We start from the raw sequence: 144,179 nt of genomic DNA on the forward strand, positions 1-144,179 counted from the left end.
TTTGTATTCAGACCCTGCATCAGGACTCAGGACAGGATAGATGCTGGCTGGTGTTACTTCTGGCAGAATCCCAGGATAAAGACTGCCATTTAGATTTGATATGAGAAGAAATCGCTTCACCCAGGGTTATGAATCTTTGGAAATCTTTTCCTTAAGCAACTGTGGATGTTCATTTGATGAGTGCATTGGAAACTGACAGCGACAGATTCTTTTGTGTACTTAAAAACCAAAGAATGTAGTGATGGCTGGGGGGAAGTGGAGTTAAATATTTCAGCCATATTATTATTCATTACTGGAGTAGTTTTGATACGATATATTGTTCACTTCAATTCACATTTCTCATATTTACATGGCTCCAACTTTGCTTTGTCTGTGGCTTTTTAATTGTACACACTGTTCAAAGGTTCCCCATCCAAGCGGGGGTGACACAAGTTAAAATGTAAATGTAAATATAGAAGTTGGATATTGAAGCAAAATTATGAGATCACCTGGAACACATTTTATACTTTGACAGGCTGAAGAAAAAACAAATCATCTGCCTCTTAACTTTAGTACTAGTCTTCACTGTTGATCTGTAGTTCTGTTAACCAAGCTGTCTGTCTCTGAACGCGAGTTTTGCAACATCACATTTGAGTGAACAATTGATTCTGTCGTTTTACATATGAAAATATTATTGACAGATGAATAATATTAAATGCAATGCACGTGTTAATTAAACTCGTTTTAAAGCTATCAAAGAACAGCAATATATTTATTATTTTCAGTGAGCAAATTATTTTCAATAGAATGGTGAATGGATTCATTATACTGTTGAATAAAGAAAATTACCTTTTCTTTTGTTCTCATGATTTGTTAATAGGTTGGTAATTGAAGACATGACGCTTGATGATGCAACCGTAGCAAAAGAGCAAGTCCAAGTGAAGGACAGTCGAGATGGATTTAGTTCAACGTTTGAAAGAATTGTGGAATCTGATCTGATGAAAGGCACGTCATACAGTAGCCTGGATTCTTTGGATGTACTGTCACTGACTGATGAAACAGACAGTTGTGTTAGCTTTGAAGCCCCTCTCACACCACTGATTCAGCAACGAATTAAAGAAACCCCCGAACTGCTACACCAAAAGCTGATTGAGGTTGCTGAGCAACGAGAAATCCAGGAAGCTGGAGTTAGTGATGACCAGGAAGAAGAATCTAAATCGAATGAGGGAAATATTGAAAGCCCACTGAGACACTCACTCACCAGTAGCAGATCTGAGAATGTGCTGAGCAGATCTTCTTTAAAGTCAGTACCAAATGGTTTACAGAATGAGAGAGATGACACTGAAGATGACATGGGCAGGATTGTTAACTCAGTCAGGTAAATGAGGAAGTGGAAACAAATTCCATGTAAACTTTTTAATGCATATTTTTAGGTTAAACATTTATTAAAGATAAGTTTGCTAAAAATTACATTAAGATTTTATGATTTTACAGCCAATAATTTTAATAGCTGGAAAATCTTGAGTCTTTCTTGATTTGCATACATGGGGCATTACAACAGAAATCTGCCATATTGAAGCTATGAGAGCATGGCAAAATACTTTACTTGGATCAAGAAGGCATGAACCTAGGAGAGATTTTGAGATGCCTATTGAAGCAGTAAAGTGTTCCATTTGAGCAAATGAATTCTTTTCTGGATCTTACAGTTACAAGTAGTATTGATCTAATGCAGATAATAGTGCCAGTAAATATATTTATATTCTTCCATAGACTTCCATTCCAGTCTTGTAACCCCGTGCCATAAATTCCCTTTATGTCGCCATAAGTAAATATTTTCTTCCTCCTTTCACTCCATGTTTTATGCAATAGGTATGGTTTAGATTGACAAATTGAAACCACTATGAGACTTTACAGTGTTACCATAGCATTTCAAGTTGCTCTTGATTGTTGTAATCCTAATAATCAATTTTATTGCTCCACTTCCTTATGGCTGGCTGCTGACCTCTTGCTAATTAAACCCTGATTTATAAACACCCACACTGACCATATTCCTCACTTTCTAGTCGTATCAATTATTGAGTTCATGCAGTGATTGTTTCTATGTCTGTTAAATATTTACCCAATTGTTTTCTTATTGCTGTTACTTGTTGGTAGGTGTGATGCACCACACACATGCAAACTTATTATGTATTTTTACAAAAAGCAAGGGATATAAGAGCAATTGTGATGGTATCTAATCAATCTCAAAAGAATCTTAAATAATTATTTAATATTAAGAGGCAGATATTTCACAAGGGATCCATCACCAAAAATATTTTTACCTCCCCCACCACACCCACTTTCAGCAGGGATCACTCCCTCAGTGATTCCCTTGTCCATTCGTCCCTCCCCACTAATCTCCCTCTCAGCACTTATCCCTGCAAGCAGCCAAAGTGCTACATCTGATCATTCACTTCCTTCCTCACGTCCACTGAGGGCCACAAGCAGTCCTTGCAGGTGAGGCAACACTTCACCTGTGAGTCTGCTAGGGTTGCCCATTGTATCTGGTGCTCCTGATGCAGCTTCCGCTACATTCCAAAAGCAGAACTTCCTGGTGGCTAAACATTTTAATTCTGATTCCCATTCTGGCATGTTCATCCGAGGCCTCCCTCAGGGTGGAGGAGCATCACCTTATATTCTTTTGGGTAGCCTCCAACCTGATGGCATGAATATCAATTTTTCCTTCTGCTAAAAACAAATTCTTCTCCCTCCCCTATTCTATTCCCCACTGTCACCCCTTACCTCTTCTCACATGCCTATCACTTCCCCCTGTTCCCCTCCTCCTTCCCTTTCTCCCATACTCCACATTCCGCTCCTAACAGATTCCTTCCTCTCCAGCCCTTTATCTTTCCTATCCACCTGGCTTCACCTATGACCTTCTAGCTATCCTCCATCCTCTCCTCCCACCTTTTTATTCTGGCATCTTGACCCTTCCTTTCCAGCCCTGAAGAAGGGTCTTGGCCCAAAACATCGACTGTTCATTCTTTTCCATAGGTCCTGCCTGACCTGCTGATTTCCTCCAGCACTTTGTGTTGCTTCAGATATTCAATGACTCATCTATGATCAATGACTACAATGGTTGAGGAACTGGTGCAGGGAACAGGGATCAGGTTTATAGATCTTTGGGATCTCTTCTGGGGAAGGTATGACCTGTACAAAGGGGATGGGTTACACCTGAACCCGAGGGACCCCAATATCCTTGTAGGCAGGCTTGCCAGACCTGTTTGGGAGGGTTTAAACTAATTTAGCGGGGGGATGTGAACCGGTGTGACAGTGCTGAGGATGAAGTAATTGGTTTCCAATCAGAGGCAGTGTGGCAGCACCACTGAATCGTGGCTGAAAGAAGAATATAGCTGAGAGCTTGATGTCCAAGGATATCAAAGGGACAGGCAGGTAAGCAGAAAGGATGGTGTGGCTCTGTTGATTTAAAAAAAAAGTGAAATCAAATCAATAGAAATAGGTGACATAGGATCAGAAGGTGTTGAATCATTGTGGGCAGAGCTAAGGAGCTACAAGGGTTAAAAAAAAACTCTGATGGGATCTACTAATAAGAAGTATTCACCCTCTTGGAAGTTTTCATGTTTTATTGTTTTACAACATTGAATCACAGTGGATTTAATTTGGCTTTTTTGACACTGATCAACAGAAAAAAAGACTCTTTTGTGTCAAAGTGAAAACAGATGTCTACAAAGTGATTTAAATTAATTATACGTATAACATTACAAAATAATTGATTGCGTAAGTATTCACACCCTTCAGGTCAGTATTTAGTAGATGCACCGCTGGCAGCAATTACAGCTTTGAGTCTGTCTGGATAGGTATCTGTCAGCTTTCTAGATCTGGACACTGCAATTTTTTCCCATTCTTCTTAACAAAACTGCTCTAGCTCTGTCAGATTGCATGGGGATCATGAATGTAGAGCCCTTTTCAAGTTTGGCCACAAATTCTCAATTAGATTGAGGTCTCAGCTTTGACTTGGCCACCCTAGGACATTAACTTTGTTAGTTTTAAGCCATTTCTGTGTAGTTTTGGCTTTACACTTGGGGTCATTGTCTTTCTGGAAATAAATCTTCTCCCAAGTCGCAATTCACTCGCAGACTGCATCAGGTTTTCCTCCAGGATTTCCATATATTTTGCTGCATTCATTTTACTCTCTACCTTCACAAGCCTTCCAGGGCCTGCTGTAGTGAAGCATCCCCACAGAATAATGCAGCCACCACCATGCTTCACAGTACAGATGGTGTGTTTTTAATGATGTGCAGTGTCTGGGTTACGCTAAACATAGTGTTTAATCTGATGGCCAAGAAACTCAATTTTAGTTTCATCAGATCTTAGGACCTTCTTTCAGCTGACCTCAGAGTCTCCCACGTGCTTTCTGGCAAAGTTTAGCCAAGATTTCAGTGAGGCGTTTTCAACAGTAGTGTTCTCTTTGCCGCTCTCCCATAAAGCTATGACTGGTGAAGCACCCAGGCAACAGTTGTTGTATGCACAGTCTCTCCCATCTCAGCCAATGAAGCTTGTAACTCCTCCAGAGTTGTCACAGGTCTCTTGTTGGCCTCCCTTACTGGTCCCGTTTTCGCATGGTCACTCAGTTTTAGCGGACAGCCTGCTCTCGGCAGATTTACAGTCGTGCCATATTCTTTCCATTTCTTGATAATTAACTTAACTATACTCAAAGGGATAGTCAATGACTTCAAGATTTTTTTTTATCTATCTCCTGACTTGTGCTTTTCAATAACTTTTTCACTGAGTTACTTGCAGTGTTCTTTTATTTTCATGGTGTAGTTTTTGCCAGGATACTGACTCAACAGGAGATGAACCTTCTAGACACTAGTGTATTTTAACTCCACTCAATTGAAACTCCTTGACTACTCACAGGTTCTTCTCCGTCTTGTTTTACGGTGGTTGGTACCCAGCTTAGTGGTGCATTGCACACAGATGATCTCCATTTAAATAATTATGTGACTTCTAAAACCAGTTGGCCACACCAGTGATGATTTAGTGTGTCATGTTAAAGTGGGTGAGTACTTATGCAATCAATTATTTGTGTTTTATATTTGTAATTAATTTAGATCACTTTGTAGAGATCCGTTTTCATTTTGACATGAGTCTTTTTCTGTTGCTCAGTGTTAAAAAAAAAGCCAAATTAAATCCACTGTGATTTAATGTTGTAAAACAATAAAACATGAAAACTTCCAAGGGAGGTGAATACTTTTTATATGCACTGTATATACAGACCCCAAACAGTAGTAAAGATGTGGTCTACAAATTACAAAGGGGATAGAAAATGCATATCAAAAGGGCAAAGTTATGATAGCCATGGGGGATTTCAATATGCAGGTAGATTGGGAAAATCAGTTTGGTGCTGGTTTCCAAGAGGGGGCATTTCTAGAATGCCTACCAGATGGCTTTTCATAGTTGAGCCCACTGAGGGATCAGCTGTGCTGGATTGAGCCGTGTGCAATTAACCAAAATTGATTAGAGAGTGTAAGGTAGAGGAACTGTTAAGGGTCAGTAACCATAATATGATAGAATTCACCCTGCAATTTGAAAAGGAGAAGCTCAAGTCAGTATTACATTGGAGTAAATAGAATTACAGAGGCATCATAGAGAACTAACAAAAATAGGTTGGAAAAGAACACTGGCAGGGATGAAGGCAAACCAGTAATGGCTGGAATTCCTGAGAGAAATCTGAAAGGCGCAAGATATATACATCTCAAAGAGGAAGAAGTACTCTAAAGGCAGGGTGACACAAACATGGCTGACAAGAGAAGTCTAAACCAATATAAAAGCCAAAGAAAAGCCAATATAATACAGCAAAAATTAGTGGGAAGTTAGAGCATTGACAAGGTTTTAAAAACCAACAGAAGGCAACTAGAAAAGTCACAATGAAGGAAAAGATGGAATATGAAGGTTAACTAACCAATAATATTAAAGAGGATAGTAAAAGTTTCTTCAGATACATAAAGTCTAAAAGAGAGGCGAGAGTGGATATCAGATTACTGGAAATCAATGCTGGAGAGGTAGTAAGGAAATGCTGGAGAGGACAAGGAAATGGTGCATGAATGGATTAAGTATTTTACATCAGTCTTCACAGTGGAAGACACCAGCAGTATGGTGGAAGTTCCACGTGTCAGGGCTCATGAAGTGTGTGAAGTTACCATTACTAGGGAAAGGTTCTTGGGAAACTGAAAGGTCTGAAGGTAGATAAGTCACCTGGGCCTGATGGACTACAATCTAGGTTTCTGAAAGAGGTGGCTGAAGAGATTATGGAGCCATTGGTAAAGAATTGCTAGATTCTGGAATGATTTTAGAAGACTGGAAAATTTCAAATGTCACTCTTCTCTTCAAGAAGGCAGTGAGGCAGAAGAAGGGAAACTAAGGCCAGTTAGTCTGATCTCAGTGTTTGGGAAGATGTTGGAGTCGATTGTTAAGGATGTGGTTTCAGGGATACTTGGAGGCACATGATTAAATAGACCCTAGTCAGCATGGTTTCCTCAAGGGAAAATCTTGCCTGACAAATCTGTTGGAATTCTTTGATGAAATAACAAGCAGGATGGAGAAAGGAGAATTGGTTGATGTGTATTTAGATTTTCAGAAAGCCTTTGACAAGGTGCCACACATTGGATTGCTTATGAAGCTACAAGCTCATGGTATTACAGGAAAGATTCTAACATGTATAAAGCAGTGGCTGATTGGTTGGAGGCAAAGATTGGGAATAAAGGGAGCCTTTTCTGGTTGGCTGCCAGAGACTAGTGGTGTTTCACAGGGACCGATCCTTTTTGTGTTTTGTGTCAATGATTTAGATGATGGAATTGTTGGCATTGTTGCAAAGTTTGCAGATGATATAAAGATAGGGGTTGGGGCAGATAGTTTTGAGGTAACAGAGAGGCTACAGAAAGACTTAGACAGAATTGGTGAAAGGGAAAACAGGTAACAGATGGAATACAGTGTTTGAAAGTATATGTCGTGCACTTTGGTAGAAGAAATGAAAGGGGTTGGCTGTTTTCTAAATGGGGAGAAAATACAAACATCTGAGACGCCAAGGGATTTGGGGGTCCTTGTGAAGGATTCCTTAAAGGTTAATCTATAGTTTGAGTCAGTGGCGAGGAAGGCAAATGTGTTGTTATTATTCATTTCAAGAAGACTCGAATATAAAAGCAAGGATGTAATGTTGATACTTTATAAAGTACTGGTGAGGCCTCACTTGGAGTATTGTGAGCACTTTTGGGCTCCTTAACTTAGAAAGGATTTGCTGAAACTGGAAGGAATTCAAAGGAAGTTCACGAAAATGATTCCAGGATTAAACAGCTTGTCATCTGAAGAGCATTTTGATGGCTCTGGGCCAGTATTCACTGGAATTCAGAAGAATGGGGGGGTGATCTAATTGAAGCTTATCAAGCCCTTGATAGTGTGGATGTGGAGAAGATGTTTTCTGTGGTGGTTCTGTCTAAGACTAGAGTACACAGCGTCAGAATAGAGGTGCATCCTTTTTGAATGGAGATGAGGGGGAATTTCTTTAGCCAGAGAATGGTGAATCTGTGAAATTTGTTGTCACAGGTGGCTGTGGAGGCCAAGCCATTGGGCATATTTAATGCCCCGTATAGATTCTTGATTTATCAGAACATGAAGGGATACGGGGAGAAGGCAGATAATTGGGGCTAATAGGGAAAATGTATAAACCATGAGTTTAGAAGAATGAGGGGAGACCTCATAGAAACATTTCGAATGTTGAAAGGCATGGACAGAGTGGATGTGGCAAAGTTGTTTCCCATGATGGGGGAGTCCAGTACGAGAGGGCATGACTTAAGGATTGAAGGGCGCCCATTCAGAACAGAAATGCGAAGAATTTTTTTCAATCAGAGGGTGGTGAATCTATGGAATTTGTTGCCACGGGCAGCAGTGGAGGCCAAGTCACTGAGTGTATTTAAGGCAGAGATTGATAGGTATCTGAGTAGCCGGGGCTTCAAAGGTTATGGTGAGAAGGCGGGGGAGTGGGACTAAATGGGAGAATGGATCAGCTCATGATAAAATGGCGGAGCAGACTCGATGGGCCGAATGGCCGACTTCTGCTCCTTTGTCTTATGGTCTTATGGTCTAAATGGCAGAGCAGACTCGATGAGGTGAACAACCAAATACTGCTCCTATATCTTATGGCCTTGTTGCAGAGTTCATATTTTAACATATTCAAGGAATTACATAACAAATGGAATGGCTGTTCAATATAGCTTTTGTTGTAGAACTTAATTGTGAAAGCTTTCAGAAAAAAACTGTTGTTGGAAATATTTAATCATTAAAACTTTTTTTTCTATAAAATAAGTATTGCTTTATTTGAACTGAACCTGTTTGCCTGGGATCCTCATATTAGTTACGATATAAATATTGTTTGGTAACAATGTGCTCTATAGCCTTTCATATGTAACTATGGAAAGGGGAAAAATGTGAAAATACTAAGTACAGGTTCCACTTTACCTGGATCTAGATTCATGTGGTTGATTCTATATGTATCGAGGTTCATACCGAATCAGATGATATCAGCCAGACCCTATAATCAAATTGTAATACTTTTGAATAGAAAATTACTAGAACAGTTTAGGTTAAGTGCTGCCATCTGCTGTTTTTATCAAATTTACATGAATGTAAACTTTGTTCAGGTATTCTTCCTTGTTTTATTTGCAATTTTGAAAGCAGATATTGAAGTGTTTGTCTGACTAGGAGATTTATCTTTACGTTTATCTTTGCTAGGAGATTTAACTTTAATTTACAATCTTATATTGTTGCACATCGGCATTCTGGTTGGGAAATAGTGGAAGCTTCATTGGATATAAGAGAGTCAATTAGTGATACTAAACTTTGTTCCTTCAGGATGTTCAGTAATTCTCAATGTTCTGCCGAGTTTGACTATTACATTGAGTCTCCTTAATTGTTCAATATGTAAATGAGAGTCTTGTTTCTCAGCTGAAGAACAATGAAGTGCTAATTGCAATGTAGGGCAAAATACAGCAGTGAATTTTACCTTGGCCATTATGAATGGTGAAAACAGCTGTGCCTATTAACAGGATGCACCCAGCAGTGGGAATGGTGGAGTCATTACTCTTGTATGGAATCAAGCTTTCAGCTGGCAGTTGTCTGTGCTTTTATGTACACTCTCCTCCAGCAAGAGAAAAAAAGTGCAGATTGAAAAAGAGGCGAGATCCATCATCGGGGGTTACTATGTTGCAATCTACTTATGGAACATAAACTGCTAACATCAATTTGTGAACAGAAGTCGGTTATTCCATTGTTGTTGGCTGCATAACTGTAAAAATGGGCTTTCCTTTGTTCTATCTAGATTATTTTGTTGAATATTGCCTATCAAAAAATAATGTAACAGTATAAGGAGGCAAAGGCTATTATGGAACAGGGCATTTTTTAAAATTGCAAGTTGTTAGTTATGATCTTTCAATGGAAGAGGTCACCAGAGACACCTGTTAAGATGGAGAGGCAAGAGCCTGTAGACTCTGGAATCCGGAGCGAATAACCAAACTGCTGGAGAAACTCAAGAGATCAGGCAACATCTGGAGAGAGATAGGGACAGTTGATATTTTGGATCGTGACTTCATCAGATCCAGAGTAAAAGAGAAGACAAAAAAGTGATAAGACAAGTTAATAGTATGTGAATACAAATGCAAGCAACATACTAAATCTGTTGCTGTGTTGTATTCACAATTTATCATATTGCTTTATGGTGCTGTGGCAGTATTAGAAACATGGTTTAAAAATAATGGAATTGAAATATTCATGTACAAGTTGCTTGGAAAGGTTGTGTGGCAGTATTGATTAGGGATTCATTACAGCGTTGGAAAGAAAGAATGTCCTATAACATTCATAGACTGAAGCTATCTGTTTAAAGTTAAGAAGCAACAAACTTGTGATTCTGCTTTTGGGTCCTTTCTGTAGGGGACCAACTGGCAAAAATGTAATGATGAATAAATTTGATGGGTAATTGTAGAGATGTACAAAAACTAAACTTTAATGATCAGATCATCAGGACTTCATCTATCCAAATCTAGTTTTGAATAGCAAAAATAAGAAGTGGGGGCTTTCTAAGTTATATTCAGAGAACCTCTTTGATCATTATATTTCCAACACAGTAAGGAAGGCAGCAATGCTGGATTTGGCTCAGAGACAACTAAATGGAGCAATATTGAATGGGAAGATATCTAGGAAACAACATTCATTGTGTGATAATTTTCAAAATAGAGTAACAATGGAAAAGGATATAAATCATTCCAAAGTAAGGATAGGCACATGGATAGTAGGGATATGGAGGACATTGGTTCTGGTGCAGGTTGATGGGAATAGGCAGTTTAAATGGTTTCATCATGAACTAGATGGGCTGAAGGGACTGTTTCTGTGCTGTACTTTTCTATGACTCTATGTCCACTTTACTGAGGTTATGGTATGCAAAAAGAGCAGTAAACTGTTGAGATGCAGCCTAGAAGATAGCTTTCAGCTTATTTGCTCCAAGTTTGTGTTTATGCTCCATATGAATCTTCCAGAGACCCTACATCAGCTAACCATATTAGCATTTCCTTTCTTCCTTGTGCATTTATTTAACTTAAAGCTGTTATTTACAGGTTTCAGATGAGTAGAGATACCTTACTGGCATAGATATATTCTGACTTGGTCAGCAGAGATAAATCTGGTGTATGTGACACAAGTCAACCATGGGTCATTTGATATTCTGTTACCTCTGAGACAGAAATCAAGTTTTCTTCCAAAGCCTTATACTAGCCTTTCTCAACCTTTTTTCCCTGGAGGAACCGTTCAAATAATTTTCAGATCTTGGGGAACCCCTGCATAAAAATTATTATATTACAGCTCATGGCAGATTAGTGTGATCCAGATCTAGTTGTAGTTATAACAATACAAAAATAATTGTCAATGCTCTTTTAAGCAGAGGAAGAATTTTTAGCCAACCTTTCTTGGTACTTCAGGTGTAAATTTCAGGTAGTTAAGCTTAGTTTACCTTTCCTGAAATTAATCTCTTTCTTTCCTTTTGTTATTTTTTTAAAAACTCATAAGACAAACGTAATACATTTCTGATAAATATCTGGCTTAAGCCAAAATTGGACTTAATTTTTCTGAAGGTAAGCTTGGTAGATTCAATTTAATAAGGTTGTAAATTGATTTTAATTAATGTTATTTACAACATGAAAATTTATTGACAATGTTGAATATTAAAGTTACTAAAAACCATAAGCTGAAGCAATATGAATGAAAATATAGCCCAGGACACAATTTTATACAAGACTTTGAAAAAGCTTTTTCTTACTAACGGACATGATCAGGCTCAAATATAGGCCTAGCATGTGAATGTGTGCTTGCTTTTTGCTTTATGAATACTCAATTCTGGGTTGAGCTTGAGATAAGCACGAACGGATGTCATCTTCAACCGAAATGAGACGGTCTCTATCCTTGCTCTTGATGCTTGTTAAACAAGAAAAAGATTGCTCACACGTAAGAATTTGAAAACTGCAGCAAAATGTTCATTCAACACACATCAAAGTTGCTGGTGAACGCAGCAGGCCAGGCAGCATCTCTAGGAAGAGGTACAGTTGACGCTTCGGGCTGAGACCCTTCGTCAGGACTAACTGAAGGAAGAGCTAGTAAGAGATTTGGGAGGGGGAGGGGGAGATCCAAAATGATAGAAAACAGGAGGGGGAGGGATGGAGCCAAGAGCTGGACAGGTGATTGGCAAAAGGGATATGAGAGGATCATGCAAAGATCGCAAGATCGTACATCTGCATCCATGCCTGCAAAATGTTCATTGCTTTGTTATGAATGGCGGAATACTCTTCTTTCACAGAAATGCAGAACTTCTCTGGGGGCAGGTCAGTAAATCTCATCTTGAGTGCACGATCAGAATGTATCTCACAAAGTTCTTCCTCTTCTCTCAAAGTCAAGTTCACAGGCTGAGCAGAACACTCAGAGAAAGGGTCGCTCACCCAGTCAAACACTTGTGTTAAAAGGGAGGAAAAATACTATGAAATTTTATTCTGCAATTCTTCCAGGTGGTTTTCAGTAAGACTCAGGACTTTCTGATCCTTCCTCACTCTCAAGCCCAAACAGTAGTGGAAACATTTCAATTATTTCCTTTTGCAACAGATTTTTGCAAAGATTCAGTTTCCTTTTAAATCCAAGAATCTTGTCACTTGAAGTCAAAACATTTTCTCCAGGGCCTTGCAGAGACTTGTTCAACTGGTTCACATGATGAAAAATGTCTGCTAAGTAGGCTAGTTTCTGCAGTCATTCTTCATCTTCAAAGCACTCAGCAAAATCTGGCCTACTATTTTCTTGAAAGTACTCCTGCAATTCACCTTTCAGCTCGAACACCCTGTTGAGAACTCTTCCACCACTGGATTACTGTATGTAGCAGAAGATTGGCATGCTCTTTGTCCTGGTTTTCTCACAGTTTTTTAAACATTCTCGAGTGAACTGGCCGTTGTTTAATACAGTTAACCATTTTTCTAGCATCGTCAGAACTTTTTTCATTTCATCTCCAAAATTTTTTGACATCAGCACCTCTCTGCAAAGAAAGCAGTGGGTTATGATACCATCAGGATTTTCTTTTTTTAGCAAGAGAAATGAAACCTCTCATGGGTATCAGCTGGTAGGATCGTGTCTCCGACAACGAGGTCCTGGAGAAAGCTCAACTTCCAAGCATTGAAGCCACTTTGCTGCTCAGGCAGTTTCACTGGCCAGGCCATGTGTCTCACATGGACAACTGCGGGTTACTGAAAGCAGTACTCTACGGAGAACTCTCTCAGGGCAAGAGAGATCGTGGTGCCCCACGCAGGAGGTAAGTGAAAGAGGCAGCCAAGAGTTTTGCAGAATTCAGAAGAGCGATTGCTGAAGAGAAGAGGAGGGACAGGAAGAATCCTACTACCCAAGCGCTCACGTCCCAGCTGTTCCCGTATCCCTACTGTTCCAGAGCCTGCTGATCCAGAGTTGTCCTCTACAGTTGTGACGAAAGAGGGTTACAAAAAGTACGCATAGATTAAGATGTTAACTGTCCTGTGCTGGCACCAGTGGGATCAACAGTTGATCTGCCACCTGTCTTCAGGAGAAAGAGAGATAAATAAGACAATGGAGCAGCATTTGGAAATGTTAATGAAGAGACGAGAGAGTTTAACGGAAGGAGACACCGGTCTGAGTATTTGTCAAGATCGGCTCCTTTTTGAACCCTGAACTGTTTGAAGTGTGATGGACAGGCGATACCCCAGCAAGGGGATAAACAGGGACAGGTTCGCTAAGGCAGGACACACACGACACCACGAGGTAACGAGACCCTGGAAGCAGTGTGCCTCCCACAAATCGGTGGGAATTTTTGGAGGGCTGGTCGCAGGACCAAGCCATAGACGCACTGTGGAAAGGTACGATCGGCGGGAACGTGGTGTGTGTCCGCCCTTGCCTGGGTGCCAGGTTCACTGCAGAGGAACGATCGTATCTGAAACGGAGGCGTCACAGTCGGTGACCTCAGAAGACATTACAAAGGGCTCGCCCGAAAGCTGACTGTGAGGAATATCGAAGGTCTGTTTGGAATCCGATTTTGAATATTCATTCTCATTCATTCTCTCATTCTCATTTTTTCTCTCTCTCTCTCTCTCTCTCTCTCTCTCTTCTCCCCCCCCCCCCCCCCCACGGCACGGTAGTGATTACTGTGAACTGAACTGAACTTCGCGTCACTTTGAAACTGGTCATTTACCCCTAGACGACGATAGAGCTTGATTGATCCTATTATCCTAGTTCTGTGGACATGTGTGTTTATCATTGCTGAACTGTTGCATTTATTATTCTTTCGATCAGAGTACTGTGTTGCTTATTTCTTTAATAAAACTTTCTTAGTTCCAGTAATCCAGACTCCAACTGAGTGATCCATTTCTGCTGGTTTGGCAACCCAGTTATGGGGTATGTAACATAAGTGGGGCTCTCGTCCACGATTTTGAACGCTAAATTTGGGATGGAGTAAATTGATTGGGTTAAAATTCCCGAAAGAAAGAAAAGGCAAACAGCAGAAATGGAGATTGAGGAATTTCTGAAGGCGCCGACCTTGGAGGCATTAGAGGATGCCAGGAAAGTAGAATTGGCAGCTGTGGCCAAACGGTTGAATCTTGTTAAGGAGAAGTCGACAATGAGGAGAGAGGAGATGCACAGAGCTATCGTAGAGCACTATGTATCTAAAGGTGTGTTTCCCCAAGAGGAGCTGGAGGTGATATCTATTGGAAAACCTAGTGGAGACGCAGTACAGGTGCAGCTTGAAAAACTGAGACTCGAGCACGAGTTCCGGGTACGGCAGCTAGAACACGAAGAGAAAGAGAAACAGTTAGAACGGCAGGAGAGAGAGAGAGACAGTTGGAGCGAGAAGAGAGGCAGAGGGAAAGGGAATTTGAGCTGGAGAAGTTAAAGATGATGGCAGAGCAGGGGCCCATGCCGAACCAAGGTGGAGGGTTCCGGGCGACCCAGGAGGTTAGGCTGGTTCCCCCATTTGACGATACCGATGTGGATCGGTACCTTCTCCATTTCGAAAAAGTTGCTACAAGTCAGGACTGGCCAAGGGATAAGTGGGCTGTTTTGCTTCAGAGTGTACTTAAAGGAAAAGCCCAACAAGCTTACTCAGCTTTGTCTGCAGAAGATGCCCAGAGGTATGAGGTGGTGAAAGAGGCCATCCTCAGGATTTATGAGTTGGTCCCGGAGGCATACCGGCAGAGGTTCCGGAATGCGAGGAAGCAGTGGGACCGCACGTATTTAGAGTTTGCCCGTGAGATGCAGACATATTGTGAGCGTTGGTGCGCCTCGAAGGGGGTGGATGGGGATTATGACAGACTGCTACAGCTGATCCTGATTGAGCAGTTTAAAGGTTGTGTCCCTGAAGGTATGAGACCCTACCTAGATGAGAAAGAGGCAGCCACGTTAGCCGCAATTGCTAAGTTAGCGGATGAGTATGCGTTGACGCATAAAATGAAGTTTGCCCCGAGTAAAGGCTACCAGAAGGGTAGTCAGGATGGTGGGGAGAGTCCGCCAGAAAAGTCAGAAAATAAGCCGGGGTCTGGTGAGAAGGATAAGGTAGACTGGGAGCAGTCTGGTAGGAAGTCTCCTGGGGTTGTCTGTTATAATTGTGGGAAAATCGGACACTTTGCGTCCAGGTGCTTTGCCCCAAAAAAGGATACAGGGAAAGGAAAAACGGCGATTTCAACTGGCTGTATCGAGCTGGTAAACGAACCGCTAGGAGAGGAAAGGTCTGCCAAAGTTCGGGAAGGGCGCGAGAGGTTTATCTCGGCCGGATTGGTGTCGGTGAAGGAGGGGTTAAACCCAGTTCCAGTGCGGATCTGGAGGGACACGGGAGCATGTCAGTCATTGATACTGAAGAGTGTATTAGAGTTTAGTTCAGAGACCCAGACTGGGGAGGTCAAGGTCAAAGGTATTGGGGAAGGGACAGAGGCAGTCCCTTTGCACCAGATACACCTACAAAGCAACTTGGTCTCTGGACTAGTCACGATCGGGGTGAGGTCCGAATTGCCGATGAAAGGCGTGGAAGTCTTACTCGGTAATGACCTCGCGGGGGGAATTGTGTTCCCAGCCGTGAGATTGACAAATCAGCCTGCCAGCATTGAGGCCCCACCCATGGACTCGCAGGTTTATCCCGTTTGCGCAGTAACTCGGCGGATGTCGAGGAAGGCTGCAGAGGCTGATATAAAGTTAGCTGAGACGTTTCTGCCAGCCTTGTACGAGGAGGGGGTAGAAAGTGAAAAGAAGGAACGTATTGAAACAGGAGGAAGTGGGGAAATTAAGGGAGATTTATCATTAGAAAAGAAGGACTTTATACAGGCACAGGAGCGAGACGAGGAAACAGCTCGCTGTGAAACAGAGTTAGGAAGAGAGCCAGTAGGCTATGGTGTGAAGGGGGAGGTGCTAAGGTAGGAAGGGAGACCAAGTTCCGCAGATGAGGAATGGGGGATGGTGCCAAAAATCTCTGGGGATGAGATTTTTAACCTGGCCCACAAGGTACCCCTTGGTGGACATTTTGAGGTGCTGAAGGAAACAGTCGGTGGAATCATGAAAGAGGTTTACTGGCTGCACAGGAGGAAGGATGTTATTGATTATGGCAGACGCGAACTGAGACGGTCACAGGCTTTTGATATGCTAACAAACCTAGTCGGTGTTAGCGCGGAAGTCAATAAAGCTAGGGTCCCCCCGATAAGAAAAAAAAACATTTTGAAAAGATGAGTATGGTATCAACCAGATGGGAGAAGGCTATTGTTTTGGCCAGCTCTGCTGATAAGGTCTCTCCCTTAATCCCCGAACAAAGTGACTCTTTAGGAGACTTAATTAAACGGCTCGCACACGTGTGTTTGATTGTCCCGAGGCGATGCAAAGAACTGGGACGTTGGGTGGTGTTTGTCACGCTAGGTCAGCCTAGTGAGCAACACTCCTATAGAATGAGTAATTCTGTGACGAAAGGGCTAACGAACACAGAAGTGTATATTGGCGATGTAATATGGTTGTCTGAAGCCAGCTTGATAGTGAACCTTGAAAAAAATGAGATCGGCCACATGAAGGTCACTTATCTGGGAATTGTGATGACTTGGGCAGCTGGCAGCGATGCAAGCTAAGGTGCGGGCTATCTCTGACATCCCAACCCCGACAGACAAGAGGGCCCTCAGAAGGCTCTTGGAGATGGTGGGGTACTGTAGGAAGTTTTGCAATAACTTTGCGGGTACTACCCCTCCCCCCCCCACTAAGCCCTTGTGAAAGAAAACTAAGTCGGGATGGGACGACCCTTGTTATCGTGGTCCGGGATGAAACCCAGTGAGAGGTTACTCTGATCACAATTCATCGGTGTTTTCGGCCACTATGAAGTTGCTAAGTTGGAGCCTGCTTTAGGGGATTATTAAAAATTACACATATAAAAGGAACGGAAAATGTGATTGCTGACTGCCTGTCAGGTGTTGACAACTTAAAATTCTCTGTATTAGCCAAATAGCTGATGAAGATGTATATTTGTGTGTATCTAATAATGTATTCATGTTTGTAATTTTTACCCCAGTAAAAATCCTTAAAGGTGAGGGGTGTGATGAAGGAGGGTTACAAAAAGTACACATAGATTAAGATGTTAACTGTCCTGTGCTGGCACCAGTGGAATCAACAGTTGATCTGCCACCTATCTTCTGGAGAAAGAGAGATAAATAAGACAATGGAGCAGCATTTGGAAATGTTAATGAAGAGACGAGAGAGTTTAACGGAAGGAGACACCGGTCTGAGTATTTGTCAAGATCGGCTCCTTTTTGAACCCTGAACTGTTTGAAGTGTGGTGGACAGGCGATACCCCAGCAGGGGGATAAAAAGGGACAGGTTCGCTAAGGCAGGACACACACAACACCACGAGGTAACGAGACCCTGGAAGCAGTGTGCCTCCCACAAATCGGTGGGAGTTTTTGGAGGGCTGGCCTCAGGACCAAGCCATAGACGCACTGTGGAAAGGTACGATCGGCGGGAACCTGGTGTGTGTCCGCCCTTGCCTGGGTGCCAGGTTCACTGCAGAGGAACGATCGTATCTGAAACGGAGGGGTCACAGTCAGTGACCTCAGAAGACATTACAAAGGGCTCGCCCGAAAGCTGACTGTGAGGAATATCGAAGGTCTGTTTGGAATCCGATTTTGAATATTCATTCGCTCTCTCTCTCTCCCACGGCACAGCAGTGATTACTGTGAACTGAACTGAACCCAATTGAACTGAACTTTGCGTCACTTTGAAACTGGTCATTTACCCCTAGACAACGATAGAGCTTGATTGATCCTATTATCCTAGTTCTGTGGACATGTGTGTTTATCATTGCTGAACTGTTGCATTTATTATTCTTTCGATCAGAGTACTGTGTTGCTTATTTCTTTAATAAAACTTTCTTAGTTCCAGTAATCCAGACCCCAACTGAGTGATCCATTTCTGCTGGTTTGGCAACCCAGTTACGGGGTACGTAACACAGTCACCAATGATCGCGCCATCACTCCTGAGGACTCTTCTTCCTTCCAGATCTTCACAAGCGAAGAACCAGCTATCATCATCATTCAGCGTGAAACCTTTTCAATTTCTCGTACTGCATCTTATCCTAGCATTTTACCCGTTATAATTTTACATGCTGGCATTACTAGGTTCTCAACAACTGTGTGACTTTTCCTTTTCTGGGTAATAAGTTCTGCTATTAAATCCTGGGTCTTTTTACTGACTGTGACGTTATTACCAGAAGCTTTACTCTGTTTTGATGTTCTAATAACTGTTTAAAATAATCAGCACTTTTATGTATCATGTGTTTGTGATTTGTAGGTCAGTGTCTTTTCAATTTTGCTGGAGCCATTGCTGCATTTGTAAATTGTTTGCCACAGACTAGGCACAATGGAATAGGACAACTTGGATCACCAGTCCATGTAATTGACAAGCAGCTTTCATGGAAAAGACAGGCTTTATTTGTGTCCGTTGTTGCAATAGTGCAGTGAAATGACTCAGAAGATTGCAATTCGAAAATCACCACATTGGACCATTAGACATGTCTGTAAAACACCGGGTTAATAAAGTATAAAAATGAGCGAGTCCATTCAATGCTTAGAAAACGCACTTCATGCTCCTCATCAGCCTCCCTTTCATGCAAAATAGCACTCACCAATTATTAACGGCCTCCCCTATTTTGTGTCAAAAATTGAGAATCAACTCGACCAAATAAACCCGGTCCAACTGCGCACTGCCATACTGGGCTGAGAGACCTCTAATGAAATTGCTAATGGCATGCTGGGTCATTGCCCACCACTGTGAGCGCCCGTGTTGTGTGAAGTTTAGACAACGATATTTTTTTTTATATCATGATCTCTCGTGGGACCTTGAGCTATTTAGTAGCTGAACCCCCGGGTTCCACAGAACCCCGGTTGGGAAACCCTGCCTTGTGCATAAGCTTATACTCTTGTGTACCATTGATAGTGTGCAGCACAGATTGATGTGCTTTGGATTACACGGAGGTTCCATCTGCTCTCAAGGCCACTTAAATCCCTCAGGGCATTAAGAAAATAATGAAATGGGAAGAGTCAACATTAAATTATGAAAGGAAAATCATTGACAAATCTTTTAAATTTGATTGAGGTTGATAGTAACAGAGCATTCAGGCCTGAACCAACTTGTTTTATATTAGGCCTTCAGAATGATACTACATGAGACAATATCGAACAAAATTAATTGCACATCATTGTGGGTAATATACAAACATAAACTGAGGATTGGTTAACATATAGAAAATGGACAAAAGGAATAGTTGCTGGGTTGGGAGGCTACGATCAGTGGGGTCAGAAATATTCATGCCAGATTTCTAGTTGATCCCTAATCTAATGATTTAGATGATGGATCAAGTTTAAAATATCCAAGTTTGATAATGAATCAATACTAAATAGCACAACAGGAGGACGCACAGAAGCTTCAGATTAAGTAAATGAGCATGGCCGTGGCCAATGAAATAAATGTGGGGAATTGTGAGGTCAGACTCTTCAGTAGGAAAAAATGGAGGCACTGAGTATTTTTGAAATGATGAGAAATTGAATGATGTTGGTGTTCAAAGAGAAATAGGTGTTCTTGTAAATTAAATACTAAAAAAAAAACAATGGGCAGGTACAGTAAGCAGCCAGAATGAATAAGTGATATGTTGGCTTTTATTTGCATTGAACTTGAGCATAGAGTACATCTTACTGCAGTTATGTTAGATCGCATCTGGAATATTGTGCACAGGTGTGGTTTCCCAAGCTTGAGAAGGGTATACTTTTGGTAGAGAGCTTTAGGCAAGATTTTACTGATCTCTGGGATGGGGGTTTGTGGAGAGCAAGACTCTGCCTGACTCAGGAGTTTGGAAGAGCAAGAGATGATCCCGTTAAAATCTATCAGATCCATAATAATTTTTTATGTGTAAAATTGATTTTATTTCTTCATGGAATGTCTAGAAGGAAAGGAAACAGTTTCATAATGAGGAATGAACCATTCAATAGTGAGGTGAGAAGAAATTACCCAGTGGGTAGTGAATCTTTAGAATTCTCTATCCAAGAGGGTGTGGGGACTCAGCGAAGTAAAATACTATTGCAAATCAGCAGATTTTTACTGTAGTGGAGTCAAGGGAGATGGGCTTAGTGCAAGAATGCAGCACTGAGATAAAAGATCAGCCATGATAATATTAAACAGAGCAGTCGCAAAGACCTACCCTCACATCTATTCCCTAAGTTGTTATGATGGCGTGATGCTGAAAAGCCACACAAATTATCCCTAGTTCTCCAGCCATTGTTTTGTTTTCCAAGTTCAATATTAACAAAAGTCAAATGAATTAGTAATTTTTACATTTTTGTTTATGAGAACTTGCAGTACACAGATTGGTTGTCTCTTTTTCTGCACCACAGCTTTAACTCTACCTGAAAAGAACTACTTAACTGCGAAGTATTTTGAGAATCCATGCAAAGTATATGAAAGGTTATTTAAATGGACTGTAAATAATTTCTTTTGGTGAAACCGAACTGTGTTTTATTCAATATCCTAATATGCAGTCCTAAAATGGACCTTTTTGTATCTACAAGATAAAGTTTCCTACAAAACAATAAGAGCAAAAATGAATCAGCAAAGAGATTGTTAATTCAACAAAGATGGGAAAATAGACAGCTTGTTCTGTCTCGGAATGACTATAGATAACATGCTTCTGCAAACTACCATTTACCAGTCTTGACTGTTTACCAGTACCAACAAGGCATCTAAATTGTTTCTATTTGCTGAAATAGTACATCAACTGAGCAAATAGTTTTTTTTTTTTACCTTTTTTAAAAGTTTAATATCTGTAAACCATTGCAATCACAGACTCTAATAATTGTTCTGTCATTTGATTCCAGTGATGCCAACTTTAAAGAAGCCTTATCTGATTCTGATTCAGAAATGGGTAGCACAGAGCAACTAGAACATGGGAGCACTGACACTTTGGCCAATGGCTGCAAAACTAATGCAGATCCTGCTAAAAGACTTGCCAAACGATTGTATAATCTTGAAGGGTTTAAGAGATGCGATGTAGCACGCCACCTTGGAAAGAAGTAAGTTTACATATACCATTGGTAATTTTTTAGAGCATTAAATTGTTTACTGATTGCTGGTATTGACAGAATGAAAATAAACAAAAAAAATACAAAACATAGAATATAAGGTTTACAAATTCATAATTTTTTTGCCCAATTTGTTGTAAATGTGAAGCAAGCCAGGGTAACTTTAAAAGGAGGAGGATGGACATTGTTTAGGCAACTAAAAGAAGGGAGATGTCAATGGAGTGGCCATTGTTGGAGTGGGCCAGTGTTAGAGTGGGAGACTTTGTCTCAGCAGGCTTTGGCAAGAACAGGTCGAGGCTATGGGTGCTCAGTGGAAAGACGCTGAGTAAGTGACCTAGGTGAGTGCAAACTCAAAGGTTTCACAAGTAAGAGCAAGGTAAGCTTTTTTTGTTTTCTGAGCTGGAGTTGGATATACTCAGGGCCATCTGGGAGACTGAAAGCATCAGATAAATTTTTATTCAGGTGGTCACACCCAGAATGCAGGCTTCAGGCTTCAGATAATAAATGAAGACCACCAGGAGGAGAAAGGGGAGCTCCCCTGTGGCTATCCCATCCGCAACCAGTATACCCCCTTGGATACTGCTGGGGCAATGGTCTGTCAGGGCACAGTAGTAGCAACCAGAGGCAATGTGGCTCGCTGAGGCTCAGTAGAGACTGGTGAAGTCAGGCAGAAAGATAGTGAAAGGGAACATGATAGTTAGGGAATGGACAGGAGATTCTATGGTGTGTTGCCTTTCAGGTGCTAGGGTCCAGGATATCTCGAAGTGGCATCAATGACATAGATAGAAAGAGGGAAGTGATTCTGCGCGGTGGGTATAGGGAAGCAGGAAAGAGATTGAAGAGCAGGACCTCCAAAGTAGTAATCTCTGGATTATTCCTGGTGCCACATGCTAGTCAGAACAAGAATACGATGAGAGTACAGATGAATGAGTGGCTGAGGAACTGGTGTAGGGGGCAAGTTCGGGTTCTTAGATCATTGGGACCTCTTCTGGGGCAAGGATGACCTGTACAAGAGGGATGGGTTGTACCTAAACTGGAGATGAACTAATATTCTGGGTTAGGAGTTTCACTAGTGTTACTCAGGAGGGTTGAAACTAGTTTGGCAGGAGGGATGGGAAGGTCAGGGAAGTGGAGAATGGAGAGGAAGGCGGATGTCAGACCCAGTATAAACAGGCAGGAGCAAGGTAATAGATACAATACGACAGATAGATTGGAGTGTTTGTATTTTAATGCTAGGAGTATTTTGAACCTAAAGAATGGATCAGTACATGGAACTATGCTGTTGTGGTCATTACAGAGATTTGATTGACAGAGGGATAGGAATGGGTGCTTACTGTCCCGTGGTTTTGATGTTTTAGAAAAGATAGGGAAGTAAAAGTGGGGCTGGGTTGGGGGGTGGAGTTGCACTATTAAGCAGGGTCAATATCACAGCTGCAGTCCAAGGGGACATAATGGAGTGCTTGTCCACTGAGTCTATGTGGATAGAACTCAAAAATAGGGAGGATACAATCAGTCTGATAGGATTTGAACTACAGACATCCCAGTAGCCACCAGAACATTGAGGAACAGATATGCAGGCAGATTAAGGAAAGGTGTAAAAGCAATAGAGTTGTTTTCATGCTGGATGTCAACTTCAATAATATAAATTTCTGAGTACAAGAGGTTTACATGGGACAGAATTTGTCAGGTACATACAGGAGTGTTTCTTTTACAATATGTGTATAATCAAACAAGAGGAGGGGCTATTGGATTTGGTGTTGAGTAATGAGCCTGGCCAGGAGACTGACATTTCAGTGGGTGAGCAGTTTGGGAACAGTGAGCACAATTCCTTAAGTTTTAAGATAGCTATGGATAGGGATAAATGTGGACCTTGCAGGATAGTATTAAATTGGAGCAGGACAAGATACGAGAGCATTCGGTAGGAATTAGGGAGAGTTAATTGGGAACAGCTGTTTTTGGGCAGCTGCTTGAGAACCTTGGCTGTCAAGAGAGGTGATGAATTTAGTCAAGAACAAAAAGGAAAGTATGTAAAGCTTAGGAAGCTAAAATCAAACAGACCCCTCGAGGGTTATAAAGAAGCCAGAAAAGAACTCAAGTAGGAAAGCCAGGAGGGGCTATGAAAAGTCCTTAGCAAGTAGGATTAAAGAGAATCCTAAGGCATTGTATACATGTATCACGAGCAAGAGGAACTAGGGATAACTAGGGCCACTCAGGATGGGGGGGGCGCATTTGCTTGTATGCGGCAGCCCTTAGAGTATTGTTGAGAATCCTTACCACCCATCCCATAATTGCTTTGGGCTACTTGTCATCGGGAAGGAGGTGCAGAAATATCAGGACTAGGACTGCCGGACTGGGTAACAACTTCTTCCTTCAGGCTGTGAGACTAATGAATACCCCATGTAACATCCTGGGAAAGCTTTCACTGCTAACAGAATGGTCTTTCTGTAGAAGCAGTGTTTGGATTATGGTGAGAGATAACGGGTGTTTTGGAATATGAACTGGGTGTTTTGGAATATGAGCTGGGTCTTTTGTTAGGCAGGAGATGAAAAGAGAAGACGCTGGAGAGAACCGGTTGTAGGATAAGACCAGGTGGGGAGATTGTAATTCGATGGAGCTGGGCGATGAGATGGATTGAGAATCAGTGAATTGAGCTCTAACTGGTGCACATTTGACTGTTTAATTATAATGGGCCCTTTTTGTTATTACTTTGGTCTTTACTAACCCTTTAGTTAAGATTCATTAGTATAATTCCTTTAATCATATGCAGTGTGCTGTCTCTTATTCCTTGGCATTGAGTTGTAACAGGGTAGCAAATGACACAGCATCCACACAAACCGGGGTTAGGATGGGAGAACTGTCTCAATCTCATGGGTTTGGTGGGACCAGAGTGTATCTTCCATAGACTTATGCAGCCAAGGAAACCAGTGGGGTTTCACCTGTCACTACTGTGGTCTCATCACTAGGGACAGCAAGCTGTTTACTGTATACTATTTATTATTTACTGCTTACCTATGCTGCACTTTACTACATGAGGAGAAGATTTAAGGAAGAGATTGATAGGTATCTAATTAGTCAGGGTATCAAAATATATGGGGAAAAAGCCGGAAATTGGAACTAGATGGGAGAATAGTTTAGCTCATGGTGGAGTGGCAGAGCAGACTCGATGGGCTGAATGGCCTACTTCTGCTCCTTTGTCATGTGATCTTGTGATGAACTTTGAATTATATTTCATTAACTTAACTGACTTTTAGTGTAATGTTTTGGTTTATGTTCTGTGTGTGATATATGTTGTGTGGGTGCACTGTGGTCTAGAGTAGTGGTCACCAACCTTTTTAAGCCCAAGATCCCCTACCTCAACCTTAGTGAAAGGCAAAATCTACCTACTAAATCGTTTAGAGAAAAAACAGCTCAGATTGTACTTCCAATTTGAGGCCTTTTATTTGGGCTAATTGTATTTGAATTTCACAAAATACTTTTGTCAAACCTTCAAACAAGAAAACACTGTAACTAGCATATCAAACAGGCCATAGTTGTCTTTCTTTAAGAATATTACAATACTTCACACCTTTAATTCTAAGTTTCATTATTTAATTTTATTTCAACACAAAAAAATAAATGAATAAAAATTGACTGTTGCACTCAGTGTGATGACTGGGGCTGAATACTTTCTGCTAGTTCCCTGAAATTTGGCTCATAACTACAGACAGCCAATCTGAGACAGTCTGTGAGGCATCTGTCAGTAAGACAGCTCCTGTACTTAGATTTAATAATTTTTCATCTGTGAAATAGATTCACATTTCACATAGATAAGTTAACCTGAAGCTGGCACTGACTTTTAGTGGTATAAAACCAACGCGCACACTGCGCATTGCTGGGGCCCCATCAGTAGTAATTGCCACCAGTTTATGAATGGGGATGTCATTTTCACGGACACATTTTTTAAACTCTTTGTAAATATCCCCACCTCTCGTTCTCTCCTTTAATTGCAAAAGAGTGAGGAAGTCCTCCTTTGTTGTAAAATCCTGGAAAGCCATTCTGACAAATACAACAAGCTGAGCTGTTTGCATTACATCCAGGGGTTCATCAAACTGTAGTGAAAAATATTCACAGAGTGACAAGTCCTTTAACACTTGTCGATCCCCGTCCTCTGACAGTGACTCTACCCTCCTTGTCACTGTTGCAGGGCCAAGCGGTATATTATGTACTGTGGTTGTGATGTTGTTTTTGTTTTTAAAGTCATTAAAAACAGTCTCTGCGGTAATGGCCAATGCTTCCTTGAATAAATCGCCATCTGTAAAAGGCTTCTTGTGTTTAGCCAAAAAGTGACTTACACGAAATGATGCTTCAATAGCAGCCTTATTTTGAGCAGCATGTTTTGTGAAAAACTATTTCTGGGCCTTCAACCCCGATTTCAGCTCCTCAACTTTCCTGGCACAAATTGCGCTCTTTGGGGAGTAAGTGTCTTTAAATTTCTGGTGGTTGATGTTGTGGTGCCGCTCCAGATTCCCTCTTTCAGTCAGTGCTTGTGTTTGGTGGCACAACATACGTACACACTTGTCTTTCACCAAGGTAAATAGAAATTCCTGGTCCCATTCTGGATGGTATTTGTACGTTTTCGCCTCCTTTCGTGGAGCCTCCGCCATGCTATCAGGATATTACGAGCGAGTGCCGTATATTGATATTTGCGATAGTCTGTACTCTTATCTAATCTAATTGGTCACTTTGATGCAGCACAAGCTACGCTGAAAATGCGGTGCATGGCGGGGGAGCTACACACATGTGCACTAGGCAGAAAGAACAGAACTAAAACCCCACAACCTGGAAACAATCTCTCTTTACAAACAGCTTTCAGTAATGAAAGTATTGCTATATTACCATTATCCTAATCAGTATTACTTATTTTTATAATGCTCACATTACAACAGTATTTGCGTATTTATTTTTGATCTTTTTCGGGATCTAATGGGAAAGTCTCAAAGGTCGACCGGTCGATCACAATCGATGGGTTGGCTACCACTAGTCTAGAGAAATGTTTCATTTGGTACAGTCGAAAAAAAATAAAGTTGAACTTAATGAGTACTCTAAATCAATGTTTACTACGGAGAAGGATGTAAAGGATAGGGAGATCAGTGCCAAGTATATTACCATGCTAGGGCATTTTGAAGTAAAGGAGGAGGTTGCTTTGGGTTTCTTAAAGAGCATTATGGTGGATAAGTTCCCAGGGCCTGATTGGATTTACACCAGGTTATTAAGAGGGGCAAGAGAAGAGGTTGCTGGGGCCTTGATCAATATCTTTATGTCCTCTCTAGTCACAATCAAGGTCCCAGAAGACTGCCATATAACCAATGTTGTTGCATTATTCAAGAAGGGAACTAGATTTATTCCTGGGAACTATAGACTGGTGAGTGGTACATTAGTGATAGGGAAATTACTGGAGAGGAGATATTAGGGATAGGATTTATGAGTGTTTGGAGAACTATGGCCTAATTAGGGAGAGCCAGCGTGGCTTTGTGCGGGGCAAGTAGTGTCTTCCTAACTTGATCAAGTTTTTTTGATGGTATAAGGGTGATTAATGAAAGTAGAGCTCTGGATGTTGTTTACTTGTATTTCAATGAGGTGATTGACAAGGTCCTTCATGGGAAGCTCATCCCGAAGATGAAGACACATGATCTGTGAAGAATTGACCATTTGGATTCAGAACTAGCTTGCACATAGAATACAGAAGGTAGTGGTTGAAGGAGCTTATTCTGGCTGAAGATTTGTGATTAGTGGTGTTCTGTAGTGACCTGTACTGGGACCTCTGCTGTTTTGTGATGTATATAAGTGACCTGGGCGAAAATATAGTTGGGTGGATTAGTAAGTTTGCGTATGATACAGAGATTGGTGGTGGTGTGAATTGCATAGAAAACTGGCAAATATACAGTGGGATATAAATTAGTTGCAGATACGGGCAGAGAAATTATGGATGTAGTTTAACCCAGACAGATGTGAAGTGCTGCAGCTTGGTAGGTCAAGTGCAGAGACACGGTACACTGTTAAGGGTAAGTTCAGTGTTGATGAGCAGAAGGATCTTTGAGTCCAAGTTCATAGCTCCCTGAAATTGGCTACATAGGTTGATAAGATGGTTAAGAAGGCATAGGGCATGCTTACATTTAAGATTTGAGGCATTGTATTCAATTGTTAAGAAGTTACGTGGCAGCTTCATAAAAATTTAGTTAGGCTGCATCTGGAGTATTGCATGCAGTTCAGGTCAACCCATTATAGGAAAAACGTTGTGGTTTTGGAGAGTGTGCAGAAAAGGTTTACCAGGATGTTGCCTGGAGTAGAGTGCATGTGCTACAATAAGAGGCTGGACAAACTTGTTTTTTTTTCTGTCTGGAGTGGCAGAGGCTGAGGGGAGGTTTATAAAGTTATGAGAGGCATAGATTTAGTAGACAGATAGTATCCTTTTCCCAGGGTTGAAACACCAGAGAACAGGGAGTAATTTCAAAGGAGATGTGAGGGACACGTCTTTTTGCAGAGAGTGGTGTAATGCGCTGCTTGGACTGGCCTCACAGGCAGAAACATTAGAGGCTTTTAATAGATGTTTAGATAGGCACATGAATGTGAGGAAAATGAAAGTATATGGGTATTGTGTAGGCAGAGAGGATTCTGATAAGCTCAAGTCTTTCATTCCATTCTTGTACAATTCTGCTGATCATAGAGTATATCCTTTCCAAAGCCAATAAATCCTTGGGTGCTTTACCCAAAATTGAATGCAATTCTTCAGATGGGTTTTGACCAAATACCTAAAAAAATTAAAGTTTCATTAACTGCTCTTGGATATTTTAATCTAGTAATGGTATTTACCTTCCTTTATAGCAATGATTTCAGCAGGCTGGTAGCTGAAGAATATCTTAGTTTCTTTGACTTCACGGACTTGACTTTGGATAAAGCACTTAGGTGAGTAACAGTCATCATTTGCAAGATGGCCATCCGATTTTAAAAGTGAAAATCTGGAAAAAAGTGACCATGATTTATTTACAGCTTCCAGTGGTTAGCTATCTGTTAAAATAAAATTCTAAAGCAATGATTTTTATTACTTTACTGTTTCTGTGTAGAGTTGTATAATGCCATTTTGTTTAGAATCTGTTTCCAGTTCTTGCTTGGAGCAAGACATTCGTCTTTGTTAAAATTCTTTTTCTCTAGTTTTATTCCAATTGCTTCCTTTACCAGGTGGTCCCAAAAGCCATTGACGTGGCACAGTAATTTTGTGCCGTCAAAGTCAATCCTATGATAATTGCGAGTGCAATATTCTGCTACCACCAATTCGGGTAACTCAGACGGATATACCACCTATCACAATGGTTACAGGGTTGACTTCGACAGCACAAAGCTACTGGTCACACCAGTAGGTTTTAGTACTGCCTGTTGAAAGGAAGCCATTGAAATAAATTCAAATTGAAATAAGACAAGAGAATAAGAATTTTAGCAAAGATGAAGGTCTTGCTCTAAGTAAGAACTGGGATTTGATTGATCAGGAGGGATGGACAACAGGGGTATATATACCACCGGACTAGACATGCCTAGGCATCACCCTTGATGAAGATAGCGGAGTGAGTCATCACAATGTTGGTTGAAATTCACACCTGTATGGGGCTGGAAGCCTGAGAAGAGGTTATTCATAAAACGAGGCCATTTATCAGTCTCTCCAGTTTATACCAGTTCTCAGGATATTCCCAACAGTCCCATTCATGTACTCATTATCAGTGTAACCTATTCTCACATATGCCAAACAGCCTGAATTTCCAGCTACCCACCTACACTATGAACACAAGAAATAGAAGCGGCCCGTTGAGCTGACTCCACCGTTCAATAAGATGAGGGCCGAACTGGACACGGACTCAGCTCCACCTGCTTTTGCCCCATAACTCTTAATTCCCCCACTATGCATTAATCTGTATAATTGTGTCTTAAATATATTTCATGAAGTAGGCGGAGAATTCCACAGATTCACTATTCTCTGGGAAAAACAGTTTTTCCTCATCTCTGCCCCAAATCTATGCCCCCGAATCTTGAGGGTATAGATAGATGGATACTTTATTAATCCTAAAGGAAATTCCAGTGCCACAGCAGAATTACAAGTGCACAGACATACAAATATTAGAAGAGAAGTGAGAAAGATTAAAAAATAAGTTATTTCAAACAGGAGGGGTCATCACTTCCCAGGCTATAGGTTGACTCATTATAGAGCCTAGTTACTGAGGCCAAGTTATTATAGGGCCTAAGAATGACCTCATATAGCGCTCTTTGGAGCAGTGCAGTTGTCTTAGTCTATCACTAGAAGTGCTCCTCTGTTTGGCCTGGTCAGCACGCAGAGGGTGAGAAACATTGCCCAGAATTACCAGGATTTTCTGCAGGGTCCTTTGTTCTACCACATCCTCCAGTGTGACTAGTTCTAGTCTCACTTACCAATGGAAACAGCTTTCTTGCCTCTATCTTATTTGTGCCTTTCATATGTTTCTATGAGGTCCCTTTACATTTTTCTGAATTCTAGTGTGTATAGTCCCAGGCGACTCAATCTCTCCTTATAGACCAACTCTTTCTCCAGAATCAGCCCAATGAACTTCATCTGCATCACCTCCAAAGGAGATCAGAACTGAATGCAGTATTCCAGGTTTGGGCTCACCAGTACCCTGTATAGTTGCAGCCTAACTTCCCTGCTCTTAACTCCAGTTCCCATAGCAATGAAAGCCGTCATTCTATTTATCTTCTTGATAGTTTGTGTACCTGCAAAGTAACTATTTGTGATTCATGCTCAAGCACTCCCAAGTCTTCTTGCAAAACAACTTGTTATAGCCTTTCACCATTTTAATAATAATCTGATCTTTTATTTTTCTTTTCAATATGGATGACCTTGCACTTGACAGTATTGTACTCAATCTGCCAGACCCTTGCCCACTCACTTAACTAATACATATCTTTGTAGACTTTCCACATCATCTGCACAATTTTTACTTGTCACGTACCCCGTGACGGGTTAAAGAACCAGCAGAAATGGAAAACACCTTGGAGTCTGGTATTGCTATTAACTAATACTCATTTATTAGTAACTATGCAATACAGTAATAAAATTCTGATATATCAAACGGATTAGCAACGATTTTATATAGTGTGGAAATTTAAAAATCAAGCTTCTTCAAGCCTAGGGGTTAAATGGATACAGTCTTATGGTGATGGGTAAAGTTTAGTTCAGTTCGTGGTATTTAGTTGAGTAGAGAGAGAGGTGTTGTGGTTGTCCGAGTAAGCTGATGCTGTCGATTCTTCCCGTTGTCCTCCGAAATCCTTTAGAAGTCACCGAATGTGACCACAAGAAGGGGACTGTTTTCTGTGGTGGAGTTATCAACCCAGGCAAGGGTTGGACACACTAATAACTTCCCACCAGTCGCCTTTTCCACACTGCGAGAGCAACTGATCGATTCTCCTGATCGATCCTCTAAAAAACGTACCTTTCTGTGGGCACAACTAAGCTCATCCAGTGTCGAAATCCATATGTGTCTGACAACCAGCTGACCTGGTATTTATCTCACCGTGCTGAACACCAGCTGTCCATCACGTAGCTCCCCCCTTCTCTCTCTGGAGGAACTCAGAAGCTGGCAGTGTCCTTGCAGAAATTCCAAACAAACTGTGAGCAGTCTTCACCCCTCTCTCTTAATAACAAGGTGTTTGTGCTGTACAGCTCTCTTTCTTTTTAAAAGTACAGTTCATAAGCGATAATTCAGGATCACATCACACCTCCCTCCTTTTAGGAAAAATTTTGATGTAGGAGCAAAATTTTTAGCTTAACTGAAGATTACAAAGTTTGAAACAATACATGTATAGTTATCAGATAACAGAACAAAACGTGTACAACTTCTAAATTAACATCTGGATAGACAATCAGCTATAATGTTGTCAGTACCTTTCACATGCTTTATTTTTAGGTCATATTCTTGCAAGGTCAGACTCTAGTTTAATAACCTTCTATTCTTACCCTTCATTTTAGTTAGAAACACCAATGGATTATGGTCTGTGTAAACCACAAGTGGTTTCTAGGCAGGACAAACATAGACTTCAAAATGTTGTAAAGCCAGAATAAGTGATAGCAACTCCTTTTCAACAGATAATTTTTCTGATGCACATTAAATTTCTTTGAGAAATAAGCTACTGGATGTTCAATTTCATCATCATCCTTTTGCGACAATACTGTCCCAGCAGCTTCATCACTAGCATCTACTGCGATAGAGAATGGTGCTTTAAGCACAGGATGATAACACAGGATGGTTTTCAGGTGTTCAAATACCTCCTGGCAAAGGTCACTCCATATAAATCTTTCATTCTTCCCTAGGAGTTTCATTAGGGGGAGAGTGACATCTGCAAAATTCTTACAAAACTTATGGTAATACCCAACCATTCCTAAAAACTTTCTTAAAGCTTTCTTGCTCATTGGAATGGGAACCTCAGCAATAGCTTGAACCTTGGCCTGTACAGGAGCCAGTTGGCCCTGGCCTACTACATAGCCAAGATACGTGACAGTAGCATGCCCCAAACTCACTTTTAGCGGGGTTCACAGTAGGTGGTCTCCACTTCCTCATTAACACCCCATCCTTAAGGTAATATCCTGTTGACTCTCTCTGCACCTTCTCTTCTGTGAGATCTGGCTTTCTCACTCCAAAATATCCATCTAGAGGCATACTATGAGCTATGTTTTAAATTTCAGCCCTGTAAACTTTTGGCACCACAACTTGATGTTCAATGGCCCAATCCTCACTTGCAGGCACAGTAAAAGAGTGAGAGAGCAGTCTCCCTTAAAGTCACTATTTCAGGATCTCAATTCTGTTCCTCTTTAAATTCCTTTCTAGATAAGGACAAACCTTTCTCATCAACCTTACTCTCTTCTAAATTCTGCTCGAATAGGGAAGGTAGAAAAGTCTCTGATAAATCATCATGGGCATCAGCAGACTTTTTAGACATGCTTCGTGTTACTGCGCATGTGGGATAAATATCAGTATCTCTGTGTGGGTCATTAGCAGCAGCTTTGCTCATTAGCTGAACTGCTGGATAAACATCACCTTGGATAGGTGTCAACCTCCCCCCAATGTTTGCTAAACTCAGCACTATCACCAAACTTATGAAAACCATGTGTATATTGTGAAAAATCCCTAACGATCCATTTATTCCATTCCTACAATCTTTATCTTGATCTGTCTCCATAGCAACCTCTTCAAGTGGCTTCTCAAAACCAAAACAAATCTTTTTTCTCCACATCACAATTGTGAAAAGCAACTCCATAACCTTGAAGGTGTTTACATCCAAATGTTCAAACAAAGTTCAACAGAGTGGCACGTATTTCTTTAGCAGGCCATTGTCCTGAAAGCTGGGTCAAAGGTTGTGAAACCAATCCAAACTTCACAAGTACTTTATCCAAAAGTCCAGAAACAACACTTTTCTCAATATCAACAGTAACATTTACCTCACCAATTTTCATCTCATCACTAACTTTTAGAACACTGCCTAGTACAAGTGACTGAGAATCCTCAATTTCTACTGGTACCAAGGTTAACCCCTTATTCACTGACCTAAGATCATCTGACACAAAAGGACTGCATTCCTTTTCAACTGAGTCAAACACCTCAGAACTTAACTGAGCTTCAACACAAGGTTCAGTACCCTGTGAATCCGCAGGTACATCAACAACCTGAATGCTGGCAATTGGGACAGCTGCCTCTTCTAGGCTGTCATCACTTGTCCCAGTTTCAAATTCCAGGTTGCCCTGATCTTCCCAGCTACTCTCTGGGAAACTCTCATTTGGAGTAAACTCAACCTTGTGGGTTAAAACAAACTCGTCTGCTAACCTAGAAGACCCCCGCAGGGTGTCGGCATCCTCTTCATCTAGGTATGCTCTTACATCATCAGGGACACAACTTTTAAATTCTTCAGTCAACACAAGCCCTTTCGAGCTGTAAAAATCAACAGGGTCTAACACTAGACCTCCCAGCTGCCACATCTCCCTCCTGAACTGTCTCTGTTTTGCTGCCTCTTCTCTCCATTTTGCTGCCTCTCTAGCTTCTCTCTCAAGCTGTTCTGATTACAATTCATGCTGCCTTTGCTCTTCCTTTAATTATTCTGACTGAAGCTGAATCTCCACCTCAGTAGATTTACCTTCAGCAAACATTTCCCACACATTCTCTTCAAACGTTCCCTTGGATATATAATGCTGAGCTATTAGCGCCTGTATTAACAACTTCCTCATTCTAGTGGTCGCCATAAGGCGATTCCCAACAGCACATTACTCGTAGCGTCCTTCAACGCTTCAGGGGTTGGTTCCAACAGAAACCTTTCAACACTAACCTCCATTTCTGCTGTTTTTCCACACAAATAAATCAAAAAGGATTTTCCCCAATCAATTCAAATAAGCTCCCTCACAATTTGTTCAAATCCTGGATGCAGGCCCCAATTTTGCCACGTACCCCATGACGGGTCAAAGAATCAGCTTTGCAAGATAAGAGCCTATCATATTACAGGAAAGATACAAGCATGGATAGAAGACTGGCAGATTGGCAGGAAGCAAACTGCTGGAATAAAGGAGGCCTTTTCTTGTTGGGTGCCAGTGACTAGTAATGTGCTTCAGGGTTCAGTGTTTTCATTTTATATGTCAATGATTTGCATGAATGAATTGATGGCTTTGTGGCCAGGTTTTGGGACGATATGAAGATAGGTGCAGGGGCAGGTGAAAGCAAGGTGGGTACTGATTGACTTAGACAGATTGGGAGAATAGGCAAAGAAGTGGCAAATAGAATATAGTGCTGGGAAGTGCATAGTCATGCACTTTGGTAAAAGGAGAGAAGTATGGACTATTTTCTAAATGGGGAGAAAATTCAAAAATCGGAGGTTCAAAGGGAGATGGGAGTCCTCATGCAGGATTTCCTACAAGTTAACTTGCAGGTTGAGTCAGTTTCCTATAGTGTGGAGTCTAGGACCAGAGGGCAGAGTCTCAGAATAGAGGGACATCCATTTAGATCAAAAATGAGGAAAAATCCTTTTAGCCACAGTGTGGTGAATATGGGATATTCATTGCCACCGATGGCTGTGGAGACCAAGTTATTGGGTGTATTTAAAGCAGAGGTTGATAGGTTTTTAATTAGTCAGGGCATCAAAGGTTAAGTGGCGAAGATGGGAGATAATAATTTAGCCATGATGGGATGGTGGAGCAGACTTGATGAGCTGAATGGTCTAATTCTGTTTCTGCATTTTATGGTCTCTTTTTCCTGCCCTCCTGTGCAGCAGAGCCAGTCAGGGTGCCATGATACTGGCCACTGCTGCCTTCCCTGATGAGCCATCTCCCCGAACAGTACCCAATGCAGTATAACTATATTGGAAGGAGATGACCTCCAGTATATCTTTGGGATGTTGGTGGAAACCTAGGCACTTCGGGAAACACATGTTATTACAGAAAGAAAAGTTCCACTGGGTTTCCAACACTTGACATTTGTAGAATTGCATCTCTTTTCAAACTGAAGACTTGGGAACGGAACAAATAAATAATCATCTATTTCAAGTAGCTTTCATTTAAATAGGAACATTTCTTATTGTGACGTGATCAGTTAGACAAAGATCGAAGTTATTTACTTGTAGTTAGTGGCAACTAAGATTTATTATTTCCTTTTGGATGTCTTCTACTTTGATGCTAATTTATAAATCATACCGTCAATGTTTTAATATATCTGAAATTTAAAGATTTGGGATCATTTTATTAACTGCTCCGGGGACCTGTGTTGTTTTACTGACCTTGTGTGCTGTGTGTCTAGGTTTACATATTCTCATTATGGCAGTATGGTTTCCCTCCTAGTATTCAGGTCTCTTTCTAATTGCCAAAGATAGGCTGGTAGATTAAGCGAAAATTAAAAAAGTGTGGATCCTAAAAATCTAGAATAAAAACTTAAAATGCTGTAAACACTTAGCAAATCTGGCAGTATTAGTGGAAAGAGAATAGAGTGACCTGGAATTTTTGATCTGAAATATTAACCCTTCTCTTTCCACAGATGTTGCCCGACTTTCTCAAAAGTTGCAGTACTCTTGGTTTTTGTTTTGTGAGTAGGTTAATTGGCCACAGTACATAACCCTTTAGTGTAGGTAGGTGAGTAGGTGGCACTAGAGTTAAAGGAGAGTTTATGGCATGCAAGAAAGAATACTTTGCAGAGAAATAAGAAGGGGAAAATTGCAATGCTGGTATTGATTTTTTGGACCAGATGGGCTGAATGAGCTCTCTCTAAGCCAAGAAAAGTGAACATGTAAAAAAATGGGAATGTTTAGAATTGGGGTGAAGATATTAAACACCATTGATATCTGGTGGTTTGCAAGATAATTTATTCCATTTCAGCTTTCTCAACCTGTCTGCTCCCTTTGACATGGTTGACTACACCATCCTCTCCCATTTCCTCACCCTTTTTGTCCAGCTGTGTGAGATCATATTTGCTTTGGTTCTACTCCTAAATGCTCATTCACAGAGTAGCTTCTCTTCCTATGCTTGCATCCTTACCTTGAGTGAACACTGGAGTGTATTTTAGGCTTTGTTCACATTCTCAGTTATATGCTACTCCTTAGGAAAGGGTGGCAGGGTAGAGATAGATCTTTACCAAAGGAGGTGTAAGGCGCTCCTTCCCTCCACTAGCCTGCAGGTCACCCTTGGGCAAGGTATAGCATCTGCTTAGCCTCCGATCAAGGCCACGTGCAGCCATGGGAGCAGGTGCTGGATAGTCGTATGAGCAGCTGGTGCCTATCACAAGTCCTGGTCACAGACAGTCTATGAAGAGTATTGATAATGGCTGGGGTCATCAGTCTTGTAGGGACATTGCCCAGAAGAAGGCAATAGCAAACCACTTCTGTAAAAAAATTTGCCAAGAACAATCTTAGTCATGGAAAGACCATGATTGCCAATGTCATACCATGTGGCACATAACGAATGAACTGCTTAGGAACATCTACAGTACCAATTTCCATGTGTGTAGTAATGACACCCAACCCCATGCCTTCTCTTGAAGTCAACATTCTCCTTAAGTTGCCAGTTTGCTTTATATCTGATATCTTTTTGTGAAGAACAGAACAATTGCATGTGGTTCAGGCAAAATAAAACCTTCTCTGACCACTGCCTCCCTCTTTCCTGATATTGCTCTGAAATTGAGACAGACTGTCCAAAATTTGTATTATAGGATGAACTTATTTCTAATATCACAGTATTTCCAACAGTTTTTATTTTTATTTCAATTTTCAAGTGCCGGCAATATCATAGTCTTGTCACCTTTACTCTAATTTTGTAAGTATATGCTCCTTATGCATGTTGGCATGTGGCCAAGTGGTTAAGGCGTTCATCTAGTGTTTGAAGGTTGCTAGTTCGAGCCTTGGCTGAGGCACTTAACCACACACTGCTCTGTGACGACACCGGTGCCAAGCTGTATGGGCCCTAATGCCCTTCCCTCGGACAACATTGGTGGCGTGGAGAGGGGAGACTTGCAGCATGGGCAACTGCCGGTCTTCCATACAACCTTACCCAGGCCTGCGCCCTGGAAACCTTCCAAGGTGCAAATCCATGGTCTCATAAGACTAACGGATGCCTATAAAAAATGCTCCTTAAAATGTGGAATATGAAATAACATTCAATCATACATTTGTATTTTCAAATCCAGTGAAATAACAGTCTGATATAATTGTTTATTTTGGTTCAGCATATTCTTTTAGACTGCTGTATAACTTAATCTCTCTAGTGCAATGTAGAGAAATTTCATTAAATGCTGCAATCTGCAAATAGATGCATGCAAAAATATAATTTTGTTTTGATTAGTCACTTAACCATTTCTCAATTTTTTTCCATTAGGTGTTTTTTGAAAGCTTTTCCATTGATGGGTGAAACTCAGGAGCGGGAAAGAGTTCTTATCCCCTTTTCTAAGAGATACTGCCAATGTAATCCTGATTATATCAACTCGGAAGGTATTGTCATGTAAATCCTTATATTAATGAATTTGAAAGATTCCAAAATGCATGTAAGTTCTAAGTTCTAAATAAAAAAGGAAAAAATGTATCTAAATAATTATATTACTTACAGATATTTAAGTGCATTAGACATCAGAAATAGGTCATTCTGCCCATTGAGTTTGCTCAATCATTGCTGATTTATTTTCCTTCTCATGCCTACACCCATAACTTTTGATGCCCTTACTAATCAAGAATCTATCAACCTCTACTTTAAATATATCTAATGACTTGACCTCCACAGCCATTTGTGGCAATGAATTCCACAGATTCACCACCCTGGAGCTAAAAAAAATCCTCCTCATCTTTGTTCTAAAGGGATATTCTTATAATGAGTCTGTGCTCTCTGGTCCTAGACTCTCCCAGTACTGGAAACAACCTGTTCACGTCCACTCTATCTAGGTCTTTTAATATTTAGTATGTTTCAATGAGATCCCCCTTAATTCTTCTAAACTCCAGTAAATACAGGCCTAAAGCCATCTATTGCTGCTCACACAATGACCCTTTCATTCCCAGGATATTTCTCATAAACTTCCAACGTCTGCACATCCTTTCTCAAGTCTGCAGCCCAAAACTGCCTTATAAGGCCTCAGTGTTATATTCTTGCTTTTAAATTCTATTCCTCCCAAATATTACATTTGTTTTCCTTACCACGAACTCAACCTTCAAGTTAACTTTAGGGAATCCTTCACTAGGACTCCCAAGTCCCTTTGCACATCTGATTTCTAAATTTCCTCCCTGCTTAGAAAATAGTCTACAATTTTATTTCTTCTATCAAAGTGCTTGACCATACACTTCTCTACACTGTATTCAATCTGCCACTTTTTTGCCATTTCTCCTAATCTGACCACGTCCTTCTGCAGACTTCTTGTTTCCCCAATATTGCCTGGCCCTCCTTTGTAACATCTTCAAACATGGCCACAAAGCTATCGATTCCATTATCCAGTTCATTAACATATAACCTGTAAAAATAGCAGGTACAACACCAAGCATTGAGGAGCACCAGTAGTCACTGGTGGTCAACCAGTAAAGGCCCCCTTTATTCCCATTCTTTTTTTTTTAATTTTTATTTTTATTGAAGAAATGACACAATACAGACTATATAATGGATTACATTTTCCTCCATTTTGCTTTAATATCATACCCCCAAAACAAACCTCCCCCCACCCACCCTCCCCGAACATATCATGGCAGCTAATATATTTACAACACAACAATTCACAAATACAAGTACGGACATTTCACAACCATACCCCCACACTACTTCAAGACGACGGCTCACACACATCTGCAACATGTCAGATGATCCAAAATACACTCATATTTACAATTCATCAACCACCCTGTGAGGTAAATTATGAGCGTGTTAAATGGGAGGCAACTTCCCAAGTACAATCAAATGCCCTCAACTAGTAGGTAATTCCTTAAGACTCCCAAAATATGATAAGAAAGGTCCCCATTTCCAAAAGAAATTAGATATTCCCATTCTTTGCTTTATACCTAGCAGTCAATCTTCTGTCCATGCTAGTATCTTTCCTGTTGTACCATGAACTCTTGTTTAGCAGCCTCATGTGCAGCACCTTGTCAAGGGCCTTCTGAAAATCCAAGTAAACAACATCCACCTCCTCTCCTTTGTCTATCCTGCCTGTTATTTCCTCCAAGGGTTCCAAAATATTTGTCAGGCAAGATTTCTACTTAAGGAAACCATGCTGACTTTAGCCTAATTTACTTTGCGCCAAGTACCTTGAAACCTCATGCTTAATAATAGACTCCAAAATCTTTCCAACCACTGAAGTTGGCTGACTGGCCTATAACTTCCTGTCGTTTGCCTTCCTCCCTTCTTTAAGACTAGAGAGATATTTGCCATTTTCCAGTTGTCTGGAAGCACTCCATAACCTATTGATTCTTAAATGATCACTACTGATGGCTCCACAATCTTTTCAGCTACGCCTGTGGTGTAATCCATCTGGTTCAGGCCCTTATCTACCTTCAGACCATTTAGCTACCCAAGCACCTTTCTCTTAGTAGCAGTGACTACACTCACTTCCTCCTCCTGACATTCTTGAATTTCTGTCATACTGCTTGGTCTTCCACAGTGAAGAATCACACAAAATGCCTATTTAGATTGTCCACCATTTCTTTGTTCTCCTACCTCACCCAGTGTTATCTTCCTGTTGTCCAATGTCTGCTTGTGTCTCTCTTTTACTCTTTATCTATCTGTAGAAATGTTTGGTATGCTTTTTTATATTATTAGCTACCCTACTTTCATTTGTTATCTTTCCTCTCTTTATTGCTTCTTTAGTTGCCTATTGTTGGTTTTAAATGCTTCCCAAGCCACTTTCTTCCCACTAATTTCTGCTTTATTGAATAACTTCTCTTTTGCTTTTATGCTGTCTTTGACTTACCTCGTCAGTCATGGTTGCCCAACTTTCTTTTTAGAATGCTTCTTCTTCGTTAGGATGAACCATTTGTGTATCTTTCAAATTACTCCCAGAAACTCCAGCCATTGCTGCTCTACTGTCATCCCTCCAAGTGTCCCCTTCTAATCAACTTTAGTAAGCTCTTCTCTCATGCCGCTGTTGTTACCTTTACTCAACTTTAATACTGATACATCGATTTTATTTTCTCCCTCTCAAACTGTAGGCTGCATTCTGTCATATAAGAACTTAGGACCACAAGACATGGGAGCAGAACTAGGCCATTTGGCCCATCATGGCTGATTTAATATCCCTCTCAACCCCATTTCCCTGCCTTCTTCCCATAACCTGGGATGTCCTTACTTATTAAGAAAATATCATTATCATAACTGGCTCCTCTGGGTTTCTTTACTTTAAGCTCCCTGATCAAATCTGGTTCATTACACAATATCCAATCTAGAATTGCCTTTTCCCTAGTGGCTCAACCACAAGCTGTTCTAGAAAGGCATCTTGTAGGCATTCTACAGATTCCTTCTCTTGGGATCCACCACCAATCTGATTTTCCCAGTGTACTTATTTATTGAAATCTCCCGTGACCACCATAACATTGCACTTTTTACAAACCTTGGAACTTGTACTGCACATTATGGCTACTAGTTGGAAGCCTGCATATAAAAACTACCAGGGTCTTTTTACCTTTGCATCTTCTTAACTCTAGCCACAGGGTTCTACATCTTGTGATCTTATAGCATTTCTTTCTGCAGATTTGATTTCAGATTTTCCAACAGGGTATGCCCTTTAGTCACTGTTACCATTAGGTAGGAGGTACAGAAGCCTGAAGCCATACACACAGCGATTCAGGAACAGTTTCTTCCCCTCTGTCATCTGATTCCTAAGTGGGCATTGATTCCATGAACACTACCTGACATTTTTAATATATATTATTTCTGTTTTTGCACAATTTTTAATCTATCAATATACATTACTGTAAATGATTTACTTATGTATTTGTTAATATTTTTATTTTATTATTATTGTTTCTTTTTCTCTTCTTCTTCTATGTTATGTATAGCATTGATCTGCTACTGCTAAGTTAACAAATTTCACGACATATGCTTGTGATAATAAACCTGATTCTGATTCTGATAAAACCACTCACCTTCTCTGCCCACCTGCCTGTCCTTTCGATATAATGTGTATTTTTGATGTTTAATTCCTGTCTGAGATCTTTCAACCACAACTCCATGATGCCCACATCATACTTGCCAATTTCAAACTGTGCTACCAGATCATTTATATTATTTTATACGCTGTGTGCATTCAAGTAGAACACCTTTAGTCCTGTATCCACCACCCTTCTTTTCAATTTTATCACCATGTTGTCTGAAGTTAAATGCTTATCCCTTGTAAACTTTTTGTCTTATTCATTATTCTGGAGACTTCAATAATTTGTCCTGCACACTCCTTATCCTTTTACTTTATCCATATTTTTCCAAGCTATTGAACCAACTCCCTACTCTTTGGTTTAAAGCCTTATCCACCAAATATTGGCAAATAAGTTTAATATTTTTTGCGTAGAGTAAGCTGAGACTGCAACCAAAACTAATTACTGTAACCTAACAATAAAGAAATATCGAGAACAAATAAAAAGCAAACTAAATGAAGGAATTCAGATCACAGAAAAGGCAGAGAATGGGTTAAGTCTGAGAACGTGAAAATCATCTCCATAGCCTCCACATGATGTCAGTATTTCCCAAGTAATTTTCCTTTGAGCCTGGCTCACTGGGGTCACAATCTTCAAAGCAGAAATCTCTCGAAGTGCTGAGGAACAATGTCGCTCTCCATTCTTTCATCTTTCAGGTGTTTGATTCATCAGTATTACTTATTGCTTCACCAAGTCCTTGTAAATGGATTTTATTTTAGCTTGGTACTGGAGTACTGTTGGGTAATACTGTATGTGATATGTATGTATAGGCTGTATGGCTGGTAAATTTTGCCGTTGCAAATTCCTTCTTTTTGCAGTTTTCACTTCTTCTATAGCTTGTAACAGCATTTTCTGTACTAGTTTCCATATCTGGGTGATAGACACACATGTTCCTGATTACCATCTCTTGTTTTTATGCCAAATTGAGCAGATTTCTTCATGGGTCCCACTCCCAGCTTAGCTCACTAATTACAAACAATCTGCTGAAGGAACTCAGAAGGTCAAGCAACATCTGTGGGTGGAAAGGAATCGTCGATGTTTTGGGTCGAATATAAAGTTTGGACGGAAAACATCAACAATTCCTTTTCTCCTACAAATGTTGCTTGACCTGCTGAGTTCCACCAGTAGATTGTTTGTTGCTTCAGATTCCAGCACCTGCCTTCTCTTCTGTCTCCAGTAACTCACTTGTTCTGTCCTCGTCCTCATTAGCACATCCAGAAACTCTGGACATTTATCAGCCACATTTTATCCATCGATTCTATTTTGAATAATAGGTCTAATTTTATAAGGGTTGAAATGGCTTTGCAATTTCCTTTCTTTAATGTGACTGCATCTTTTAAACCTGACATTTAGTCCATTAACTTTATGCTTGTTTCACTGAAATCTTTTGTGCCAATGAAACATGATTGTATAACTTATTTCACCTGTAAAGCTGCAGAAGTTTGTTTCCAACCAAAGCTTTTGAGTACTTCTGACATTCCTATCTGATCTCAATTCTTTTTTTCAGAGAAAGCTTAGGTTAGAAACCCACGATGAAAATGTTTTTTTTCCTTTTTCAGATGGAGTCCACACACTAACCTGTGCACTAATGCTTTTGAACACTGACCTGCATGGTCATGTAAGTATTTTATGGATATGATATTTACCCTTTAAGAAGAATAACTTGATAGTAAAAGTTCTGAAGGTGGTAAATCAAATGCATTAACCATTTATGCGCTGTTTGGATTCTAATTATTTTCATTCACAATTACTCCTTGATTATTAAATGCAACCTCAGAACAACAATCAGCATATTTTTACAGCTAAATGTTGATGTGTCTTTTTAAGTTAGATTTTCTAGATGAGAAAAAAAAAGACTACCATACAGGTGCTTCCTCTCTCGTATGCAAAGCCGCAGATATATGAGAGCCCACAACTATTCAAGCAGAGCAAGTTCGTAACTGAACTGAATCCCAAAAATACAGGAAGATGAGGAAAATTGGGAAGTATAGTACCTACTTTATAGATTCCATAGAATCTTGTTACATTTATTCATGAGGTCTGAGACACAGCAGGAAGTGGCTTGGACACAGCCTTGGCAACAAGATTGTGCATGCATATCTAATCACTGTATGCAGAGATGGCAGATTAAATCACATTGAAACACTGATGGAATTGCAGCACCATTATTTCTGAAACCCACATTCCGGCCTGTACCCTGTTTAACCTTGTATAACTGAACAAGCATTAAAATAAAATTAGGAATTTCCCACAACTCTCACCAGTATTAGCTATGAAAAGGGCATATTCAAATTATTGGCTTACAGGTCCTCTCTTAGTTGTGTTTTTTTTTCAGGTTGCTGCTGTACTATGTATGTATGTAGTCGTATATAGTTGTATGTGTATTAGAGATTTCCTGGCACTTGGCTTAAGTATGAATGGGCTACCAGGAACGTTTGACCCATTTAAGCTTACATTAATGGTGATTGTTAAAGTTATTCAGAAGTAAGTTGTTTTTAGATGTGGCAGGTCTCATAGGTATTTCTTTGGAAGCTGTACGCCTTTAATAATCAAGAGACTAGTCAAATTTAGCTGTGATGCCAAAGGAAGCAGACTGGCTCTTGATAGGAAGATGTATGCATTGGTTTTTTTTTTGGAAGATACTCATTTCACCTCACCTTCAGCAAATACCTCAAACATCTTTACTCCACTAAAATCTAATAATGGTGCTTGCCAGAATTACAACCTCAGTGAGAGACTATGAATCTTCACTTTGAAGCATTTGGCATTTAAACAGCAACTCATAAATGAGGCTAGCTATTAAGGTTTTCTATGTAAAGAGAGACATCTTCACCTTATTTGGACTTCCTGAGAAGAGGCGGCCAGGGAATAATTACAGATTTCCTCATGAAACTATGTACCGTTGACTGCATAAACAACATGAAGTTTACCATTTTCCTTGAAGTGATCAAGTTGTTCTTGCCGTAGTCATGATTACTTCATTCTGAGGTGTCCTCTTTGCTGACTGCATCTGACCATCACAGCACATCAGATGCTGAGAGAAGAGATCTAGCCATATGTGGCATAGCTCATAACTATGATCAGTACCCAGATGTATTTACAACAGGAATGCACTGAATAAAACAACACTTTCCTCACCTGGAATGGTCAGAAGGAGCTTCAAAGTCCCAAACTGAATGAGTATCAGGGTTGGTGCTAGTTTGCAAACCATAGAACTACAAATTCTGGAAAATACTGGAAACTCTCAGCAGATCAGTCAACATCTACAGAGGGAAGAACCTTCATAAAAACTGGACATTGAGAATGCAAGTTAATTCTGTTTTGCGGAGCGGTGGCTTGGGAAGGGCTGCTGGAAACAGACAAGACAAAGATAATAACTGATAGGATGAGGCCAGGAGTTTTGATGGTTATGGTGCCATCTGGATAATGGACTAATGAGGGCAGTTAAAGAGAAAATGAACAAAAGAACATGCCAACGCTTGGAAATGCAGAGTAGATCTTTAGATTATGAGAACACTCAGTCCTCTTTTATTGTCATTTAGAAGTGCATACATGCATTAAGAAATGATACAATGTTCCTCCAGAGTGATATCACAGAAAACAGGACAAACCAAAGACTGACACTGACAGAACCACATAATTATAACATATAGTTACAGCAGTGCAAAACAATACCATAATTTGATAAAGAACAGACCATGGGCACAGTAAAAAAACAAGTCTCAAGTCCCGATCGACTCCCAAGTCCCCGATAGCAGGTGGCAAAAGGGAGAAACTCCCTGCCATAAACCTCCAATGGTTCTATTCAAAAGGTTCAAAGGAACATCTAAACAAGCCTGATGCATTTTGGAAACAAGTCCTGTGGACTGATGAAGTTAAAATAGAACTTTTTGGCCACAATGAGCAAAGGTATGTTTGGAGAAAAAAGGGTGCAGAATTTCATGAAAAGAACATCTCTCCAACTGCTAAGCACAGGGGTGGTTCGATCATGCTTTGGGCTTGTGTTGCAGCCAGTGGCACGGGGAAAATTTACTGGTAGAGGGAAGAATGAATTCAATTAAATACCAGCAAATTCTGGAAGCAAACATCACACAGTCTGTAAAAAAGCCGAAGATGAAAAGAGGATGGTTCCTACAACAGGATAATGAACCTAAACACACCTCAAACTCCACAATGGACTACCTCAAGAGGTACAAGCTGAAGGTTTTGCCATGGCCCTCACAGTCCCCTGACCTTAAACATCATTGAGAATCTGTGGATAGACCTCAAAAGAGCAGTGCATGCAAGACGGCCCAAGAATCTCACAGAACTAGAAGCCTTTTGCAAGGAAGAATGGGCAAAAATCCCCCAAACAAGAATTGAAAGACTCTTAGCTGGCTATAGAAAGCGTTTTCAAGCTGTGATACTTGCCAAAGGGGGTGTTACTAAGTACTGCCATGCAGGGCGCCCAAACTTTTGCTTCAGGCCCTTTTCCTTTTTTGTTATTTTGAAACTGTAAAAGATGGAAATCAGAAAGTTTTCTTGCTTAAAATATTAAAGAAATGTGTCATCTTTAACTTTATGCCTTTTGGAAATCAGTTCATCTTTTACTCGCTTAGCTATTCACAGTAACAGAAATTTTGACTGGGATGCCCAAACTTTTGCATGCCACTGTATATACAATGATGAGGGAACTGCCCAGAGTGCATGCGAGTGGCTGTGCCCCTCGGTAAAAGGCTCAAAGAATTGAGATCAGGGGTGCAAAGTAAAGGGAAGAGTAATATGAGTGATGTGATATATTAAAAAATACACAGCATGTGGTTGAAATCTGCAGTGTACAGCCTGGAGATGCAGTGGAGGCAGATTCTATAATGTCCTTATATATAACATACATGATAATGAAGAAAATGTTTTAAGATGACATAGAAAGGGCCAAATGGGGAACTGATGAGTTTCACTGCTACTGAGGCACATAGGCAAGGTAGGTTGAATGGCTTCCTTTGTACAGTGTAACCATCTGATGATTCTGTAAGAAATTTGTACTTCAGACTGCACCATATTGCCTGGGCTTGCAGCAATCTTGATAGGTAGCAGCAAGGATCTGAGGAACAATTACACAGCAAATCTCTTGCAAGCTTCCCAATGCTCCAAGAATTTGATGATATTCATCCACCATTCTTCTGTAGTCTAACAGAAGTCATCTAACCACATCTGAACTGCTGTATAACTTCACACTCCAACAAGCTGATTCTTATATTATACATTCTTCCAGTGTCATTGTCTGACCACATACAAAAACTTAAGCAGATAACAAAATAGGGTCAATGTTTACATCTGAGTTCAAAATTTGAAAAGTACCTCCGACACTCCAGAGCAAACTATCCAAATTTGTCAAAACTGCCCTTATAGCTAATGCTTTCTAATCCAGGCTATATCTAGTGATCCTGTACAAAGCCTTCACATTTTTCCTGTAATGTGGGGACCAGAACTGTACACAGTACTCCAAAAAATATCACGGAAGATACCAAAAGTTTTTTTCACACCTACAGTACTGTGCAAATGCCTTAGGCACACATATGTAGAGAGAAAGAGCAAGTTTGTAGATCTGGTAGGTGCAAAGGTTGTTGGGGATGGTGAGGGTGGAGTGGTGCAGGAGGGGTATGGAACAGGTGGCAGAGAAGGAGTGCCAGGGGAAGGGTGTGGTTCCAGTGCAGACACACCCAGCCCTGAGACACCAGGCCAGGTAATTTGATTTCAAACAATTGGTTTATTGATCATTACAGAATGTCTCTTTCGTGCTTCCGGCTCTGTCCCCTCTCCCTGCCCCTTCCCACTCTCAGTCTACAACAGAGACCCATATTGGAATCAGATCTATCATCCCTCACATATGACATGAAATTAGCTATTTTTTTCTGGCAGTAGTACAGTGCAATACAAAACATTACTACAGTACTGTGTAGCTACGATATATATATGTGCCTAAGACTTTTGCACAGTACTGTATAAAGGGTAAAAGAGGGGTGAGAGTGGATATTGGACCTCTGGAAAATGACACTGCAGAGGTGGTAATGGGAAACAAAGAAATGGTGAACCAACTTTATAAGTATTTTGCATCAGTCTTCACTGTGGAAGAGACTAGCAGTATGCTAGAAAATTCAAGAGTATCAGGGCAGAAGTGAGTGTAGTTATTATTACTAAGGAAAAGGTGCTTTGGAAGCTGAAAGATCTGAAGGTACGGTACATAAGTCACCTGGACCAGATGGACAACACCCCACTGTTCTGAAAGAGGCAGCTGAAGAGATTGTGGTGGCATTAGTAATGATCTTTCAAGAATCATTAGATTCTGGCCTGATTCCTGGAGGACTCTAAAATTACAAATGTCACTCCACTCTTCAAGAAGGGAGGGAGGCAGAAGAAGGAAAATTATAGGCCAATTAACCTAACTTCAGAGGTTGGGAAGATGTTGGAGTCCATTACAAAGGATGAGGTTTCAGGGTACTTGGAGGCACATGATAAATTAGGCCAAAATCAGCGTGGTTTCCGTATGTGGAAATCTTGCCTAACAAATCTTACAGAATTCTTTGAGGAAATAACAGGGAGGATAGGCAAAGGATGATGTTTACTTGGATTTTCAGAAGGTTTTTACAAAGTGTCACACATGAGGTTGCTAATAATGATAAGAGCCCATGGTATCATAGGAAAGGTAATAGCATGAATAGAACATTGGTTGACTGGCGGGAGGCAAAGAGTTGGAATAAAGGGGTCTTGCCGGTGACAAGTGGTGTTGTGCAGGGCTCAGTAGTGGGACCGCTTCTTTTCATGTCATCTGTCAATAATTTGGATAATGGAATTGACGGCTTTGTGGCCAAGTTTGCAGATGAAACAAAGATAGATGGAGGGGCAGATAGAGTTGAGGAATCGGGGGATCTGCAGAAGGACTTGGACGGATTGGGAGAGTGGGCAAAGGAGTGGCAGACGAAATACAATGCAGGGAAGTGTATGGTCATGCACTTTGTTAGAAGGAATAAAGGCATGGGGAGAAAACGGAGAAAATTGAAAAATCCGAGGTGCAGAGGGACGTGGGAGTCCTTGTGCAGGATCCCCTAAACATTAACTTGCAGACTGAGTCAGTGGTAAGGAAGGCAAATGCAATGTTAGCATTCATTTCTAGAGGACTAGAATATAAGAGCAACGATATGCTGCTGAGGCTTTACAATGCATTGGTCAGACTACACAGAGTATTGAGAGCTGTATTGGGCCCCTCACCTAAGAAAAGATGTGCTGGCATTGGAGAGGGTCCAGAGGAGGTTCACGAGAATGATTCCAGAAATGAAATGGTTGATGTATGAGGAGTGTTTGATGCCTCTGGGTCTGTATTTGCAAGCATTTAGAAGACTGAGGGAGGATCTCCTTGAAAACTATTGAATATTGAACGACCTAGACAGAGTGGATGTGGAGAAGATATATGTGAGTCTATGGCCAGAGGGCACAGCCTCAGAACAGAGGGACATCCATTTAGAACAGAGATAAGAAGGAATTTCTGCAGTTAGAAGGTGGTGAATCTGTGGAATTCATTGCCACTGACGGCTGTGGAGGCCAAGGCACTGATAATTTTTAAAACAAAGGTTGATAGGCTCTTGGTTAGTCAGAGCATCAAAGGTTACGAGGAGAAGGCAAGAGAGTGGGGTTGAAAGGGTTAATAAATCAGCCATGATGGAGTGGCAGAGCAGACACGATGGGTCAACTGGCCTAATTCTGCTCCGCCTTCCAATGGTCTTATATCCTGCTGTATCCTTTGACAACCTCCTTACTGTCGACAACTCCTCCAATTTTTGTGTTATGTGAAAACTTAATAATCAGCTCACCTACCTTCCCATTCAAACCAGAAACACAACAGATTCTCATCATGAAGTTAGAAGTGGGGATGATTGCACTTGATTGCACAATTTTTATTTCTACCTATTTTTCCTCATCAAGTAAAAAGATCTCTAGCTGCATTCAGCAACACCTGGGCACATTCACTGACATATGCTCAACTCTTCATCTCACAACCTACCTCTTTATGGCCTTGCACCTTATTGTCTGCCTGCACTGGACTTTCTCTGTGACGGGAACACTTTATTCTGCATTCTGCCATTCTTTTCCCTCTTAAGTATATTTTTAACTTGCCTGTTGTAATGAAATGATCTGTATGGCTGGCATGTAACACAAGGTTTTTCACTGTACCTTGGTACATGTATTAATAAACTAACTCAATTCAATAACTTCATCCGTACATGCTTAACCACGTCTCTTTCTATATTAATTCAACAGCTTTATCAAGTCTATACCTTAGAATCACCATTAACAAGAAACTGAACTAAGTATTCTGCATAAATGCAGTCAATTCTGGAGCAGGAGAAAGGCTGACTATCCTATAGCAAGGGCCTCACTTTTGATTGCTCAAATTCTTTAGAATCTGAAATTCACAGATCAGGAGCACGATGGAATACACATTATCTGATGGGATTGTGCTCATCGCTGAGGTGGTGGGCTGGAGGGCCTGGCCTGTCGTGTACTTTGTAATCATTGAGCTCGTTCCTGCAATGTAGCAATATTGAATTCATCATCCTAGCATTGAACTTTGCTGCTGTTTGTATATTTGAGCATGTGTTTGGAGAATATCTAGTTTACCACCACAAATACTCAGCTTCCTTCCTTTCCATCAAGTTGTCCAGTGCATTGTTTTTGACCCTTCTTAATAGTCTCATGATAACAAGAAATTGGAGAGAGGAAATAAACCGTATGACTCCTCAGGCATGCTCCACCATTCAAAAAGCTCATGACTAATCTAATAAATTCCTGTCCGGTTCTGGTGAAGGGTCTCGGCTAAAAATATTGACTTGTTTATTCCCCGACATAGGTGATGCCTGACTTGCTGAGATCCTGCTGCATTTTGTGTGTGTTGCTCAAGATTTCCAGCATCTCCAGACTCTCTTGTGCTAATGACTAATCTAATATTTGGCAACTTCATTTCCCATCCTGCTCCCTTCAACTTTGATGATCTCACATTGACAATGGAACAAAAACTTTTCTAAAGAATACAAGTAAATTTCTTAAATTGTCAAATATTCAAGAAATGCAGTGATGATGAAGAAATCCTGGTACTTAGTGAAAAGCAAGTTAGATAATTAGAAATAAAGAGAGAGAAAGCTTATTACAAACTGGGATCAGTAATAGACTGTTGGGATAAGCTGGTATTTTAATGAATAAATAAAATAATACAGTAATAATGGGTAAAATGATCAAACAGAATATTGTTAGCAGAAGATGAACTAGCACAAGTGATGCTTTTTGTTGTAATCTTTTGTACAACTCATGTACAAACACTTGCATTGTGACTTTTATTTTGTAACTAATCAAGTGACACCTATAATTCAGAACTCTTGATACACTCTAGTAATTTTTTACAACTGATGTTGGTTGTGAAGACAGGACCACGGTAGAACTGTAGATATTGAAGGGACTAGGATGGAAATTTGAAGTGTCGTGAGCACAGTCATACAAAACTGGACAGCAACTGCATATTTTCGATCAAACAGAAAATTAGCAGCTATTCAGTAGATAAGTTAGAAGTTAGGTAGCAACATCTGAACTTTCATATTGTATGGGTGAGAGTGAAGAAAATGAAATGAAGCTGGGCATTTTACTGAGGGGAAACTTTTCAAAGTAAACTTAAATATCCAGAGCAAATAATATAAACTAATTAAGCAGCTCATAGACCAGTTGGTTAGAGAACTAAACCTAAAAACAATGAAGAAACTTAATCTGTGCAAATAAATTACGTGGATACACATCTTGAATGAGTTTGTGATAACAAAAAGGTAGATTTTTAAAAATATTGGAATCACAAAGAGATGCAGGAATTTGCCATGGCAAAAATAGCAAAAAGAACTTTTTCCTGAGAATGGTGGAGCATGTAATTTAATTATGAGGCAAAACATATTCATTTTAATGGAGAAGATGCCAATAACATATATCGTGACAGAAATGCAATTAACACCAGAAACTTTAAATAGCACTTTGAAATAACTTGTAACTTTCAGTTTCCAGACAATAACTAAATAAAATATTAGAAACCTTAGTCATTACAGTCAAGTATGTTATAATACACTGGTTGAGATTGGCCTGCGACACTGCAATCTTGCTTGAAAATATGGGAAAGTGTAATTAAAATAATCTTAGGAGTAAAGGAGATAAAATGTGAAGAAACATTGGAGAATATGAATATTGAAAGTAAGGGTAATGTGATGGTGGATTTAATTATATATGATATATAGTTAAAGTGAACTAAGAATATTAGTTTAAGATTTGTTGTATCATTAGCTCCAAAGGACATCCATTTAAATTTGCTTCTTCGTTACATTAAATGTATTTCTTTTAATGAATGATTAACGTTTGAAATAAACTCCCCCTTAATAGAATGGTTAACGTCTATTACGTGAATTCAGAATGCACTCAAAGTAATAAATGTGAATACCGGTACCAAAAGTCCTGAAATCATTTGAGTGTGCCTCATGTTTTTCTGCCCTTAATTATTAATTCCAGGCAAAAGGGAAAGGTTGTACTGTTAGACACTTTGCCTTGTTTTTCCTAATTTATTTTCATTGCAATAAGAACTAAATTCCCTCAACACTTCCACTAGAGTTGGTAACCTCCACTTGAGGACATTCCACCAGCTGCATGTTTGGTACTAACCTTTTCATTTGCTTTTGTTTCCTTTCTGATTTCCTGCCTGGGCCTGGATCCCATATTTGGTGTATTTACCCCTCTCAGGTGGTAAGTGTAGTTCTGCTTAGTGCATGATCTTTGAAGTTAATGCAGTCTTCCATCACTCTCCATCTCATGAACATTCATCTTCTAAATTTCATCCCATTTAATTTGATTGAAAATGTAAAAGAAGTCTCCTAACCTATCTCAAAGTAGCTTGATAGTAAATGCATTTTTATTAATTAACAGCATAATTGAGTTTTCGTTCTGGCCATTGGTTTGGAAATGCAAGCTTAAGTCAACCACACGGGCATTCAGAGACCTATGCAGGCTAATTACATCGACTCTGATTTAACTCAGCAGTGTTGAAGAGCTAGTGCACAGAGGAATAGTAAATAAGTAACTAAAAATGGAGCGTAAGTAAGGCTTGGTAATGTTAGATGTGTTAAAGGCAAAATGGGAATTTTAATATTAACATTTCTGGTATTAAGAGTCATATTAATATTGAATATTGTAGAATGATCTCAAACATAATTAAAGATACTTTGAAAATACCTTTAGTTAAATGTTAAATGTTTAGTTAGTTAAATTTCTAAAGGATCACCATTACTTCAGTCATTTATGATTGCTTCTTATATGCAGAAAATTTTGATAGTAATAACTGTTACCTTTATGCAAGTCTTTTGCTTGCACAATTGAGATGTTTACTGGAGATTGTTGGAACATCTCGATCTGTGCGAATGCACTTGGTCTCATACTTGATCCATGAGTTATAGAAATATTTGTGATATATTGGCAGAAATGTTTTTAAAAATTATTTGTCATTGTATGTTTTGTATACCATTCCCACTTAAATAGCCATAAAATATTTAACATTTCAATACATGTGTAGATAAGTTGATTTTTCTTGTTTCATTCCCACTATTATTCATTGTCATTCCTTTGCATGGTATATTCTAACTGGCATTCATTAATTTTCTTCTGAGTGCAATAATATAAATTAAATTTTTATACATATTTTAATTAACTGTCTTTGTAGAAGATATTTCTTTCTCCAATTCTTTAAATGTAAGTTAAAAAACTTAAATGTCACATGCTGACATTTGCTTTCAATATTTTTTCTGTTATCTTCTGTAGCCCTCCATTTTCCTTGTTTCTTCACTGGAAATTTATCCAGTGTCACATAAAATTCCTGGCTGTAAGGTTGAGGATTGACCCTTGAAAAAGTTTATTTTATATATTTATTGCAATTATTTACTAGTGGGGAAAATAGCAAACATTCTGATGAGATGTGAGTGTGTTCTGTTACTTTGTCATGCTTAATGATGACAATAAGTCATGAGGCAAGTCCAGAGGGTTATTTCATCCTAACTGCATTAACTTTATAGCTCTAAAAATTTATGTAATTGGGATATTTACATCTGTTGGAAGATGGTATTTTATGAATTTTATAATTGTCCCCTCCAATTTTCTTAATATATCTGTATATCACCAATATCTATGCAGAATGAAGAAATATATTATCATTTAACATTCTTTGTAATTATTGATTGTTTATGCAGAAGGTCTGAAATATTATAATGATAGGGATTCAATATTTAGGGGGACAGGCAGGTGTTTCTTAAGTTGTCAACTCTCTCTGATGGTACATTGCCCCCCTGATGATAGAATCACAAACAATTTCAAAAATTTTAATGTAAGGATGGTGAATGGCTGGAAATGTTGGCAGAAAAGAAGGATTATGTGCTGGAGGTAAACTTTAAGGGAAGTGTAAAGTGGATCTTGCACAGTAGTAATCTCTAGTTTTCTCTAGTTTTCTCCAGTCCTCACTAGTGAAAATAGGAAATGAGATTTCACTGAAGAAATGCTGTGCGATAGAGGGATTTGAGTCTCGTGCTATGTAGTGTGTTACACTGTCCCACAAGCTAATCTTTATTTAAAGAAAGTAATCTTTGCCATATTCCATGAGTTCACAGTGAGTCCAGTTATTCATAAGTGTCCAAGATATTCTCCACCTTGGCATTCTGATCTGGAATTACTTGATTTTTTTCAACAGTTGTATTTAATAGTGTATTTCTTTTTATCTTTCCTTTTATTGTTCTTTAAGATGATCCTGATTTCAACATTCAATACAATACAGTCCATACTTCTAGAATTCATGGAAACACTAATGAATTTATTTTCATTAGTAATCTTACTTACTTAAACTACTTCTTAACAAAAGCTGCTGCATTTTCAATATACAGCTTTAGCATGTTCCGAATCAAACAATACATAATCATGTCTACTCTGCACAAAGTCTGGAATATACAGTGTCTATAAAAAGTGTTCACCCCCCTTGGAAGTTTTCATGTTTTATTGTTATACAACATTGGATCATAGTGGATGTAATCTGGCTTTTGTGACACTGATAAACAGAAAATGATTCATTCATGTCAAAGTGAAAACAGATCTCTACAAAATGATCTAAATTAATTACAAATATAAAATACAAAATAATTGATTGTATAAGTATTCACCCCCTTCAAGTCAGTATTTAATAGATGCACCTTTGGCAGCAGTTACAGCCTTGAGTCTGGATAGTTCTCTGTCAGCTTTGCACATCTGGACACTGTAATTTATCTCCATTTTTCTTTACAAAACTGCTCAAGCACAGTAAGGATAGCAGGGGAAAGTGTGACAGCACTTTTCAAGTCCAGCGACAAATTCTCCATTGGATTGAGGTCTGAGCTCTAAATGGGCCACCTCAGGATGTTAACTTTGTTGTTTTTAAGCCATTCCTGTGCAGCTTTGGCTTGATGCTTGGGGTCATAGTTTTTCTGGAAAACAAATCTTCTCCCAAGTCACAGTTCTCTTGCAGACTGCATCAGGTTTTCCTCCAGTATTTCCCTGTACTTTGCTGCATTCATTTTATCCTCTACCTTCAAAAGCCTACCAGGGCCTGCTGCAGTGAAGCATCCCCACAACATGATGCAGTCACCACAGTGCCTCTTTGAGCTATGATATTCTTCTGCCTTGTAGTTACATTGCATCCTGTTAGCTTATTGACACTTCAGATTCCCAAAGCACTTCTGCAGTCTTCCTGTGCCTGTACTATATAACACCTTCCTCAGCTTTCCCCTCATGAGATCTAGGTTGTGATAATGGTCTGGTGACTATAGCTTTCTGCCATCTTTTTGCTGGTGTTGCTTTTGAGTTCTTACCTCATAATCTGTTTCAAGTAATGGCATCTACTTAGCTGTCCTTTTATACTAGAAAGCTTGATTTTCTTTCTTTCTCCTCTTATGTCAGCTTTTCTTTATTTTGAATGTTGGCTTCACCATCTTGAAAGAATTGGCAGTTTTGTCCTGGTCAGAGGATTATCAGTTTCTAAGCTGGAGTAGAAGTGAACACAGGCATTGATGTGTTTTTTTTATATTTCCAAAGATTTGTATTGTATCTATTTCTGCCTATCTCAAAAATAATTTAGCTATTTTTATAACACAATTTTTCCATTGAATTGTGGATAATACAGTTGATGTATTGTACAAATGAATTCCCACTTAGTCACAAACTTAGCTAACTCATTTGCAGCAAAGTATGTGTGTGCATGCATTTGTATATGGATGGGTTTATCTATTAATATTTTATGTGGTGTCTCATTATCTGGCAGATAGAACGTTAAACGTGAGCTGAACTGCTGCTATCTGTGTTCAGTGTTTATCCAACACACCATGTGCAAGCAAGGGCTTTAAACAATGGAAAAAAGTTACATAATTGAAGAATCAGAAAATATTTTAAAAGTTAATATCAGACATTAAAACAATTCAGGGTAATGATTTGATTAAACATTAATTAAAATAATGTAAAAACTCATTTACCCTCACATACTGTACCTATTTAATGAAGACTCAATCAAATTCATGGCACCATACTAGATATTGCTGACGTAAAGCTAAGGAGCCAGATATGAAGTGCATCCAGGCTACCAGCTTAGATCATTGTAGAATGTTCTCGGACACAAGGGCGACTGTGAGGATCGTTCAAGATGTCAGATGCACCCATATCTGAATACCAGCAAGTCCTAAACCAATGTACCAGTGTGTAGATGCAGAAGTATAGAATGAACAGGTATGCACTGTAGCTAGTTCCCAGTTCTGTCAGAGGTGCATTTGGCATCCATCACTGTAATCTGGCCTGGTGGACTCTTCTCAGCTGAAATGGCATGCCTCAGTGTCAGCCATACCTTTATGTACATATGCTATTGATCTGCCATTTTGCTTCGTAGCTACTCCAAAACCCTTTTCTGCTTTTAATATAAGTTTTATTTTCTGTCATTGGAGCTTTGTATGACCACACGTTAGTCTTCACTTGTCAGTTTTCCTTTCAGGTACTGCACCTGTCTCAGTTGGGGTATGAATTTGCCTAACTAGTTGACAGATTCTAGGACTAAGGCTAAATCTGCCAATTAGGAATTGCTATCAATCTGCCTTCACTTTTGCTGGTTTTGGTTTGAGCCTTTCTGAGGAGATCTCATGAAAGGAGCCTCTTTTTAATTGTTTTTCTCTCTCTATCAGCTCAAAATGTTCCCATCTTTTGTTCATAGAAATAAATAGAATTGTATACTACTTTGGCCTCTCACAAATGTAGCACTGGTCAATAAGATCATGATTCATACGCTCTCTGTATCATATTTCTTTTGTATTTAATAATCTATCTCCTTGACCTCCCTAGCCTTCAGTGGTAGAGATTCTCACAGATTCACTGAAGGTTCAGTGAAGAAATTTCTCTTCTTAGTGCTAGATGTCTTGCCCCACATTTTGACTGTGACCTGGGACTGTAGCCCATCCCTTCCCCTCAGTATTGGGCTAGTTGGTACCCAATTTCCATCCTTTTTTAAAGAGCTGACTGTTACTTAGTAAGGTTATAGTCCATCCCTACCTCTGCACATTCTACCCTTGTCCAGTGATAAAACGTTGCATCTTCTCTAGTCTCTGTTCCACTGAGTCCTTCAAACAACAGATTCAACTTCAACTGAAGTGCTTTGTTCTGTTGTTCTGATTTCAAATGGCATTGTTGGCCACCAGTATCTCTCAAGGGTTGTATAAAAGGCAATTTGAAACAATCTTCTACATTTGAACAGCACCAGCGAAAATCTTTGTGGAGTTTAACACAAGCCTTTTACTTGGACTTTGAGAAGGGCTGTTCGATTTGGTCCTTGTGAATTCATGTTCCACTCTTATAGAAGAGATTGACAGAATCATTTTTACATGCATATTGCAACTGCAACTGCTCTGATTATCTAAAGCATTCTTCATGTTGTGCAATCCTTGTTTCACGAGTAGCATTATGAACAAGATACGGTATAATGAGCTAGCAGCTCTTCTGAAGCTCTCATAACAGTGAACACTACACAGGTTGTTTTCTTTGAAAGATTGGTGAGATAGCATAGGTGCCTAAATAATTATTTATTATTCGTTCATCCCTTTGATGCAGCAGAGCCTCTGCTGAGACATTTAGCTTTCTTGAGATATCTTAAATGTCAATTGTCAAACAGTTAACAATTGATGTTGTTTGGCTTATGGTAGCAGGATCCCCTAGAACAGGGGTTCTGGACCTGGGGTTCTCGGACCCCTCCATTAATGGTAAGGCTGTATGGCATAAAAAAGCTTGGAGCCCCTGCCATAGAAGGTTCTTATTGTTATTTACAGATACAGCCTGGTAACAAGCCCTTCTGGCTCAATGAGCTCACACCACCCAGGTGATCAATTAGTGTATAGTATGTCTTTGAAATTTGGGAGGAAAACCTAGCACCCAGACGGCATGTACACGGTCACAGGGAGAATGTACAAACCCTTTACAAATTGTTACACAAAATGAATCCAGGACACTGGCACTGTAAATCAAATCGCAACGTGCTACGCTACCATGCTGCCCAGTTATTAAACTGTAAGACCTATTCTCAGAGCTGGGCCACTGCCAGCTGATATGGAAGAGCAACCAGACAGAACAAAGAAGCACTGAAGTTCGGAAACTTATTGACCTCAGTCCCCTAACTGATCTCAGACCATTTCTTGCTCTCTGGATCTTAAGCTTACCCCAGCCTGCTCAATCTTACCCTGGCCAGCCATCCCAATCTTAAGTGATCCTTAGCCTCCTAATAACATTATGAAGTGATTATATAATTCATGCCTTAGCTAAGTGATTGGCATTACATCGTGGGCTCAGTGGCCTCTCCAGTGCTGTAAGGTTTGATATTCTATAAGTTTATTTATTTGCATCAATAGGTCACAAAATTCTAATACCCTTTTGAAGTAAATACTGTATTTTTCTAATTTTCATCTCATGTTTCTACTTCATATTTTCGAATCGTCAGCTAATAGTACTGTAGGTCTGAGAAAATAAAATGAAGTGTATCCCCCTGGTAAGCCTCAGGCTCGCTCAACTCGCTTTTGTCTAGAGGAAGCAGCCTCCGGCCCTGCCAAACTGGGTAATTAGTTTGTGTGGATGCTGTGCGATGTACCCCACCCCGCCAAATAACAGACAATACACCATGTGTGATCAAATGATTACAATTTATAGATATTACTGGAACTATATAATTAATAGAGATAAGATATAAAAGGAAAGTAAAGGTGCCAAACTTATCAAAGTTCAACCTCTTCGTGCACAGTTGGAGCTCTAGTAACGGGACAACCTCGACCCGCCGCCTGGGACCAACCACGGTGGACGACCAGACGCTCCACACGAGTCTGTCTTCGTCTCCTCTCCTCGCCGAAGACCCCGGTCCTTGGACTCCGGCTCGGGGTCCGCCCCGTCGGCCAGCTCACAGCATCACATCCACTCTCTCTCCCCATCTCAACTTCTGTCCAGAAACCCGCACATCACAATAGCTTACAGACACACAAGAAAGAATAACATCTATCCCAATTGGTTAGTAACTGAATACAACTCCGTCTATAACTCAAACAAGCTGCTAGCGAGAGAACTTCCTCAGCAGTTAACATAACAAAGGAGCAATTTTGATTAGCCTACGCAGTAACATAAAAGAAGAAACCTCTTACACTCTCCCCCCACCAAAAAAAGTTATGTCCTCATGACTTCTAAATAACTCGCCAACCATTCCTGCAGACACAAAAACCCAATCCAGGTACACAGTGACATTGCTCCCCGAACAGTGGACCTTACGCCGAGTACCACGGGCGCTACATAGGCCAACCTATCAGGGAGTTTCCTAATCCTTCGAGACCTCCGTACCCCCTCACCTAAACCCTTAAGGCTCGGAGACTACTGGGATACCTCAGGTGTGCTTGCCAACTCCTCTCTCAATCTCTCATTAGGCTCCCACTGCAACTCGGAGCCCCCTGTCCCGTGTCCGGGGCCCCGCTACTTTTCCTTCCGGGTCCTGCTGTAACCCAGGCTGCCCACAGCTAGTCCTCCTCACTACACCTGACTCAGTGGGAGAAGGGCCAAAAGTCTCTTCCTCAATCACGGGGAAGTTAGCAAAAGGCAGCAAGTACCACACATCCCGCACATCATACTTCGAATCCTTATTCTTCCCCATTTCCTCGATCGGTAGCTGCTGTTTGATTTTCTCCCAAATGAAGCACTTAGCCTGGGCTGCCTCTGCAGCCTCTTCAGCCTCCTGCAGTCGAGACGTCAGCTTCTTCATTGACTCCTCCAACTCTCACCCTCGTCTCAGCAGTTCGGACTCACGCTTCATGTCCATTTCCATCGGGGACGCAATTACACCACCAGCTTCTTCCAATCTTTTCTGGATCGATTTCTTGAGATTCTGCTGATCCTTTCGAAGGTTGATCATTGTTTCGCCTCTCTGGATTAATTCATCAGTACATGACCGCAGTTTCGGCTCGGAATTCTGTTTGTCCGTCTCCACTTTGACGAGCATGAACTCCAATTCTTCAATGGTTGCCCCGGGCTCCGGCACTCATCTCACATCATCGTCCCCTAAGGCAAATCCAAACCCTGGGTGATCATCCACATACGCCAAAACTCCAAACATCTCCACGTCCCCCATGGTCTTCCCCGTGCCCCGCAGGAAGGTTGCAGGTGCTCCGGATATGCCCTGGGGCACCTTTTCGGATCGGAAGAATCCTACGGAACCTGTAACGGCTGACTTCTCCTTGTCGGCCTCACTCATCGGGATCTGGCAACATCCATTCCTCAGATCCAGCACATTAAACCATGTCGCACCACACAAACAGACCATAGCGTCTTCGGCCCTCAGGACGGTATTCTGGTCAATGACAGTGCGCCTGTTCAGAGTCCTATAATCCACACACACGCTGCCTACGTCTTCCACGGCTACAGGGTCCAGTCGCCGCGACCTCTCTCTCACCGAGGTGTCTTCAGCGGTCAACTCCCCTCCCTCGTGGTATTTCGGAGCGTCTACTAAGAGGTCCTCACCCTCAGATACTTACCCCAGGCTGTACCACAATCGGGTCTTGTTTAAATTCAGTACCGGCCCAAGGCTGCTACACATGTCCTCACAAGCAGCTTGAAACACTGGGTGCACAGGCAATGCACCCATGAACTCCAGGTTTACTAACCAATCATTGTCTAATGGATAATCACTGGCACTGGTACCCCAAATCTCCAGTGCCCTTAATGTTGTCAAGGGTAAATGCTTCAGACACCGGTTGTAAAACGAACTGTACAACCATTTGACCTGCGCCCCAGTGTCGAGGATAGCTTAGCATAGCTTCCATCTATCCTTAACGACACTCTGGGATGTGGTCCCTATAAGCCTTCAGGAATAGGGTCTTTTCCTTTTGGAAAGTCCTTGGTACATTGCTGGGAGCATGCTCCCCCAGAGACCCCAAGCCATTCCCCCACTGGGCCTCCACTAAGTTTCCCGACACCTCTCTGATCAGCTGAACAATTGAGGGAGGGGCTGATCCCCTGAAATGATCCCCTTGGCACTGCAAGCAATTTAGCTATCCTCCTAGCCAGAGAAGATACACTGTAAGCTTTTCCCCCCTTTCAGATAACTGGCAGCTGTCACTACGGGGTAATTGATTCTGACAGTTCTAACACCATCAACAGCCCACCTACTCAAACTTTCAACCAATCCCTGTCACTCTCCCTCAACCGAGCACTGCCACTCATCTAACAACTGAGAGATCCACTCCGCCCACGTCATGTACGCCTCCGCCCCTTTAGAGGTGGCCAATATCCTAAAAGCCAGGTGGAGCCTGCCATAGCTGGAACCTTTATTCGCAGACACTATCTCTCAATCAGACCACTCTTTCCTCTCTCTCCTAACAGTATGGACAGCCCCTGGTCCCACCACCAACACGCATGCAGTAATAACCAGCAATCCCACAGAGACACACATTACTAACCACAATCCCACAGAGCCACAGCAGCACTGATTTAAACAGGGCAATCACGCAGCACACCGCTGAATTCAATCCCGGACGAGCCTCCAAATGTAGCCCCCTGGTAAGCCTCAGGCTGGCTCAACTCGCTTTCATCTCGGGGGAGCAGACTTTGGCCCCGCCAAACTGGGTAATTAAGTTTGTATGGATGCTGTGTAATGTACCCCACCCCGCTAAACAACAGACAGTGCGCCATATACAATTAAATGATTACAATTTATAGATATTACTGTAACTATATAATTAAGAGATAAAATATGAAAAGGAAAGTAAAAGGCGCCAAACTTATCAAAGTTCAACCTCTTCGTGCAGAGTTGGAGCTCTAGTAACGAGGCCGGTTTTCCACCATTCTTTCCCCCTGACCCCCTCGACCTGCCACCTGGGACCAACCACGGTGGTTGACCAGACGCTCCGCACGAGTCTGTCTTCGTCTCCTCTCCTCGCCAAAGACCCTGGACCTCGGGCTCCGGCTCGGGGTCCGCCCTGTCAGCCAGCTCACAGCATCGCATCCGCTCTCCCTCTCCACATCGCGCCTTCTGCCCAAAAACCCACGCATCACAATACCTTACAGACACACAAGAAAGAATAACATCTATCCCAATTGGTTAGCAACTGAATACAACTTCCTCTATAACCCAAGCAAACTGCTAGCGAGAGAACTTTCTCAGCAGTTAACATAACAAAGAAGCCATTTTGATTAGCCTACGCAGTAACATAGAAGAAGAACCCCCTTACAGAAGTAAGGCATTTTATATTCAAGAAAAACCATAACACATTTTATCTAAAGCCTGAACACCAAAGCACACTAAAAACCCTTTTCATAATTACGTTATCATGTTAGACCAGCCTCTTAAAGTGAAACCCCATGTCAATGTTGGTGGTTGTGAATTCTGTACATTTCCACCAATTATGTTACCCTACAGTAATACTGTTCAGAAAGACAAAGTCTTAAAGTTTACTTACAGTAGGATCCCAGAATGAGGGGATTATCTGACAATACCTGGGGAACATAGCTCTCATATCCACAGGCAGAAAATCAAGTCTCTATTGATTTCAAGATGTATTGTAGGACAGATATTTACATTTCAATAGATGCGCTTAATATCAGAGAAATGTATACAATATACATCCTGAAATTCTTTTTCTTCGCAAACATCCACAAAAACAGAAGAGTACCCCAAAGAATGAATGGCAGCTAAATGTTAGAACCTCAAAGCCTCCCCCCCAGCTCCCCCTTCCACACATAAGCAGCAGCAAAGCAACGATCCCCTTCCCCACCAGCAAAAAAGCATTGGCACCCCCTACCAAGCACTCAAGTGTGCAGCGAAGCATCAATAAAGACACAGACTTGCAGTACCCCAAAGACTACTCGTTCACCCGGTAATTCAACATACCACAGGCTCCCTTTCTCCCTAATAAGGGAAAATGAGATATCCCCATTTAGGAAATAAAGGAAGTAGTGTATTTTGCTATACTTTAATGATCTCGTTAATAACTTCATGTTTCTAATTGACTTTATTTTTAAGAGGTTTTTTATTTAATAATATTATTTACTTAAATTTTAATAGATTTTAAATGACACAATGTAAGAGATAGTGCGTTGGCTGAGGTGCTGTTGCCAACTGGGGTGCAGACAGTCTACAAGATAGGCCCAGATAAGGTGTAGATATGGGGAGAGCAAGGGCAGTGATCCCAGCAGTGGGAGTGGGGAATCCAGTCTAGCTTCCAAGACTTCCAAACTTTTAGAAGCTTCTCTTAGATGAGTGTTTAGCTTCGTCTGAACTTTTGAAGTCTCTTGTCTTTTGTCACACGTTTTCAATGTTTGAATTCTATGGGTTTTTTTTCATGACTGTAATATATTTTCTACAGTGATGATGTTTAACTGAATGTAGCTGTCCAAACCAACATTTAGAATTTTTAATGTACCGATTTTAGTTTTATTTTCAATGTCTCCATATAAACTGCTTTGGATCAAGAGTTTGGATAAAGAGTTTTTCAACTTCTTTAAAGATCTGGTTATTTCTACATTACATTTTCCATTTGTCATGGAGTATCTCATGATTTTACCCAGTTTCATACTGTAGACAATTTTAAGGAAGTACGCTTTGTGCTTGTGTCCATCTAAAGAGAGTGTCTTCCAAGTTGATCGCTGGTCATTTATTTCATTGTCCCTGAATGAGAAGTCACTCTTTATTCTACTTCATGCTTTCTTAACAAACCTTCAGCAACGTGTTCTATTTATCTTGGAATTTGATGTTAATGACATTCTATATTTCTTGTGTACCATTTTTCATTTGCTTTCTCAAAGTGCAGTTTTGTCTATACTTCAATAATTTCCATCAAGAATTTGTTTGAAAGTCAAACATATTCTTTCTTCATTCCTGACATCTGCCCAAATGAGCTAAAACTAAAATGAGAAAACTGAGCCAATATATTCGCTGACATATTTGCTGAAGTTTTTTGATGACAGATTTCATTTATCTAATTAAACTGTAGCTTTTTGCCTTAATACCAGTCTATTTTTTATTACTTATTGCCATCCAGTATAGAATCCTTGCACAATTATAATGATTGATCAGTTCATCTGAAATTTCCCCTTATACTGAAAGCCTTTAATAAATGGTTTTACTTTTAGTGTTATAATTTTGTCTTTAGTCATGCTTCATCTTTGAGTTTCCATTCCTTATTTCATTGCTAGGAGTATATAGCTCTCATCCATGTCTTCGCTGCCAGAGCTATGGCATTGTGCTTTCTTAGGCAGTTGGTCCTGTTATATGCAAACACAAGGAAATCTGCAGATGCTGGAAATTCAAGCAACACACACAAAATGCTGGTGGAACGCAGCAGGCCAGGCAGCATCTATAGGAAGAAGTACAGTCGACGTTTCGGGCCGGAGTGATGAAGGGTAGGCCCAAAATGTCAACTGTACTTCTTCCTATAAGATGCTGCCTGGCCTGCTGCATTCTACCAGCATTTTGTGTGTGTTGCCGGTCCTATTATAATCCAGTTTTATTCGTAGTGCTTCAGGCAATTTTCTAAGGCCATGTTGATGGAATTTCATATTAAACAGCACTTTTATCCCAATCCATTTTGTTCTTTTCATCCCTTTATTTTTTGTAATAAGTCAGATGTTCCAGGGTAATTCTCCCCTTTTGTTTTGAGATTTGTAATCACATAGATTTTAATTTTACTGTAAATGCTTTTGTTTTAAAATACACATTTTCATTATTGTGCTTCATGTCTGCCTTAAGGTATCTTAATTTTCATTTTGTTGGGTTCAAATATTAGTTTCATTGTTTTACAAAATTAAAGTGAATTTTATTATGTCTATATATTGCAGAATATTGGGAAAAAGATGTCATGTCAGCAGTTTATTTCTAATCTGGATGGCCTTAATGATGGGAAGGATTTTCCAAAAGATTTATTGAAGGTATTGTTCACAGCAATAAAATAGTGATTATGTTATTACCAAACAATATGCACTTTCAAGAACCTAAATATTGTGACACCCATGTTCCACATAAAATGATTGATTACTTGTGTTACTACAGTGCAATGAAATATATGCCAATTTAGAAAACGACTGTGAAATGATGCAAAATATGTACTGTGCCATAGAATGGCAAGATTTGCTGTATTTAATGAGTTCACTTTTAAAAAATTATTTATTAACTATGGGTTTCCAGTAGAGATTGAAACGTTTCCTCACTGGAAGAATTAGCCTCACCCACTGTGATTCACTCTTTAATGGTGTTTACAAGTGCATTATAATGTACTTCATTGCTGTGAACTTAATGGTAGGGAATCATGACCCAGTTGTCTGCTTGGTATAAGAACTGTTTTTAAGTCTGGTGGTCCTGGCATGGATGCTACATACCCTCCTCCCTGATGGGAGAGGGTCTAACAGTCCATGAATAGGGTGGGTGAGATTCTTCATGGTGTTACTGGCCTTTTTCTGGCACCTTTCTGTCTATATGTCCTTAATGGTCGTACCTGATGAGGTGTTGATGCTGGTGATGTATTCGACAGTTTTGGCTACCCATTACAGATCCTTCCTGTCCACTGTAGTGCAGTTTCCATACTATGCAGTGACACAGCTTGTTATGATGACATGAGTATAGGTGTGCATAGTCCAGCTCTTTTCAGCTTCCTCAGTTGAGCTTTCCTGATTACGTAGAATGTGTGCTGGGACAATGAGTGTGTGCGAGATGTGCACTCTCAGGCTTGCAATTTCCACTGCTGTGCTGCAGACGTAAAGAAGGTTGCGCATTCTGAAGTCAATAACCATCTCTTTTGTCTTGTTGATATTTAGGCACAGGTTATTATGTAATTATTATGTAATTATAATGTAATTGTCATTACTATTAAACTTGAAACTGACTCTAACTTCAGTTTGGTTGAAATGTACATTTGAAAATGCCAGAGTTGAAAATTAAAGTTAATAGAAATCTAGAAAACTGAAGAACTGGCATTGCCTAGCACAGTAAATATTTTGGAAGCAGTTAGGTTGCAGGCTGAATTTCACATTCTTTGAGCAATCGCTGAGTTAAGCATGTGGCCAAAAGAATTATCTTAATAAATATATTTATATTGTAAAAATTTTCCACAGTGACTTTGATAGTTGATTGCAATTTCATTCTTGCATTACACTTATGAAAGGTATCATTAACATATATTTTTTTAAACAAGGAATTTTATAATTTTGTTGCTCAATATATGATTGAAGCTGAATAAAAATGGAAAACCAATACAGAATTTTAATTAAAGAGTTTAATTAAACCCTGAGCAAATATTAAGTTCAGTTGCAGTGATAACAGGGATGCGATATTGATTTACACATTTAAACAGGGAGTTCATTTTTAGCTAAACTTAAAAATTGAATTGGCAGGCCTAATGCAGTATGTCAATATTACATACAAGGCGTGACTGATGGAATATTGATGAATGATGTAAAGTAGTGGATGGACTGTGTGGGGGAGGTTGGCATCACTGCCTGGAAAAACAATTGAAGGAGCTGTCACTAACTCCAATGCCATGCCAACTTTGTGTTGCTTATACAGGGACACCAGATATTTCTGAACACCAAACGTAGACGGGTCTCACATCATTTTAATATTTTGTTTTTGTATTCTTCTTGTGAAAATAAATTGCCTTGCACATCCACACATCACACACCATTTTCCTCCCCTATTGCTGCCCATTTACTTAATCCAGGGCTTCCCAACCTGGGCTCCACAAACCTCTCAGTTAATGGTAAGGCTCATTGGTGTAAAATAGGTTGGGAACCCCGGACATAATCTCTTGAAGTCCTCTCATTGTGCATGTGTATCTTCTATACAACTTCTGACCCACCTACCTTTTTTTTATATTCATCAACAGACCCAATACATTACACTTGATCCCTTCATCCAAATCACAAATATAAAATATAAACAGCCAAGATTTCAGCAGTTCTACTTAGGTACTTGACTAGATTTAACTTGGTAGCTTTCATTTTCTGTCATTTGACCAATCCTGTAACCTTGCTGTCATACTGAAACCCATGTGCTCTTTTCCTTGTCCAGTACCCCTCTTTTGCTTCTGTCAAATATTATTTGTACAACAAGAGACACAACATCCACCGGTTTCCTTTTATCTACACTGCTTGGGACAACCACAAAGAATTCTAATAATTTAGTCACACAATTTCTCATTCACTAATTATGCTTTCTATGTTTCTGAGTGTTGTGTTGTCATTTACTTAATATTGAATTCCAGCATGTACCCACTGTTACGTACCCCGTAACTGGTTTGTCAAACCAGCAGAAATGGACCACTTAGTTGGAGTCTGGATTACTGGAACTAAGAAAGTTTTATTAAAGAAATAAGCAACACAGTACTCTAATCATAAGGATATAAATGCAACAGGTTAGCAATGATAAAACACACGTACACAGAACTAGGATAATAGGATCAATCAAGTTCTATCGCAGTCTAGGGGTAAAATGATCAGTCTCAAGTGACACGGAGTTCAGTTCAGTTTAGTTCAGTTCGCAGTAATCGCTGTTGTGCCATTGGGGGGAGAGACAGAGAGCAAATGATGATATTCAAATCGGATTCAAACAGACCTTTGATATTCCTCGCAGTTAGCTTTCGGGCGAGCCCTTTGTAATGTCTTCTGAGGTCACCAACTGTGACCCCTCCGTTCCGGATACGATCGTTCTTCTGCAGTGTACCCGGCACCCAGGCAAGGGCGGACACACACACCAGGTTCCCGCCAATCGTACCTTTCCACCCTGTGCGTCTATGGTCGGTCCTGCAACCAGACCTCCAAAACTTCCACCAACTTGTGGGGGGGGGGCACAACGCACTTCCAGGGTCTCGTTATCTTGTGGTGTGTCCCTTGCCTTAGCGAACCTGTTCCTTTTATCCCCCTGCTGGGGTATCGCCTGTCCATCAAACTTCAAACAGTTCAGGTTCAAAGCAACCGGTCTGACAATACTTGGAACTGTGTCTCTTTTCGTTAATCTCTCTCGTCTCTCATTAATATTTGGAATATTTCTCTTTGCCTCTCTTATCGGCATCAATCTTCTGATAACTTGGTCTTTTGTCACACCACTGACATGTTTAGCTAATTAGCCTATATTTCCCGGTTTTCTCCCTCATCCTCTTCTTGAATAACAATATAACATCTGTGTTTTTCTAATCTGCTGGGATCTTCATAGGATCAAAGCTAATCTACTATGATTATTGCCATGTCTTTTAGTACCCTCTATTACACACTTACTTATTTCTAACTGCAAGAGGTGCAAGTACGGTCTCTGGAAAGCCACCTCATAGGCGAGGTGGAGATTCTGGACAAAACTTAACCATAAGGCATAGGAACAGAATTAGGCCATTTACCCCATCGAATCTGCAACGCATTCAAGCATGGCTGATACTTTTTTCTCCCCGCTTCTCTGCCCTACTCCCCGGCTTCCCAAAGACCTAGCCTCTACAGCTGCCTATAGCAACAAATATCACAAATTCACTACCCTCTGGTTAAAGAAATTTCTCTGCATCTGTTTTAAATGGATGCCCCTCTATCCTGAGTGCCATTTTGTCCTAGACTCCCCCACCATGGGAAAAATTCTTTCCACATCTACTCTGTCTAGGCCTTTCAACATTTATGGGATTTCAATGATATTCCCCCTCATCCTTCTGAATTCCAGAGTACAGACCCAGAGTTATCAAACATTCCTCGTATAATAACATTTCATTCCCAGAATCATTCTTGTTAATCTCCTCTGAACCCTCTCCAATGGCAACACATCTTTTCTTAGCGTAAACACAAAACGAAGGGTGTCGGCCCGAAATGTTGACTGTACCTCTTCCTAGAGATGCTGCCTGGCCTGCTGCGTTCACCAGCAACTTTGATGTGTGTTGCACATCTTTTCTAAGATAAGAAGCCCAAAACTTTTCAAAGTCCTCAAGGTGAGGCTTCACCAGTACCTTATAAAGCCTCAGCATCACATCCCTGTTCTTGTATTCTAGACCTCTTGACATGAATGATAACATTGCATTTGCCTTCCTCACCACAATTCAACCTGCAAGTTAATCTTAAGTGTGTTCTGCACAAGGATTCCCAAGTCCTTTTGCATCTCAGATTTTGGGGTTTTCTTCCTGTTTAGAAAATAGTCTGCACATTTACTTCTTCTACCAAAGTACATGACCATGCATTTTCCTACATTTTAATTCACTTGCCACTTTCTTGCCCATTCTCCTATCTGTCTAAATCCTTCTGCAGCCTTCCTGTTTCCTCAACACTACCTGCCCCTTCACCAATCTTCATATCATCTGCAAACTTGGACACAAAGCCATCTATTCCATCATCTAATCCTTGATATACAGCATAAAAAGCAGTCCCAACACCGATCCCTGCAGAACACCACGAGACACTGGCACCAACCAGAAAAGGATCCTTTTATTCCCACTCACTGCCTCCTATCAATCAGCCAATGCTCTAACCATGCTAGTAACTTCCATGAGCTCTTAACTTGGTAAGTGGCCTCATGTGTGGCACCTTATCAAAGGCCTTCTGGAAGTCCAAATATACAACATCCACTACACCCCCTTTATCTATCCTACTTGTAATCTCCTCAACAAATTCCAATAGGTTCATCAGGCAGGATTTTATTTTCAGGCAGGAAACTATGCTTTGTCCTTTCTTGTCGTGTCTCACCAAGTACTCCATAACCTCATCCTTTAACACCTTCCCAGCCGCTGAGGTCAGGCTAACTGGCTATCATTTCCCTTCGGCTGCCTTCCTCCTTTCTTAAAGAGTAGAGTGACATTTGCAATTTTCCAGTCCTCCGGAGCTATGCCAGAGTCCAACGATTCTAGAAAGGTTATTACTAATGCCTCCACAATCTCTACTGCAACCTCTTTCAGAACCCTAGGGTGCAGTTCATTTGGTCTGGGTGACATGTGCTTTTAGGTCTTTTAGCTTTTTGAGCACCTTATCCCTTGTATCAGTAACTGCACCCACTCTTCCCTCACACACTACAAGATCAGGCATACTGCTAGTGTCTTCCACAATGAAAATTGATGCAAAATACTTTAGTTCAATTTCTCCTGGTCCTATATCCACTCTCATCTCCCTTTTATTTTTATATTCATGAAAAAGCTTTTTCTATCCACCTTGATATTGTTTGCTAGCTTGTATTTCATTTTTATCCCTCCTAATGACTCTTTTAGATGCTTCATGTAGGTTTTTAAAGGCTTCCAAATCCTCTATCTTCCTGCTAATTTTTGCTTTGTTTTATGGCTTCTTTTGCTTTTACATTAGCTTTGACTTCCCTTGTCAGCCATTGTTGTACTATTTTGCCATTTGAGTATTTCTTTGAGTTTGGAGTACATCTATCTTGCACCTTCATTTTTCCCAGAAACATAAAAGCTGCTTTACTGTTATCCCTGCCAGCATCTCCTTCCAGTTTACCTTGGCCAACTCCTCTCTCATGCCACTGTAATTTCCTTTGCTCCACTGAAATACTGCTATGTCAGACTTAACTTTCTCCCCATCAGATTTCAAGTTGAACTCAATCATATTGTGATCACGGTCTCAGTTCCTTTACCTAATCATCTCCAGTTCATTACATAATATTCAGTCCAGTATAGCTGATCCCTTAGTAGGCTCAATGACAAACTGCTCTAAAAAGCCGTCTTGTAGGCAGTCAACAAATTTACTCCTTTGAGATCTTGAGATCCATTACCAACCGGATTTTCCCCAATCTACCTGCATGTTAAAATCTCCCAAGACTATCATAACATTGCCCTCTTGATTTGAACCAATATAGCCTTCTATATTCACTTTCACCATCAGAAAATGAAGGGACCATCGCAACACCCCACATCTCCTGATGATCCTTTGATCTCAGTATCTGAAGCTGACTGCAGACTGCCTTCAGGAGGTGAAATCACTGAAAGCATCTGAACCTGACAGGGTACCTGACCACGTACTGGGTGGTGTGTTCACTCCGGCAGTGTGAGGTACCCACCTGCCTCAAGCAGGCTTCAATTATGCTGGTCCCGAAGAAGAGCATGGTGACCTGCCTCCATGTCTATTGCTCAGTTGCACTTGCATCCACAATTATGAAGTGTTTTGAGAGACTGCTAGTGAAACACATCAGCTCCTGCCTGAGGGGCGATTCGGATCTGCTTTAATTTGCCTATTGAGCAACAGATCCACAGCACATACCATCTTATTGGCTCCTCACATAATTCTGGAACATCTGGACAGCAAAGATGCATACATCCAGATGCTCTTTATTGACTCCAGCTCAGCATTTCACACCATCAAAACTAATCAATAAGCTCCTTTGCCACAATACCTCCTTGTGCAATTGGATCCTGGATTTCCTCACTTGTAAACCCCAGTCAGTTCAGATTGGCAACAACATCTCCTCCACGATCTCCATCAGCACAAGTGCACCACAGGGGTGTGTGCTTAGCCCCCCTGCTCTACTCACCTTATACATGACTGTGGCTAAGCACAATTCCAAAACCATTTTCAAGTTTGTTGATGACAACACTGTTGTAGTCCGAATCAAAGGTGATAATGAGTCAGCATACAAGAAGGAGATTGAAGATGTGGCTCAGTGGTGTCATGACAACAACCTCTCACTCAATGTCAGCAAGACCAAGGAACAGGTAGACTTAAGGAGAGGGAAGCCAGGAGTCCATGAGTCAGTTCTCAGAGGATCAGGTGGAGAGAGTTAGCAACTTTAAATTCCTGGATGTTACTATCTCACAGGTAAAGCACTCTGAGCCATTGAGCACATAGTCGTAGAGTCATAGAAAAGTACAGCACAGAAACAGGCCCTTCAGCCCATCTAGTCCATGCCGATCCATTTCAACTGCCTACTCCCTTTGATCTGCACCTCCATCTACATGAACCGCTGTCATGGGAAAGCAGCATCCATCATCAGAGATTGCCACCAGCCAGATCATGCTCTTTTCTAACTGCTATCATCAGGTAGAAGGTACAAGAGTCTCAGGTCTTGCACCACTAGGTTCTAGAACAGTTACTATCCCTCAACCATCAGAATAAAAGGGGATAACTGCCCAACCAATGATCACACTCTATGGTCTCTATCTCATGTTCTCATTATTTCTTGCTAGAAATTTATATTTGCATTGGACTGTTGTCTTCTGCACTCTGGTTGATCCTTTATTGATCCTGTTAAAGTTACTGTACTGTAGATTTTCTGAGTATGCCCACGGGAAAATGACTATCAGGTTTGTATATGGTGACATACATGTACTCTGGTAATAAAATTTACTTTGACTTGGACTTTATTGTAACTTTCAGTAATTTTTATGCCTTGAGCTGAACTGCTGCCACAAGACAACAAGTGTGATGACACACAATGCTTTGTAAAAATATTCAGCCCCCAACCCATTGTTCACATAAATGAATATTACAACCAGGCATTTTGATCAATTTAACTGAGTTTTTATTTGTGAATCAAATGCTACATTTAAAGGATGAAAAACTACAAAATTCAAAAACTGGAATATCAGCAGTTCAAAAATATTCATCTCCCTTTGCTTGTCATTTTCCCAATCAATCTGATCAAAGTAGTGAAGAATTATAATAAAGATAAAGTAATTCTGTGATAAGCATATTCTAATAGTGTCCTCTAAATGCATTCATCTGCTTGACTATTCACTAATAAAATAGAATTTCTTTTCCTTCAGGGATTGTATAACTCAATAAAAAATGAAAAGCTGGAATGGGCTGTGTAAGTGCAAACCTTATTTTCTCATGTAATTAAATTCTGATGTACTTAAATTGTAAATGACTGGAATTATTTAATTTGTGATCCATCATAAATACTTCTGCTTTCACTATATTGGAACTGAAAAATTACACAACAGCACTCCTACCCATGGAAATTGTAGCCAGGAATTCTGTCTTTTAAAGGCAAAATTAATTTTCATTTCAAGAATTAAATGTACATTGCAACAAAGGCTCTGTTTTCACACATTCACTAGAATTATTTATACTTTTGTAAACTCTCACTCAATTTCTCTCTTCGTACACTAGATATGTTGTTAATGTATACTGAATTGAAATCTATAAATAGCAATTATTTTTAAATGTGATTACAATGATCTTGAAGTATTTTTGTTCTCCGACAATAAACAGATTTACAAATGTCTTCAATAAAATTGATTCTACTCTTTTCTTTTAGGGATGAAGATGAATTGAGAAAATCACTGTCAGAGCTTGTGGATGATAAATTTGATAGCTGTGCAAAGAAAGTGACAAGAATAATTGATAGCAGTAATCCATTCCTTGATATCCCTCAGGCATTGAATGCAGCAACCTACAAACATGGAGTACTCAATCGTAAAACACATGCAGATATGGATGGCAAGAGAAGTAAGCATTTTCCAGTGCTCTGTTTTTATTGACCGGCTGTAAAAGCTAATGTGCAATGGGCGAGATGAGATTTCTCCCATGAACATTTTGGGCACATCTTTGAGCTCTGCTTGTGGCATTTAGGCTTGTTGGAAGTGGCTAGGAGCCAGAAATTCATGCCCCATATTCTGGGTGTGCAGAGTACCGAGGTATTGGCTTTCTGCTACAAAATATTTTACTGCACCACAAACATAAGTAGGCTTCAGCACCACATAAAAATTATAAGAAAGCAGCACTTTGCTAAATTCCTCAACAGGCATGGCCACAGTGAAAATATACATCAAATACAAAGGAAGACAACATACTGGACTTTTGGCACCTGGCTTGTTTTAGTGACTTAATTTTCTTTTATGACAGATAAATATAGTTATTGCTTATTTGAGGATTCTACCAGTTTTGACTTTTAGAGTTTATTTGGTGTCAGTAACATCCAATATTCTTGTTGCTGATATTTGTATTGCACTCTATTAAATGTACTATATTACAGGATACTTTTACTTAACATTAGTCATCATAGGGGGACACTGGGAGCAGACCCAAATGCAAGACACAGACACTGAAGTACAAGGAACAGGACTAGGTGTGTCAAGAAAGCAAGGGAACTGGGGAAGAAACAATGCTGGACAAGACACAGGCCCTGGGCAAGACTAGGATACAGGGTCTGGGCTAGGACTAGACTAGAAACACAGAACCCAGACAAGGAACTAGGAACTAGGACCCTGGGCTTGGACTCTGAGCCAAAGACTAGGCAAGGACCCAGAACCTGGGTCTTGACTTGGGCTCAGACCCCAGAGCTAGGCAAGGACAAGACATGGCTACAGAGCTGGGCAAGGCTTGGCTTCTTCAAGGCTTGGCTGCAGGACTGGGTAAAGACCAAGAACCTGGGTCTTGACTCAGACTGAGACTCCAGAACTAGGTGAAGACATGATGTGGCTACAGGACTGAACAAGGAACTCCTGCACAGGACAAGGCACATGGATAGGACAGGAACCCAAATCCTTGACTTGGTCTTGGCAGAACTGGAACATGGAACACAGTCAGGACCCCTCCTAGGGAGCAGGACATAGGGCCAGGACTCATACACAGAATACTGAGAGACAGTTCTCCCCTCAAGGTAGCAGCAAACAGCCAGACCTACCCAGCAAAGGCAAAGGCACAAAGAGATGGTTCCCAACACAAGGTAGCAGCAAACAGCCAGACCTACCTAGCAAAGGCAAGGAAACAAAGAGACAGTTCCAAACACCAAAAGATAGTTCCTTATCTAGATACAGCAAGGCTCCAGTCTTGCTCCAGCAGTAGAACTTGACAGCATTGCAGGCAAGGCTTCAGGAGGAAGGTGAAGGGAACAGTCCCACAAATGAAGCTGAACACAGGAGCAATTTATGTAACCAGCCCAAAATGAGAATCAGTTGCCTCAATTAGAGCCCCCAACAAAACAAGGGAAAACCAGAAAACCTGGAATAAGGAACTATGGACCGGACCGTGAACCAGAATGCGGACTTCACGGACCGGACCATGACATTAGTATGCCACTGTTTACACAAATAAGACATTGTTTACTTCAGTGATCAGTAGACAACAGCTCTCACTATTGCAGAGATACACAGATCTTTAAAGGACCAGGAACAGGAGGTAAGATAATAATTGTTATTTGAAATTACTCAGATAATGTAGGAAGAATATCAAAAATATCAAGAGAGTAAGAATTAAGATTGTGCCCTTGATTGTGTGTTCGCTAGCAAAGGTAAGGGAACTTGCCATTCACTGCACTTCCAATTGCCCCATGATTTTTTTTTGCTGTCTATAAACATTTGATCTAGTCCAATCCCCCAAAATGTGATAAGTGGATATGTAAGTAGGCCATGCAACAGCATGCTTCTTCAACCAAGACATGCAGAGACAAATCACATATGAATAGATTAGTATATGTAGTTCTTTGTCAAATCATGAAAAGCAAAATACAGCTTAAGAAAGCTGGGATTGAGAGTTCTAAGAAAGTGCAAAACAATAAAAAAACAGCAGTGATTACTTTTTAAGATTCATATTCATAAAAAATAATTTCACAGTAATTAAGGTGCAGCATGTAATAAAAAAAATCACTGTTAATGCATGATGCCTATCTTTTCCATACATGTTTATCAAGTGATTAGTGGGTAAGTATAACAGCTTCATGTGGGTTTTAGTGATAGGTCTGTTAGTAAATTAATAGCAGAATGGAGCCTGTAGACAACCTGAGTAAACTGACTGCAGCTTCTACATCACCATGATTGACTATGTAGTAGTTGGTTGGAGAATTACTGAGCAATTTACTCCATATAAATGACAAAAATTACAAATTTTTCTCATGGTTAACCTCAGCATTATTTCTTTCATACTCTGACGCAATAATGTGGATAATGAGAAGAAATGTTTTAAGATCTATGGCTTTGGAAAAATCAGTTTCCAACTGGAGCACTGGATTTGTGAACTTCATCAGTTTTCTGAAAATACCTAATGTCTCCCTCTTTGTAATAGAGCCACCAATAAAATGTACAACTTTGAGATGGCTCTGTAATTTTGCTATCTATATAAGCCAGCTGCTGATGCATGTCATTTTATCATTCTTAAATCCTTGCAGAGTACTGACAATGCTTCATCATATCTTCCTCCCAACACTGGGTTTTGCTGCAGATAGTCAGCAAGTTTGAGTTCTGAAGTAGGTTATCTCAAGATGATCCATCAAACCTAACAAGTCATTAATGATTCTTTGCTTTAAAATACAAATACAGTCCCATTAGGAGCAGCTTTCCAATCTGTCTTAATAGGACTGATACACAGACTCCATTTTTGATAACTGTACTTTGGCACAAATTTAGCAACTTTACCATGCTTACTATGATTGTTTATCATTATCTCCACAAACTGTTCCTCTCGGAATCATTATTTTCATAGCATCTCATGATGAATATCTTGCACATTTGGTCAGAGAGAGTTTCCCCGTATCCTTAAAAACACACAAAGGTTTTTCCCTCAAAGACAAAGTTTCTTTCCTTAACCCTTGAAGAGCTTCATTAATTGCAGCACAATAAATAGAAATATTTCGAAACAGGAACAGGTATTTAATTTTAATAAAATTGTGGTGCATTTAGAGGAAAATCAGAGTTGGAGAAAGTTCCTTGTGGACTTCACGCTACAGTTATAAAGAAGTGTCAAAGGTTCATTTATTATCAAAGTGTTCAAATTGAAATTCTTCCTCTCCGGGTAGCTATGAAATCAAGAAAGAAAAGAAAGGCAGCGTGATCATCAACAGCCCCCCACCACCCCCAACCCCCACACAAAAATTGAACCAAAGTGGAACAAGCACATCAAACACCAGATCCCTCATCCTGCACAAAAAAACAAACAAAGCGGAACAGGCATATTAACCCTCAAATCCACCTCCCCGCACAAAAAAAAACAAGAAAGATTGGGCGAAGGGCACAGAATGTACAAAAAACTGAAAAGTGTTTATAGTCCAAGTCCACATCCAAAATGCAGAAAACCTGGGCAACATTCTCCGGCAGGTCTTTCCCTCTCCATAGTAGAGCGATCAAAAGACAGGCAGCCAGCGCTCACCTTGATGCTTCAATATCCCTCGTCGCTTTAATCGGTGAACAATGGAAACTTTAATTGGTGAAATGGAGTCGAACATCAGCTCACACCCCCATCCCACGGCCTGCCCACTACAGGTTTGCGCACGCTGCCTCTGTCTCCTGGAATCCTCTCAAAGACTGCAGAGCACTGAAGCACCCAGATGATCTCCAAACATACACATTCGCCTCCATGTTTCAATCTCCCTAATCAGCAAACAATGGAAACTTTAATTGGCAAAATGGAGTTGAACCTCGGCCCGTAACCACATGCCACAGCCTGTCCACACTTACCACCTCTGCCTCGCACTATCCTCTCTGCAGAGACTGCAGAGCGCTAGAACACCCAAATGATCTCCAATCATCAAATCACAGACCCCAACAATTCCAGAATTTTATCCAAGATGAAAAACAAATGTTAAAGACATAAAAGAAGTGAAATATATTGTTTCATGGTCTATCCAGAGGAAGTTGACCAAAGGAGCATTGTATGGTGGTGCCATCTTGACCAGAAAGGAATAAAAAGCAGATGGGGCCTGTTGGGACTGTCTGTGGAGTGGGAGATTGTTTGGGTTATTTGTAATTTAGCAAGGGCCAAGAAAAGAAGCAAGGTGTTTGTAGAGCGACTATTGTGGAAGCAAGCATTGTTGGAGTGTGCAAGGGTTAGAGTTGGATGATGGAATTGATGGCTAAGTTTATAGACTTAGGTAGAGAGGCACTTAGTGTTGAGGAATTAGGAAATCTGCAGAAGGATTTAAGATTAGAAGAATAGGCAAAGAACTGGCAGATGGAAAACAGTATAGGAAAGTGTATGGTGATGCACTTTGGTAGAAGGAATAAAAGCATAGACTGCTTTCTAAATGAGGAGGAAATTCAAAAATCAAAGGTGCAGAGGGACTTGGAAACCCTTGTGGAGGATTCCCTAAAGGTTAACTACAGGTTGAGTCAGTGGCAAGGAAGGAAAGTGCAATGTAGGCATTTTATTTCGAGAGAACTAGAATATACAAGCAATGATGTAATGCTGAAGGTTTATAAGGCAGTAGTCCGACCATACTTGGCATATGGTGAGTAGTTTTGGGCCCCTTATCTAAGAAAGGTTGTGCTGACATTGGAGAAGGTCCAGAGGGGGTTCACGAGAATTATCCTAGGAATGAAAGGGTTAACATACAAGGAGCATTTAACTATTCTGGGCAAGTGTGCACTGACGTTTCTAAGAATGGGGGTGGGGGGAATCTCTTTGAAACCTAACAGATATTAAACAAGTGGATGCGGAGAAGATGTTTCCTATAGTAGGGGAATCTAAGACCATAGGACATAGCCTCAGAATATGGGATGTCCTTTTAAAACAGAGGTGAGGAGGAATTATTTTTTGCCTGAGGATCATGAATCTGTGGAATTCATTGTTAGAGATGGCTATGAAGGCCAAGATATTGGATATGTTTAAAGTGGAAGTTGATAGGTTCTTGATTAGACAGAGCATCAAAGGTTACAAGGAGAAGACGAGATGGGGTTGAAAAGGATAATAAATCAGCCATGTCAGAATGGTTGAGCAGACCCAATGGGCCAAATGGCTTAATTCTGCTCCCATGTCTTATGTTCTTATGTTGGATCTCACTGAATAGATTAATAACTTCCTACTCCAAACAGAATCCCCACATGTGTAACAACCTTAATATAATTTTTAAAATACTTGTATAATGTGATCCGGTTTGAAGATTACACCCCAGTTGAAGGGAAGAACTTGATAAATATATTGAGTTTTATCAAGAATCACTGCTTAAGATTTAAATCCATTAGGCTGAAATGCCTAATAACTCAGTAAACTATCATGCATCAACTAGAGGGGATCACAGTATTTATACTTAAACTATGAACCTTCTGTTAAGATAATAACAAATTACCAAGAGAATCAGTTAACCTCTTTCACTCAGTCATCAAAGAGGAAATGTGATTATAAAATTATGAATTAACACTTCTTTTTACTAACATGTAGAATAATAGAACTACTATTTTTTAACATTAATGGAAAAGTATTCAGATACCTGTTGTTATCCAATTAAATAAATGGGCTAAATGTGCTGAAAACCTGAATCATAGTAATGACATAATTATGATGCACATTGTGATTATGGTTCAAAAAAATCCAGGAAATTTTAATGTGCATGATTAATGTCATGGGGATTTTCACCAGAACAGCCATAATAGCTCCACTCCATCAAAATCAATTGCATGTTTATTTAATTAACATTGTTTGGAATGCCATTGGCATTTGAGTTATTATTGAATTTTGCTGGCAGATCATAGACTGATACAGGAGGGATCAAAACATTATTTATTTAATTTGCCATTTAGGTTCTTAATAACAAAGATAAAATTTAGCAAGTGTGTACCTTGATCGTTTACAGTGTTTGATATTTGGAATGCAGATTAGTCTATGAAGAGAGGTAAAGCAAACTGGGCCTACATACTTTGAGTGATGAAGAATGAGAAGACAGAGCTCAACAGGGTGCATGTCTAAATGATGTTTCCCCAAGATGGACTATCTAGAACTGGTGTCACGGTCACTAAATAAAAATCTGTTCATTCAGGACTGAAATGGGAAAAAGGTCCCGCACTTTACTCAGTCACTCAGTATATTTAAAGCATGTTTGGATATTGAGAGCATCACACGATAAGTAGTAGCTCTCTTTTTACAACTTAGGGTGATATATAATAAGCAGTCGAATAGTTTAAATGTAATTGCTAAGTTAAGCAAATATTTCTCCAAGTAACTGCTTATAAGTTATAAAAATATAATTAGTCATTGAATTTATAGCTATGTCTTCATTATGTTTTCCATTACTTCAATTATATGCCATGTATTTTGACTACTATTTTGGAATCACACACTATTATGCACAGACAGAGACTATGCCAGATAAGGGCACTTATATATCATCCATGGTTTTAAATACATCCTGCAATGGAATTTCCAATGTATGTGTAGAATATCAGGAATCATTATTACTTAATTTTGTCTGAACAAAGCTTGCTAAGAAGTCATGATCAGCACCTATAAAAACCACATCAATCACTGAGGTGTAAGTCAAATAAATATAGGTATGGCTGAATTTTTGTTTATCTTTCAGCACCTAGGGGAAGAAGAGGATGGAAAAAATTTTACGCAGTCCTGAAAGGAACTATTCTCTACTTGCAAAAGGTAGTAAATCATAGTAGAATTACAATCTTTAAGTTATTAACAATATGAAATGTTAGCTGTTGCTTTGTTAAAGTTTGATTTATTGGGAAGTGTGTCAACTGGTTAGCACTGTTACATCTTTGCAAACTGAGTAGAATAAATGGAACTAGAACAATGATCAGGGAATTTTAGACAGGCGTGGTTTACATTTACATCATGTTCTGAAGTTACTAAAGGAAACTAACATGAATACTAGAAATGTGACATAAAACAAAATGTTGGAAACGCCCGTTGTCTTAGCCCATTATTGTTGTCTACAAACCTATCATATTTATTGTAGAAAAATGAGTTGCTATTATGACAGCTCACATTGAGGCTCATTAGAATAGTGTAGGAGACAGAGGACAGGGGTTTGTGTGGGATGGATACAAAATTAAAATATAAGTATGTTCATAGATGCAAATTGAATTGAGGTGTTCCACAGACAGGCAATCTTAGTTACACCTCCGCACTGTAGTGGAGATCACATTGCAAGCAATGGATTCAGTATTTTAAAATGTAGGAAGTGCAAGAAGGACATCTATTTGTCTTGGAGAAGTGTTTGGAAGGTAAGGAGGGCAGATTAAAGACGTGTTGCTACTCAGATGACTGCCTGATAAAAGCTATAGGAAGGTAAGTGGTTATTCAAAGAGATGGAGGAGTAGATTTCGAGAGGAAGGTCTGGTTGGAATTCTGAAAAAGGAGTCTAGGAGAAATATGTTCGATGGTGACATTGTATAAAGTGCATGGGAAGTTATGATGGATCTCCCACTGAATCTGGACGGTGGTGGCTGATGTCACCTCGGGGAAAGCAATACAGGGAAGACACCCTTTTTTCTCCATCCTGGCAATGGGAGAGAAAGGGCACATGTAGGAGTGCATGGAATATACAACAAAGTCCCTTTTAACTATGGTATGTAAAGTTTATGTCCAAGGGAAAGGGAAGACAAGGTAGCAATATTGCTAAGGAAGCTTGTTCTATAAAAACAGATGCAATGAAGACAGAGTAATTGGGAGAATGATAGGGGCCAGGTGGGAGAATGCGTAGCAGTGTAGCTGTGGAAATTTGTTATAATTTAATCAATCCCTTCTAATGGGATAGGGAATTTGAGGAATCTGAAAGTCATAAGATGAAAGAATGTTGTAACTTGACAGATCTGTGGTTTAGACTGGGCGCTGGAAATGACATGAACTCAATCACTAATATTACTAAAAGAAAGTTGAGGAGGGTACCTGAGCAGGACTGAAACAAGAAACGTCCCACATATCCCACAAGAGACTCGAGTAGCTTGGGCTCAAGGATTTTTATTTAGAGAAAGTGACTGGAAACAGATAAGAAGACATTTAAGATGAGAAGAATTCTGGACAGTCAGAGGAGTGCAAAAGGGGAGCTAGTTGTGCCCCTGTTCAAGGAAGAAGCAAAAGTCCTCAGAGTTTCCTGGTGAATAAGACCGTAAGACAAAGGAGCGGAAGTCGGCCATTCGGCCCATCGAGTCTGCTGCACCATTTTATCATGAGCTGATCCATTCTCCCATTTAGTCCCACTCCCCTTCTCACCATAACTTTTGATGCCCTGGCTACTCAGATACCTATCAATCTCTGCCTTAAATACACCCAGTGACTTGGCCTCCACTGCTGCCCGTGGCAATAAATTCCATAGATTCACCACCCTCTGGCTAAAAAAAATTCTTCACATTTCTGTTCTGAATGGGTGCCCTTCAATCCTTAAGCCATGCCCTCTCATACTAGACTCCCCAATCATGGGAAACAACTTTGCCACGTCCACTCTGTCCATGCCTTTCAACATTCGAAATGTTTCTATAAAGTCTCCCCTCATTCTTCGAAACTCCAAGGAATACAGTCCAAGAGTGCACAAAGGTTCCTCATATGTTAACCCTCTCATTCCCGGAATCATTCTAGTGAATCTTCTCTGTACCTTCTCTAACGTCAGCACATCCTTTCTTAAATAAGGAGACCAAAACTGCTCACAGTACTCCAAGTGAGATCTCACCAGCGCCTTATAGAGCCTCAACATCACATCCCTGCTCCTATACTCTATTCCTCTAGAAACGAATGCCAACATTGCATTCGCCTTCTTCACTACCGACTCAACCTGGAGGTTAACCTTAAGGGTATCCTGTACGAGGACTCCCAAGTCCTGTTGCATCTCAGAACTTTGAATTCTTTCCCCATTTAAATAATAGTCTGCCCGTTTATTACTTCTGTCAAAGTGCATAACCGTACACTTTCCAACATCGTACTTCATTTGCCACTTCTTTGCCCATTCTTCCAATCTGTTCAAGTCTCTCTGAAGACTCTCCATTCCCTCAGCACTACTGGCCCCTCCACCTATCTTCGTATCGTCAGCAAACTTAGCTATGATTTGATGCAACTTGGAAACATGAGAGCGAGAATCAGGGAAATGAAAACTGTTATTGTTGAAAGTTGGTAGAAATGTTATGGATCCAGGTGAAGATATTTTGAACAAAGGGGGAAAATGAATGAAGATAGGCCAGGTCAAAAACAGTTGTTTTACCACAACTGTTTCACTGGATTAGCCATATTAGGAGTAGGCTTGTACATACTGAAAGAACTGAGTTGGAAGTTGTGGAGGGAAGATTTCTAGAAAAAGTGCTGTCAGTGATTATCTGGGAAATTATGTTCTGTATTAAGATGGATCACTGTTTCAAGCCAAAATGAGAAAACCACTGAAAAATATTTGTAGGTACATTAAACAACATTAATCACATTTGTCAGCAGGTTTCATGACAGTGTTAGGATTGGTCCGTAGTGAAAGGGCACTCTTACTGTCTTAGTAAATGCAAATTACAAAATGAATCCTGCTTATAATTAAGTTTAATTTTGGAAAATTAATAGCCAATTTTAGAAAAAAATTAGCCAGTAAACTTCTTCTAAAATAGAGAACAAAAATAGTAATGTAAAAGGATGGGAATTGTTTTTGACCCTCTTTGAGCCTCTGCGCTCTAATCAAGTAGGTTATCAGTAACCTGTAAATTAGATTTACTTATATACCATGATTTGATAATCCTTGTCTGACAATAGCCTACCATTATCACTTCCAATTGTCCTTAGCTCAGGAGCATTAAGGGGAGGAATTCCAGATATCGGGAACCCTTCGTGAGAAGACACCTGAGTTGTCATTATCCATGAGTGACCTAGCCTTAATTTTAAAGTTATTCTCCATTTTTTTATATCTGAGGAAATATACTCAGATTACCTTGTTATATCCTATAATTATGTGAAACACATGTAATAATATCTTGACTCAGATTAGTTGCTTCGTACATTTGAACAATTATTGGGGTGCATGAATTGAAAGTAACAGAGCAGTGGAGAAAACTTGAGCATAAAAGAGTGAATAATACAAAATGCCTTTTATACCACACAAGGTATTTTCACTATCTTAATGAACTGTCAAAACATTAAATATTATAATCCTATTGTTTCTCTCCTATAGGATGAATATAAGCTAGACAGGGATTTATCTGAAGTGGATCTGAAAAATGCTATTCGAATACACCATGCATTAGCAACAAGGGCTACTGAGTACAGCAAACGGCCTAACGTTCTGAAGTTGAAGACAGCAGACTGGAGAGTCTTTCTTTTCCAAGCACCGTAAGAATATTGTACATATCTGTTTTCAGCATTTGTGTTATACTGTTACCATATTTAGTTTGGAAATAATTATGTTGGCTATCTTCAGAGCCTACTCAGATTTATATCATCAGGTGATTAAAAGCAACAGACCATAGTTCTAATGTTTATAAAATACACTTGGCAAGAGTTGTTATGGTAAAACAAGTTCTGAACTTAATTTTTCACCAGCTTAAAGAGTAGCATGAAAGCTTGACTCACAACACGCTGGAGGAACTCAGCAGGTCGGGCAGCATCAGTGGAAACGATGAGTCGATGTTTCGGGCCGGAACCCTTCGTCAGGACTGAAGAGGGAATGGGCAGAGGCCCTATAAAGAAGGTGGGGGGAGGGTGGGAAGGAGAAGGCTGGTAGGTTCCAGGTGAAAAACCAGTAAGGGGAAAGATAAAGGGGTGGGGGAGGGGAGGCAGGGAGGTGATAGGCAGGAAAGGTGAAGAAGGAATAGGGGAAAACACAATGGGTAGTAGAAGGAGGCGGAACCAAGAGGGTGGTAGGCAGCTGGGGGAGGGGGCAGAGTGACATAGGGATAGAGGAAGGGAGAGGGAGGGAATTACCGGAAGTTGGAGAATTCTATGTTCATACCAAGGGGCTGGAGATTACCTAGACAGTATATGAGATGTTGCTCCTCCAACCTGAGTTTAGCCTCATCACGGCAGTAGAGGAGGCCATGTATGGACATATCTGAATGGGAGTGGGAAGCAGAGTTGAAGTGGGTGGCTACTGGGAGATCCTGTCTGTTTTGGCAGACAGAGTGGAGGTGCTCGACGAAGCGGTCCCCCAATCTGCATCGGGTTTCACCGATGTAGAGGAGGCCGCACCGGGAGCACCGGATGCAATAGATGACCCCAACAGACTCACAAGTGAAGTGTTGCCTCACTTGGAAGTACTGTTTGGGGCCCTGAATGTTGGCAAGAGAGGAGGTGTAGGGACAGGTGTAGCACTTGCGCTTACAGGGATAAGTGCCAGGTGGGAGATCCGTGGGGAGGGACGTGTAGACAAGGGAGTCGCGGAGGGACCGATCCCTGCGGAAAGCGGAGAGGGGTGGAGAGAGAAAGATGTGCTTAGTGGTGGGGTCCTGTTGAAGGTGGCGGAAGTTGCGGAGGATAATGTGCTGGATCTGGAGGCTGGTGGGGTGGTAGGTGAGGACAAGGGGAACTCTGTCCCTGTTGTGGTGGTGGGAGGATGGGGTGAGAGCTGAAGTGCGGGAAATGGAGGAGATGCGGGTGAGGGCATCATTAATGACAGCAGAAGGGAAACCACGATCCTTAAAGAAAGAGGACATTTGAGATGTCCTGGAACAGAAAACCTCATCCTCGGAGCAGATGGGGTGGAGACGGAGGAACTGGGAATAGGGAATGGCATTTTTGCATGTGGCGGGGTGGGAAGAGGTATAGTTGAGGTAGTTATGAGAGTCAGTGGGCTTGTAGAAGATGTCAGTGGACAGTCTGTCTCCAGAAATGGGGACCGAGAGATCGAGAAAGGGGAGAGAAGTGTCCAAGATAGACCAAGTGAATTTGAGGGCTGGGTGGAAGTTAGAAGTAAAGTCGATGAAATTGACGAGCTCAGCATGGGCGCAGGAAGCAGCACCAATGTAGTCGTCAATGTACCGAAGGAAAAGTTGGGGAGCAGTACCAGAATAGGTTTGGAGCACAGACTGTTCCACATAACCAACAAAGAGGCAGGCACAGCTAGGGCCCATGCGAGTTCCCATAGCTACATCCTTGGTCTGAAGAAAGTGAGAAGAGCCAAAAGAGAAGTTATTGAGTGTGAGAACCAGCTCCACCAGCCGGCGGAGGGTAGTGGTGGTGGGGAACTGGTGAGGTCTATTATCCAGAAAGTAGCGGAGGGCTTTGAGGCCTTCTTCATGGGGAATGGAGGTGTATAGGGATTGGACATCCATAGTGAAAATGAAGCGGTTGGGACCAGGGAACTGGAAGTTATTGAAGAGGTGGAGGGCATGGGATGTATCCCAGATGTAGGTGGGGAGAGACTGAACTATGGGTGACAAAATGGAGTCCAGGTAGGCAGATACAAGTTCCGTGGGACAGGAGCAGCAGCAACTATGGGTCTGCCAGGACAGTCAGGCTTGTGGATCTTGGGGAGGAGGTAAAACCGAGCGGTACAGGGTATGGGAATTATGAGTTTAGTGGCTGAGGATGGAAGGTCTCCAGAGTTGATAAGGGCGGTGATGGTACCAGAGACGATGGTCTGATGTTTGTGAGTCTTTTGGGGTCATTCCCCAAACAGTACTTCCAAGTGAGGCAACGCTTCACTTGTGAGTCTGTTGGGGTCATCCCCCAAACAGTACTTCCATGTGAGGCAACACTTCACTTGTGAGTCTGTTGGGATCATCTATTGCATCCGGTGCTCCCAGTGCGGCCTCCTCTACATCGGTGAAACCTGATGCAGATTGGGGGACCGCTTCGTCGAGCACCTCCGCTCCGTCCGCCGACACAGACAGGATCTCCCAGTAGCCACCCACTTCAACTCTGCTTCCCACTCCCATTCAGATATGTCCATACATGGCCTCCTCTACTGCCATGATGAGGCTAAACTCAGGTTGGAGGAGCAACATCTCATATACCGTCTGGTAGTCTCCAGCCCCTTGGTATGAACATAGAATTCTCCAACTTCCGGTAATTCCCTCCCCCTCTCTTCCCCTATCCCTATGTCGCTCTGCTCCCTCCCCCAGCTGCCTGCCTCCTCCCTCTTGTTTCCGCCTCCTTCTACTATCCATTGTATTTTCCCCTATTCTTTCTCCACCTTTCCTGCCTATCACCTCCCTACCTCCTCTCCCCACCCCTTTATCTTTCCCCTTACTGGTTTTTCTCCTGGAACCCACCAGCCTTCTCCTTCCCACCCTCCTCCCACCTTCTTTATAGGGCCTCTGCCCCTTCCCCCTACAGTCCTGACGAAGGGTTCTGGCCCGAAACGTTGACCGATCTTTTCCACTGATGCTGCCCGACCTGCTGAGTTCCTCCAGCGTGTTGTGAGTGTTGCTTTGACCCCAGCATCTGCAGATTATTTTGTGTGAGCATGAAAGTTTGGTTTAGTCAGTTGTATTTCTGTCTCTAAATTGGACTGTTGTTGGCTCATATCTCTCAATTTAAATTTAGTGCAATGAGATGCAGTAAAGATGGAGTCTTTCAAATTAGGTGGCAGTGTTAGATCTTCACTGCCTGTTGAAGTGAAAGTAGAATGGTATTATTCCAGGGAATTCTCTCAACTGTACGCAAAATATTCATTCCTTAATCAAAAGCAGCAAATGTTTAATCGAATCATAACAAGTTTATGGCACAGTTGAACGCTATTCAGCCCATTAAACTAGTGTCAATTTAAAAAGCGCTACCAAATATACTCCAGTTTCCAGAACTTGAAATGTAGCCTTGCACATGTCAGGCATTGCTTCAGTATGGTGAGGGCTTCAGTCTATATCACTTTTCAGGCACAAAACAGACAAAAACTACCTCTTCATCACTTTTGCCAACCTTATAACATTTTTATTAAATCTATATTCGTTGCATTTTGGCACTCCAGCAAAGGGAGGAAAGTCAAAAATGATTTAGTCATTCATTCATGGTCTGCAGGATTTATGTGGTATGTTATTTGTCATATAAACTCAGCAACTGAATGTCAATATCCTGGTGTCACAATATAGCATAATTTTGGGGAAAAAAAAGATTTAGTGCATACTTGCGCACTAGTTGCCTCACCTGATCAGTACTTGGTTCAGTAGATGTTCCAATTATAAAGGAAGAATGGGCAGGGACCTCCTTGCCGTACTTCTATCCACAAGATGTACTGGCTTGTTGCAGTCACTTACATAAAAAATTATCCCAAGACAATTTCATGTAGATTTCTATATTTCTCTTTTCTTCAGCCAGTATTTGTTTGCAGTTAACTAATAACCTACAATGAATGTTACCAGGAGCTACTGGGAGATATTCTTTACAGAGCCATGTAAAAAGATTCATTTCTCCTTTTTGACAAATTTTGGGTTTATTTTACAAATTTCTCTTTAAATTCCTATGTGTTGTACTTATTTTGGTATTTCAAAAGTAAAATATTGCAGACACTGGAAATCTGAAATACAAAGTATTGGAAATGCTCAGCAAATTAGACAATAACTGAGTGCAGAGAAACAGTTCATGTTTCATATCAATAAACTTTTATCAACACTAGGAAACATTAAAAATGAAACAAACTTCATAGTGCAAAGGGGCAGTGAATAGAGAAGGTATGTGATAGGATAGATATATGGTGCATTTGAGTATGGCAAGTGATGGGCGTGTAACTGAAGGGGCACAGTAACATTGTGTCTGGCGGTAGTGTATTGTATGTAGGAGGGAATGATTGATAAGTTCGTGGCCTAGGGTAGAAGGAGTCAATTTTAGAAAACCTAGCACATCTATTTTTCCTACATTTACACAGTCCAGCAGCTGAGGAGCATACGGATCCCTTCTTTGTAGAAGTCAGCATCTTGGACCTCCAGAAGTGGTCCACAGCAGGGGTGATTGATAAGTTTGTGGTCTAAGGTAGAAGCAGATGAGTTATTAACTTCAAACTTCCTGCATAATCACTCAATGAGTTGACGTGCATGTGCATGTAACGAGAGCTACATAACTCATTTCCTTCTACCTTAGGCCATGAACTTATCAATCACCCCTGCTGCAGACCACTTCTACAAAGAAGGGATTCGTATGCTCCACAACCGCTGGACAAAGTGTGTAAATGTAGGAGGGGACTATGTTGAAAAATAAATGTGCTAGGTTTTCTAAAATTGACTCCTTCTACATTAGGCCATGAACTTATCAATCACCCCTCATATGTAGGAGGGAATGATTGAAATCTAAAATAGCAAAAGTGAAAGGGGGAAAAAACTGAATGTTGAGAATATGAGATGCAACATTGGAGTGTTGATTATCTGAAATTGCTGAACCCAGTGTTCAGCTTTGAAGGCCATGCCAGGCTGGAAAGTGAGGTACTGCTGCCTGAACTTACGTTGGGCATCAGTGGAACAGTGTAAAAGGTTAGAGTTGGAAATGGAAGTCGGATAGAAAATTAATGTGACAAGCAAATGGAAGATTGGGGTCATCCTTGAAGATGGAACTGAGGTGTTCTGCCAAGTGACTACTCAATCTTTGGAGGAAACCTTATTGTAAGCACCTCATGCAGAGAGGAAATTAGCAGCTGCTTTATCTGGAAGCTGTGTTTAGGTGCCTGCACAATGGGAAAATGGGACCTTAAAGGACAGGGGTTACATCTCCTTAAGCTGTGTGTAAGATGATATCCAAAAGGAAATAGGTGGTTTTTTGGATTTGAATGGATGGTCTAGAGGATTGCAAAGGTAATGAATTCTGCAAGTGAAGTGGAAGGGAAGATGTTCCTGAACAAGTGTTCACAGTGCTGATGGATGACTGCACTGCTAGATCCAGTTCAAACCGAAATCATCAGGTTTGCTGGTGACACAACAGCGGTTGGCCTCATCAACGACGATGAAGAGACGGCATACAGAGAGAAGGTGGAGCAGCTGGTAGAATAGTGTGAGCACAACAACTAGAGTCTCAACATGGACAAGACCAAAGAGATGATTATGGACTTCAGGAAGGCGTAGGCGGACCACTCCTCACTGCACATACACGGCTCCACCATGGAGAGATTGAGGAGCACCAAATTTTTGAGAGTACATATACAGCAATGGACAATCATACCTAGTCCCTCAACACCACCTCTTTGCTCAAGAATGCACAGCAGTGTCTCCACATTCCTGAAGATAATGAGATGGAGACAAGCGAGGTTTACACCCACCCCCCCCCCATATTTTTTTTACAGGAGCACCATCGAGAGTGTCCTGGCCAGCTGCATCATGGGAATTGCCAGGCATCTGACCCCAAGTCCCTACAAAGGATTGTGAGGATTGCAGAGAGCATTATTGGAGTCTCTATTTCACCCACCAGGAGTATTTATCAGGTATGCTGCATATGCAGAGCCCTTAGCATCGTCAGTGATCCTTTCCATCTGTCCAACAATCTTTTTGACCCCTTATTATAAGACAGGAGCGTTAAGACAATAACTGGTAGGATGGGGAACAGCTGCTTTGCCTAGATCATAGGACCACTGAACTCCCTGCTGTCACCCAGGTCTCATCACATGTGAAGCACCAGTAGTGTTATACTATTTACTTTTTGTATCACATATGCACCTTATTATACTGTAATGCACTGTATTAGTCTGGAGGAATGTTGTTTTGTTTGGTGGTCTGCATGGGTATAGTTGAATGCCAATGAACTGAACTTAAACTTGGTGGTGGCATCATGTTATATGTGTTGCAAAATGTGTCGGATGGTCTGTGAAAATTGTTGAGTAGAATGTTACCCTTTTGGGTGAGATGAGAGGGTGTGAAAACAAATATGTGGAAAATTGAACAAATATGGTTGACAACATGTTCTTAGTTCTAAAGCGAACTAGTTTCTTAATGTTAACACCATGTAATATCCTTTAGTTTCTGTATGCTAATAAGAGAATTTCTTGTATAGCTGAAGTTTATCTCTGCATTCATTAAATATTTGATGGATTAGGGATGCAGTGTCATTCTAAAAACTGCTGTCTTTCTCAGTTCCTCATTTATTTATGTATTGCAAATTTATTCCTGCCTTTGCCTTCAAGTTCCTTCCCCACCTGCATCTTATAACTCTACTTACCTTATTTTTCCAACTCTAACATTATCAGTTTACTTCAGAAAGTCTGAAGATATGATCAAAATCCATTAGTTTTTAACCTGTTCAATTTAAATCAAACACATTAGAATCTATTATTTATCTATACAATGTATTATTTCTAGAAAAGAATCACTTTTTCATTGTCCTACAGATTTTGATTATATTTGTTATCTTGCCTTTATAAGATTGTATGATTTGTTGTATGTGCTGTAAGAATTAGGCCAATGTGAATGAGTTTTAAAAGCAAACTTTTAAACCACTAGAACATGTGCAGTAGAAAGATTTTCCTTCAGAATATGTCACTATGATTTCATCGATGCAGATGTAAATATTCATCTCTAGAATAATAGTTTAGTTTTGAAGTAATCCCAAAATAAACAGGACTAAAAAGTTCAAAACATTTGATGTTCAAGTTGTGACTGCTTAATTTTTCACTTAATTTTTTGCTTTAAGAGAGAAAGAATGTATGGTGATTACAATAAACAGAAAATATTAAAATAGCAACACACACAAAGTACTGGAGGAACTCAGCAGGCCAGGGAGCATTTATGGAAAAGAGTACAGTCGATGTTTCAGCCTGAGACCCTTCAGCAGGGCCTTTTCCATAGATGCTGCCTGGCCTGCTGAGTTCCTCCAGCATTTCGTGTGTTGCTTGGATTTCCAGCATCTGCAGATTTTCTCTTGTTTTTAGTATTAAAATAGCATTGTTAGATCTATAATGTATCCAATTTGCTTTGTGTTTTAAACACCTACAATTATTTAAATGTCTCGCTGCTCATTCAAGTATATGCTGATATCTCTGTAGAAGTTTCTCATTTCAAACCATATGCAGTGTCACATTTCTTTCTGTGAATACTTGGGGAAATGCTGTGTTCTGTTATAATATGAATTAGGTGTGGTATGTATTGGTCGCCTTTCTTAAAAGCACTGTATCATCACTCTGTGACAACGATAACTATTGTAACAGCAGATGTAGTTGCTTGGAAAAATAGTAATACTTCCATTTCTTTATCAATCAATATCTAACAGAAGTGAAGAGGAAATGCGCTCATGGATACTGAGAATAAATCTGGTAACTGCCATTTTCTCTGCACCCTCATTTCCAGCTGCTATCGGATCACTGAAAAAATTTAGCCGACCTCTTCTCCCCTCATCTACAACTAAACTTACCCAGGTGATGTATGCAGCATGACAATTATCCACTGATGTATAAAACACTGTCTATACCCTCAAAGATCTTTAACATGGAATTGAGTTTGATTGATTCAATGATACAGATTTTAAAGAAGTGTAGAGAAATGTGATGTTATAATTCAAAACATTTGTTGTGAACACCTGGTTTGCTTGTCTCCATTAAAATACTGCCAATCCCAGAAACAATTTAAGTCAAAATATTACAAGGAATATATTTATATAGTGCATGCTTTATACATAGTGGTGTAAAACCAAAGTTGGAAATCAGTTCATCGCAATTTTGGTAATTTATTGCATGTTATTTTTAAACCATAATATTTTTCCTGTAATTTGTTGTGACTCTAACCTCTGTAAGGTTACGTTCATTTGTATATTACATTAAAAAAATTCTGGAATTAGTGATTTAATTGATGAGAAATTATAGATCTCTTTGAGAATTATTTAGGTAGTCCAGAATTAGGATATGCAACAAAAGCATTTCTCCTTAGAGTCATACAGCACTACAGTGCAGAAACAGGCCTTTTGGCCCATCTAGTCTGTGTGAACTGTTGTTCTGCCTAGCCCTCCATACCTCTCCCATCCATGTACTTATCCAGACTTGCAACTTAAATGTCGCAACCGATCCCTTGTCCACCACTTCTGCTGCCAACTTGTTCCACACTGGTACCATCCTTTGAGTAAGGAAGTTACCCCTTAGGTTCCCTTTAAATATTTTACCTTCCACACTTAAACTATGACCTCTAGTTCTAGTCTCACCCAACCTCAGCAGAAAAAGCCTGCTTATATTGACCCTATCTGTAATCCTCATAATTTTGTATATATACCTATATTAGATCTCTGATCCAGGGATTAAAGTCCTAACCTATCCAGCCTTTCCCTTTAACTTATGTCCTCAAGTCCCACAACATCCTCGTAAATTTTCTCTACTCTTTCAAACTTACTGAGATCTTTCCTGTAGGTAAGTGATCAAAACTGCACGCAATACTCCAATTTGGCCTCAACAATGTCTTGCACAACTTCAACATTACATCCCAACTCCTGTAGTCAATACTGTGATTTACGAAGGCCAATGTGCCAAATGCTCTCTTTCTGACCTTATCTACATCTGATGCCGCTTTCAAGGAATTATGAATCACCATTCCCAGATCTCTTTGTTCTAACACACCCCTCATTACCCTGCCAAGGTAAGTTCTACCTTGGTTCATCCTCCCCCTTGTGCAATGCTTCACAATTCTATGCATTAAATTCCATCTGCTACTTTCAGCCCACTTTTCCAGCTGCTCTTGTTCATGCTGCAAGCTTTCATAGCTTTCCTCGGTGTCCACTGTGCCCCTAGTCTTAGTGTCATCCACAAATTTGCTGATCCATTTTATGACATTATCATCCAAATCATTCATATATTAATAAACAACAACAGACCTAGGATCAATCTCTGCAGCACAGCACTAGTCACAGGCTTCCAAACAGAGAGGCAACCATCGGCTACCACTCCAGCTCCTCCCACTAAGCCATACTGAGAGTTTGGATCTTTCTTCCACAAGTTGTTAGACTAACTCTAAGTCCAAGTTTGATGAATTATTATTAATCAAAGATGTCAAGAGACATAGTAAAGGAAGACATCTGTAATTGGGTCACAGAACAGTTACAATCTCAATGAATAATGGAATAAAATCAGATAGCCTCCACTGTTTCTACTTTCCTATAAAACCAGCCTGAATGTAAAGCAGTTTGAATGCATCATCTCAAACTGCACTGCTTATCGATAATCTGACATTGTCATAAAGGAACAAATGCTTTGATTTGCTGTCATCTTTGACAGTGGAGGTAACGCTTAGAAACTTGATCTCAGACCTTTATGCAGTACTGATCATATTCTGTGTACAGCACTGATGCTCCATCAAATTCCTCTGCAAGAAATTGCAAAATTGTCCACAGTAAAACATTGAAATACAGAATACTGGGGATTTGCACCAGAATTGTGCTAAATTTATGCAGTGATAAAATTGCAGCATCTTTGCCATGCTATTGGTTGGAAATGGCATCAGACAAAATTCTGAGAGACAGAATTAACAATTACTTAGAAAGCCAGATCAGAGACAGCCAGCATGGCTTTGTCAAGAACAGATCTTATCTCATTAATCTCACTGAATTTTTTGAGGAGGCATAAAGGCTACTGGTGAAGACACTGCTATAGATATGAACTATGTGGACATCAACTGGCCTATGACATGGTCCCACTGGTCTAAGAGATTAGGGTCCATGGGATTCAGGGCAAATTGACAAATTGGTTCCAAGATTAGCTTGGTAATAGGAGGGTTGCATTTGTGATTGGATACCTGTGACAAGTGATCACTGATCAACATGGATTGGTGCTGGTACTCGGTCTGTCTGTAATAATGTGAATGATTTGGATATGGCTATAGGTGGCATGACCAACAAGTTTGCAGATGGAGTAAGCAAAACACAGCGACGCTTTGCAGGCAGCAAACAAAACTGCTAGCAATTCTATTAAATATGCTTTTGTGGGGCTATAATCATTACAATCCACAACCTGAAATTTCCTGCTGGGACGTGTGCTTTTAAACCATCTGTAAGACCTGGTGCTTCTGTGGTTTCCTGAAAAATTAGGCAAACTGAACTCTCGAGAATGCAGGTATGGCCGTGGCAGCCTTTGCTGGAGTGGACTTGGGCCGTACTGAAGCAGCGGGACCCAGGACCAAGGGTGGATAATGAATGGTTATTTGGCTGATTTAAGCACCGAGCTGGATTAAAAATAATAAGGCATCGAGACTGAGGGCAAAAAGGAGAAACCAATGTTCACCTCGCTACTCCTGGAGGCTTCACTCATTTAAGCACTGAACTGGCTCTGCAGCTCCTGCCTAAAACCATTAGCACTTGCCTCAGCACTGAATCTGGCTACGTGGCTGTGGACTTGCAGTTCATATTCTGTGCATTGTTTGCTTTTTCTTTATTGGTTGTATGATTTGTTCTTTTTCACATATTGGATGTTTAACTGTCTTTGTGGTGTGGGGTTTTTTGTGAATTCTGTTGTGTTTCGTTGGTTTGTGGCTGTCTGCAAGAAGATGAATCTCAAAGTTATATATAGTATACATACTTTGATAGATTTATTTTGATACTAAGATAGGTGGTGTTATTGACAATGTGGATAATCTTAAGCTACAGGGCGATATTGATGTACTGATGAAAGGGACTGAGAAATATGATGTGATGCATTTTGGGAGTACTTGTGAGTGTGGGACATACACCATGACTGGAAAGGTCTTTGGAACTATTGAGGAAGAGAGGGACATTGGTGTACAAGCCCAAAGGTTCTTGAAAGTGGCAGCACAGGTGGGTTAAGTACTTAAGATGGCATATGGGATACTGGCTCTCATTGGTCAGGGCAATGAAGGGAGTACTCAGCTGGAGTGCTGCATAGGGTTCTGGTCACTGCACTATAGGAATGATGTTATAGTCCTGGAAAAGCTGCAGAGAAAATTTGTCAGGATGAACTGGAGCACTGCGCAAATGCAACAGAAGCATTCCCGCACAGGTCCGGCAAAGAGCTTTTAAAAACCCAGTCTCTATAAAAGACAGGTACCACCTAGTGGAGCAGTCATTATGGGAGCGGTAATCGTCAGAGGTCTGAGGCAGATTAGTAAGACTTCGGCGAGAACAGCCTGAGGCAGAGTAAGTAGGTAAGTTCATTTCTTATTTCTTTTTTTAACTCTTGAGAGAATAGGGGGTATGTCTACAGAGCCAGTGCTCTGTAGACATACAGAGTGTCAGATGTAGGATTTTCAGGAGCCTCCCTGATGGCCACATTAGTGCCAGGAGCTAGCAAGATGCAGCTCCTTAGAGACCGTGTTAGGGAACTGGAGCTGCAGCTCGATGGCCTTTGGCTTGATAGGGAAAGTGAAGCATTGATGGACAGGAGCTACAGGGAGGTAGTCACCCCAGGGCTACAAGAGACAGATAAATGGGTGACTGTCAGGAGAGGGAAGGGAGAAGGTCAGTTAGTGCAGAGCACCCTGTGGCCATCATGCTCAACAATAGTGAGTACTATTTTGAGTACTGTTGTGGGGGGAACAGGGAGTCAACCTCCCTGGGGAAAGCAAAAGTGGTCATGCTTATGGCACTGTGACTCAGAGGGTAGGGAACTGAAGAGGATGCAGTAGTAATAGGGGACTCAATAGTCAGGGGGACAGATAGGTAATTCTGTGGACGTGAAAAGTAAACACAGATGGTAGTTTGCCTCCCAGGTACAAAGGTGCATGATATTTCTGGATGCCTCCCCAATAACCTGAAAAGGGAGGGTGAGCAAACAGAAGTCGTGGTGCATATTGGTACCAACAATATAGGTAGAAAAAGGAAGGAGGTCCTGAAAAAAGAATACAGGGAGATAGGAAGGAAGCTGAGTAACAGGACCTCAAAGGTAGTAATCCCGGGATTGCTGCCTGTAATTAGAGATTGGATGGTATGATGTTGTTGACATCACTGAGTCGTGGCAGAAAGAAGGCCATAGTTGGGAGCTTAACATCAAAGGATGTACTTTGTATGAAAAAGACAGGCAGGAAGGCGTAGCTGGTGGTACGGCTCTGTTGGTAAGAGATAGCTTTAGAAAGAGGTGACATGAAGTCAGAGAATGTTGAATCTTTATGTGTGGAATTATGAAACTGCAAGCGTAAAAAAAACATGATGGAAATCGTATATAGGCCTCTAAGTAGTAGCCAATATGTGGGGTTGAGATTGCAAAGGGGGCTGGAAAAAGCATGTAATAACAATAATGTCACAATTGTAATGAGGGACTTAAATATGCAAGGGGATTGGGAAAATCACAAGACAGGGAATATGTTGAATGCCTATGAGATGGCTTTTTAGAGCAGCTTGTGCTTGAGCCTACTCGGGGAAAGGCTATCTTATATTGGGTGTTGTGTAATAACCCAGATCTTATGAGAGAGCCTAACATAAAGGAACCCGTAGGAGCCAGTGATCATAATATGATTGAATTCATACTGCAATTTGAGAGGGAGAAGAATAACTCACATGTATCAGTTTTGCAGTGGAATAAAGGGAATTACAGAGGCGTGAGAGAGGAGCTTGCTGACGTTGATTGGAGGAGGATACTTGCGAGGATGACAGCAGAGTAGGGATGGCTGAAGTTTCTAGGAATAGTTCACAAGGCGCAGGATAGATATGTCTCACAGAAGAAGTTCTCAAATGGCAGGGGTATGCAATCGTGGCTGACAAAAGAAGTTAAGGACTGCATAAAAGCCAAGGAAAGGGCATATAATGTAGCAAAGGTGAGTGGGAAGTTGGATGATTGGGAAACTTTTAAAATCCAACAAAAGACAACTAAAAAAGCTATAAGAAGGGAAAAGGTGAAATACGAGAGCAGACTAGCCAATAATATGTTTGTATAAAGCAGGATACCAAAAGTTTTTATTCGGTTATATAAAGGGTAAAAGGGAGGTGAGGGTTGATATTGGACCAATGGAAAATGATGCTGGTGAGTTAGTAAACTGGGACAAAGAAATGGCAGATGAACTTAATGGGTACTTTGTATCTGTCTTCACTGTGAAAGACACTAGCAGTGGGCCAGAGGTCTGTGAGTATCAGGGAGCAGGAGTGAGTGCCATTGCTATTACAAGGGAAAAAAATGCTAGGCAAGCACAAAGGTCTTCAGGTGGATAAGTCACCTGGGCCAGATGGTCTACAACCCAGAGTCCTGAGAGAGGTTGCTGAAGAGATAACGGATGCACTGGTCCTGAACTTTCAAGAATCATGTGATTCTGGCATGGTGCCAGAAGACTGAAAGATTGCAAATGTCACTCCACTGTTTAAGAAGGGGGAAAAGCAAAAGGAAGGAAATTATAGGCCAATTAGCCTGACCTCAGTGACTGGGAAAGATTTGAAGTTTATTATTACGGATGAGGTTTCGGAGTACTTGGAGACTAATGATAAATTAAGTCAAAGTCAGCATGGTTTCTGTGAAGGGAAATCTTGCCTGACAAATCTGTTAGAGTTCTTTGAGGAAGTAACAAGCAGGGTGGACAAAGAAGAGACAAGGATGTCATTTCCTTGGATTTTCAGGAGCTGTTTTATAAGGTGTTTTACATGAGGCTGCTAAACAAGATAAATTTCTATGACGTTACAGGAAAGATACTGGCATGGATAGCAGAATGGCTGACAGGCAGGAGGCAGCAGGTGGGAATAAAAGGGGCCTTTTCTGGTTGGCAGCCCGTGACTAGTGGTGTTCTTCAGGGGTCAGTCTTGGGACCGCTACTTTTCGCATTGTTTGACAATGATTTGGACAATGGAATTGATGGCTTTGTGGCAAAGTTTGTGGATGATACAAAGATAGATGATGGGGTAGGTAGTGCTGAGGAAGCAATGTAATTGCAGCAGGACTTAGCCAAATTGGAAGAATGGGCAACAAAGTGGCAGGTGGAATGCGGTGTTGAGAAATGTATGATAATGCATTTTGGTAAAAGGAACAATAGTGTGGACTATTATCTAAATGGTGAGAAGATTCAAACATCAGAGGTGCAGAGGGACTTGGGAGTCCTTGTGCAAGACTCCCAGAAGGTTAATTTACAGGTTAGGTCTGTGGTAAAGAACACAAATGCAATGTTGACATTTATTTCGAGAGGAATATAATATGAAAGCAAGTAGATAATGCTGAGTCTTTATAAGACACTAGTCAGGCCGCACTTAAAGTATTGTCAACAGTTTTGAGCCCCATATATTGCAGAAAGGATATCTTGTCATTGGGGAGAGACCAGGAGAGGTTCACAAGGATGACTCCAAGAATAAAGGATTTAACAATGAGGAGCCTTTGGCAACTTTGGGCTTCTACTCACTGGAATTTAGAAGAATGTGTGGAGATCTCATTGAAACCTTCTGAATGTTGAAAGGATTGGATAGGGTGGATGTTGAGAAGATGTTTCCTATGGTGGGGGTATCCAGAACTGGAGGGTATAGCCTCAAAATCAAGACTCGTTAGATCAAAGGTAAGGAGGAAATTTTAGCCAGAGAGTAGTGAAACTGTGGAATGCTTTGCCACATATTGTGCTGGAGGTCAAGTCCATGAGTATATTTAAGGTGGAAGTCAATTGTTTTCTGATTGGTCGGGGCATCAGAGGATATGGCGAGAAGGCAGGTGTATGGGGTTGAGTGGGATCCGGGATCAGCCATGGTGGAATGGCAGAGCCAATTCGATAGGCTGAATGGCCTTATTCTGCTCCTATATCTTATGGTCTAATGGCTATTGCCTGGAATGGAGCATTTTAGTTATGAAGACAGAGTGGAGAGAAACATCTATTTTCCCTGGAGCAAAGTAGGTTATGAGGGGACATACTTGAAGTATTATAAAATTGAGATGTATGAGTAGGGTATAAACCATAAATTATTTCCCTCATCAGAGGTAAATAAAACTAGAGGACATTGGTTTAGGGTAATGGATAAGATATTTTGAAGGGATCCAAGGGAGACTTTTTTCACCCAGAGAGTGATGAGTACCTAGAATGCACTGCCAGAGAGAGCAGTGAACACTACCATTAACAGCCCAGATGTCAAGATGAACACTTAAATTACCTACTCCTTGAAGGCTGTGGCTCAAGTGCTGGAAGATGAGATGACAGAAAAATGGAGGGCTATGTGGGAGAGAAGGGTTAGATAAATCTTTGATTAGGTCAAAAGGTTGGCACAACATCATGAGTTGAAGAGCCTGTACTGTGCTGTACACTCTGTGAGATTATCATGGGATGGTATGCACTGCTTGGCAAGGACATGGTGGGCTGAATGGCCTGTTTCTATGCTGTATGGCTCTCTGACCTTAAAGGAAATCTTGAGTTACAGCTAAGGAACAACTTTCATGAAAAAAACGACATAGAGGTGAAGAAAATACAGGGAGGGTGGGACTTGAGTCATTTGTGTAGGTGAACATTCCCATATGCTCAGACGCCTTAAAAGAGTCCTATCCTGTGAGTGACCTCAAGCCTCTCCAGGGTGAATGATCAGATATCACTGCATCCATCTCTAACATGAAAATGCTATCATAATTTACAGAAAAAACAGTGATATGGTTTCCATAAGCCTGAGCATTTAAAGCTTACAGATACTCATTACCACCAGTAGCAACCCTATTATTGCCTCTGTCAGTACAATATACATTCTTTTTGAATGATCAAGTGTTAAAGGTTGCACCTAAAAGCTTTGATTTATGTAGCTAATGGAGCAAATGCACAGTATGCAACTTTCAGTGCCGTTAGATGCTGACTGATGCCGGTGAACTGTCAGACATTCTAAAATGACTTGTGTATGGAAGTGTGTTGGACAATTTCCTAATGGGTGCAATTTTACCATAATACAAACACCAGCACTACCCAACTTGAGTTTAATTGCTTTTATGTATGATTTGCGCATAAGAAACTAGCAGTAATTGATGCAATTTTCAGACTTGAATGCATGCTGGGATAAGGGATCAGAGTTAAAAGGTGTGAGAGATCAAACATTTTAAGTGTCCCTGTATAAAAAGAAAACTTCCAATTCAATCCCAAAATGAGATTTGGAAGCTCTTTTAAAAAAACAACTTTAAATTTAGAAATATATTTTGGAAGTCTTTACATTATTAAATACGCAGTTTCCTGTGATTCTTATGGTATAATTCCTTGAAAGCCATATTCTGGGCTATCAGGAAGTCAAAGATACAAGATTTAAAGATTCAAGGATTGAAATGGCATTGATTATCAAAGTGTGTATGCAGTATACAACCCTGAGATTTGTCTTCCTCACAGACAGCCACAAAACAAAGAAAAGCATGGAAACCATTCAAAGAAAAATATCAACCCCCTCCCCCATGTGCACAAAACATAAATCATACAAATGACAAAAAAAAGAGCAAAACATACAGAATATAACAGTGGTCCCAACCTCCAGGCCGCAGATCGATACCAGGCTGCAAAGAATGCAGCGGTGCAGCAGTAGTTGGAACGCACCCAGCACATCTTTAAGAAAAAAGCCAAAATAAACAAACTAATTAATTAGGTGCTGTCCGGCACGTAAATGTCGGCCCAGATCAGAGGCAATTGCCAATTGTGTGATACAATTGCCAAACCATGTCTTCTGTTTTGGGTCTTTTAGAGTATGTCATCTTAGAGTAATTTTAAAATTCTGTCCTTGGTCATGTGTTTGTCTAATCCAAAACTCCCTCAGCTTCAGATGTTTCAAATCTAATCCTGAGACCTAGGTCAATATTTGATAATGCCCCCAAGGTAATGATCAGCAAATTTGTCTGGTATTAGTTTTATCCACCAGTTTTATCCTTTGTCTCCTTTGGACCTTTCCACTATTTTCAAACACTTGACCATCACAATGAACATCTCATATTTAAAACAGTAAGCAAATATATTTTACAACTCATATAGTTACATCATAACCATTGTTTCATTTAAGTTCTTAAGTGAACAAAGGTTATAAAAGTTTTCCAAACCTCCAAGAAGAAAACCAGTTCATTATAACTGAAGAAAATTGCTACATTGCAGGAACCTACTTGAATAAATTCGTTTCATGGAAATTCAGAGCGTCTTTCTTTCAAAAATTTAAAACTGATTGATTTCGTCCTTTAACATTTTCAAAAAGATGTTTTTTTTATATATATATATATATTTTGGTTATCCTTTGGTCTAATGTATCAAGAAACAGTCAATTGTGTACCAGTTAAACAAATTTAAATGATATAGTTTAATTCTGAGATGGTCTTTTTTTTATCCAGAAAGATTAGATTTATACAAGATGCTGGCATAGTTATTGGTAAACATTTCATATAATTAAAAGTTTTAATGCAACAATCAGCAAACAAGACTTGACACAAATAACTTAATTTTAATGACATGCCTGCTCAATTTTTGCCTCCATGTTAATGTAGAAACCATGACGCCATTCCTCTAATTTACAATTACTTTACTGAATGAATTTAAGAAGATTTCCTGTAGGATAGTGAAGAAAATAGTTCTATGCATTTCTGTGTGTGCATGGCTAATCTCATTACTGGCATATCTGATGTTATTTAAAGGATAGAGTAAGACCAGAAAGGTTAATATGATATTGCTTAGTTTAATCTAGGTCTGTTTTGACCCAGTCACGTCTCTGTTGCTGGACTGTTATATATCGGAAAGAAGCATTTTTAGGATTCAATAGCATTTAATGGTTAAGAAAGGGTATGAGTTGTGTTTCCAAGCATCAGACTCTACATCTACCTTTAGCAAGTTTGTTACATTTTTCCTACACGCTAATACTTTGTAATTCACCAAATGCTGCACCCCCAAATGGACTTCTTTAAACCATCAGAGCACGATAATACTTTACCAGTAATTTCTACAGACATTATTTGTGATGTTAGATGCACAAATGCTTGCAAGTCTACAACTATCTTTTTGGAACACTTAAAGTAATAGTAAAAAGGAGCTAAATGTGTCAGTGCCATTCGTCACATATAGTGAATGGAGAAACAAGAATTAGAAAGGCACTGTTCACCTTGAACTTTGGAATGCCTTCATCTTCATACTGACTCTGTTTACTAAGGTCCCCAAGTATTGAACATTTTCATATAAAATGTGTTCCCTAAGATGCACATTACTCTGTTTTGCAAGCAACGTTTGAAAAGAATATTGATGAGTGATAATCAAGTGTCTTCAATCAGTCCTGCTGAAGGATTTCAGCCTGAAACACCGACTGTGTTTTGTTCCATAGATGCTGCCTGGACTGCTGAGTTCCTCCAGCATTTTGTGTGTGTTGCTCAGATTTTCAGCATCTGCGGATTTTCTCTTGTTTGTGTCTTCACTCAGTGTTGATTTCTTCTTCTTCTTGACGCCTGTTACGCCACTGGCTGTCCTGCGCCATCTTCTCCCTTGTGCCCAGGTGTGGTTCAGGCTCCTCATTTCTGCCTCTACACTATGGCATCTTTGGTCTCCTGTGTTTCCTCTTCCCTTCAGGGGTCCAGTGAAGTGCTCTCTTGACGATGGAGTTGGCCTCTCTTCTCATCAGATACCTAATCCACCTCCAACGTTTCCTCATGACCTCATGATGATGGTGGCCATGTCCTCCTGTGGCACTGAAGGAGTAGGGCACGGTTGGAGATTAGATTAGATTAATGTGTTTCATCAGCAACCGCTCAAAACACTTCATCACAGTGGATGTAAGTGCTACTGGATGAAAGTCATTGAGGCCGGTTACCATGTTCTTTTTAGTTACCGGTATAAGTGAAGTCGGCTTGAAATAGGTGAATGCCTCAGACTACCGATGCGAGGGGTTAAAGGTCTGTGAGCTCTCCAGCCAGTTAATCAGCATAGAACTTTAGTACTTGGCCGGGTACCCATCTGGACAAGATGCTTTTCGTGGGTTCACCCTCATGAAGGCTGTTCACACGTTGATCTCAGAGCCTGATATCACAGGATCATCGGGGGCTTTGCGAGTTCGTGATGATTCCTCTATGTTTTAATGGTCAAAATGAGCATAAAGGGCATTGAACTCATCTGAAAGTGAAGCCCTGCTGTCGTGTATCACTTGATTTAACTTTATAAGTGGTAATAGCATTCAAGCTCGGCCACAACTGTCGAGCATCCTACATTGATTCAAGTTTAGTCTGGGATTGACACTTTGCCCATGAGACAGCTTCCCAGAGATTGTACCTGGACCCCTTTTGACTTGCTTGGTCACTAAACTTGAATACCTCTGATCTGGCTCTCAGCAGATTGCTGATCTCATAATTTATCTAGGGCTTCTGGTTGGGGAAGACTCTGAATGATTTAGTGGGGTCTCACTTGTCTATGATGGTTTTTATAAAGTCCGTGACAACCATGGTGTGTTCATTCAGATCCCTAGATTAGTGCTTCAGCATGGCTCAAAGTAATCGCAAAGCTGCCCGTGACCACTTCTTTGTTGCCCTAATCCCTGGAGCTTCCCTCTTTACCCTCTGCCTGTATGCAGGTAGAAAGACAGCCAAGTGATCAGACTTACCAAAATGCTGTCTGAGCATGGTACGGTAGGCATTCCTTATCTTAGTATGGCAGTGGACTAGAGCGTTGGCACCCCTGGTGTTGCAGGTTTTATGCTGATGATATTTGGACAGGGTTTTCTTCAAACAAGCTTGGTTGACGTCCCCGATTATGGTATGAAATGCATCGGGATGGACTGCTTCTTGTTTGGTGACGGCGTTGAATTGAATTGACTTTATTACTTACATCCTTCATATACATGAGGAGTGAAAATGTTTATGTTACGTCTCCATCTAAATGTGCAATGTGCAATTTATAGTAACTTATAATAAACTGTATGTACAACAGGACAATCAATATAACATAGAAATACAATTGTATAAGAAGAAAATCAGTCTGATGGCCTGGTGGAAGAAGCTGTCCCAGAGCCGGTAGGTCCTGGCTTTTATGCTGCAGTGCAGTTTCCTGGATGGTAGCATCTGGAACAGTTTGTGGTTAAGGTGACCCGGGTCCCCAATGAACCTTCAGGCCCTTTTTACACACCTGTCTTTGTAAATGTCCTGAATAGTGGGAAGTTCACATCTACAGATGTGCTGGGCTGTCCGCACCACTCTCTGCAGAGTCCTGCGATTGAGGGAAGTACAGTTCCCATACCAGGCAGTGATGCAGTCAGTCAGGGTGCTCTCAATTGTGCCCCTGTAGAAAGTTCTTAGGATTTGGGGGTCCATACCAAATTTCTTCAACTGTCTGAGGTGAAAGAGACGCTGTTGGGCCTTTTCCACCACACAGCCAGTATGTACAGACCAAATGAGATCCTTGGTGATGTGTATGCTGAGCAACTTAAAGCTGTTCACCCCCTCAATCCCAGATCTATTGATGTTAATAAGGGTTAGCCTGTCTCCATTCCTCATGTAGTTCATAACCAGCTCCTTTGTTTTTGCGACATTGAGGGAGAGGTTGTTTTCTTGACACCACTGTGCCAAGGATTGACCTCTTCTCTGAAGGCTGCTTCATTATTATTTGAGATTAGCTCAATCAATTTAGTATCTTCAGCAAATTTAATTAGCAGATTGGAGCTGTGGGTAGCGACACAGTCATGGGTATACAGAGAGCAAAGGAGGGGGATTAGGACACAGCCCTGAGGGGTACCTGTGTTGAGGGTCAGAGGGGCAGAGTTGAGGGAGCCCACTCTTACCACCTACTGGTGATCTGACAGGAAGTCCGGGATCCAGCTGCACAACGCAGGTTGAAGGCCAAGGTCTCTGAGCTTCTTGTCGAGCCCGGAGGGAATTATAGTGTTGAACACTGAACTGTAGTCCAAGAACAACTTTCTCACATAAGCATCCTTCTTCTCCAGATGTGCAAGGACGATGTGTAGAGCTGTGGCTATTGCATCATCTGTTGATTGGTTGTGTCGGTAGGTGAATTGTAGGGGGTCCAGTGTAGGTGGTAGCATGCTGCAATGTAGTCCTTGACCAGCTTCTCAAAGCATTTGCTTATTATTGAGGTGAGTGCGACAGGACGACGGTCATTCAGACATGTTACCTTGGTCTTTTTAGGTACAGGAACAATGGTGATAATTTGAAGGAGGAGGGCACTCTACACTGGAAGAGTGAGAGATTAAAAATGTCAGTAAACACACCAGATCGTTGTGCTGCGCACACTTTGAGTACTTGCCCTGGGCTGCTGTCTGGTCCCGCAGCCTTGTGACGTTGGAAACAGCTGCGTACTTCAGCCTCAGAGATGACCAAGCTGCAGGTCGCATCAGCGGCTCTCCTCAGGTGCTCACTGTTGGCAACATCGAATCGTGCATAAAGAAGATTTAGCTCATCTGGGAGAGAGGCAGTGATGTGGAAACTTCACTGCGTTTAGCTTTGAAGTCTGCGATGGTGTGCAGACTTTGCCATAAGCTGTGTGTGCTGTTGGTGGAGAGTTGTGTCTGAATCTTGTCCCTGTATTGTTGTTTTGCTGCCTTGAAGACTTTGCGCAGATCGTAGCTGCATTTCCCGAGTTCCTGTTGGTCACTGGCAACGTGAGCCCTGTGTCACATGGTGAGTGCTGTTGGTCACTGGCAACGTCAGCCCTGTGTCACATGGTGAGTGCTGCTCACACGGAGCTGTTGATCCAGGGTTTCTGGTTTGGAAAGACCCTGACTGATTTCTGCGGGACAACATGCTTGATGCACTTCCGGATGAAACTCCTGATGGAACTCCCAGGCATCATTATGGAAGATATTCCAGTTGACGTCATCAAAGCAGCCCTCTAGCACAGAGACTAATTGGTCAGACCAACATCGGACGGTTTTAACTATGGCTGCCTCTTGTTTCAGCTTCTGCCTGTACCTCAGTAGCAGCAAGATGGAGGAGTGATCCGATTTTCTGAACAGCGGGCAGAGAGGTGCTTTGTGAGCATTGCAGAAAGGTTGGTCAAGTATGCTATCTCCCCATGTGCTCACCTGGATATGTTGACAAAACTTCAGACAGACTTTAGACAGCGACGCTGTATTAAAGTCTCCAGCGACGATGAAGGCAGCCTCCAGGTGTGCATTCTCCAGGGTGCTGATCGTCTCATACAGTTCCTTGAGAGTCAGGTCAGTATCAGCCTGCAGTGGAGTATACACTGCTGTGATAACAACAACCGTGAACTCCCTAGGCTGCCAGAAAGGTCTACACAACAGCACAAGGTACTCCAGATACTGCATCGTGCAGTGTCTCAAGTGCTTGATTATATTTGGCCACTGGTAGTATGCAAATTGAGGTCAGGATTATGGAGGAGAACTGCCAAGGTAAATAGAACAATGGTATTCAACCATTAGGTGGCTCAAGATTAGTGAGGACTTGGCTTGGTGCTCGCATTCCTACATATGAGGCAAAAATATTATATTTAAATATTAATCCATATTAGAGTAGATAACCATAGCATTTGCTTCAATATTGTACTGAAGAAGTGTTATACTAATGGCAATGTCCTCCTTTAGATGAAATATTACATAATGTCCCAATTGTGATAGAACAGCATCTCATAGCAGTACTCAGAGAACAGCAGGGCCATTGTCCCCAGTGTAAAGCCTAATATTTATTTCTCAACCAACATAGTGATAAATAAATGATTTTGTCACTATCTGATTGATCTTTTCTAAGTTTTATTCTGTGCAGCTGAGCTTATGTTACAATGGTGACAATACTTCAAAAGTAACTCAGAGGATTTGGCAATAGTTAGAGGTCACGAAAAATCCATAACTTTTTTTCACTTGGAAAATAGCCAAAATGACCAGACTGCATTGTTTAACGATTCCTATTATAATATGCTATTGCTGAACCAGGATCCTGACGGCAGGTCCAGTTATCACTTTAAATGAGTAATAATGATGATTCTGATGAATCCCTGCATTCTCACCTGCAGTGCTTATTAAATATGATTTAATTACTACAACATATTATCACTTTAATTTGCAATAGGAGTATTACTTTCTCATATTTTCACCCTTCCATTTAATAGCTAACTTTGGTTTCAACTGCAGTCAGTTATTTTTGATTCAACTCATTTAAAAATCCAAACCACATAAATGTAACTTGTGAATCACTTTTAATGAAATTAAGAATTACCATGTGAGATCTATGCAAATGTTTTATAAATGTATTTATTTATTGAAGAACAGTGCAGAATAGGCCCTTCTGGCCCTTCGAGCCGTGCCGTCCAGCAACCTCTGATTTAATTCTAGCTTAATCACAGGACAATTAACAATGACCAATTAACCTGCCAACTAGTATGTCTTTGGACTGTGGGAGGAAACCGGAGTACCAGGAGGAGACTCATGCAGTCAGGGGGTGAAGTTACAAACTTATTACAGACAGCGGTGGGAATTGAACCCATGTCGCTGGTACTGTAAAGCGTTGCGCTAACCATTACGCTACTGTACCGTTAAACTTTAATTTTAATTCTAATGCAACTTCTTTACGCGCAGTGGTTTCCTTTCAAAGAAATTAGATAACAAAAGTTGCATATATAGAATCTTTAAATCAAGGAAAACCAACAATATTTTGAAATTACGGACTATTTCTGTACTTTTAACTTGCATTAAATTCTAAAAATGCCTTTTCTAATATATAATTTGATGACAAATAGGAAGAACAGCTGAAGTCACACGAGACCAAATGGAGACAGATTTCAACTGAATTAGCAGAACACAGTACTCAGCCTCCTGGGAAGAATGTCAAATCTAAAGAAGCAGAGGAATACCGACTTAAAGAACATTATTTAATATTTGAGGTGAGAATGCTATTTGAAGTGCAAGAATCCATATAAAATGTGTAGTGTTTGGCCACTGAACATCAAATGATATCCTGTGATGTTACAAAAGAGAAATGGCAATTAAGCTGTGCATTTATTGGGCATTAAAGACTAATCACATTACATCTTTCAAAATGTTCAATCTACAAATATTGTTGCCTTTTTTTATTTGCAGATGCTAAAGAATAGGATAAATCATACTGCAAAATCTTTGATGAAATAGATTAGCACATCATTGTAAATTAACTCACAAAGAAAGTCATGATTTATAATTTTTCTACCAATATGGAAAAGAAACAATTGTGAAGATGAAGAGTTAAAATTGCCTTCGGTTGACAGCATTAAATGAACACTAGAATGCCAACTATCCAGTTCAAGACCCTCCCAAAAGTTGGTTTTATTAATTTCTATTGAACAAAATACTTCTACTGTCTTCATGTTTGCCTCTGTGCTTTTGCTACAGCCATACTCCTGGTTTCATAGTCGATTGAAAACTTAACTGCCATGTCATATCATGGAACAACTAAGCCTCAACAACTAGGCTTAAGGTGGCAGATATTGAAGTCTTAACCCCAGATCTTCCTTTTGGTCTTTAATCTGCTTTTAATTGTCTCTAATAGTATAAAAAAAGAACAATTCAAGCAGAATAAATGACCATACTGTAAAAATTATTTTAAATATTTATAAAGATAATAGATTTAGTTAATTTTACTAGTTTTACTTTAATTTAACAAGTTGTTTAACAAAGAAGTTTAAAAAACATTGAAATATTGAATCTAAATTGGCTATACCATTAAAGTAAATAAGATTGTGGTCTTAATACCAGTCAACCCTGGCTTAAAGCTGAGGGAACAGAAGTTTGTACTCTCCCCTGGACCCAACACTGTGTCCAGTGGTAATGTACCATTTGACAAGCAGTCTTTGGCACCGTAGTGCCAAAGAACTACAATTCTCTGTGATATAGCCAGTCACAGGTGAGTAGGTTTTGACATAATGTTGGGAAGAGTGCAGCAGTCAGCAGTCAGAGGGAGATTTCCTCCCTCATTTGGCAGTTAACCGAGCTGTTGTTGAAGAAATGACAAACTTGCGATCTCTATTGCTCACTATTTAAATTTCATAGATGGAAAACTGTATTTGCAGAACCATGATTTTCCAACTAGTATTTATTATGAGCAACAGATCTCTACTGAACACTCAGGAGTAATCTGTGTTGTAATGAAATACTCAAATTAAAGATAATTGTACATAATGTTATGTTATTTCAATCTAATGGCAGTGTTGCACAATATATTATTCTCATGTTTGAATTAATTCTCCCATTCTCTTCATACCATTATGCAAACATTTTAGTAAAGATAACATTTGTGTGACCGAATAGCTATGTGTTAAAATCTTGTTATGTAACATCCCACATAGTAACTGACTCTATTTTATTCTGTCCTACTTTTGCCAGAATTTATTTGTACATTTGAACTAATTTATAGTCACAAACCAGCATCTACTATGGGTAATCTCCTCAATACATTAATAATCTTTGAATAGAGCACTTTATTGAGCTAGACTAGAATTTCTGTTGGTGAATGATTTTCAATGACAGGATGTAAAATTAGATTAACAATGGCTACCTTGATTATCTACCAGGAATCTTCACAAAAACTGTCAGAGAGTTTCATTCGTAATTGTAACTCTATAAAGAGTCAGATCATGCTGACAAATAACTGATTATTTCCATAGAGAACTGGCAGCTAGCTGCAGTGCACAAGTTAGTGTATTCTAGCTTTCCGGACATGCACTGTGTACTATGGAATTACCTTGTACACCAAAGAACAAATGTTGGTATACCTGACCTTACAGTCTGACCCTGATACATCCTCAGATGAGCTAAGTAGTTAAGTATACATACACTAGCCATAGATGGCAAATGTAGTGTAATCCATTCATTTGAATGTAATTAATGTAAGACAGTGAGTTTGCTGTTTAATTTTGCTTATTCCACTCTTTTTTTTATAAATCAAAAGCAAAACTATAATGATGTACCTCAAATTAAGTGTTTCTTTTTACAATTGAAGCAGAGCTTTGAAAACTGTGAGTATGGACTTCTGGATAATGCACTCTTCTGGTCCTACTCTCTCCTTGCTCCTTGCTTACATAAAGAGCCCTAGCAGAACTCACCCAACATTCAGTGAAATCTGGTGCAGCATTGTTAAATATTTTTCTCAGAAAACAGAACACAAAAAGGAGACAGACATTAACCAGCTACCTCAAATCAGCAAATGGCCCTGAATTAATGGATAAGCGCTTTACATGCCATTGTGAGTCATTGTGTAATAAAGCTTTGACTGAAACTGTCATGTGGTGTTAGGATATGTCATGTAAAGACTGAGTCTCTAGCCATGGCTAACTTCATGTGCAGTACAGCCACAGAACAGAGGGTTCAAGACTTTGGGAGCTATACAGGGGCAAAAGATTAATGCAACCCAGAAACAATACATCTGGGCAGTGGTGGGTGGCTAACAGCATAAAGCAGGTTAGATCAAAAAGATGAATGAGCCAACTTTCTTAAACCATTTTCAAAGATCTATATTATTTCCCTGCAAGAAGAAAGTGGCTTTTGATGTTAATTATTACCTCAAACTAAATGTTTTTTGCTTATTTCCTCATTTTCATTAAGCATCTGGAGATTTTCCTTAGTCCGTCTCTGTCACAGGACATCAGACTAGAGATAAATAAAGAAAATGCTTTTTGAGAGAGGTCACTGAATACCAGAATGTCACTGAATACATCATTTTGCTAGAAACAGATTATACCAGAACTTCTCTGAATGTACAAATTCCAGTTCATTGGGACGCATTGAGACTAGTACATTATGGCCCAATTAAGCAGCTGCCCCAAATAGCAGAAGCTTCATGGAAATAGTTAAAAAGGTATAAAAAAGGCAAACTACCATTCAACTGAGTAACAAATTATGTACTTAACTGAAATACAGAACAAATTAGAACACTATCAATACTACTACAGTACTATAAAACTCTGTATTAGTTCCTAATAGTTATCAATGGAGGACACTGTGTTTATTGAATTGCATGTAAATGAATTAAATCAGCACAGACATCTAGTGCAGATAATGGACTGCCTTAATACAATACTATCAACAACAGCATCCTCCAAATCTTCATTTTTGTTGAAACATTCAAGATGATTGTTGATATCTTCAAATTCTTCATAATTCCTAACTTGTTGAAGTTGTGAAATAGGTTCATTTTCACTTCTGGCCGTTTCTGACATTTCCAAGCCTGAATACTTGAAACCACAATGAGCAAAACAGTTCGAATTGTCTTACTACTGATTTCTCACCAACTATCAAAGACAAAAATCACTTTTTTTTCAAACACAAGCACACGTAGCTGATGCTATTTAAAAACGTTGCTGTAAGCACAGTGTAGTGTCTAATGGCAACACAAGTGCACGCATCTGACACTAGTTAGAAAACGTTCACGGTCTCCTGCCCCAGTTAACTAAAATAATGTTGCAAATAATTGACATTGTGCCCCAAATAAATGAAGGGAATCCCAGCTATTTTCCCAATCAGTTTTTGTTGTTTGAGAGTTAGTGGCTTCTCTGATAAGCTGATGGTCCAATTAACTGGAATCCACTGTATCTGTAATCTATCAATTGTATCTACAAACTCAGATTTCCATGCAGGCCTTTTGTCAACACTTGATAATTTCAGCCAATGCCTTGTTACATTAATGAGCAGGAAAATCCCTTCAGCACGGTTAACCATTAATTCAAGGGTGTTTGAATTTGAGGTTGTTGGCCTCTGTCACCATTTTTTCTGATAGTGAAAGATGAAATATGTCTATGGTGTTCTGCTAGGGTTACCATTGCAGTTGAAAATACAGAAGGGAGTAGGAACAGAGGAGATCATTATCTAGGGAAGTATAAAACACAGCTTTTTTTCAGGCACCAACTCTTCAGAGGAGCAATAATGTGTTTGTGTTTAAGTAGTTTTATTCACCTGAACGTGGAAAGATTCAATCTTCTATCCATTACCTGTGCCAAGACATTCAAGGTGATGAAGCAAAATCTAATCTTTCAGACAATTAGTTTGTTCTTGTTACGTACCTCGTAACTGGGTTGCCAAACCAGCAGAAATGGACCACTTAGTTGGAAGTCTGGATTACTGGAACTAAGAAAGCTTTATTAAAGAAATAAGTAACACAGTACTCTAATCGTAAGGATATAAATGCAACAGGTTAGCAATGATAAAACACATATGTACACAGAACTAGAGTAATAGGAATCAATCAAGCTCTATCGCAGTCTAGGGGTAAAATGATCAGTCTCAAGTGACGCAGAGTTCAGTTCAGCTTAGTACAGTTTGCAGTAATCGCTGTTGTGCCGTTGGAGGGGGAGAGAGAGAGAGAGAATGCAAATTTGATTCAGCAGACCTTTGATGTTCACAGGTGGTTTCGGGCGGACCCTTTTATGTCTTCTGTGGTCACCAATTGTGACCCCTCCGTTCCGGATACGACTGTTCTTCCGCGGTGAACCCGGCACCCAGGCAAGGGTGGACACACACACCAGGTTCCCGCCGATCATACCTTTTCACCCTGTGCGTCTATGGTTGGTTCCCGCAACCAGACCTCCAAACTCCCACCAACTTGTGGGGGTACACAGCTTTTCCAGGGTCTCGTTATCTCGTGATCTCATGGTGTCTCGTGCCTTAGCGAACCTGTTCTTTTTATCCCCCTGCTGGAGTATCACCTGTCCATCAAACTTCAAACAGTTCAGGTTCAAAGCAACCGATCTGTCAATACTCAGACTGGTGTCTCTTTTCGTTATCTCTCTCTCCTCTCTCATTAACATTTTGAACGTTTCTCCATTTGTCTCCCTTATCTCTCTCATCAGCATCAATCTTCTGATAACTTGGTTTGTCGTCACATTCTGAAGTTCTGTGTTCTGTCTACACTAAGCTTCATCTCCCCTGACATCACCCTGAAATGACATTAAGCTGATGAATAGTATCTGTCTACCATATTGTAATGAGCTGCTGGCGCTAATTTCACATGCCGTCTGGGATCAAGCAAAAGGCATGTGCTTTGCAAACTCAAATAAAAAGCAAATTGAAAGGATTCTTCAGTGGAAGTCATCGTTAGCCTTTTCCCCTTATATTAATGTGTTACATACCAAAGAATATCTGAGATGTTCATTACAATACCAGTGGGGCTTGCTAAGGTCCTCAGCATCTGCTGAATGTTCCACAGTTTTCCAGGACATTAAAAAGAACAATTATAACATTGATAACAGAGAAATTGGTGGAGGTTTCAAGAACAAGGAAGGTTGCCAAAACAATACAGCAGGATTTAGATCCATTGGAAATTTGGATGGAGAAATGGAAGGTGGAGATTAGTCCATCTTTGGAAGGTCAAATGCAAGTGGTATATATATTTATGAGGAGCCCTAGGTATTCCAATATATGGAGGCAAGTCCATAGTTCGCTGAAAGTGACAACACAAGTGGTGAAGAAGGCATACGTGTCTTCTTTTGTCAGGGCTTTGAGAATAAAGGTTGGGGATTCATCTTACAGCTTTATAAAACTTTGGTTAGACCGGATTTGGAATATTGTGTGAAATTCTGGTTGCCAAACTGCAGGAAGGATGTGGAGGATTTGGGGAGGCTGCAGAAGAGACTCACCAGAATGTTGTTTGGATTGGACAACCTTAGCTATAAGGAGATCTTGAACAATCATGGTTTGTCTTCTCTGGAGCAACAGGAGCAACACACACATAAAATGCGGAGGTTACCTAGATGGAAAATGAGGTGTTTTTCCTCCAACCTCAGAACAGCCTCATTAAGGAAGTAGAGGAGGCCATGGACCAACATGTAGGAATTATTAAAATGGGTGGCCACTGGAAAATCCCACCTGTTGTGGTAGACAGAGCAAAGGCGTTTGACAAAGTGGTCCCCCAATCATAAAGGAGGTTGCACTGGGAGTACCAGATACAATAGACCCTGACAGATTTGCAGGTGAAGTCTTGCCTCACCTAGAAGGACTGTTTGGGAACATAAATGGTGGTGAAGGAGATAAAAGAGTGGCCACCCATTTTAATTCTGTTTCCCATTCCGACACGTTGGTCCATGGCCTCCTCTTCTGTCACGTTGAGGCTACTGTCAGGTTGGAGGAGCAACACCTCATATTCTATCTGGGTAGCCTCCAAACTGACTTCATGAACATCAATTTCTCTAACTTAGAGTAATTTCTCATCCCTTCGCCTTCTCTCTTTTTCCATTCCCCACTGCAACAGCCCTCTCATCCCCTCTTCTCCCCACCTGCCCATCATCTCCCTCTGGTGCTGCTCTTCCTTCCCTTTCTCCCATGGTCCACTCTCCTCTCCTATCATGTTCCAGAATTTTCTGTTTGTTGCTCTGGATTTCCAGCATCTGCAGAATCTTGCTGGAGGCTGAGATGTGAATTGATAGGACTATATAAAATTGTGAGAGGCATGGACATTTTAAATAGACAGCCTTTTTCCCAGGTTGGAAATGTCATCCAGTGGAGCGGATAGGTTTGAAGTGAAAGGGGAAAGTTTCAAGGAAAATGTCAAGTTTTTTTTAATATAGAAAGTGGTTTAGACAAGCAGCAAGTAGAAGGATACAGATCACATGCAGGCAGAGATTGATGCCGACATGGCGGACCCAAAGGGTCTGTGCCAATGCAATACCATCCTGTGTTCTAAAGGAATGTGTAGCTAACCCAGTGCTGACCAGAAGAATTTTGCCAAAGCAACATCAAGACTGTGTATTTCAACTGCTCTGTCAGAAATATTACAACACCTAAAATGGTGGATTAAAATATATTTCTCGAAGATCAAAGCGCAAAATGTTGCTAGTCATGAACACAACGATAATGTCCTGGAGACAGTTCACAGAATTACTTCTCTTGCTTCTTCTTTCAAATATGATTTTCAAATATGATCTAAGCTGCATGCAATTGGAGCCTGTGATTTAAATTTTGACGGTGTCACTTTGGATCGATTGAGCAATCTGGCTCTCTTTGCTGTCTCTGAGGGAGTTCAGTGAGGTTGGGAGCAGAGTGTCCGCCCTGGAGGCGGGGCGCAAGCCCATGATTGGCTCCATTGCTTCTCTCTAATTGAGGCGTTGAGCAAGGTTGAAGTCAATGATGACGAGAGTGGAAGGCAGGCGGGTGTTCAGTGACATCTGCCTGCGTTTGACCAGTCTTCCTCTTCCTCTCGCCAGCTATTATAACCATATAACCATATAACAATTACAGCACGGAAACAGGCCATCTCGGCTCTTCTAGTGCATGCTGAACTCTTACTCTCACCTAGATCCACTGACCTGCACTCAGCCCATAACCCTCCATTCCTTTCCTGTCCATATATCTATCCAATTTAACTTTAAACAACAACATCGAACCTGCTTCAACCACTTCTGCTGGAAGCTCGTTCTATACAGCTACGACTCTCTGAGTAAAGAAGTTCCCCCTCATGTTACCCCTAAACTTTGGTCCTTTAACTCTCAACTCATGTCCTCTTGTTTGAATCTTCCCCACTCTCAATGGAAAAAGCCTATCTATGTCAACTCTATCAATCCCCTTCATAATTTTAAACACCTTTTTCAAGTCCCCCCCTCAACCTTCTACGCTCCAAAGAATAAAGACCTAACTTGTTCAACCTTTCTCTGTAACTTAAGAGATGAAACCCAGGCAATATTTTAGTAAACCTCCTCTGTTCTCTCTCAATTTTATTGACATCTTTCCTATAATTCGGTGACCAGAACTGTACACAATACTCCAAATTTGGCCTTACCAATGCCCTATACAATTTCAACATTACATCCCAACTCCTATACTCAGTGCTCTGATTTATAAAGGCCAGCATACCAAAAGCTTTCTTCACCCTATCCACATGAGATTCCACCTTCAGGGAACTATGCACCATTATTCCTAGATCCCTCTGTTCTACAGCATTCTTCAATGCCCTACCATTTACCATGTATGCCCTATTTTGATTAGTCCTACCAAAATGTAGCACCTCACATTTTTCAGAATTAAACTCCATCTGCCATCTTTCAGCCCACCCTTCGAACTGTCCTAAATCTTTCTGCAAGCTTTGAAAACCTTCCTCATCATCCACAACACCACCTATCTTAGTATCATCTGCATACTTACTACTCTAATTTACCACCCCATCATCCAGATCATTAATATATATGACAAACAACATTGGACCCAGTACAGATCCCTGAGGCACACCGCTGCACAACGTCCTCCAATCTGACACACAGTTATCCACCACTACTCTCTGGCGTCCCCCATCTAGCCACTGCTGAATCCATTTTACTACTTCCATATTAATGCCTAACGATTGAACCTTCCTAACTAACCTTCCGTGTGGAACCTTGTCAAAGGCCTTACTGAAGTCCATATAGACAACATCCACTGCTTTACCCTCATGAACTTTCTTAGTAACCTCATCAAAAAATTCAATAAGATTTGTCAAACATGACCCTCCACTCACCCATGTTGACTGTTCCTAATCAGACCCTGTCTATCCAGATAATTATATATACCATCTCTAAGAATACTTTCCATCAATTTACCCACCACTGACGTCAAACTCACAGGCCGATAATTGCCAGGTTTACTCTTAGAACCCTTTTTAAACAATGGAACCACATGAGCAATACGCCAGTCCTCCGGCACCATCCCCATTCTAATGACATTTGAAATATTTTTGTCAGAGCCCCTGCTATTTCTACACTGACTTCCCTCAAGATCCTAGGGAATATCTTGTCCGGACCCGGAGACTTATCCACTGTTATATTCCTTAAAAGTGCCAATACTTCCTCTTCTTTAACTGTCATACTTTCCATAACAACCTTTCTTGTTTCCTTTACCTTACACAACTCAATATGCTTCTCCTTAGTGAATACTGAACAAAAGAAATTGTTCCAAAATCTCCCCCATCTCTTTTGGCTCTGCACATAGCTGTCCACTCTGATTCTCCAAGGGACCAATTTTATCCCTCACTATTCTTTTGCCACCAGCAGCCTCGAATCTTCTTTTAGCTTTTCTAATTTCTTTCTTAAGATTCTTTTTACATTTTTTATATCCCTCGAGTACCTCATTAACTCCAAGCTGCCTATATTTATTGAAGATCCCTCTCTTTTTCCGAACCAAGTTTCCAATATCCCTTGAAAACCATGGCTCTCTCAAACTTTTAACCTTTCCTTTCAACCTAACAGAAACATAAAAATTCTGAACCCTCAAAATTTCACCTTTAAATGACCTCCATTTCTCTATTACATCCTTCCCATAAAACAAATTGTCCCAACCCACTCTTTCTAAATCCTTTCGCATCTCCTCAAAGTTAGCCTTTCTCCAATCAAAAATCTCAATCCTAGGTCCAGTTCTATTCTTCTCTATAATTACTCTGAAACTAATGGTATTGTGATCACTTGACCTGAAGTGCTCCCCAACACATACCTCCGTCACCTGCCCTGTCTCATTCCCTAACAGGAGATCCAACACTGCCCCTTCTCTAGTTGGTACCTCTATGTATTGCTGCAAAAAACTATCTTGCACACATTTGACAAACTCCAAAGCATCCAGCCCCTTTACAGAATGGGCTTCCCAGTCTAGGTGTGGAAAATATAAACTCTCCCATAATCACAATCTTGTGCTTACTACAGATACCTGCTATCTCCTTACAAATTTGCTCCTCCGGTTCTCTGTCCCCATTAGGTGGTCTATAATACACCCCTATAAGCGTCACAACACCTTTCCTATTCCTCAATTCCACCCAAATAGCCTCCCTAGACGAGTCCACTAATCTATCCTGCCAGAGCACTGCTGTTTTATATTCTCTGACAAGCAATGCAACACCTCCCCCTCTTGCCCCTCCTATTCTATCACATCTGAAGCAACGAAATCCTGGAATATTTAGTTGCCAATCACACCCCTCCTGCAACCACATTTCACGAATAGCTACAACGTCATATTTCCAGGTATCAATACATGCTCTAAGCTCATCCACCTTTCTTACAATGCTCCTAGCATTAAAATAGATGCATTTAAGAAATTCTCCACCTCCCACTCTCTGTTTATCCTTAATGGAGCAAACTTCATTATATTTTTCTTCCTTCTCCCCTACATCAACCTCCCCTCTCCTAGTCTCCTTAATTTGATTCCCTCCCCCCAACCATTCTAGTTTAAAGTCACCTGTCAGAGGAAAATGCAGGAGTCTTGGATTCCACATTGCAAGGATTGCCCAGTGAGCCTCGTGGCTGTGGACTCATTTTGGGGGATATTGAGGTTCATGTCCATGTTTTTCTGGATTCTGGTTACTCCTTTTTTTGTTGTTTCTGGGCGGTTTGATCGGGGTGCTTCAACAAAGACTGCCTCTGCAGCCTGAAGTTTCCTAGTGTGCAGCACTGAACTGAGCTAAACTCAATACTCCTGGACTCTTGGCTTGATGTTTGGTATTCTATGTGTTGTTCGCTCACTTTTTGCCGTTTGTGCAACTTCTTTTTTCGCGTCTTGGGTGTTTGATGTTTTCCTTGAACAGGTTCCATGGCGTTCCTTTGTTTCATGTCTGTTTGCGGGAGGGCGAACATCAGAGTTACATTCTGTCTTCATACTTCAATAATAATGTTCTTTGAATCTTTGAAGTGCATTCTATGAATGGCACAATATCAATGAAAGTTGTATCTCCCCAACAGGTGACTTATAGTCCAGTGAGGTTGCCTTGAATATGGCTAACAAATTTCTCCATGATCCCAGTCTTCTGGTGAATAACTTCTCTTACTAACATCACCAATAAGAGTTAAATCCTTAGGATCTGCAGCTGAAGAAGAACTTGATCTGGATTCTGGTATTTCTATTCCTGCAATTTGCATTTCGTTATTTAAACCATCACATAGATGATCAAAATACTAAAGGAAGATCTTTTGATCAGCATTTCTGTGCTGGCTGAAATGGGAGTACTGAAAATTATCTTATGCTCTTAATGATAGAACATAGAGCAGAAAGCGCAGGAAGAGACATTTTGACCCATGATGGTCAGGTCCAAGCATGATACCAAATTAAACCTTCTGCCTGCACATGATCCATATCACTCCATTATGTGCTTATTCATGTACCTGTCTGAAAGCCTCTTGAATAATGTTATTGTATCAACTTCCATTACCACCCCGGCAACATGTTCCAGACGCCCACCACTGTGTAAAACTTGTCTCATTCATCCCCCTTAAACCTGCCCTCATTTCCCCTTAAAGCTTTTCCCTCTAAGTGTTTGACATGCTGGGAAGAAATATTCAGTCTATGCCTCTTATAATTCATGGACTTCTATCAAGTCTCTCTTTAGCTTCTGACGCTCTGGAGTAAACAACCCAATTTTGTCCAACCTCACATACCTAATTCAGGCTATATCCTAGCAAATCTATTCTGAAACCTCCCCCCAAAGCCTTCACATCCTTCTTGTAATGGAACAACTAAAGCTGCATTCAATGCTCCAAGTGTGGCCTAACCGAAGTTTTATACAACTACAACATTACTTCCTGACTTTTGAAACTTTATGCCCCTAGCTATGAAGGCAAACATTTCATACACCTTCTTTACTACAATATCTACTTGTTTACTCTCTAAACCTTTGTACAGAGTGGGACATTCAAGATGGCATATCAGCACTTCCACTGGAGAATTAAGCAAAGACCAATAATTACTGCCCTTTGCTACTGGATGGTCACATCAACGACAAACATCTTTGTTATTCCTTGGTGGTTTAAAACTCAGCCTTTGCAAAATGATGTTAACTATCTTATCGATGCTGCTGGTTCAGTATCAACAAAACACATTTTAACAGATGAAACACAGTGAATACAACTCTGTAACGTGGAACAAGTATAGCATTGTGGCTAAAATTATTTTACTACTTAACAAGCCCTGGTATTCTTTTAGATCATGCAGCAAAGAATGCTGTGTTTTTTTTCCAAAATGAATGTCTTTTCAAGAGCTAATCACAATAAGAAAATTGTCATCATTTGCACATTTTGGGGAAAATAGTTAATTGGTGGGAATAGGTCATAGGCCTTGGATACTCAAATTTGCACAGAGCATTAACTTCACAGTCTCTTCCTTTTCAGAGAGCAGAGATCATAGAGGCTGTTTTGTGGAAATGAGTGAGAGAAGTGATGGTTGATAGGAGGAGAGGTTGGGAGTGGGTGGGAGAAGATTGGTGTTATGTGTAGAGAATTGGATTGAGCAACCATCAACCACAACATGTGGATTGCACAGTGTTGCATGAAGGCAGGCCATGCTACAGGTGGAAAGATTGAAAAAAGGGAACTTAAGAAATATTAGGTCTCTGTGCTCAAATAATCATTGAATTCAATTTGAGATAAGAGATCCCTGTTGTTCACCTATTAAACAAAAGATTAAGGATCTATTTCAATAATTTTCCATTGTTTAGCAGCATGTCCTCTATGTTAAACTGACTCTTGTATTGTTATTTTCTTCTACAGAAAAATCGATATGAAGCATATATTAATCTACTGAAGGCAAAACTAAAGGTAGGAACTGATGATCTGGAAAAAATAGAGGCAATTATTTTCAACACTGAAAATGATGAAAGTTCCTTGAGGAAGACTCAGTCTAGTCCTTCTCTAAACCAAGGACATTTTTCTCTCAATGGCAAAATGGAAAAGGACATTATAGAACAGAAAAGTCATCCCAAGTAAGAATCAATGTAATTAGATGGAATTTACAAACTTGTATGGAGTAAACATGGCAAGTTCATTATATACATCTTTGATAGTTCAGAAGTATATTGGACATAATTTTTAATATTCTGTTGTAATTTTTTAATATCTCACATTTCTTGTATTCCCTTAAAATCTTTACTACTTATTCTCCTAAACATTATTCTCTTACTCCAAGCCAGTTTAGGATTCTATTAAACCTGTCAGAATAAAATACTAGGAGGCCATTTTAAGGCTCATAATTTGTTTTTTTTTGTCCAGCCCTGCTAATTTTCTTTTTCATTGTTAAGCCATGTATTCATTTTTGCTAGGTTGAATATTTTGTCCAAAGCTTTGAATCCAATGCTTTTATTGATCTGAGAGCTATGTTTTCTGGAGAATTATTTTTCCATCAATTTTCTTTAAATTCACTTTCAATTTGATTGGAATCATATTTAGCATGTAGATTGCAAAGCAACTAAGAACAAATTTCTATGCTGTATCCTTGGTTCTGCAGTATGGTACTTAATTATAGTTGGCTATTTAATTGGCTTGTATGTTTGAACATTAGTTTCTATTTACATCTACTTTCAAAGCATCCTCTTCATTTTTTTAAAGCTTATAATTTTCCAAAATTTTATTGCAGTGAGACATTAAATGGATAACAGACTTTTATAGCATTGCTCTCAGCCACTTTAAAGCTGCACTGCTTTACAGGGCTTAAAGAGTTTTAATATTCCTGGAAAAAAACAGGCAATAGTTTTATAAACATTTGTTTCTAAAATGTTGTTTGTAAGTATTCACATTGTATATTATAATTATATAGCTCAAATAAACTTGGGTTCCTAAATTGCCTGTCATTATGATTAACACTACATATGAACACATAGTAGTATGCATGCTGGAAATCTCCTATTAGACTCAACAGAAAAAGAACAGCCTAACTTTTCATATTACTGCATTTTGTTACCATTAATATCTAATATTGCACATTTAATTTTACATATTATCTTGTTTACTTGAATGAACAACTAGATTTAATTTTATCTTTAATAATTATTGTCAAATATTGTACAGAAATACTGTTACATACACAGTACCATTTTGTGTATGTGTGATGTGAACAATGTTAAATGGAGTTTTCAATAATCAAGTACATTTCTCCATTTTTCGTAAGATAGCTTGCTTGGATTTTGTTAGCGTATGAAAATGATTGTAAGGAGGAATGGATTCAGTTTCTTTATTTAAGAATACTACCTAATATATATCATCAAAAGGAATATTATATCTGTAATGGTGCTTCTTCTACCAATCAATTTATTTATGTGCAATATAATGTGTGTTATGGTGGTATCAAGCAAATCTGTGCCAGTATTTTTACTATGTTAATATGGAAATTATAGCTTCTTCTGTTTTAGATCCCTTATTATAATGTTATATTCATATTTGTTACAACATACAAAACAGTAAAATATGTTTTGTTATAAACAGTACACAAAAGAAAATAAAGACAGTGATATGTAGCAAATAACGAAATGTTTTCTTTTATTTTGTGAAATGTTTCACTGAGCAGACCAATGAAATAATTCACAGATTAAACTGTCATTTCCAGATAACCTCGTGCTAATTGCAATATCCTTTACCCCAAATGTATTAACTTTTAATTCAGTTTATTAAAAATAACTTCTGAAAGCATCAGTGTTTGTTCTTTGCCCGACAGGTTCAAAGTTAAATAAAAATCATTTTCATCAAGTACATATATTACCATTTGGTGTTTCAGCAACTTCACCAAACAAAATACAAATGCAAACACACCTTAAAAAGTGCTTTAATAGCAAAAAAAAATTTTATAGCCTGATTGTTTAATTAACAAGTAATATGGATGGCAACGAGGTAAATAAATCTTACCTATTGATGGAAGTGTTGATAATGATGGGTACACTTTAGGACTGGCATTTCTACAGGGTTTGTGCATTCATATTCATAGGAAATTGGGGAAGTTCCTAATTTTGAACACTGTCATTTACCACATGCAGCAAAAGTATTCTTTTGCATTATTTGCTAACACTTTTAGTGCATGCCTATTTTAGCCTTGTACATTTTAGAATTTGCATGCAGTTTTATACAGAACATTCTTTATCATCTTCATGCACGATATGGATTATTCAGCTAATATGTAATAGGGTAGGCACTTGCTATTTTGAATTGAACTGAATAGGAAAAAAGATACTTAGCCGAAAATAATGCCTAAAATTCCCCTCAGTTTTCACTTTGTAATAGATTTTCCCCCATAGGCACAATTTACCAAGTTTTTGTAGTCCAAAATATACCTATTTAATATAGACAGAATTCTGCCAAGGATGAAATAACATAAATTTGCAATAGATACTGAATTGCTGAGAATCTGACAAGAAGCATGAACTCAAAATTTCTTGCTGATACTTGAAACTGCAGCATCACTTTTTATGTCCATCTGCATTGTGGGCTATGGCTGAGGCTTCTATTTGCTAGTCACAGGGATGGAACAGAGAGTGAAGAGAGCTTGGCAGGGAGTCTGTTGGAAAGACTTTCATTCCTCTGTAGACGCCAATATTTAACTAAACAACAAAGACAAACATTTTTTTCCCTCAGTACAGAGGAAAGCATAGTCAACATTTTTGCCAGGCCAACTTTCTTGACCTTGGGTCTGAGATCTAGGGATACAGAAACTCCAATCATTGGAGTCATTAGCCCCAATTACTACCTTTGAATTCCCATATGTTGGGGTGGACAATACTCCATTCTTGCCAAGGCCTATGTTTTTTCACAGTTGTAGCTGGGACTCAAAGTTAGATTGAGACTACACTGGAAGAACTATTTCCAGTTTAATTGAAATGAATTTTGTTTTCATTTAAGTTGCTGGTATGTCATAGGGGGGTGGCTGGGAGCGGACCCAAGTGCATGACACAGACACTGAAGTACTAGGGACAGGACTAGGATATAAGGTGATGGGAAGGACATGGACAGGAAAACCAGGAACCTGGAACAGGACTGAACAAGAGAGCTGGGAGCCCGGGCTTGGACTCCGAGCCAGAGACTGGACAAGGACCCAGTACCTGGGTCTTGCCTCTGGCTCGGACCCCAGAACTAGGCAAGGATGAGGCTTGGCAGGCAGGCAGGACGAGGCTGGAGTCTTCAGTCTAGAAGCTAGAGGCTAGAGACTTGGCTTGGCAAGAGGCTAGAGGCTTGGCTTGAGGCTGGAGACTTGAGACTAGAGGTGAGGCTGGAGACTTGAGGTGAGGCTGGAGGTTGGAGACTTGAGGCTTGGCTCCTCCTAGGCAGGGCGCGGATCTCCTGGGCAGGGCACGGATCACCACCCGACAGAGGCAAGAGACAGGAAGGGACAGAACTAACCCCAGGTAATGGCAAGACGGCCTGGCTTACCTGGACGGAGGCAAGGGACGGGAAGGGAGCTAGGTACAGGGTGGCTCCAGGACCAGACAGCAAGACAAGGCAAGACTACAGGCAAAGCAAGGCAAGACAAGAACTTCAGGCAAGACGAGAATTACCGGCAAGACAAGGCAGGGCTTCTGGCAAAGCAAGGCGAAACAGAACTTCAAGCAAGGCGAGAGTTACTGGCAAGACAAGGCAGGGTTTCCGGTGAGGAAACAGAAGACAGAGGAAGGGATCCAAGGAGTAAGGACAAGAACAATCCAGCAACCACGCCCTGGTCTCTAGAGGTATTTATGCAGCCAGCCCCAACTAGCATCAGCTGCCTCAGGCAACACACATCAAAGTTGCTAGTGAATGCAGCAGGCCGGGCAGCATCTCTAGGAAGAGGTACAGTCGACGTTTCAGGCTGAGACCCTTCGTCAGGACTGCTGTGTTCACCAGCAACTTTGATGTGTGTTGCTTGGATTTCCAGCATCTGCAGAATTCCTGTTATCAGCTGCCTCAATTAGCTCAACAAGGACAGAAACAGGGCAGATAGGAAAACCTGGAGCAAGGGTCAATGGACCGGACCGTGAACCGGAATACGGACTTCACGGACCACACTATGACAGTAACCCCCCCACGGGAGCCTCCGGGCGACCAAACAGGGTATCCAGACTATGTACGACCCGGGTGGGTGGGAGGGTATTTAACAGAAGGGAACCCCGGGTGGCAAGAGGAAAACGACAGTGTCTGTGTCACTGGGTCCATGGTAGGCTGGATCGTTCTGTCATAGAGGGGGTGGCTGGGAGCGGACCCAAGTGCAAGACACAGACACTGAAGTACTAGGGACAGGACTAGGATACAGTGCGATGGGAAGGACATGGACAGGAAAACCAGGAACCTGGAACAGGACTGAACAAGACAGCTGGGAGCCCGGGCTTGGACTCCGAGCCAGAGACTGGACAAGGACCCAGTACCTGGGTTTTGCCTCTGGCTCGGACCCCAGAACTAGGCAAGGATGAGGCTTGGCAGGCAGGCAGGACGAGGCTGGAGTCTTCAGGCTAGAAGCTAGAGGCTAGAGACTTGACTTGGCTTGACAAGAGGCTGGAGGCTGGAGACTTGAGACTAGAGGCGAGGCTGGAGGCTGGAGACTTGAGACTAGAGGCGAAGCTGGAGGCTGGAGACTTGAGACTAGAGGCGAAGCTGGAGGCTGGAGACTTGAGACTAGAGGCGAAGCTGGAGGCTGGAGACTTGAGACTAGAGGCGAAGCTGGAGGCTGGAGACTTGAGACTAGAGGCGAAGCTGGAGGCTGGAGACTTGAGACTAGAGGCGAAGCTGGAGGCTGGAGACTTGAGACTAGAGGCGAAGCTGGAGGCTGGAGACTTGAGACTAGAGGCGAAGCTGGAGGCTGGAGACTTGAGACTAGAGGCGAAGCTGGAGGCTGGAGACTTGAGACTAGAGGCGAAGCTGGAGGCTGGAGACTTGAGACTAGAGGCGAAGCTGGAGGCTGGAGACTTGAGACTAGAGGCGAAGCTGGAGGCTGGAGACTTGAGACTAGAGGCGAAGCTGGAGGCTGGAGACTTGAGACTAGAGGCGAAGCTGGAGGCTGGAGACTTGAGACTAGAGGCGAAGCTGGAGGCTGGAGACTTGAGACTAGAGGCGAAGCTGGAGGCTGGAGACTTGAGACTAGAGGCGAAGCTGGAGGCTGGAGACTTGAGACTAGAGGCGAAGCTGGAGGCTGGAGACTTGAGACTAGAGGCGAAGCTGGAGGCTGGAGACTTGAGACTAGAGGCGAAGCTGGAGGCTGGAGACTTGAGACTAGAGGCGAAGCTGGAGGCTGGAGACTTGAGACTAGAGGCGAAGCTGGAGGCTGGAGACTTGAGACTAGAGGCGAAGCTGGAGGCTGGAGACTTGAGACTAGAGGCGAAGCTGGAGGCTGGAGACTTGAGACTAGAGGCGAAGCTGGAGGCTGGAGACTTGAGACTAGAGGCGAGGCTGGAGGCTGGAGACTTGAGACTAGAGGCGAGGCTGGAGGCTGGAGACTTGAGACTAGAGGCGAGGCTGGAGGCTGGAGACTTGAGACTAGAGGCGAGGCTGGAGGCTGGAGACTTGAGACTAGAGGCGAAGCTGGAGGCTGGAGACTTGAGACTAGAGGCGAGGCTGGAGGCTGGAGACTTGAGACTAGAGGCGAGGCTGGAGGCAGGAGGCGAGGCTGGAGACTTGAGACTTGAGGCGAGGCTTGGCTCTTCCTGGGCAGGGTGCAGATCACCACCCAACAGAGGCAAGGGACAGGAAGGGACAGAACCAACCCCAGGTAACAGCAAGACGGCCTGGCTTACCTGGACGGAGGCAGGGGACAGGAAGGGAGCTAGGTACAGGGTGGCTCCAGGACCAGACAGCAAGACAAGGCAAGGCTACAGGCAAAGCAAGGCAAGACAAGAACTTCAGGTGAGGCGAGAGTTACCGGCAATACAAGGCAGGACTTCTGGAAAAGCAAGGCGTGACAAGAGTTACTGGCAAGACAAGGCAGGGCTTCAGGTGAGGAAACAGAAGGCAGGGAGGAAGTGATCCAAGGAGTAAGGACAAGAACAATCCAGCAACCACGCCCTGGTCTCTGAAGATATTTATGTAGCCAGCCCCAACCAGCATCAGCTGCCTCAATTAGCTCAACAAGGACAGAAACAGGGTAAATAGGAAAACCTGGAGCAAGGGTCAATGGACCAGACCATGAACCGGATACAGACTTCACGGACCGGACTATGACATGGTTTTTTTTTTGGAAAAGGTTTATGCAGAGTAATTAAAAATCTGGTTTGTCAGATCAATATCTTTAGTTGGAAGTTGGATAAAGGCATGTGAAATATGACTATTTGCATCATAATACAACTCAGCCAGTGGAAAAATAAAATCAAGCTGAAAAATGTCTTAATTCAACACTGGCCTGAACCTGTGTAACTAAATGAAATTTGTGTTTTATACATTTTCCACATTATGTGTTCAATAGAAGTAGTCAGAGCTGCTAATGCCATTCATTACACCTTCAGCAAAATCAATCATATTTCATGTCCAAGAATAGACTGCTGTTTAGAATTGTTCCTCCCTAAATGCAAAACCTGATCTTAGCCCAGGTGCTGTTCTTCTTTCCAACTATGGGTTTCCAGTTAGAAGGTTAGAGCACTGTCGCTACCGTTGCACTTATGAACCCCTGATCCATTAGCGTCCCAAAGCCATTTACTGCGCTGAGATTATTACAGGGGCTCTTTTAGGAATGCCTCCTCTGTTTAGCAGATGCCCACTGAAAACAAAGTTCATTTGTACAGCTGGAAGAGGGGCCAAAGGCAGCACAAATAATCATAGAACAGGAGAGCACAGTACAGGCCTTTTGGCCCACGATGTTGCACCAACCTTTCAACCTCCCCCAAGATCAACTTGACGCTTCCCTATCACATAACCATCCATTTTATCTTTCACCTATGTGCCTATCTAAGAGTCTCTTAAATGTCCTTAATGTATCTGCCTCTACTACCAGCTGTGGCAGTGCATCCCATACACCAACCACTCTGTGGAAGGGAAAAAAAACTACCTCTCATACTTTCCTCCAATTACCTTAAAATTATACCTTCTCTTATTAGCCACTTCTGCCCTGGGGAAAGAGTGATAATTTCCACTCTATCAATGCCTCTTATTGTACACAGCTCTATCCTCCCCCTTTTCTGTAACTAAAGAAAGAGCAGGGCCATAGCTCCCTCAACCTTTCCTCATAAGACATGCCCTCTAATCCAAGCAGCAGCCTGTAAATCTCCTCTGCATCATCTCTAAAGCTTCCACGTTATTCCTATAATGATCAAACCCCCAGAACTGAACACATATAATCCAACTGTGGTCTAACCAGAGTTTTGACATTATCTCATGTCTCTTGAATTCAGTCCTCCAACTTGTGAAGGCCAACGTGCCATACGCCTTCTATCAACTTGCATAGCAACTATGAGGGATCGATGGACAAAGACCACAAAATCCCTCTGTTCCTCCACCCTACTAGGAATCCTGCCATTAACTCTGTACTCTGCCTTCAGGTTCAACCTTCCAAAGAAAATCATTTCACAATTTTTTGGATTGTACTCCATCTGCTGCTTCTCAACCTAGCTCTACATCAATGTCCCATTGTAACCTATGACAGCCTTCTAAACTATCCACAACACCACCATCCTTCGTGTCACCTACAAACATATCAACCCACCTTTTCACTTCTTCATCTAACTCATTTACAAAAAAGACAAAGAGAAGGAGTCCCCGAACAGTGACTTCCAGGCAGAATATTCTCCATCTTCTACCTCTGTGCCATCTGTGGGCAGGCCAATTCTGAATCGATGCAGTCAAGTTTCCCTTGATACTATCGTGGAGAACCTTGTTGAATGCCCTGAATCTTATACACCACACCTTCTGTTCTACCTTCATGAGTTTGCTTTGTCACTTCCTTGAAGAATTCAATCAGGCTCGTTAGGCACAACCCTGCCACTCAAAAAGCCATATTGACCATCCATAATCAGATGATGCTTCTCCAATTGCTCATTAATCCTGTCTCTTAGAATACTCTCCAAAAGTTTTCCCACCACTGGCGTAAGACTCACTGGCCTATAATACCCAGGATTATCCCTATTACCTTTCTTGAATGAAAGAATAACATTTGCCATGCTCCAACCTTCTGGCACTAGTCCTGAAGCGAGTGAGAATGCAAAGATCATTGCCAAATGCACATAAATCTTTTCCCTCACCTCCCGTAGCAGCCTGGAATATATTGTGTCCGTACCTGGCTTCTGTGTCCAGAAGTTCCAGAATATCCTTTCTCTTAATGTTATCAATTTCCAGCGTACTAGTCTGTTCTATACTGATCTCACATTCATCAAGACCCCTCTCACTGGTGAACACTAAAGCAAAGTATTTATTCAGGATTTTCCCTCCCTCCTCCAACTCCAGATACGTTTCTTATTTTATACCTGATCTTCACTCCAGTCCAGGGGTTCCCAGCCTGCTGTCCACAGACCCTTCAGTTAATGTTAGAGGTCCATAGCTTACATCCCACCCTGCAAAAACTCATTTCAGGGAGGTAGCATCATCAATTTGCGGGAGACTTCCAGGAGAGGTGGGATATCTGCAACATAGCTCCTTAGCAGCTAGCCAGATACTTTAAGTAACATTAGCTATGCTACTGAATGAATGACACCTGTTAAACTCACTTCAACATGTCTTTTACATTTCAACCCACCATGGGCAATAGAAAAGTCACTGTTGCAAACAGTGCAGCGAGCAAGACTGTCATTATTTTTGACCCCTATTAGGCAGGGGTACACTGAGGGTAGTCTGAGGTGACATACGTTTTATGTTTTCTTTTTTTGGATCACTCTGCCATGGCGCGTGCTTGCTCTCTCTTTTTTGTGGTCGCTCTTGCTCTCGTGTTCTCTCTCTCTCGCGCTCTCTCCCATGCTCGCGCTTTCTCTCTCTCTTGCTCTCGTGGTCTCTCTCGCACTCGCTTGCTAACTCTCTCAAAAAAAAAAGATTTCATGTAAATTTTATATAACTTGCGGGCATCAGGGAGCCACTATTAATATGCGGGAGACTCCCAGAACTTCCGGGAGAGGTGGGATGTCTGCCATAGCATAAAAAGATTGGGAACCCCTGCTTTAGTCATCTTCCAATTCTTCACACACACATTGAGCACTTTGGGGTTTTCCTTTATCCTATTTGCCAAGGCCTTCTCAGTTCCAGTTTGGCTCTCCTAATTCATTCTTAAGCTCCTTCCTAGCACCATATAACTCTCAAGGGCACTTGCTTCCTAAACTTTAAGTAAACTTCTTTCTTCCTTTGACCAGATGTTTCATATCTCTTGTCAATTAGTTCCTCCACCCTACCATCCTTTCAAAGTTCAAAGTAAATTTATTATTAAAGTACATATATGTCACCATATACAATCCTGAGATTCATTTTCTTGTGGGCATACTCAGTAAATCCAAGAAACATAATACAATCAATAAAAGACTGCACCCAGCAGAACTGACAAAAAAACCAATGGGCAAAAGACAAAAAACTAAAAACACAAAATGAAAAAAAAAATAAATATCAAGAACATGAGATGACGAGTCCTTGATAGTGAGTCCATAGGTTGTGGGAACATTTCAGTGATGGGGAGAGTGAAGTTGAGTGAAATTATCCCCACTGGTTCAAGAGCTTATTAATTGAAGGGTAAAAACTGTTCCTGAATCTGGAGCTGTGGGTCCTGAGGCTCTTGTACCTTCTTCCTGATGGCAGCAGCGAGCAGAGAGCATGGCCTGGGTGGTGGGGGTCCTTGATAATGGAGGCTGCTTTCCTGCAATAGTGCTCCGTGTAGATGCACTCAATGATGGGGAGAGCTTTACCCATGATGGACTTGGCCGAATCCATGACTTTTTTAGGATTTTCCGTTCAAGGGCATCAATGTTTACATACCAGTCTGTAATGCAGCCAGTCAATATACTCTCCACCACACATCTATAGAAGTTTATTATAATCAGCTCCTTGATCTTGCTGACATTAAGTGAGAGGTTGTTGTTCTGGCACCACCCAGTCAGATTTTCAGTCTCCCTCCTATATGCTGATTTGTCACCACTTTTGACTTGGCCAATCACAATGGTGTCATCAGTGAACTTAAGTCGGACTTTGGAGCTATGCTTATCCTCATAGACATAAGTATAGAGCTCCTCAATGGGACAAACCTATCCAGGGCAACCAGCAAGTGCATCCTCAACAACTTCCACATTTCTCTTGTGCATTTCCCTGCATATATTAGTTCCCAGTTTATGTTACCGAGTTCCTATCCAATAGCATCATAATTTGCCCTCCCCCAATTAAATATCTTTGAATACCATCTGTTTGTATTGCTGTCTAAGGCTATAGTAAAAGCCAGGGAGTTGTAATCACTGTTTCTGACAACGTTCATTGCCTAATACCAGATCAAGTATGGCTTCTCCTCTCATCGGTCTGTCTACATATTGTGTCAGGAATCCTCCCTCAACATACCTAACATATTTAGTCTCATCTACGCCTTTTGCACTAAGGAAGTTACAATCAATGAAAGTGACATTGAAGTCACCCATGACAACCATCTTTTTATTTTTGCAGCTTTCCGAAATCTGCCTCATGGTCTCCTCAGTGTTTCTATTGCTAAGAGGTGGGGGTGCGGTGTATCTATAGAATACTCCCAACAGAGTGATTTCTCCCTTCCTTTTTCTGACTTCCACACACACTGACCCAACAGACAATCTCTCCATGATGTCCTCCCTTTCAGCAGCTGTGATGCCATCCACGGTAAGCAAAGCCACTCACCACCTATTTTAGAAACATAGAAACATAGAAAACCTACAGCACAATACAGACCCTTCAGCCCACAATGCTGTGCTGAACATGTCCTTACCTTAAAAAATTACCTAGGGTTACCCATAGCCCTCTATTTTTCTAAGCTCCATGTACCTATCCAGGAGTCTCTTGAAAGAGCCTATTGTATCCGCCTTCACCACCATCACTGGCAGCCCATTCCATGCACTCACCACTCTCTGCATAAAAATCTTACCTCTGTACCTACTTCCAAGTAACCTAAACCTGTGCTCACACGTGCTAGCCATTTCAGCCCTGGGAAGAAGCCTCTAACTATACACACGATCAATGCCTCTCATCATCTTATACACCTCTATCAGGTCACCTCTCATACTCTGTTGCTCCAAGGAGAAAAGGCCAAGTTCACTCAACCGATTCTCATAAAGCATGCTTCCCAATCCAGGCAACATCCTTGTAAATCTCCTCTGCACCCTTTCTATAGTTTCCTCATCCTTCCTGTAGTGAGGTGACCAGAACTGAGCACAGTACTCCAAGTGGGGGTCTGACCAGGGTCCAGCAAATTTATTAACCCATTCCTCCACTTCCTCTTCCAGGTCATTTATAAAAATCATGAAAAGAAGGGGTCCCAGAACAGATCCCTGAGGAACACCACTGGTCCCTGACCTCCATGCAGAATATAACCCGTCTACAACCACATTTTGCCTTCTGTGAGCAAGCCAATTCTGGATCCATAAAGCAAGTTCCCCTTGGATCCCATGCTTCCCTATTTTACTGAAATCCATATACACTAGATCTACTGCTCTACCTTCATTAATGTGTTTAGTCACATCCTCAAAAAATTCAATCAGTCTCATAAGGCATGACCTGCCTTTGACAAAGCCATGCCAACTATTCCTAATCATATTTTGCCTCTCCAAATGTTCATAAATCTTGCCCCTCAGGATCTTTTCCATCAGCTTACCAACCACTGAAGTAAGACTCACTGGTCTATAATTTCCTGGGCTATCTCTACTCCCTTTCTTGAATAAGGGAACAACATCCACAACCCTCCAATCCTCCGGAACCTCTCCTGTCCCGATTGATAATGCAAAGATCATTTCCAGAGGCTCAGAAATCTCCTCCCTCGCCTCCCACAGTAGCCTGGGGTACATCTTGTCCAGTCTTGGTGACTTATCCAACTTGATGCTTTCCAAAAGCTCCTGTACATCCTCTTTCTTAATGTCTATATGCCCAAGCTTTTCAATCCTCTGCAAGTCATCCCTACAATCACCAAGATCCTTTTCTGTAGTGAATACTGAAGCAAAGTATTCATTAAGTACCTCAGCTATCTCCTCCAGTTCTATACACACGTTTCCACTGTTACACTTGATTGGTCTTACTCTTCGTCTTATCCTCTTGCTCTTCACATACTTGTAGAATGCCTTGGGGTTTTCTTTAATCCTGCTCACCAAGGCCTTCTGTCATGGTCTGGTCCGTTGACTCCTCATTCCAGTTATTTCCTTTTCCCCGTGGTCCATCGGATGCCTTAATTAAGGCACTCGTTTCCCATCTGAGCCGGCAGCATAAAAGATCCGGCTTACAGCCACTCGGTGCTGGACTGTCACCTGAGTAAGTGCAGCTGTGCCCGATCCAGGTCCCCGTTCATTGTGGACTCTAAGTGGCTTCGGTGCGCGGGGTGCTTTGTGGATTTGGTCGTTTTCGTGTCCAGCTGAGTTGCCGGCTGTTTGCTGCCATTCCGAGCCAAAGGTGTGAATTCTGCCATTTGCATGGCCAGCTGAGATTTGCTGGCCGTTGCTGCTACTATGAGCCAAGATCGGAATGGACCATTGTGGTTTGGATTTCGTCGTCTCATATCCAGCTGAGTAGGCAGGCCGTTTGCCGCTACTCGAATGGACTGTCGTTGTTTTGTCGTCTCATATCCAGCTCAGTAGGCAGGCCGTTTGTTGCTACTCAAATGGACTGTCGTTGTTCTGTCGTTCCATGTCCGAGTCCAAATCCAAGTCTAGGCTCGGGACTCAGAGTCAAGTTCCATGCTCCAAGTTCCAAATTCCGAGCGAGTCAAGTCCTGTTTCCGAGTTCCAAGTCAAGTCCAAGTCCTGGTTCTGGTTCTTAGTCAAGTCCAAGTCTGTCTCCGTGCCTGTGTCCTGCACTTGGGTCCGCCTCCAGTCGTTCCGTGCAACACCTTCTCATGGCCCCTTCTGGCTCTCCTAATTTCATTCTTAAACTCCTTCCTGCTCGGCTTATAATCTTCTAGATCTCTATCATTACCTAGTTTTTTGAACCTTCCATAAGTTTTTCTTTTCTTCTTGACTAGATTTTCAATAGCCTTTGTACACCACGGTTCCTATACCCTAATATCCTTTCCTGTCTCATTGGAACGTACCTATGCAGAACGCCACATAAATATTCCTTGAACATTTGCCACATTTTTGCCATACATTTCCCTGAGAACATCTGTTTGTAATGTATGCTTCCAAGTTCCTGCCTGATAGCTTCATATTTCCCCTTACTCTAATTAAGTTCTTTCCTAACTTGTCTGTTTCTATTCCTCTCCAATACTATGATAAAGGAAATAGAATTGTGATCACTATTGCCAAAATGCTCTCCCACTGAAAGACCTGACACCTGACCAGGTTCATTTCCCAATACAGCCTCTCCTCTTGTAGGCTTATCTACATATTGTGTCAGGAAACCTTCCTTAACACACCTAACAAACTTCACCCCATCCAGGGGTGCAGTGGTAGCTGGAGCGCGTCTGGCACATCGTTAAGAAAAAAGCCAAAACAAACACGCTAATTAATTAGGTGCCACCCAGGGTGATTTGGGTATCTCAGAAACTGCTGATCTTCTGGGATTTTTACACACAACAGACTCTGGAGTTTACAAAGAATGGTGGCAAAAACAAAAAAAATCTAGTGAGTAGGTTTAACAAGATGTTTTTGCTCACAGAACAGCCACTCACTGGATATTTTTTTGTTTTTGGCACCATTCTTTGTAAACTCCAGAGTCTGTTGTGTGTATAAATCCCAGGAGATCAGCAGTTTCCGAGATACTCAAATCACCCTGGGCTGCACGTAATTAATTAGCTTGTTTATTTTGGCTTTTTTCTTAAAGAGGTACCAGACACGCTCCGGTGCTCTCTGGCTAGCACTGCACCACTAACCCCATCTAAACCCCTTGCTCTAGGGAGATGCCAATCAATATTTGGGAAATTAAAATCTCCCACCACGACAACCCTATTATTGTTACACCTTTCCAGAATCTGTCTCCCTATCTGCTCCTCAATGTCCCTGTTATGATTGGGTGGTCTATATTTCACCTTCCTCCATGTCCCTTCGAAATAACTAGCAAACTATTTCTTCCCTTGTGATAGCCAAGTCTCTGTAATGACCTTGATATCATAATTCCATGTAATTATCCATGCTCTAAGTTTGTCACCCTTCTCACATTAAAATAGACACATTTCAACCCATCCGATTGCATTTATGCCCTAGGTATTGCCTGTCTTTCCTCACAGTCTCTACGTGATACATTGACCTTTACACCAACTGCTCCATCCTCTAACCTATCACTCTGGTTCCCATTGCCCCTGCTATATCAATGCATACCATGACTACTGGCTGCCCATCCTCCCTCTTAGGAATGTGGGCACCCAGACAGAGACACCTCTGATCTTGACTTGGGATGCCACATGTCACCTGGGAATCTCGTTCACATCCACATAATCTTGTAACTTTTCCTCTAACTATTGAATCCCCTATCACTACCATGCTCCTCTTCTCCCCATTTTCCTTCTTCAAAGAACCAGATGCAGTGCCAGAGATCTGGTCACTGTGGCTTTCCCCTGGTAGGTCATTTCCCCCTCCCTCAAACATTATCCACAGCAGTACACTTGTTATGGAGAGTCCTCTGCACTGTCTGTTTATTTTCCTCTCCCTGACAGTCACATAGCCACCAATGTCCTGCACCTTAGGTGTGACCACCTCCCTGTAGCTCCTGTCTATAAAATCTTAAGACTCCCTATTTCTCAATTCTTTGTCCATGGGTGGGACAGTAATATCCTCAAATAAACAGAAGGATCTGTGTAAGTATCTCTTCGTATGTCAAGGTGTAATTCTGAACTTCATGCTAAGGTTCTTGAAATGTTTATCAAGCGCATGGGACCTTATCTCCTCCCCACCACAGCCTTTCTTCCCCAACTATATAAGAATGTGATCATCTCATCTTACTTGGACATTGTATTAAAATAATTAATAAAATTAATTAGTAAAGCCAAAGGCCGAAGCTGCCAAGAGCTATTTTGAGTGTGGTGAATCTGAGTGAATGACAAATGACCCACGGCTATTCTGCTTGCCAGTTTTGTCTGATATTGGTGTTAATATTGGAAGGTATGAAGTAGCGTAATCTTGGATTTAAAAAAAGCCTCCTCTTGGTTTAGGTGCATCTGCACATGTTCACTCTAAACCAGGGGTCCCCAACCTTTTTTGCACAACGGACCGGTTTAATATTGACAATATTCTTGCGGACCAGCTGACCCGGTGGGGGGGGGGGGGGTAGGGATGCCAAGTTTCCTACTGTGTTTACCCCGAGAAAGACTACCATGACCATGGAGCCTTGCGCGGGCACCAGTGTGCGCATATGTGTACGTGCCGATTTTTTTCTACAAATCGTTTTCGGCGATTCTGCTCAGTGAAACTACACTGTACATACATTATTTCTACTTTATATAGGCTGAGTATTTATCATATCATTCCTGCTTTTTCTATATGTTAGTGTTATTTTAGGTTTCATGCGTTATTTGGTATGATTTGGTAGGTTATTTTTTTGTGCTTGGGATCGCTCAAAAATTTTTCCCGTATAAATTAATGGTAAATGCTTCTGCGCTTTATGCCATTTCAGCACGAATGGTTTCATAGGAACGCTCTACCTTAGTGGGGGAAATATGGGACACAGGCGGTCCCGTATGGAACAAACCAATTTAGTCCAATACACGGGATGTCCCGGCTAATACGGGACACAGGCGGTCCCGTATGGAACAAACCAATTTAGTCCAATACACGGGATGTCCCGGCTAATACGCAACCATGGGCGGGGGGGGGGGGGGGTGCGCGGTGTTAATCACGACTGGAATATAAGTGAAAAGTCAACTATAAGTCACTTATAAGTGACTAATACACTCAATTTCATTTCTAATAGGGTTTATCTAACGAATTTAATATTAAACACACAGCGCATATTTTCCTCGCATGAATAGTCAAATATAAGTCACTTATAAGTCAATAGCATCATAACATTTTAAGTAACGTTTGGATATTAAACACAGCGCATATTTTCCTCATATGAACATATAAAATCATTGCAACACACCAATATTGCTGAATCAGTGGGAGCCCTGGGCTTGTTTCCCTGCAACAAGACGGTCCTATCGAGGGGTGATGGGAGACAGCGATACTCGAAGGGGGTTCCTTCTGTCCAGTTTATTCCGCAATTTAGTTTTCATTGCAGAAAACAACGCTTCATGGAGATATGTTGGAAATGGAAGCAACATTTTCAGTACTTTAGTGGCTACCTCAGGATATTTAGCCTTGACTTTGATCCAGAATGCCGGCAGAGATGTTATGTCAAACATACTTTTCCGCCCGCCATCAAATGCAAGCTCAAGGAGTTGATCTTCTTCCTGCGCTGACATGGATGTCGCATGCGTAATGACCTCGCGTGCGTTCAAGTTCAACAGTGGGTGTGACAGGGAATGAGGAAAGGTGCAGCTAACCATACCGCCAAATCATATCATTTCTTTGCGGCCCGGTACCAGTCCGCAGCCCGGTGGTTGGGGACCACTGCTCTAAACAGACTTTTATTTCTTGTCTGTCAACCATTGAACATCCGAGCCAGTTTCACACAGTACAATACGTGTCCGTAAGAATAATGTAATCTAACTGAAATGTCCACCCTTAGGAAATAATAGTGAATATCTACCATCTATTTTTGCTGACAATAAAATTATTGTGGGCAGAAAGCCAATGCCTATTTCTCTATATTAGGCTTAATGAATTAATGCAAAAAGGCAAAGTTTGTGTATATGTTATTTGAGTCAATGACTGCCCTAAGGAATAGTTACATTTTTAATGTTTTCTCTCTGTACTTTTGAAGTATCCTCAGTATGTTTGTGATTTTACTTATTAAACCAATTGTTTTGATACTTCTGAATTTTAAAAAAATTGGGAATATACTATGGGAACAGTATTATTTTATTTATTTAATATTGATTTCATGTCCTCGGCAAGTAGCATGTTTATCTTTTTTACAAAGGAAACAATGTTTTGTATTCAGAAAAATGCATTTGTTGATCTTTTTTAAACTTGTTAGTTTCTCTTTTAATTTATTTACTGTAGAAGTGAGAATGAAAACTATTTTGTAGCCAAGATGAAACCATACTCAGTGAAACCATACTGTCTTATAGACAATAGACAATAGACAATAGGTGCAGGAGTAGGCCATTCGTCCTTCAAGCCAGCACCGCCATTCACTGTGATCATGGCTGATCATCCACAATCAGTACCCCGTTCCTGCCTTATCCCCATAACCTTTGATTCTACTATCATTATGAGCACTATCTAACTCTTTCTTGAAAGCATCCAGAGAATTGGCCTCCACTGCCTTCTGAGGCAGAGCATTCCGCAGATCCACAACTCTCTGGGTGAAAAAGTTTATCCTCAACTCCTTTCTAAATGGCCTACTCCTTATTCTTAAACCGTGGCCTCTGGTTCTGGACTCACCCAATATTGGGAACATGTTTCCTGCCTCTAACGTGTCCAATCCCTTAATAATCTTCTATGTTTCAATCAGATCCCATCTCATCCTTCTAAATTCCAGTGTATACAAGCCCAGTCACTCCAATCTTTCAACATATGATAGTCCTGCCATCCCGGGAATTAATCTCGTGAACCTCTGCTGCACTTCCTCAATAACAAGAATGTCCTTCCTCAAATTTGGAGACCAAAACTGTACACAATACTCCAGGTGTGGTCTCACCAGGGCCCTGTACAACTGCAGAAGGACCTCTTTGCTCCTATACTCAACTCTGCTTGTTATGAAGGCCAACATGCCATTAGCTTTCTTCACTGCCTGCTGTACCTGCATGCTTACTTTCAGTGACTGATGAACAAGGACACCAAGATCTTGTTGTACTTCCCCTTTTCCTAACTTGACACCATTCAAATAGTAATCTGCCTTCCTGTTCTTGCCACCAAAGTGGATAACCTCACATTTATCCACATTAAACTGCATCTGCTATGCATCCGCCAACTCACCCAGCCTGTCCAAGTCATCCAAGTCTTCTTAAAGATACTGTATATGTATAATTATATGTAATCATTGTGGGCACGTGGCCAAGTGATTAAGGCATTGGACTATCTACCTGAAGGTCGTGAGTTCGAGACCCAGCCGAGGGAACATGTTGTGTCCTTGAGCAAGGCACTTAATCACACATTGTTCTGCGACGACACTGGTGCCAAGCTGTATGGGTCCTAATGCCCTTCCCTTGGACAACATCGGTGTCATGGAGAGGGGAGACTTGCAGCATGGGCAACTGCTGGTCTTCCATACAACCTTGCCCAGGCCTGTGCCCTGGAGGGTGAAGACTTTCCAGGCGCAGATCCATGGTCTCGCAAGACTAATGGATGCCTAATCATTGGAGAAATCAAATTAACTGTGCTTACTATGAAATAAGAAAATCTACTATGTTTAAGATGTTATTGCCATTTTCTAAAAAACTAACTTATGATAACTGAATGTTCAAATTAAAACTATAAATTGTATGTTTTGTATATACAGTATATTTATTACCTTTGAATTTATCAAATAACAACACGAATATTTTACAATATGGAATACTAAAATAATAAAAACTGCACGATATGCAGCTAAATACAGTGATGCATGCACTCAGCAATGGCACAACTGCATTAGAATTTGATTAACAATATAAATATAATTGGTTTATTTGGAATTCTCTCTTTAAGAAAGTTAAAAATGATGCCGATTAAAGAATTGATTACATCATGATTATGATACAGAAGGAAACATATCTCTGTGTGTGTTTAATTCATGCTATAATAATGTTTTCCATTCTGCCTCTTCTGGTATGCCAAGGTGTTCTTATTTTGTGGGTAGCTTAATAAAACATACGTTATCACACAATTCAAAGATAATATCAGATGATTCATTCTATACTGTAAACATGTCATTTCAAATGTTTAACACTGAAAACCCCCAATGTACTATGTTTTAAGAACTATTTAAAAAATCATCAGGGTCATGAGAAAGGTCATCGGTCCAGAAAAAGGGTCTCAGTCCAGAACATCGACTGTTTACTCTTTTCCATAGATGCTGCCTGGCCTGCTGAGTTCCTCCAGTATCTTGTGTGTCTTGCTTGGGTCTTGAGATGCTAACTTAATTCATGGACCTAACTTTAAAGAAGTTGTGAGTAATACCCTGTCCACTTTAGATATTTCTTCAGATTCAGTGGTTTCCTATATTTCTTAATCTGTTAGGCAGTTAACATTATTCTTTGTCAGCATCTACAATGGAGTGACAGAAACCTTAACACTAATAGTCCTTCATGACCCAAACCACATGAGGTAAGGATCTCTCAGGCCACCATAATGCAGAGAGTTTGGACATCTGTAGTGAAGATTAGGTAGTTGAGATCAGAACCAAAAATCCAGAATTTGTCAGCATGGTGAAGGACATCAGAGGTGTGCCAGACATAAATAAGAAAAGATCTGGAGCAGAGGAGAGAAAAGGTAAACTCAAGGAATGAAGGAAAAAGTTCTATGGGAATAAAACATATGAAACAGTTTATTATAGGAGGTAGAAATGGGCTTCAGGGGTTGAAGAAAGTATGAGAAAAAAGATTGTGGGGGAAATATTTAAGGTCAGTGACTATCTGAGAGACAATATTCTGATGTTCAGTAGTGGTAGCTATGAGAAATTTTTCAAGAGCTAATGTTCAACTTCTGTGAGGTAGAGGTCGTTCACCAAACTACAGATTCTCCAACTTTGTCAAAGAAATTTGATGACCCTTGGTCAACAGTGTGCTGCAAGTTCAGGAAATAATACGTTTGAATAAGCGCAATAGAAAAGTCAAAACAATACAATATAAAAATTAGTCCCGCCTAAGTTCTCTGTTTATTAATGAGGAACAAATCTCACAAAGTCACCATCTTGAAATGAGAGCATTAGGTAGAAATGTTGTCATTTCTAGAATACAGTCCTTCAGAAGACAAAGTCCCACCTTCATACCAAGGACACCTTCCATCAGGCTGTGTGGCATTACGATTGTACTAAATGGAATAGACTCAGAACAGATCGGGCAGCACAAACCTGTGCATCTATGAAGTGCACCAGCAGCAGCAAAAGAAATGTGCATTGCCAGTCTGCCCGCTCATGGCCTGGCACATCCCTCCCTCTGTCCCGTCAAATCAAGAAATCAACACAGGTTCAAGGAGAAGTACAGAAGAGCTTGCTGGGAGCAACACTAAGCATAACACAAAGTACCAAGCTGATAAAGTTGCACACAGAAGAGTCAAACAACAAAGAGTTAAGTAATTCCACAACCGATGGATTACATCAACGCTCTACTGCACTGCCTTATGTAGTTGTGAGTAGAATAACTGAATCATGGACTTCTACATTAGAGAAACTGGCTTTTCTGCACACAAAGTTCATGTTGACCATCTACACTAATTCCGTTTTCCCATCAGGTTTATATTGTTTATCCTTGTCTATTCAATTGCCTGGCTAAATATTTTCCAAATATAGTGTCAGACCATATCTGATAACACTACCTCCATTAGCATCAGTTTCCATTTAATAATCTCTATCTACATCAAACACTTTCCCTCAAATTTCCTTTAAAACTGTTGCCTTTCACATTAAACCTACTGTAGGCCTTATTCTTTAAGAACTTACTCCTTTTGATAATGATTAAACATCTAATGTGAGGAGAGGATCCAAGAATATTCCCCATCCTCAGTGATGATACGGGCCAACAGTTGAGTGATAAAGATGGAATATTTGCAAACATGTTTGGGAGAAGTTTAGTTTGGATGATCCATCTCTACTTCCTCCTGACACCCTACCAACACAGGAGCAAATCCTCAATCAATTCAATTCACTCACCCATGATCTGATGAAACTGCTAAGAATACTGGACACAACAATTGCTACAGGACCAAAAAATACATAACCAGCTATTGTGCTGAAGTCCAGCTCTTCAGAGCTAACTGCATCTTCAGCTGTGCCAAGTCACTAGTATTTATCTAACAATGTGCGCGTCCTGTTCTCAAAGCCTGAACAAATCTAAGGGAGCTAATCCAATCAGTCAGTGTAGTATCAAGGAGTCTTGGTAAAACTGAAGTTAATGGACATTAAGGGCAAGACACAGCCAGTGGTTGGAATCATACTCTGCATGAAAATAAGATACCTTTATTCTCCAACTACAATTTACATGACCTAGATAATTGACTACAAATAATTGATGTCATGTCTCCAGCCCATCTGCCTTTGACCCATCCAAGAATTCAGCTCAAACTTTGTTATCTTGTCTGTCTTGTGTCTGCCTCACATTTGTTCCAGTGCAATCTTAATATATCACAGATCTACAATTAAATTATAACTCATGTTATAAACTACATTTGGTAACTTTGTTTTCACTTCTGCATGCACAATTTGTAAAGTAGCAAGTGTTGGGAAAGTGGGTCCGAGTAGACAATTTCACTTTGCTGCCCTATCCACTGAACGTCTCATTACAACAACTTCATCCTCTTTGAGTTCATGAATTGGCCTGTTTATTGAATATCCATTTTCCCTAAGGAAATATCATTCTGTTTAATGTTTGAACATTATTGCACAAAGAAAAACACTCTAAGGAGAGTTCTTGGTTTTAAAGCATTTTGAATAACTGATTTCTCAACCTCACCAATGTACAGAAGGACCTGAGTCCATGAATGTAGCAACACAAGTGGATGGGATGGTTAAAAATGGAGAGGACATATTTGTCTTCATTGCTCAGGCCATTAGGAATAAAAGTTGGGAAGTTATGATGAAGCTATACCAATCTTCAATCAGTCCACACCTGTGTGAAACTCTGGCTGCCAATTTTTTGGAAGGATGTGGAAGATTTGGAGAAGATGCAGAAGATGTTCATTTAGAAAGGATAGTGACTTGATTAGAGGACACAGGCTTAAGAAGAGAGGCAGAGAGTTAAAAGAAGAAAACTTAACTCACAAGTCTGCTTAAAAAGACAAAGTTACAGTATGTGCCTACAATATTCTGCCAGGGAAGGTGTTAAAGCAGATACAATAGCAATGTTTAGAGACAGACACCCCCTTCAAGTAGATCACACCCTTGTCATAGTTTGAAGGCGTGTATGCCTCAATGGCCCAGAGAGCTATGCTGACTGGAGTCAGGGCCTTGTGTTTTGGCTCTTGGTAGGGTCACCCATGCCAATCAGGTCAAAGGGTAGAGGCCAGACTAAGAGTGGTCCATGTTTGGTGTTCAGCTCAAGGCTAACAACCCTGACTGGTCAAACAAAATTGTACAGAGATAGCAATGAAGAATCCTTCCACATATGTGAGCAATGGTAGGACCCTGAACCATACCTGGGGCAAAATAAAGAAGATGGCCAAGGACAGACAGAAATGGGGATTGTTGCTATCTGGGCATAGTAATGGACAGTAAATAAGAAAGACAGACACAGATAAATTGGCAAAGACTAGAGGGATACAGACTCTACATACATACAGGCAGATGGGTTTAAATTAATTTGGCATCATGGTTGATGCAAACATGGTCAGCCAAAAAACCTGTTCTGCTGCTGAATGATTCTGTTATTAATTATCTGAGCATGAATATTTTCAAAGGCTTTTAGGAAAATGTTTCAACTTCAACAAAACAAAAGCCTGGTCATTGACTTCAGAAAGGGGAACAGTGCACATTTTCCTGTCTACATGAACAGTGTTGAGGTTGACAGGATTGAGAGCTTCAAGTTCCTACGTTGAACATCACCAAAACCCTGTCCTCATCCAACCATGTTGATGTCATGGCCAAGAAAGCTCACCAATGCCTCTACCTCTTCAGGAAGATAAAGACATTTGGTATGTCCCCGTGGGCTCTCACCAACTTTGATTGATGTCCCTCAGTACAGCACAAGAACCAGTCTCCCCTCTGTGGATTCTGCCTATACTTCTCATTGCCTCAGTGAAGTAGCCAACATAATCATCGTCTCCACCCATCTCAGACATTCTCTCTTCTCGCCTCTCTCATTGGGCAGAAGATATGAATGCATGTAGCACCAGGCTCCAGGAAAGCTTCTGTCCCACTGTTATCAATTGCTTGAATGGAATCTTGTACGATAAATTGTTCTCTTTCCTTTAGTGCAATCTACCTCGATATGATCTTGCACTTCATCGTTTACCTGAACTGCACTCTTTCAGTCACTTCTATACTTCACTCAGCATTGTTATTGTTTTACATTACTCTTGCTCAATGCACAGTGTATTGATTTGTTCTGTATAAACAATATGAAAGACAGGCCTTTTACTCTATCTTGGTACATGTGACAGTAATAAGTCAATACCAATACCAATTTGCAGGATTATACTTTCCAGCTCTTTCAGTACTTACTTCATCTCATTGTTTTTAACAGTTCATTCTGGAGCCCTTAAGTGATCTGCAGCATATGAGATACTAAGCATGGTCAATTTTTACATGAACAAGCCATAACGTGACCTTTACAGTGCAGCCTCTTAGATAGGTTTATTTAAATATATTATTTGATCCATTAAAACATTGTTTAAAATTAAACTGTGGCTCTTAAAAGGAGTGATGTACTGTGACTACACCAGCCAGTTGATGCCTTTCTGTGATTGATTGCTATTTAAAAGAAATATAACAGCATTTATATTTTGTGTGTGTATATAAAAAGAGATTATCTGAGATGGCCCCTCAGAGTTGATAAATGGAAACTAATGGGAAATTAGGAAATGGCAGGTGCTTGGAA

The 144,179-nt window shown here is 40.8% G+C and overlaps 1 protein-coding gene across 1 annotated transcript; it reads left to right on the top strand.

Moving 5' to 3' along the window:
- Positions 1–20,991: 20,991 nt before the first annotated feature.
- Positions 20,992–120,337, top strand: psd2 (pleckstrin and Sec7 domain containing 2). The gene is made up of 13 exons (XM_072264607.1): positions 20,992–21,152; positions 28,023–28,103; positions 37,051–37,163; positions 42,386–42,444; positions 64,275–64,364; positions 72,152–72,195; positions 72,649–72,839; positions 79,615–79,685; positions 83,182–83,339; positions 91,125–91,269; positions 107,411–107,554; positions 120,122–120,169; positions 120,200–120,337. Exons 1-13 carry the CDS (start codon positions 21,001–21,003, stop codon positions 120,335–120,337), a joined length of 1,434 nt encoding a protein of 477 aa, XP_072120708.1. The 5' UTR covers positions 20,992–21,000.
- The last annotated feature ends 23,842 nt before the right edge of the window (positions 120,338–144,179 follow it).

Source organism: Mobula birostris, chromosome 7 (genome assembly GCF_030028105.1).
Source record: "Mobula birostris isolate sMobBir1 chromosome 7, sMobBir1.hap1, whole genome shotgun sequence".
Taxonomy (NCBI): Eukaryota; Metazoa; Chordata; class Chondrichthyes; order Myliobatiformes; family Myliobatidae; genus Mobula; species Mobula birostris.

Coding starts and splice junctions, on each gene's coding strand:
- psd2 (XM_072264607.1), top strand. CDS start 21,001: ATGGGTAGCACAGAGCAACTAGAACATGGGAGCACTGACACTTTGGCC. Junction 83,340..91,124: donor GTCTTTCTTTTCCAAGCACC/GTAAGAATATTG, acceptor AATATCTAACAG/AAGTGAAGAGGAAATGCGCT. Junction 91,270..107,410: donor CTACAACTAAACTTACCCAG/GTGATGTATGCA, acceptor GATGACAAATAG/GAAGAACAGCTGAAGTCACA.